This window comes from Alternaria viburni (genome assembly GCF_023758015.1).
Source record: "Alternaria viburni strain BMP 2772 chromosome Unknown scaffold_14, whole genome shotgun sequence".
NCBI lineage: Eukaryota > Fungi > Ascomycota > Dothideomycetes > Pleosporales > Pleosporaceae > Alternaria > Alternaria viburni.
Genome location: NW_026055783.1, coordinates 730,636 through 864,363, shown reverse-complemented (window position 1 = coordinate 864,363; position 133,728 = coordinate 730,636). Strand labels below are relative to the sequence as shown.

Here is a 133,728-nt window from a genome sequence, read left to right as displayed (position 1 = left end):
TCCGACAGAGGTTGTTCATGCCGCCTAATATGTTGTTTCCAGTAAAGGCCGTGCTGGTGGGATATGCACCATCGCGCGCCCATGGTGGTTTAGAGGTGGAGGGGTCGGTGAGGCCGAAGATTTGGAGGGTCTCAAGGAGAGCGGGAAGAGATATTTGAAACGCGGGAGTGGTAGTAGATGTTGGGTCGAGTTCATCGTCGCTATCGGAGTGTTGTGAGTTCGGCGGTGGAGCGGGCGCATTGAAAGTGTAGGTTGTGAAGAGAGACTTGTCGAGGAAGGCGGATGCTGTAGTCGTGTCAGATCTGAAATGTGCAAAAATACATTGCATCTAGACGCTACTTACCTTCCATGACGCTCGCCTCATCCACAGCGAGCTTCATGCCAATGTCGCTGATCTGGACGTGAGCCTTGTTGGAGAAGGCGATGCAGCGGAGGAGCAGGTACAATTGTCGCGCAGAGCTTGACACTGCCGTGAGGATCGGGGGCTCTTCTTCGTCCATGGTGCTGTTTTGTGAGTGTATGGGCTATGGAGTATCGCGCAGGTAGATTCGAGAGTCTTGAATTTTTTATTGGTATTCCATAGATTGTACACAATATGCCCCTAACGCCGGATGGAGAAGTAGGAAACTAGACGTATACGCCGACTGCGCAGATCATGTAGACGGCGCCGAAGCTGTTTGCAGTCAGTGGGCGCATGTTGTAGCTGGGTTTCCGAGGCCACGTACCCGAATGCTAATGACGCGGGAACACCGAGAACGGGGAGGTTTGTGAAGGACCGGTATGTGTGCGCATGAGTAGGGTTCGCTAGAGGGGCGTGGCTATGTCGCGTACTCAAGCCGAAGATGGTAGTCAAGATGAGAGCTGCGCGCGTTGTTAGCAGAGCTCCACTAAGCAGCAGAGCTTCCAACATACAGATGGCCAGCAGCACGAAGCCGACTGTGAACTGCGTGTTCTTTCCGAAGGCGGGGCTGAAGGGCGAGGACGCAGCAGCCTCCCAGACGTCTACAAGTGGGCTCGACATGTGTGCAGGCGTGCAATTGGGTTATGTAAGTGGCTCTCTCTCGTGAAGCTGCTTTGGTGGCCTTTCGTGTTCACTCGCAGGTGATCGGCCGTGATTGGTGTGGGGCGACTAGCGCGGGAGGCGCAACTTCCCCGACATTCAGTCAACACCACGCACAGGGCTGAGAGAAGGCGCGACGGCACACAGAAGGCGCCCTACACTGCAACATGGCGGGCGCGACCGACGACAGTAAGTGCGCATACCCTCCCCAGCTTCATGCGCGTCAACAGACGTGCATCGTACCCACAGGCCGGCATGTCTCCCCGCAACGACATCCCGCAGTTGCGCGACGTGTTGGGCTATCCCACCTCTCCCCCAACTTCACCACTGCTCGCTCCTCCCCCCATACCTCGCCGCCACACCCGGCAGTCTTCTTCCAACACACGACTTCGCGAACTACAAGCTAACCTGGCTCGCGATGAAGCTAAGCGCAAGGCAACCACCGACCCTCCCAACGGCTCTCCCAAGCGCATAAAGCAGGATCCCTCGACACCTTCTGCCGCCGACGATGCCCCCGCGCCTCCCGTGAAACGTATAGTGCCATTCCCCGAGAAGCCCGCCGTCATAGAAGAGCGCAATGGGGAGATTGAATTCAGGGTGGTCAACAATGATGGGGAGAGGGAGAGCACCATCATCTTGACAGGCTTGAAGTGTATCTTCCAGAAACAGTTGCCCAAGATGCCAAAGGATTACATTGCGCGCCTCGTCTACGACAGGACCCATCTGAGCATAGCCATCGTGAAACATCCCCTCGAGGTGGTAGGGTATGTAAAGGCTCTCGTCCCATGTCTGGCCAGACGCTGACAATATAACGTTCCAGTGGCATAACATACCGTCCCTTCGACAAAGGCCAGTTCGCCGAAATCGTCTTTTGCGCCATCTCCTCGGATCAACAGGTTAAGGGCTACGGAGCCCATCTCATGTCCCATCTCAAAGACTACGTCAAAGCCACGTCGCAGGTCATGCACTTCTTGACCTACGCCGACAACTATGCCATCGGATACTTCAAAAAACAAGGCTTCACCAAGGAAATCACCCTGGAAAAGTCAAGATGGATGGGCTACATCAAGGACTACGAAGGCGGCACCATCATGCAGTGTAGCATGGTGCCCAAGATAAGATACTTGGAAAGCGGCAGAATGCTCTTGAAGCAGAAGGAATGCGCAAATGCCAAGATAAGGGCTGTGAGCAAGAGCTACGAAGTCCACGCGCCGCCAACGCAATGGGCAAAGGGCGAACTGAAAGCCATCGACCCCCTGACCATTCCTGCCATCAAGAACTCCGGCTGGTCACCTGTCATGGACGAACTCGCTCGCGCGCCCCGCCACGGACCCAACTACAATGCCCTTCTCCATCTCCTTAACGACATGCAGAACAACAGCAACGCCTGGCCGTTCCAACAGCCCGTCAATAAGGATGAGGTGCTTGACTATTACGACGTCATCAAAGAGCCCATGGACCTCGCGACCATGGAAGAGAAACACGAAAAGGATCTCTACCCTACCCCCGAGGACTTCATCAGGGATGCCAAGCTCATCTTCGACAATTGCCGCAAGTACAACAATGAAAGCACGCCCTACGCAAAGGCGGCGAATCGTTTGGAAAGATATATGTGGCAGCGGATACGTGACATTCCAGAGTGGTCGGTAAGTATTCAACACTTTCGTGCCTGACACAGTAACATCATGACTAACAAATCACCAGCACCTGGAAGGTGAGTTGACAGGCAAGTAAGAGGTTTGGGGTCCGATCACTCTGATTTCGCCGTGCATAGGGGGCGTTTGTTATGTGGGTTATGGCAACTTGTATCATCATCACCAACAGGCTTGTTGTTTAGCGGCATTGGGTAAGGTGTAAGGTGTATGGTATGGTATGGTAGCATTGGTTTGAGGGTTCGGTCGGGCTGATTATACCCTTTGTCGTTACGTATTCGAATCACTTGTTCGTACTCATCTTATGAGAACATGCAATGTGATGCTGGCTGTGCAGCGAATCTGTGGACATGTGGTTGAGCAATCATATGGGGCGCAAAGTGTGATGAAGTGGCATACCGATGTTGGAATATTGATTTATCTATGTGGCCTACTTGCTATGTCAATATGTATTCCCTGTTGTGCCCAGCACATCCCCGATAGATCACACTGAGTCGCTTCAAAACGAACCGTCACGCAACTCTACGCGAGCACTGCTGACACCTGTCAATATTATTGCATACTTTCGAATCACGAAATGTGTGATTTCGTGTTTGCTCTCCGCATGAGGTTCACATCACGGGTTAGCACGCAGTAGCACCAAGCACACGTTCGCAAGGCTAGGTACGTGGGACCAGATTCTGTGATCGACCTAAACGAAAGTAGGTAGCCGTACGCCAAACATGCTTGGTGCAATTGCACAATGCTAACATGTCGTGTCCCGCAACCTTATTGTGGCGTCCGTAGCGTTTGATGTACTTGGTTGATGAGGTTTGAATAAGGCTTCGCGGTTTAGCGACGGGGTATAGTGTTCGACTATGTGACAGCTATGACAGAGAAGCGAGTGAACAAGCTTTGTGGACGGTAGGGAGGCTTGTGCAGTGCGCGCTAGCAAATATGAGCTGCAGTGCGGTGGACGAAGAGGACGAGGATGCTAAGCTCGTTGGGATAAATCACGCGAGAGTAGCCTAAGTTATTCGGAGGCTGCGCTGATCGTGTTTCGGGGAACCGTGATTTGATCAAGTGAAAGCACAACGTTTCTAGAGAAAGATAACTTTCCCAAAAGAAAGTGTGTTTAGCGAGTCAATTTACAACCCCAAAATGGAGCTGTGCACTGGATCTGGGGGTTCCTGTTGCTGATGGGTGTACCTAGATCAGCTCCGGCAGTTCCGGCTTGTGCTTCGCAAACATACGATTATAATCGTGATATCGCTGTGATTTGCACCCAACACTAGTCGACAGGCCTTACGCAATAGCGCAGATGTATAGGCTCGTGTTTGCTTGACGTGGTGTACACACACATGTATTCCTCACCCGTGTTTCGTCTCGGAAAGTGGAGACTCTCTCCCAGACACTGATAGGAACTGACCGAGATGACGGACAGCACGGATGCAAAAAGTAAGGTGCTCCGAATTGCGAATAAGGTGCTGCATCGACCATAATCCTTCGAATCGAATATATGTAATCAGTGAATAGAGGCTCCGCGGATGGCTGTGCCTCTTAGTTGTTAGTATTCCGTGATTGTGCTCTTAGCAGACGCCACGCAAAGTATGATTAGGTACAGTAAATTGTAACCATTCGGTTGGCCTCGGGTGGGGTGGTAAGCCTGACATGGGAGAAGTGCCGACGACTTGGCCTAGTGCAGGCGTAAGACGTTAAGCTGGAGCAACGCGATGCAGATATTTCCCCATGTGATGAGAATTGTGAAGTAAGAATTCGGGAGAGCTGGCTTCTCAGTCCAGCTCGAAATGATGCCAGCCCACACGATGTGCTACCGCATGGAGCTGGGCCCGCTGCGGGGAAGGGACAAGGCTAGTTCCAAGGCCACCTGCGGATCTTGAACGGCATTCATTACAATGCGTCTGCGTCCAAAAGCCTGTCAGGATCGCTCGGTCAGCCAAGACAGCGGCTACCTATCCAAAGTGTATACACAGGCGAAGTCCGCGACATGATTCGGCGCATATATCTCGATGCGTGCCCTCGTGATAAGAACCCCAGCTTCCCTCAGCTGCAGGACACCACAAGCGCGCTCGATGGTCCAGCGTCCCTAGCGTAGACCTGGTTATCGGAATGATGGTGATAGCGCTGGTCGAGACCCGTTGGTCAGATAGCATTGAGGGACACCAATCCAACACTCGCTGATGGAGGCGCACGCCGTGTGCTACCATGGCGTTCGCGCGTGTCCCGCTGCAGCGTACTGATAGGAGTGGGTTGGTCTCCTTGCGTCAGACGGAGTACCCGGTCTGATCTGCATTCCGGAGGGTCCACAAAGACAAAAGTACAAGCGAAATTCAGCGACGGTTCGCAGATGCTGTCTTCGCCCCTGTGCCTGTGTAATTGCTGCGAGACCCTGGCAATTGCTTCTGCACATGACCCAGGGCAGCGGAAACGTCGACCTCGGGGAAGACGATGGAGGTCGGGTTGTCAAGGCAGAGGTGTTGCTTCGAGAACGCCACGCGAAGCCCAAAACAGAGCCTCAACCGAGGAGGGGCGCATATTCGCCGCCGCTTATCACGGACTGGGCGGGCGTTCCAGCACGTTCATCTCCGTGATTGGCGCTTGGACAGGCTATCAAGGCTGGGGAAAGATAAGAACCTGGTCCGGGTTGCAGAAGCGCGGTAGGTCGGCCGGTACTGGGGCGCGTTGACACAAGAGACAGGCGTGTGAACAGCGAGTAAGCGAGCACCAACATGAGACGGTAGATATTCCAGAAAGCGGAGACGACCGGGAGCCAATGGAACCCTGTGCTACTGTGCTCTAGCCAGTGCAAAAGAGGAAGTTGCCAAGTGACCGTCTGGAGCCCGTTCAACTGTTTGTCTGGGCCAGCGACGGTGCGATCCCTCCACTTTGGTGGTAGCGCGTGCCACGGTGCGAAAATATAATTCCGCGAGGGCCGACCTCGATATGAGAGCCAACAGTTCCTCGTCGTTCAACCTCTGTTCAGGAATTGCCCTTGTGCCTATTCGTCGCCATGGCTGATATCCGCGACCAACACAACGGCTCACCAATGCCCGGTGTCGCCCGCAATGACGACCCGGCGCTAGACATTGCGCGCGAGCACCACCACGAACACGTGCACCACAGCGCGCGTGCGGCCCACCCTGACAACGTTGTCTACACCACCGGAACCACAGACGAGCCGACCAGCAAGTTGTTCCGGCCCAGTGGTCTTGACAGCGCCAGCCAATTCACGCCCATTGGTGTTGACAGCACCAACCTCCACCAGCGCCACCCTGTCAACGAGAAGCATGACATTGAGAAGGCCGGTGGCTACGACTACGAAGTCGAGAAGGCTACGCGCAGCTCTTCTGATCCCGAAATGGAGGCAGAGAAGAAGCCCTGGTACTCTTCCTTTGGTGCTTTCTACCGGGCGTTCAGACTGCCTGTCCACATCTTTATTGGAGCGCTCTTCACCGGGTAAGACGCATTTTAACGTCCATCGTCTCGAGTGCTTCGGGCTAACAGTATCAGATGGTGGATTGCCAGTGTAGTCGTGCACCGCAATGACAAGAACTGGATCATCCCATTCTTGTTCTGGCTGGCCATTATGATCCGCCTGATCACTCTGCACATTCCCATTACCATTGTCACCAAGCCTATGCACTGGGTCTGGGCCAACACTGGAACGAGAATTGCCAACCTCATCCCGGAGAAGATGCGCATTCCTGCCGCTGCTTGCCTTGCCATCGCTGTCATCATTGTCGGATCATTCGCCAGCGAAGAGAGCGAAGACAACACCCGCGCAAACCGGGCCGTTTCGCTGTTCGGTCTCGCCGTCTTCATCTTCATGTTCTGGGCGACTTCCCGCAACCGCAGCAAGATTGTATGGCATACCGTCATCGTCGGTATGCTCATGCAGTTCATCATCGCGCTGTTCGTTCTGCGTACTAAGGCTGGATACGACATTTTCAACTTCATCTCCGAACTCGCTCGCCTACTCTTGGGTTTCGCCAGGGATGGTGTCGCTTTCTTGACCACCCCAGAGATCTCTGAGAACACGTACTTCATGTTCAGCGTCATTCCGGCCATTATCTTTTTCGTCTCGTTCGTCCAGCTCTTGTACTACTGGGGCATTCTCCAGTGGTTCATCGGCAAATTCGCCGTCTTCTTCTTCTGGTCTATGCGAGTATCCGGTGCTGAGGCCGTGGTCGCGTCTGCCTCTCCTTTCATCGGCCAGGGTGAATCTGCTATGTTGATCAAGCCCTTCGTTGCCCATCTTACCATGGCCGAGATGCACCAGGTGATGTGCTCTGGATTCGCTACCATTGCCGGTAGTGTTTTGGTCGCCTACATCGGTATGGGCCTTAACCCGCAAGCCCTGATTTCATCTTGCGTCATGAGTATCCCTGCCTCGCTTGCTTTCAGTAAGCTGCGCTACCCGGAGACTGAGGAGACTCTTACCGCCGGTCGTGTTGTCGTGCCCGACGACGATGAGCACAAGGCCGCCAACGCTCTCCACGCATTTGCCAACGGTGCCTGGCTCGGTCTCAAGATCGCCGGTATGATCGTCTCTACGCTCTTGTGTATTATCGCTCTTCTCAACCTGGTCGACGGTCTGCTCACCTGGTGGGGACGCTATATCAACCTCGATGGCGACTACGACTTGACACTTGAGTTGATCCTCGGTTACCTTTTGTACCCTGTCGCTTTCCTCCTCGGTGTATCGCGCCAAGGCAACGATCTGATTCTTGTCGCTCGTCTCATCGGTATCAAGGTCATTACCAACGAGTTCGTTGCGTTCCAATCGCTCACCGACGAGGACCCCGCGTCCCCCTACCACGACCTGAGCCCACGCTCCCGTCTTATCGCTACCTACGCTCTCTGCGGTTTCGGCAACATTGGTTCCCTGGGTACCCAAATCGGTGTGCTCAGTCAGATTAGTCCTGGCCGCAGCGGTGACGTATCGCGTCTCGCAATGTCCGCTCTCATTACAGGTGTTTTCTCCACTCTGTCCAGTGCGACGGTCGCAGGTCTTGTCGTTCTAGACGGATCCAACTTCAGCTCAGGCTCGTAGGCCTAAAGCTGGAAATGTATGAAACGTTGCATTGCTGAGGAGTCGCTGTTTGGTGGTCCTAAAATATTATGTTTAGCCAGTTTTGGTGTACGAGATACCCACAGTAGTACATGGATTTGATGAAGAATCAATACTCTCACTTCAAACCTCTTTCTCAAAACTCCGACCGTGAGACGTGATGATGACTTTAAATTTGGACACGAGACGGGTTATACACTCCGCCCTTGTACACAAGCTCTACCTTGGCGTCGCCCTTTTACTCACGACATGTTGCCTCAATCCGGTTAGCGTCTCCAAGAGCGGCAGTCTCTCCAACATGAACAACACAGCAATCTCGCTTGCGATACGGGTCAGCCTTTGCGGCGTATTGGCGACTAAGAGTATCGTGAGGATAATGATATCTTGACGGTTTCCCATGCTCAAGCTTCGGGATGGGTCAAGCTGTGATGTTTCGTGACGAAACCAGGACAACATAGCAACTCTAGAAGGCTTCGTCCTTGCAAGGCTATTCAACCACCATATATCTCATTAGACTCGCAAAATGCGACGATGCAAGGTCGAGGTTTACGGTGTTGATGTTTGTTCCTGCTCCGCCAAGCCCGAGCTAGCCATGTCAATGGAAAGACCGCCTGCGCTACCGTGACGCTCGCTCCTTCTTAAAGTCCAAGTCCAGTACTCTACGCTGGTCGCACGACACATACTGAGCCAGATATACAATGCATTGGCGACACATTGAAGGGAAGGGTACGTTTTGCATACAAGAGCGCTAGTAGGTGCTATGCCACACCGTTGAAAGGCAATCGAACGCCTGCCCGACCCGCACAGACCGATTGCACTCGATAATCCCCGCTGACGGCGTGATCCCAACGCGATGTGGCATCTGGGGCTGCCAATCCCGCCAAAGAGATAAGAGATGCAGAACAGCCAATGACGCGTCGCGACTGGCAACTAAGCGAGCCTGCTAAGATTGCCGCTGGAAGCTTGACGGAAGAGACGCTGGACAGATGCTTTTTCCGTGCTCCAACGGCTTTCCTGCATCTTGTCATCGAGTTTACAAACCTTGGCCTCGGTAGTTTCGACGTTCATGGCTAGAAAGCTGCGAAATCGTCAGCGTTTACCTCTCGCATGGCAATCCATTCAACAACGCGATACACAGCCGCGTTTTGACAGCCGCGAGCAGCTGCTTGAACCCAACAATCTCGAAGCTGTACAGGCCTGCGATTGGTTACAATCTAGCTGTGAGTAAAAACTGCCACACAAAAGTTGGCATCTTATCTACATCGTTCCGCCGCGTTATCGGACCATACCGGGGTTGGAAGATCGTTTCCGCACATGGTGTGCATCCTCCTGTTGCCCAACCCCACGAAAGCCTGCAGAACCATGCAGATGTCGAGCTGTGATCGCTGTCACCTTTAATAATTATCCGCGAATATGCACGCTAGCCCTACGGTTGGCTATACCTGCCTTATGCGTGCGGCCGATGAACGGTAATGCTCTTGCTTTATCATGGTTAAAGCCCTCTCCTAGAGGTCGTATGCCGGCAGATCATGACCGAAGCTTTCTGCGAAATCTCCCAAGCGAAGCTAAGCAGTAAGGTTAATCATATTTCAACTTCCGACATCCCTCTGGCATCGCACTTTCCACTTGCCAGCTGCTCGTCACTTGAGGTGTCTTTAACTCACCCAGCATGAGTACACCTCCGCCGCTAAGCCAAGGCTTTGGCTATGGCATTGTAATCGGTTTAGGCTTTGCCTTCTCGTAGGTCTTACGTCTCTCATACATGGGCATTACTAACTCGGCAAAGCTTCGGTATGATCTTGACGACATTCGTGCTGAAGAGATACAACTATGAACTCCAAACCTCTGAGATGTTCTCGACAGCTGGTCGTACAGTAAAATCGGGACTTGTCGCGTCAGCCGTAGTATCATCTTGGACATGGGCGGCAACACTTCTCCAATCGAGCGCAGTCGCCTACCGATATGGAGTATCTGGCCCCTTCTGGTACGCCTCGGGAGCGACTGTGCAGATCATCCTATTTGCTACGATTGCTATCGAGCTGAAACGAAGAGCACCTAATGCACATACCTTCCTTGAGGTTATTCGAGCCAGATACGGTCCAGTCACGCACGTCGTTTTTATGGTCTTTGGTCTCTTTACCAACATCCTTGTCACTTCGATGTTGTTGACTGGAGGCTCCGCTGTTGTGACTTCGGTACGTCAAACGCGGCGAATGATATATCTGTACTAACCTACTCAAGCTCACCGGCATGCCAACTGCTGCTGCTTGCTTCCTGTTACCTGTTGGTGTAGTTCTTTACACCATGTTTGGAGGCATCAAGGCCACTTTCTTGACTGACTATGGTAAGTTACTCTCTTCTACATTTGCAGCAAAAAGTCGCTAAAATTACCTCTAGCACACACTGTTGTCATTCTGATCATCCTCTTGATGTTTGCCTTCACCGCATATGCGACCAACGAGAATCTCGGAAGCCCTGGGAAAGTCTTCGATCTACTGGTACAAGCCGCATCGGATCACCCAGTCGAAGGGAACGCCGGAGGCTCTTACCTAACCATGCGATCGAAAGAAGGTGCAATCTTCTTCGTGATCAACATCGTGGGCAACTTCGGTACTGTGTTCTGCGACAACGGATACTATAACAAAGCCATCGCTGCCAGTCCCGTCGATGCTCTTCCCGGATACATCATTGGTGGTCTGTCCTGGTTCGCGATTCCATGGCTAGCCGCTACCACGATGGGTCTCAGCGCGATCGCCCTGGAGAACAACCCTGTTTTCCCCGGCTATCCTAACCGCATGGCTGATGCTGATGTGACGGCTGGGCTTGTGTTGCCCACGGCCGCTGTTGCCCTGATGGGTTCGGGAGGAGCGGCTGCAGTTCTGCTTCTCGTCTTCATGGCTGTGACCAGCGCCATGTCTGCTGAGCTGATTGCCGTTTCTTCCATTTTCACCTATGACTTCTACCAGGTAAGCTTGACTTTACTGGTCATGAAAGCAAATTATTGAGCTGACGAAACATAGACTTATGTCAACCCTAAAGCTACAGGGAAACAACTCATCTACATGTCTCACACCATGGTTGTCGGCTTCGCTGTCGCAATGGCAGCCTGGAGTACAGGGCTTTACTACATCGGCATCAGCATGGGCTACCTATATCTCCTCATGGGCGTCATAATCTCGTCCGCTGTCCTGCCCGCCACTCTAACGCTGATGTGGTCGAAGATGAACTGGGTCGCAGCAACCTTCACACCACCTCTCGGCTTCGCCTGCTCCCTTATTGCTTGGCTCGTCACCGCACAGAAAGAGAGTGGAGAACTCACTGTGCTCACTACCGGCGCCAACAACCCTATGCTAGCAGGAAACGTTGTCGCCCTCCTCTCTCCCATTGTTTTCATCCCCGTCTTCACGTACGCTTTCGGACCCCAGAACTACGATTGGCAGAGCATGAAGGCTATCCGTAGAGGCGACGACCACGATCTTGCTCTTGACGCGAATGTCGACCTAGAACGAATCCCCGGTGAACAACGACGAGCCATCGAAGCTGATGAAGAGGAACAAGCCAAGTTGCTCAAAGCATCGCGTATTGCGCGCTGGCTCACGCTCTTCATGGCAATATCATTCCTCGTGCTTTGGCCCATGCCCATGTACGGTTCTTCGTATATTTTCAGCAAGAAGTTCTTCACTGGATGGGTTGTTGTGGGCATTTTGTGGATGTTTTGCTCGTGCTTCGCAGTAGGGTTGTATCCGCTTTGGGAGGGGAGAAAAACAAGTGTCAGGACATTCAAGTCGATCTACATGGACATCACTGGGAGGAAGAAGCCGGGTAAGGGGCCAATGGTTGTGGATGGTGAAGGCACGGATACACCCCCGGAAGCTATGCATGAGAAGATGGTGGAGAAATGAGTTGTAATCGGAAGAGAGCAGGATTGTCCATCGCTGTCTACCTAAGAACACGACCGTAAAGACCGCGTAGCTAGAGACTGAGCAGCCTCGGCATTAGCCCACAAGGCGGTTCCAAGCCACTAGTGCTACAATCGACGTGTTGCGCGAGATTCCTGATAGAGTATACCAAGATGTTTCAAGGCTATTTCCGTCGGCACAATTCGTATTTGCCGGTGTTGACCGAAGTTTTCTAGGATGGGTCTCTGACCATTGGATCTGGTGGCTATGCCTTCCGTGGTCTAGCGTCGATGAGGCTCGGCTTAGCGACCCACGTGGCAATAGCCATCCCACGCAAAAATCGCTACCCCTAGATGTACCGGCTGACCCATTCACAGTGCCGCAAGTCGTCTTGTACATGTCGAGTGTGACGGGTACTACGATTTTAGCATGCAATGTGCAAATCCGACGGAGCAAGCTCTTCCTGTGCACCTGCCTTTTCGATCCAAACATACGCCCACGATGCCTAATGACAGGCGGTGAAAAGATCTAGAAGTCACGACTTTGCCCGAGCGTGAGGCTAAACTAAGTATCGTCAAATTGTCCCTTGCCTTGGCCGATTGATTTTTCTGACTGAACCCTTGTCTCCACGTCTTCTCCAGTTCTTTCCTTCTTCTCTCCACATTCCTTTTCCCTGTGTGCGTTCTTTGGTCTGTTCATTTGTCAGCGAGGCGTCAGATGAGTGTCAGTCTTACAGGCAGTTGTCTGCCACCATCAAGCAGTTTACCACCTATCCGTTCGCTACTATCGGCATCGGAAGATCAGATCTTCGCCGCTCTTAAGAACCTACAGACGCTGTACTGTCCTGTACGCCTTCCAACGACTATCTCACACCCGGCATCGAAAAGAGAGCACACATCTATCGTCTCACCCCCTGGACCCGCGGATTCCGGTTACGCGTCTCAAGACGAAGGCGAAGATGATGAGAACCAGGTCACACCCGAAGAGGTGACAGCAGCTCTCCGTGCAGACCCATTCGAGCGCACTTTCGCCACCCAATGGCTAAACTCGCTCCTCGCGCGCTCGGAAGAGATGGAAGTCGATGACGATGTACGAGAAAGACTTGTCGACGATGCCGGCTTCATTCTCTCAAACCTATTCGAGAATTCCGATGAAGAGGAAGAGGCGCTGACACGAGACTTCTGCTTCCCCACATCATCTGGAGATTCAGTCAAGGTCACGCTCAATGATGCGCCACTGTCAAGTACAGATCATACAGCTGTCGGACTTCAGTCTTGGGGTGCCAGCATCGTACTCAGTAGCATGATGTGCGCCGAGCCAGAGCGCTTTGGACTGACTGAAGATAGTCTTGCGGGGAAGCGGACAATCATCGAGCTCGGTGCAGGCACTGGACTCGTCAGCTTAGCGGTCGCGAAATTACTTCCTGTGGTCGGCGCTGGACCTGTCAGCATCACGGCGACCGACTATCACCCTGTGGTTCTAGAGAACTGCAACGCAAACATCGAGACAAATTTCCCTTCGAGCTCATACGACACACCACCTGTAGACACCGCAATACTGGACTGGGCCCAACCTCCCACACACATGAAATCAGCATCCGATCTTCTTATCGCCTCAGACGTGGTCTACGCTCCTGAACATGCCGCCTGGCTACGTGATTGTGCGGCACATCTTCTGGCTCAGAACGGTGTTTTCTGGCTCATGGTCACAGTGCGCAAGACGGGCAAATTTGAGGGCATTCCCGATACTGTCGAAGCCGCTTTCGAACCGGAGTTCTGTGTCAAGAGCGACAGCGGGTTGACGTTCAAGATCCTGGAAAGAGAATTTGTAGAGAAGAGACGGGGTATTGGAAGAGGGGACGAGAGTGGATACAACCTTTATAGAATTGGATGGGCATAGACCAGAGCGATTTATAGACTAGACAGCGCAAGCGACCTAGCGGGCTTCATCAGTGCCCACGATATTACGAATTCAACACCCAGATCTAAGACCCTCGCAACGAACCAAGGTGCTCTTACGTACGCACCAGACACTTCCTCATCCTCTGACACTCAGTAATCCCCAAAATTGTATCTTGCTCGCGCATGTTTGTCCGCTTCTGGGTACTTTTTGACGTTGACAGCCACAGTCGCAACACCGAGGGGGATATCAACCGTCCGCACGATGCCCAATAACCTTATTGCAAACACCCACATCCTGTCGTTGACCTCTAATCCCTTGACTACGAACGGCTCAAGTGGCAGCGCCAGCTCCTCGATTGGTATGAGCACAGCAAGCTTCTCGAGCGTGTCCTCCATATCGTCAAATCTCGCCTGTATTCCAGGAATAATTTTTAATCCAACATCCCAAGCCTCCCTCATATGCTTGAAGTAGGCGCTATGAATCTTTCTCGCCATGAGGAATTTGGCGTTGTTCATGGGATCAGTCGGGTTGTCGAGCCATTCTGCACCGGCTATTTGTGCTTCCGTTTCTACCTGCTTCAGTTTGATCTCTGCCAAGTCGATGAGCTTTCGCACAAAGTTTTGTGTCATGTTCAGCAGTCTTCTAGTATCCTCCATGGGGCCATTGATCAGGGTTACAAGAGCAGGATCCGGACAATTTTCGGCGAAGTCTTTCCATGCCCTACGCTACGATTGAAAGAGCGAGTTGATGTGAGTGAACAGATATGTAAGCGGGGTAAGAGAGAATTTCAGGACGAGCTTTTTGGTCTGGGAAGACATGCTTTGGTTGAAGGATTGGTGCCGGTTCTTGGAGAGCGGTGAAGAAGCAAGTGATACGCTCGTTTGCTCCTTGTTTGGACCAGTCAACACCAAACTTTCTCCTGTGGCTGCGCATGCGTGGAAACTGCGAGAGAAAAGATGAACGACAATGCTTGCTGAGCCATGATTCCATATTGCCATGGGCGGTGTCGATCCCTGATTCCTGGACCCTTCAAACATCGACCTCTCTCTTCCTCTTTCTTCCGCTACTACTTTCCAGCTGTTCCTGGAATATGCGATGATCAGTGATGCCTGGCAGAGGAAATACATAGTCAGCCATTTCCTCGCCTACAGCACACCAAACTCCGTGTACCCATCCCGTATTTTCCATGTAACAAGTCCGGCTGTCCCAGCTCTGTCTTGTGCCCTTGCCATCTTCTATAGCGACTGATAAGCTCACGACCCGGTCTTTGTTGTAGGGCTTTCGCGTGGCGTCCCAGCTGGTAAATACGTTGGCGAGAATCGGCTTCCCGTCTTGTGTTTTGGTGTCTGGATACTCCATTATCCAGCCGTCCGGCGTCGGCTCAATAAAGATGGCAACAGGCTCTCCATCGAAAGGGGCCGAAGCTAATCGCGCGAGACGTAGCTTTTGATCGTCCTCACAAAGAGCTTGATAAAGGACGGACATCATATCCATTACATATGATGCAGACGGCGGTACGTCTTCCCCTTGTCGCTGACGTTGGTCGAACGATAAGTGCCGCAGCATATGCCTGGCGAGCTTACTACCTGGCCATAGTGCCTCCAGCTTCCGGACCACCAGATTCAATACTGTGTGTGCATTCTTGTTCAGCTTCTTGCCCCCAAGCATTGGACCTCCGCCCATTGGCGACAGGGTTTGCCGATCCGAGGTCGTGAGGAGGAGAGGGTTGTATCTATGTGCTCTATCCTTTGATGGCCTTTTAGGCAGTAGCGTGAACAGGAAGCCTTTCGTCTCAAGACCACGAGGTGTGATGATTGGTGACCTGAAACGGCAACGGTCGACGAAACTCTGCCGGTATCTGAGGTTAGGAACAACAAATTTGTATTTGCATGCATCTAGGTATGACTGCAATGTGAATGTCATCAGATCTTTCTGCAACGATACATCAGCCAGAATCTCGCCATTCATGAGCACAAGTGCGAGCAGTGCTACAGAGAGGCTGTATTGGCCCACCTCGAGCAAGGGAGAATCTTTTGCGAGGTTTAGTCGCTTATTGAACCTCAAAGCGTTTGCAAGAATGGCGATCCTATCCTCCTCATGCTCCAGTGATCGGTTGCAAATGTCTTCCAGTACGCTGTTAGTGGTAGTGGGGTAGGCTTCAACTCTAGGGTTGCTCTCGTCGCTGGCATCATCCCTCCAAAGACGCCGGGAGACCTGAGGGATACCCGGTCCCCCAAATACGAAGCGCTTATTGCAGATGTTGTACTGTTTTGCCTTTCCCAAAAACTCAGTATTCGGCCATCGTCCTTGATCCTTGTAGGTGGCCTCGCAAAACATGGTCACGGATTGTCGGAAATCCTTGAGTCTGATTTGTAATTCCCCCATCGTATCACCAAAGTTGTATCCGCGATCTTTGCGAATACCTCGGGTACATGGTATAAGCAGGACCATCCGATGGGAAGCCAGATGATCTTCCTGGAAGATCCATCCGCGCGACCAGCGTGGATCGCTCAAGATACGCAGGATGAGCATCTGTACTGCCCTCTCGTCAACTCCGGGTCCCAGTCTTGGCAAGCTTTGGGACCTGGGATTGGCAAAGATTTCGCCTTGAAGCAGCTCCGATAGGAGGTCAATTTCGTGCTCGCGTGCAAGCTCCACCGTAAGTAAGCCAACTGACAAGGTGCTGCCGCCATACACAACGTCCATGATCTGAACACCAAGCTCTTTGTCCTCTGGGAAGATGTGTTCGTCTTCGCGTCTCTGATATATACATTCCTTGTCAATCCATAATTTGGACGCGTTGATGCTCTTGCTCTGGGCGAATCGAATTACTCGATCCATATAGCGGCCTGGAAAGCTACTTTTATGGGCTGGGGCATCAGGTCTCTTGATCTGGTAGTCGAAGACAGGTGGCTTGGTTGCACCATATAGATGGTCATGATGGCGTTCTTCCCACCTCCAAGAGACAGCGATGTATTCAACCTCGCTGTCGTCATCTTCGCGCTCTGTAACAGGGATTTCATGCGACGGTATCTCTGGATCAAGCCACGGGTCATCGGGAGGCTCGTAAGCGTAAGAGACATATTGTTGAACTTCCTCGTCCAGTAGGTTTGGGACTTTGGAAATATCTAAGAAGCGAAGTTTCGATACCCAGTCTTCAGCCTTCTTCCGATCAGCATGGATGTGTTGGATCTCTAGCAGTTGCTTGCGGAAAGCCGTGATATCGCCATCGAAGATCTCGCCGAACGTCTTGTGAATATCGTTCTTCATAATGTTAGCGTTTGAGTGTTGTGGCTGATGAGAAGGTGCAATGATGAGATGGAAACGGTAACGCGTCGAGTTGAGACGCGCACGCGTTGTTCCACGTCATCACGTGCTCAGCTTGGCAGCGACGTAATAACGCGCAACCATCCCGATCTCTTGATGCAACAGCATTAGTTGAGTCAAGTGCGAAAGTCGATGCACCGCAAGCTGCTCGGTCTCAATATGCGCCGCAACTACGTCGCCAGCTTCCAGATCTATCTGGGTCGTCGTAATGGTACTTCGTGCAAATACGAATTGACTGCAATGGCGCGACGAAATGCAGCAGAGTACTATAGGCCGCTGCCAATAAGTTCAAAGTACTTCCCAGCAACCTGAAGGTGTTGTCCGCTGCTAGGGGTCGTTGAACTTAGAAGTAATATGAGGAAAGAGATGCGAGCCTGCCGAAGGACTAGGCCACGTGCTCCATCCAAAAGCGGTTATGCCTCGGCATGATCGTTTCAAGGGTCTCGGCCCACTCACTCACTCACATGCTTCCCCAGATTCGCAGCTGCATACATCATCACTGCTGTCACAAGCCTCCGAAGCTCTTATATACCCCAGACTGTTCCGCACTCGCGATTTCGACTCCACAAACCTGTTCCGCCTAGCTACTATCGCCATCAGTCTCTACCTCACTCGAAGCGCATCACCACTCTAGCAACACATCGCCAACATGTCTTTCAAGAACGGTATGCACATTTCGATCCTACCATACCTCCTATGGGACCTCAGAATAGTGTAACTAACACAGGTCTAGACGAATTCCCCGCCTCCGCCGCCTTCGACGAGATCGCGCAAGCCCTTTCCGCTTCCGACGCCGACCGCAAAGACGCCATCAAGAACGGCAAGGCCATCTTCGCTTTCACACTCAAGAACAAGGCCGGCACACAAGAAACATGGTACCTTGATCTCAAGGAGACCGGCACGGTCGGCAAGGGTCCTGCTCCGGCGGGCAAGAAGGCTACTGCCACACTGGTGCTGAGCGACGAGGACTTTGGCAAGCTTGCGGCCGGCAACGCGAATGCTCAGAAGCTGTTTATGAGCGGGAAGTTGAAGGTCAAGGGAAACGTTATGAGCGCGACGAAGCTCGAGCCTATCTTCAAGAAGGTGCAGAACAAGGCTAAGCTATAGATGCGAGGCTGGAGGCGAATATGTATACCATCCTCTCGAATAACACACTTCTAATTAATGGGTGTTCAACAACTCAGCGGATGCTAATGACTACAATGTCTGCGCGTGATATATATATATACATATATTGAGTTTGGGGCATAAACATGGGCTGAAAATAAACAGGCGGACGCCTTCAGGTACGACAAAATATGAGCACAGCCCTGGAGTTGGTTCATCTCAAAGTAGACATCCCAATCACGCTGAACCGATGAGATGTGCGCAAGCATAAGGTAAAGACCAGAAGGAAGTGTCATTGAAGGATCGTAAGGTCATACTATTCTACTCATACCATCGTAACTATGCGCAAACGTGATTTTGGAGTAGTCGTAAAGGCCGTAGAGACGTTGAGTCGTAAAGAGCGTGAGGAAGACAAGACAAAGGAAGCATGAAAAGAGAGGACATGAGAGGCCGTTATCCAAAACCCAACAACAAGAACGATAAAAATAGAAAGCAGACGCCATTAACCATGCCCGAGGGGTATCAACCGTGACACACCACAGCCAAACTCCCTAGTACCAGACGAGAACCCAGGAAAACAAGCACAGCCACTTCACCTGACCATAACAGGCGAGCTGCCCTTCCAGCTCGAAAGATGCAGGAACCTCTTGCCTCCACCCCAGAAGCTATCTTTCTTACTCGACTGTCGCGGTCTACCCAACCACCTCGACAGCGCATGTTCTCTCCTCTCCTTTCCACTAACCTCTTCGATGGCCTGTTCGACCTCCTCGAGCAACGGGCCCATGACCCGCGGCTCGGCATCGATAGGCGAGAGCATAATGGGAACATCCATGACCTCTTCTTGGTATTGCTTCCATCGATCGCTCCCAGAGATGGTAGTTAGAGGTTCAAGCGCGAGATCCCAGTCACCCTCGCGCAGTTTGACGTCTTCAAAGTTGAACTCGCGGAGGGAGCGCTTGTGCTTTGTAATGAAGTCGCTGATTTGCGCGGAGTCCATGAGCGCGTTTTCTAGCTCCATGACGCGGAGGCGAGGGAACTTCAAGGGGCGGGGACCATTGGTTTGGCCGCGGAGAGAGGGGTGGGTGGACTCCTCTCGGCTGGGAAGCATGCAAGGTTCCCGGTCGAGTGAGAGGGGGGAAGGCCCTCGCTCGCCTTTCCAGCGGAAGAAGACACGCGTTAGGCCGCGCGAGAGTGTGGCAAGGTAGGCGTGTAGGATGCGGAGGTGTTCTAGAGATTGGGCGCGGGTGCGCGATGAGCTTGAGTTGAAGGGTATGCTTTCCATGCAGATTGAGAGGCGACGGATTTGACCCCAGCGCTTGGCTGAGGATGGTGTGCTGCCGAAGCCGTGCATGGGGTGGAGGTATAGGAGGCCACCAGGATGGATGGGGTGGAGGGAAAGAGCAGAGAGGCTGTACAATGGAGCGCGCTCAATGGCGATGCGGAGAGAGATGAGCGCATAGTCGACTACACCTCGTCGGTGTCGAAGTGAGCCAGTAGATCCCGGACATGAGACCTTGAGATGCGTGAGGTTGATCAGTTCAGAGAAGGCGGCGCAAAATGCAGGGACATTGGTCGCGGCATGGAATAGTGGTGGGTACTGTTTGATGAGCAAGTCCTGCATCTCCCAGTTGCCATACTTGGGTGCCTTGTCTTTGGCTGGTCCATGTTGCGGTGTCTGGACTTGGGGCTCGTAGATGAACTGCTTCTCTGTGCCAGTGCACGGGTCGATGATGGGTGGCAAGCAGGTCTCTGGGCCATGTGGCATGTGGAAGGTAAAGGTCTTGACGTGACGGCCTATCCTCGATAGCGCTTCGATGCGCGCTGGCTTGGAGAAGGTAGATGTCTTGAAGGTCACAGTCATCTTCTCAAAGAGCCGTGGCGCAGCCTTTGATGAGAAGTCATGGCATACAAGGCGGAAATTGGATAGGTCTTCAGTTTCCATGTGATCCAGTACGTTGTCGCGGCAGGCGTCGTTTAACCAGAAGCGCAAGAAGACTGAGCTTGTGGAGAGGACCAGGTTGCAGATGGAGCCATTGGAACGAATCGCTTCATAACGTTAGGATGAATGCGCGCGCATTGCGACGGGGTACTTACATCGTCCATCTACTGTCGTCGCAGGTGTCAATGGGATCTCTCCAAACAGTAACTTGGAGCTTGCGCGCGATACTGTTGTCGCAGCGCTGGCATAGCTGTTCTGGCTCTCACCCGAATGCGAGCGCTTCAGTGGCGGTGGCGACGATCGCTGTGAGTACATGTTGTAATAGTCGAGTGGGTCGCATGCAATAGTGTTTGTTCGTAAAAAGGTCGTTTATTCTTCAAGGTATCAATCTCGTGGTAAATCTCAAGTAAATCGTAAAAGTCGTTTCAAACATCCAGCATTCGAAAGAGTAAGAGCGAAACCTCAGGAAACAGAAAATCCGACGGGACCAGCCACGACCTCGTCCCCAGCTGTATTTACCACAGCGTGGTGCATGGTTGCAAAGCGGGGCCAGACGCTACTACACGTGAGCTGCAGGTGTGAGTCAAAGGTCGTTCCCCTAGATGCCAACGAGCCCGCCACCGGATTCCCAACTCTTAACGCAAAGCAGCCGAAGAATTGATCAGAAAACGCGACCATCTCGCGGTGGGTAGACGTGTATATATGGTGTTAGACGCGACGATTCGACCAAGTGGTCGAGTGGGGCTGCAGCCTGGAGCCGGCTTGAAACGTTTCACGCATTCTGACCAACCGGCTCGAAGCATGCACGGGATAGTGTATGCGGCTCTTGCATTAGTCTGGCATCGTGTCTGCATCCGGGTCTTGGAAGCTGTGGCTAAACAGTCACGACTGGCGGTCAGCGATCCCGTCGCGTGCAGGGCTGTTACTCATCCCGTAAGTCAGGCACGACGCGTCTGTTAGTGCGCACAGTGGGCTCTGGACGTTGCTCTGGAGAGTCGCGATTCGAGGACCACAACAACAACAAATGCCGTACTTGCATTGGTGCCGGCTATGCGCGTCTGTTTTGAAGGTGAAGGCTGTTTTGGACCAAGCTATCGATAGCTAGCCGGAAGGCGCGTCTGTGGCTAAGGCAGTCACTCAGTGTCAACACCATCAGAGTATCGTGACCGCATTGTGTCGCGTCGAATGCACGATGCAGCCTTGGGAGTAGGCGGTAGGTCTTTGTTTGTGGTTTTGGTACATCCGATACCTACAGCGCGTTCGCAATGTTGCTCCCACAGACGCGTCTGCGCAAAGCTCCCAACCACAACAAAGCTAGCGGTCGCAAACATCTACCAGTGGCACACCATGACCGCGTTAATGCCTCACACGCCTCACTTGATGGCTGGTGACAGGCATGGCTTGCATAGTGCCATTCTGCCGCTCTCCACCGATCTGCCGTGTAGCTTCACCGGTCACACGGTATGCCCCGCACCTGAACACATCTATCCAAGACTGCCGTCTAGACGTACAAACGTTTTGAATGATTACATTGAGCTACATAGTGATTCGGTATTAAAGCCAACTGTAACGAGGAAAAGCTTGCGACATACACCATGCTACAATATACTGTTTCAGATTGCTCCGCCGATAACTACAGAAAAGCTATTAGCAAGGGTGATTACTGGGTAGAAAGAGATCAACCTCCGCCATAGAACTGCTGCATGCCCCCCACTTCGGTTGCAGCACGCATGCTTCTTAGGCCGTTCGCTGCGGCCCAAAGGTTCTTCTTGGTCGCATGTCGCCCGCCTAGACTCGCTCATCCCCTACCATATCGCCACTTCTCGACGCGTCCAGGGTGCTGATCCGCGGCATAGCCCTGTTCCTTGACGTTTACAGAGGAATTCGTTTCCTCTCAGGTGGTAACCATTATATGGTGTCCATGGAAGGCTTTGGCGGTGATTCGTGTTGATGTACCGACAAACACGTAGTGTAATCCTCAGGGTGCACAGCAGCTAGACTTCAGGCTGTAGAAACGAACATAGGCGTAGTATACGTCTTCATCGTCTCTTTTCGTCGGAAAATCTAGGCGCGCCTTCGGGTGCAGGAGGGGGCTGGTAACTACCTCTGTACCCATTGATCGGGGGAAGATCCTGTCCAATCGCGTCCTCGTAGCTCGGCGGCGCATCGTCATAAGCGGGAGCATGCTGGGGCTGTACTGGCTGCCCAAAAGACGCGTTAGATGCGTTGAAACCTCCTTGTGTTGGCGTTGTTGGTGTGTGAGCAGCTGCTTGGGGCGGTGGGGCAAGTGTGGTGGGTTTGTCTGCAGGGAAACCACCTTCCAGGAGTGCTTTGGGTGGCGCGATGCCCGAGTAGACCTTGACTGGTAGTCTGAGGGGTAAGACAATGAGCTGATCTTCACCGTGCTTGTAGCTCCCATAGCCAACGCCAACACGTATCTCCAACTCGTAGAAACGCGCGAGGTTGCAGGACGTGAAGGTGGGTGGCACCGTATTGGGTACCGGCTTCCCAGACCAGTACTCGGCATTAATGGGCACTTCCGTATCCAGAGGGTCAGAAGGACTTCCAATGGGAATGGCCATGTTACTGAAAGAGCACAGAATCCAGCTGTTCGACTCTGTCCGTGACACCTCATGCGCGCGTACCTTGGTATACCCTATCAGCTCAATCTGGAGCATCTGCAGATATATGTTCTTTGTGCGCGCGCTGACGTTCTTCACAAGTAGTCTCAGCGGTAAGTCTTGGTTGCTAGTGAGAATGGCAGGATTAGGCAATCGGGCATCAATGGCTATCCGAGGTGGCACACTGCCTGTCGTCGGTGATGGCGGAGCACTTCCTGTCGAGTTCTTTCTATCAAAGAAGCTCATTCGTTTGCCTGCCGCTACACTGGGAGCATTCTCAAGGAACTCATGTTGTCGCCTCGCATACGCCTCGCCGTCTGTCTTGTCGGGTCTCGGAGGTTCAATCGGAAGGAAATTGAAGTTCGCAATTGCCCTGGGATTCTCCTTGAAGAACTGCGGTCTGTTTACTGTGACCTTGACAAAGTATCGTATCTCTGCCTCCCCCGGAAATCCACCCAGTGTAGGAGGTAGTGTCGCCTTTACGTGTTGTGTCGGAGTCTTTGCGAATTCGGGTATCGCGTTCGAAAAGGAAACGTTGGAGATGGGGTTATTCGTCTGCTGGCATTGCGTATTGAGAGGAAGCTGAGAGGGTTGTTAGCTATATGCGATATGTTGACGTGTATTGCGCGTTGTACCTTGAACTGGAACGGGTACTCAAAGGACCCGGCGTTGATGGTGAAGGCTGCCTTCGGATTCTGGGCGACATCTTCGGGGCGCACATTTGTCGGCCACACCACCTGTGTCTTGTACAGGAACTTGTGGACTTCCAGCACTGGTCGCTGTTTGTCTGGTCTGTTTGGGTGTATGGGTGCCAGCAGTCGCGTCCTGCTTTCGCCCTCTAGCTTCACGATAATGCTGCTAATGTTGGTCGGATTCGGCACCCGCAGATGGACTCTGCCTTGGATGACGTCGAGATTGGTGTAGTGCTCGTGAGGGTTCTCGAGCACTATGTTGACGATCATCTTGAAGGTTCGCGTTCAGGATTAGTGGCCAGTATTTCAATGTTGCTTCCAGGCACCGGGTGGCTAAGTAAACGGGTAGTCGCGAAGCTTGTAGAAGTGAACCGACATGTCAAGGATAAAGGTTGTAGCTGGGGAGCAGACGATCAATTTAGCGCATGAAGTCAGTCGGTGATGCAGCGGCTAAGCCTGGGGAACGCGTGTCATGTCGTGGGAGTGTTTGCGATGCGGGCTGGGCATCTCCAGAACGGATGCCCGCGGGGTTCCTTCTGCCTGACCAGGGTCCGTCCCCAACGTCATAACCCAACGCGAAGGCTTTTCAACGCAACGATCACCCAAACCACTCTCTTGCACGGCTTCTGCGGCAACGCTCAAGGTTGCACCCTGAAGAGAGTTTCTTTTTGCGTATTTACTTAAACTTTGAGTGTACATATTCGGCATGCCATGTGCCCATTTCGGACAATGTGCCGGACACAGCCACAGCCATAGCCGCACTTCCGGGCTGAAGCTGACCCCTGTCTTACATGAGCATCGCGTCGTGTGACTGGGCGCAACGCTTCCTCAGCTGAGGCTCATTAATCAATAGCCTTCTCTCAAAGGGCGGAGCTGAATTCCACGACGACGCACAAGCTTGCTCAGATGTCAGATACAGGAGGACCAGAACGCATCCACAACTGCGACTTGTTGGTGTGCATCTGGCAAGTTCACAGATCTTCTTTGGCCAGCATATCTGTGATCTGTGTCAGTGATCTGTCACCAAAGTTTGGACCAGAGCTACTGACCGCATATGTCAAGATAGAATGCAATGGCATTGAAGCTACATCATGGTCAGCTCAAGTTCAGCAGTCGTTGTGAGCGTTGCTTCCATACTTGCGCTTGCTGCCCGTAAGCTCCCAAAAGAACCACTTCAGCCGGTTCGTCCAGTTGATCAGGTCGAGATGGCTTACACCAATCAAGGTGCCTTTGTAGTCGCCCCACCGACTCGACTCGACGCTATCAACGTGGTTAGTTGTCATTAAGCGTACCAAACGCCAGCCGTCCACGCACCTGACCAGGCCATCGTTGATGCCCTCCTTTGCCTTGACGATACTGTGGGAAGGCGCAAAGACGGACCACCGAGTGGGTTCGAGAGATGCGCCATATGAGTAATACTTGACATCAGGTATGTCTGGCGTCTTGGGATTGAAGTTATTCTTCATGTACTCTTGCGTGAGTTGGGAGAAGGCACCAGTCTCAAGACCAAAGTACTCCATAACACTGTAGACGCGTTTGATTCTGCGTGCTAGAAATAGTTTAGTAGAAGCATTCAAGAGGTATCACTGACGTACGACCGATCGTCTCGAACATGTAGTCTGCAAAAGCAGAACCCCTGTGTGGAGTGGCTATGGTGGTCAACGAGAGAATCTTGAAGTCAGTCGGCCGGAGCTGGCTGATCATATATCGTGAGTCGAGACCCCTACGTGTATTTAGTGACTGCACTGCGTGGGTGTAGGCACTGATTACCCCTAAGTAGAGGTCAGTCACTGATTGTTGTACCATGTCAATGTGCCAATACCATGCTATGTCTATGAATTGTCAGTGGTCTGCTATGCAGCATCTCATTGGGTCAATGCGGCTCACGCGATAATGTTGACCTGCTTTCCCTTCGCTTTGAGCGCAATGCTCTCGGCCAATTTCGCAGAGCGCGCCTCGATACTGCCACTGGCCGGGACCGCAGCCACAATAACCTCGATGCCCTTGTGCGCCAGCGCATCTGTGATGCCCCGCCAGTATTGTATGCCAGGTATGAACTGTCCCGCGAGTCGTAGTTCGTCGAAGCCTAGCAAACCGTGTGCAAGGACTATGGTGTGTTTCTGGAAGGGTCAGGGGTGCGATGTGCGAAGGACGAAAGCACATACAGGTGCATCTACTTTTCGTTAGCTACTCCAGAAGTTGAGTTTGATAGTGGCATGGGCATACCATATTTCTCGCGCATTACGGCAAACTCGTCTACAATCTCGCGACCAAAGTCGGAGATGCGCGGGTCTTCTTTGCGACATTGCGAGCTGCTGAACTGGCGTGTCGCATTTATTGGTGAGGGTATACATGATGTGGTTCTGTATACAGGCGAGCGAATGGTCGCTCGAGCACAGATTCGTATCATTGGGTGTGGCGCATCGTATTGCAGTTTGGGGACGCGTTGATGCTCGAGCGATAAAGTTCCACAGCAGTGACGTAGGCCGTCGGGGAGCTAGGACGAGCGTGGGCCAGGGTCCACAACGAGTAAAGAGGTGCAGCAACAACTAAAGATATGAGGACTTGGTCTGCTATTCACACATGCGAGGCTAAGAACACAGTACAGATGCATACTTCTAGGACGTCACCAATGTAGTTGTATGCGCTATACAAGAGTGTCGGGTTGGTGACCTCGGAAGACTGGAACGCACGTCACGGATAGATATCAACTCGACTATTGAGCCTAGAAGACAAAGGCATATTGAACTGTAATCCATTCACCAAACTCGCAGCATATCGTCTATTGTTGGTATGTTCGAGGCCGATAGATCGACCTTGACTGTCTCGGGCCCGTCAAAGATCATGTACAAGGAGCGCTCTTCTTCATATGTCTCCTCAACAGCATCGCACCAGTCTGACCCCACGCTTCGTCCCACCACTTGTGTTGGCGCTCTAGTCCTGCTTGCCCGGTGGCTTGGGGTGCGCGTTTACGACGGCCTCGATGAGCTGGTCGACGACCTTGCTGCCAGACTTGTTGCCGATCTCGTCAATCTCCTTGACCTTGGCATCTGTGTCCTTCTTCGCGTCCTCTTCAGCCTTCTGGTTGCCTGAGCTGTGCTGCGCTATTGTTAGTCTCCCACTTCCGTTACGCGTATAGTAGGTCGTCTCGGCCAACGCACTTTCTTCTCGAACTCCTGGTATTCGGACTCCTTCTCTTTTCTGTAGTCCTCGATCTCCTTCTGTGCTTCGTTTCGGGCGTCCTTTACTCGCTTCGTACGGTCTGGGTCGGTTAGAGTGTTGATGCGGCTGGGTACGTCGGGCGGTGTTTACATTCTCTTGCTGGTGAGTGGTTAGCGACTACCCGAACAGGCAAGCTTGTGTGCTGAAATACCTTGCTGAACAATCTTCTGAGCTTCGCGCTCGGCCTAGGTGCAGTGTGAGCTATGCGGAGGTTGTAGTGGGTTGCGCTGCCTTACATCGAGCAGGGTCTGGATTCCCGCAGAGTTTTGGGCGGACTGCAGCTGTCAGTGTTCGCTCCAGCTTCCTAATATTGATGTCCTCACCATCTTGAGTGCTGATTTGCGGGGATGTTGGTTGTCACAGGGTAGAGTTGCGGAGAGGCACGATGCAGCCGTCGACTTGGCGGAAGGAGCTCCAAGGCCCGAGCTCCCACCCGCAGAGAAGCCGCTCCAACTTTACACAAGGCCCCGTCCCCAACTTCGCCTCTACTCCACGGTCCCCGCCATGTCTCGAGCGTCGCAGATCACACTGGCGACTACGTGCGTCACCGCAATCGGTACCGTAGCATTTGTGCACTGGTCGCAGAGGAACGACAAAGCTGTGAGTACTGCGGAACGGACATGGTCCAGAAATTATCTAACTTGTATCAGGCAATGCATATGGGCGTCATCCGGGACTTCGAACAGCAACGAGTCAAGCGCGAACGACAGGCCGACTTCGAGATGCAGAGAGAACTCGAGCAGGAATACAGGAAATATCAGACAGTGTCGGATGGAGGCCCCGCTGAACCACCACCGCAAGCACGATGATAGCCCGAGTAGACCATGTCTGCTGCGCAAAGCCCGGCAACTCATAGGCATAGCGCCACATCAGCCTTGCTGCCCGCAGATACGGTCACGAAGTACCAGGCCTACCATGTGCCCTGGCTGCGCCACCGTTGAACCCAGACCAAGGAACCGGCGTATACATAGCCCTACGACTATCGGTGGCCCATCAACGGCTCGAGATGCGGAAAATCCATTCGCATGTGCAGTAACAACATGTAGGGTCGCGCGAACAAATCAACAATTATATCGTAGAAATTGTTCACAATGAGGACCAGGCGCTCGACGGACAACAAAGAGCTTTACTGAAGAAGCAGGCCGGCGGAGGAATGGAGCATGTGGTGCGGCCATTATCCAAGTATCACGAAGCATCGTTTACCGTTTAGGCGTCCTACACCGCAGTACGATGATACTCCGTCACAATTGCCAAGCCTTTTACTCCGGTCCTGTCGTTAATCCTGCCACGATGCTGCCCATTGTCAATACCGGGTTGTGCCAACAAAGCATCATGCGCTTCGAGATCCATACATGCAAGACACAACATTCATTGTTATGGTTCGCGCACATTGATGCGTGCAGTCACACACACCCAAGATTGCGTTCTTGGCGTTCGTTGTTTCCGCGCCGTATGCCCAGAGCACATTTGCGCACCAATGACGAGATTCCATGGTAGTGATTCATAGCGATTGCAATGCCTCCCGCTAGCAAACCACATCGAGGCGCAATCGGATATTCGGCAGAGCTTGCTCTCTGGTTTGTTGGTCATCCAGTCTGTGATGCGTTTGGCCACACCTCTGGTTCGGGAGGCTCGTTTAGTGCCTCGGCAGATCAGCAACTATGAGGTCATATACCCTGAGTAATTCGATGCACTTGATCGATTTGCACGTCATGAATATTCTACAGTGAAGACTTTCAGGGACAGACTCAGGTTGTGGTCGAGAATGAGAAGGTATCCAAAATGTGTCAGGCATCTGTGCAGCATTGCGCCCATTCGAGCAGATCAACGGCGCTTTTACGGCGTATATCAACGGGCGCCCAAAGGAATCGCATGCTTCAGCCACAAAGATCAATGTGATTTAGCCTATAGCATGGTCAGATCGGGAACAACTGGTCAGGCACCCAACTGCCTGCTAGATTATGGCGTTGAGCTTGGCTGGTATGGTGGCGGGTCGCAACCGACTAAGCTTTACCCTTTGCCCCAGGCTTTCTTTGATGACGCAGGGCTGTGCAACCCATGTCTTCCGCCAGCACAACATTAAAGACCCACGCCTGCCTCTTCACAAACCCGTACATTGATCCTACCCTATACCTAGCAACTCCGCTACACAATCACACTGCAAACATCTCACGTTTTGCTTTCTCATACCACACTACTATCACATCCCTGTAGCTTTATCGGTATTACCTCGACCCGACATCTGGTGTCGCAAATTACATCCGCGATTCTCCTGTATCACCGTCACACATCAACTCCGTCATGAAGTTCTCACAGATCCTCACCGGCCTCGTTGCCGCACAAGTAATCAGCGCCGCCTCGATACCCGAACCCAACGCGCTCAACGTCCTCGAAGAGCGACGAGTTGTTCCTCCCTCCGAGATTGTCTCGCCAGACCACACACTAGAGCGTCGCAAGGGAGGCGGTGGCCGTGGAGGTGGTGGCGGAGGCGGTGGCAGTCGCTCGGGTGGAGGAAGCAGCGGTGGCGGCTCTTCAGGACGTACATCACCCTCCTCCAACGCTGGTGGCCTATCCTCCGCTGGATCAGGTCGACCGCGCACTTTCGGCGGTGGACAATACTATGGCGGCGGTGCTCGAACACCCTACACCGCTGGTTCGAAAACGCCCAAGGGACTCATCGCCGCTCCTCTGATTGGAGTAGCCCTCGTAGTGGCCATCATGCCCGGCCTGTGGCTCCACAGCGCCTACCCTTACTATTACAACAACCCCTACCGTTTTTACAACCAGTCCGCGACCAACGACAATGACGACAACGACAATGACCGGCGCGCACTGTGGACACGCCAAACGCAGGGCCGCAATGAGACTCTTCCCGTCGTGTGCTTGTGCGAAGAGGATTTCGTCTGTGGATGCGACGAAAACGACGACCAGCAATACCTCAACGATCTTGTCGGTAACGGCAGCTATGCCGCACTCAACAAGACCCTCGTCACCGTTTCTGATGTCAATGGCACCAGGTCTCTTGTTCTAAATGGTACCCTTGAGAAAGGCACCACTGCGCCTGGTGGCACTGACGAAAGCGGAGCTATAAGCTTGAGTGCCGGAAAGTACGTCGGATACTACGCCGTTGGCATGATGGTGTTGGCTGGAGTCTTGATGTAAGACCAAGCAACGCTCGACTTCATGGATGGGAGATGTATAATATGACGACGTTACGATTATTTTAGAAGAACAACGGGGGCGTTTGGGGGATTTTTCTTTGTTCAGCGGGATTCTTGTCTGGATAGGACATTTGATCCCGCCAGGCTTGGTGGAAGATATGGATATACCCACAAGTTGATTGTTTGGCTTCATCTGCGTTGAGGACCTTTATACGTATCACTCAATTATAGACCCTCACATTTTCGAACAGGACGTTTGCCCGTTGTTGGGATTTGCTGTAAGGAACAGGTGAATCTCCACTGTGACTTATCGTAAGCTTTATAAGCTGTTAACCCTGTCGTGATTCCTTCGTGTCGCCTCGGGCAACGAACGATGTTGGGTTGCTCGTCCTGCGTACAATGATTCCGGTCAAAACAGTGACGCCTTGCTACTGACTCATAGGTTATTGTGACTTCGTGGAACCAACACGCGGAGGAGCAACCGAACGTTTGGAGATAAAGAAGGCGGTGTATACCATGTATAGAATGATGCAAGTGGGATATCGTATCCAATGCTATCCAAAGAACATACGAACAGCAACCGGATATATCTTCGCCCTGTTTCCGGTGAGTGATAACTAGGCAGTGCCGGCATCGTTACAGGTCCCGAGACACTCGCCTGGTACCGTATCTGCGGGAACGATGGGCGAGATGGTGCGTGGGGTATTCGAGCGCATGTAAGTCAGCTGACGCGGGGTCTAAGCGGTGAAGTGGCACATCGTACAATTGCTACTTAGGAGCATATGAAGCGATGGTCTGCCCGGACATGCGGTTCTCGCTTGTTTGTACGGGCGCATCCGTGGAGCGCGATAGGTCTACGAAGCGCGGGGATATATCGGTAGTAAGGCTGCTCTGTCAGCTTGGTGGCGTTGACAATATAGCATCTTTGTTCTTTGGCTAACCTATTCCATGAATGCTGCTGCATTTTCTACATACCAATCGTGATGCCTCGGCAGGTCATCGTGACTCTGCTAGCGTTGCGTTCCAAGGTCGCTCAAGGAAAGGGACACCCGGCGCAGCACAACGGTGTCACTCTATTTTGGTTGGTACCTAAAGGTAGATGGCATTACGTGCGCTGGTCGCAGGTACGGTCGGACCTGCGTTCGCTGCCCGCAGTCATTTCACGGTGTCACCTCTTCCCTTTGCTAGCTGAGTTGTGTTCGCAACGTCCAACGGATATCCTGGAGGTGAAGTCGGACAAAGCTGTCTGTACAATTACGAGCACACGGTGACTTGAGCGGACCGAATGAAATAAGACAAGCACGATTGCATCATGCCCGTCTTTTGGTGGACCAGTTGTAGGGTTGGGGGCCGAAAATCTGATGACTGCTGCGGACCTACATTTTCGTTTACTGAAACAAGTAACAATGGTATGGGGCCGGTGTGACACGCACACTTTCCAAAGCGCTTGCGGCCATGCAAAGGATGATGGTCGTCAAGGTTATTGGAGATGCGACCGGTAACCGCAAATGAAAACGTAGGCGGTGCTGCATCCGACATACTGACCGCCACCACGTGTTCCCAGGAAACGGGAGGGTGCATAGGGCTGCATGATTGTCAAACGTTGCAGGTCAGCCTCGAGCCGTGTAACAAGCCAGTGGCAGGGTCTTCAGCCCTAACAGGGGATCGGACGCAATACTGGACCAACCAGAGGATAGCCATTGGGTAGACGAGGGTGTTTCAATCTGATAATGACGCGATGGAAGCTCTTGAAGCTATCCGCATCTGATTGTATCAGCGGTGTACTCAAACACTTGACGTAGGTAACGGAACTTTGCATGCTCGACAGATGCAGAAAGTTACTCAGTCATGGAATGTGACCAATGAGAGAAGCGGATATGCATCTGTTTTCGAATCGTCGACGTAGCTCTGGCGTCGACCCATAGGTCGCCAGGCAGCACTCAGCTGGTCAGCCTGAAGCTCCAGGCAGTCCCGCCCATGGACTTCAATGGGAAGTTGGTGAAGACCGTTAGCTTGCGCAGCCATGTAAAGTAATCGGCTTTGCGATTGAGTAAACCTGGTTCATTGGAGTGTGGTGGGTGGAAAAGGGCGGAAGCACCAAGAATACTTTGTACTGCTAATTGCCCCGCAACGGAGACTTCCACGTTCATTGGAGCGCAAAGACGCGCACGTGCCTCATCCTACCCCAGCTTCGACATCCGCGTCGTCGGCCAGCCCACGCACTCTTCTTCTCACTTTAAACCTTTTGCTCGGTAGCACCTCCGACCCGCGCGACAGGCGCCACTGGCCAAACGATACTTCTCCAGCGAAACCGCCGTGGTCCGCGAAGAGGCCCGAACCTGAGTAATCTACGTCAGAAATGACACTGCCCCTCCTTGCCTACCAACAGATCGATCGCTATATCAGGGAACGTGGCTGGGACTAAGCGGGCTGTCAGATACGATTAGAGTCACGCAGCTATCGTGACACCCACCTCGTACACTACGTACCGATTTGAACATGAACTCTTGTGCGGTATCGTGGCACGTTCACATGGTCCGCGCGCTACAGGGGTTTTGCAGCCCCGGTTAGCTTCTACTGCGCTTCCACACCCTGTACAGCTCTGCTTTGCTGCGCGCCCTGTTCAAATCTCTACTGATGTGCTCAGCGAACCGGCAATATTAGATGGCCACTGACCAATTAGAACATGGGATGCACCATGCACAACAGCTGAAGAGCCTCCAAGAAGCGAACTACCAATCCCTGCTGGATGTCAAGACCAAACCTTTTTCCCTACCGTCAACAAGCTAACGGCCACGATGGCTGTGTTAGTTGCCTCTGGGAATCCCATCTTAGCAGCGTCCGGCTGACTGTGCACTCATCCCTACACTTGGTCCCCGTTGCCTGACGGAGCTGCGGGTAGTCAACGATGCCTACCGGGTGACCCACACTGGCCTATGCGTCCGAGTTGACTTCACGCCTATCGCTATATATGCTACCGCTTGCCACGTCGAGTCAGGACTCATCACTACAAGTCTCAGTTCACTCCTGTCAACACATCTTCTTTTGTACCATAGCGTTGGCATTCACGCCATCCAGATCTTCAATTTCTCCGGGCCACTTCACATTCGGGCACTGATATACCCAACCACACACTTCTCGACATGTGCTATCAAGTTATTGAGCGCTATTCGGTCTGCCGATGCTTATACTACAAACACGCAATCGATCCATGCGCCGCCCATGGTCAACGAGGACATGGGATCCAAGAAAAGACAGTTCTCGTAGGCTACGCCTGCAGCTCCCATAGCCACCATCGACCTCAAGTCTATCATGCCGGTGTTCTCCCAGATTCCGGCTATGGCAGCGGCGGGTTTTCTCCGCCATACCTACGATGAATGCATGAGGTTGTATGTCTACAACTCACATTCAGCTGCGAAGACGGGCTATCATTCCATCGCTAGGCCTTTTGTTCACTTCAACACACAACTATCTTCTCGAGCTGGTTACTCAGTGCTGTATCTTCAGCCATTCTACTTTCGCATTATTTCACACTTTCGACGATACACGCATTACCAAGGAGTTTAAGAGGGTTTGGATCGACATGATGGGTTACACGCATGGAACACGGGAATGAAGGAGGAATTGGCGTTTTTCTTTTGGGTCCGCACAGTAACATCATGAGGATATGGGAGTTATCATAAGAACTGGCGTGTTGCGCATGCTTTGGACAACACCAACTGCTTCGGTTTTGTTACATCAGTAGCAGCATCGACTGTCCACATCGCGTGTTATCTCTACTTGCAGTTTCTACTTCAATCGTAGCGTTAACCTTCAATGTCATTGTGCTATTTTTACGAGCACATTTGAGTCTGCCTTGTGCAAGGCATCACCCCAATGAAGCCCACTATTCCTAGACGGAGAAATTTGCCCCGTTCGGCCCCGATACTTGACTTGAGTCATCACAAGAACTTGTTGTATGTAGTCGTAATGATTCAGGTCTACGTGATAGAATGAAGCATCGTAGCGTGTTCGCAAGTGCATACAGAGTTCAGTGAGACGTCATCTTCGCCAAGCAGACCCACCTTTGGCGGCCCATGCACGTGCCACTTCAAGGGTCACCGCCATCTCCATGAGCAGAACGAAAGTTATACACCTAAAACTCGCCTTATCCGTCGGTGTAGAAACCGTTACTCTCCACCCCACATTTCAGACGTCGTATCACACATCTCTAGTCTATCTAGATCGCGACCACGCCTCGATGGTGCTTGCAGGACGACTCACACCCCGGCCGCTTCCGACGTCGCCGGTGAACGACATTCGGCATTCTCAAGTCTCGGCGAGTCGGATCATTGCGCCACAGTCCATCGGAATCCCTACATACCGTTGGTGCCGTGAAGGCGATGCACCTCGTCATGACCCACGAAGGCCGTTGCTTCCGCTGCAAGCTCACGAATCCACCCTGTAACGGACCACGCGTAGGCCAGGCGCAGGGCGAAGGGGTCACATTACCGTAGCCAACGGTACCGCGACTGCCGCTGGATAAATCTGAGTCTCCCATCCTCGTATCCGTGGATTGAGGCTTGCGTGGCAACTCTACAGTCATAGCTTGAAAGCTAGGCATCCATTGCTTCTCACCACCGGTTGGCTGGATTTCCTCGACGCCTTCATCTGCTCGCCTTGCTCTCAACATGTCAATGCTATATTCTTGTGCGGTATCCAATATTTCCGGCTTGCTAGTGCTGCTAGTTGGGGTCGAGAAAGCCCATTCTCCAGATTCGAGCCAACATGGTATCGTATCTCTAAAGCTTCCTAACGCTCCGCCTATCAGCTTGCCCAGCTTCATAGACCCAGACTTTTCTTATGAGCTAACATTTCAAGCCAGGTTGCATTACTCTTCAGGCGCGTTTGGCGCAACCCTTCCCCTGTTGGTCATCTCCGACAATTGATCTTGGACCGTTGTACACTAGATTGGGTATAAGATGCGTCCTAGCCGAGAGGCTCCCGAACGGACGCTGCCGAGACATCGATTCAGCCTTGTGGACTGCTCGCGAGGACGTTGGGTGGTCGGCTGTTGATCCACTGCGGCAAGATGGGTCGTGGATCCATTGCCATCCCGAATCTACCGTCACCAACACGCTGGTGTCACGAAAGACCCCTGCATTAGCTCAAAGTCTACAGAACATGTTACGATTGGAAGCTCGATGTTGTACATATGATTGGAGACGAGGCTAATACTTCGAGATGCACCGGTACTGCTTGTTTTGCCTAATCTGGTCATGGGGCATCCTAATGTCCTCATTCGTCCAGGTTGGCACCAATACTCATAGACCTACTCACCATCACACTGTTCTGGAAGTCCAGACAATCATTACGCCCACGTTCACCGACCAGCAAGTACTCAGCCCCCAGCTCTGCATACGTTAGGGCCTTCCAGCGTCAAACAAGTATCATACCCCAGATGATCGAAGGATTAAATATACCGACTGGCTTCATCAACCCATCGAAAAGATATTGGTAACCTCGGCATCCACACCGCGCACCAATCACATTCTTCAAACCCAATCGCCTTGGCACCAAATCCCGCCTTACGTGAGCCTGCCCCTACAAGCGCTGCACTAGCGTACACTGGCACATATTCGCATATCCACCAACCACTCCATGCCCCACTTTAATCAGTCACTGCCTCCACATGAGCCTCTTCTGGGAAACCCATGATAAGGCTTAGTGGGCGTTTCCATCGTGGCGAGCGGGATCCGGCCAGGGGCAAACGCTCTCGCGTAGTACCGATTCTAAGCCAGCGGCGCAGTCGCATGGAGGCTGATTATGGGGCTGGAGCATCTTACTAGGGATGCAGGCGGCCTTGCAGCAAGGCGTGGTCATGTGTTATTGAGGGACCAAGTGACGATTCATTCTTTAGGTGGCAATACTCGTAACACATGGACCCAATACCAATTGGTGTATTCTTCTGGGATACAACTCTTCTCGATGGCAGTCAGCATTTTCCCCGCAATCTCTTGTTCTCTCCGCTTAGCTGCGCTCCAGAACCGAGCCAAGGTGCTATAGCAGCGCATCCAATCGAGGCTTGCCGAAAGCAGCGTCTTTCATGACCGATCTGCTAGGGTAACTTGAAGGTACTAGTAGACACCAAGCTACTACATCCGAGTCAAATCATTCCAGGACAATTGTTTCGAACTCCGGCGACGCTTCAACCCATCTCTTCAGATAAACCCTTCCGATGCCCAGTCTCCGATATATGACGACGCTTTCTTCTTGAACTGGAGCCGGCGCAACTACCATTACATACAACTCAGGTATGTACTTCAAATCGTGAATAGGATTGCCGTCGATGCCAAAATAGCTCATGCCTTCCCAGTGCTTGACAAATGCCCTTGCTTTCTCGGTCTGTCTCTGCTCAGGAGTAAATCTGTCGTTGGGAGACAGTAGTTCCCAGTAAGGACTGGGCCTATCGAAATCCACGTGTTTGGGACACTCTGCCAGATGCGCTTCCGGTTCTAAATCGATGGTACCGTTTGACGAGCACATACATCCAAAGAACTCGCTGATTGACGAGCTGTCAGATGGCGAATCGAAGCACGGCATTACTGGCGGGAATCTATGACTTCCCGGGTCTACTGAGAGTGCAATCAGGTCTACGTCACAATGGTCCATATTTCGGCTTCCGCTACTATCGATGAGGTCTTCGTCGAGCTCTATTGCACCTGCAACTAGACCATTGCTGCGAATTAGTATCGTGGCATTTTCTGGATGTACCCAAGGCCGTAGTGTTTTCCTTCTCATTCGGCTGCTTCGGTCCAGTGTGAAGGAAGCCTTTTGTGTATGGACTGTGATGCGTCTGGTGATGTCTTTGAAATTACCACGAACACTTTCAAACAGTTCATCTGCTTTATACTCGCGAAAAGCATCTTCCCAGTATCCAGGGAGATCGTCGTCAGACCACCTCTCCTCGAGCCGTTTCTCGTACTCCGTACTTGAACAGTCGATCTTGAGATAGGATGGTGGTTTTGAGTGCACACAGCCAGCCAGCCATGCAAGTGCGGCTACAGCGTGATCGCTTCCCTCTCTTCTATCTTGACATGTTCGATTCGGTGGTCCAATGACGACCTTCACCACCCTGTCTTCTTCGTAGACGAACCTGCCCCAGTAAGCAAGGCTATACGAATAACAGTACTTCTGGTAAAACCCTATAGGTCCTCGAACCGATGTCCAAGACCATGTGGGTATGCTATTCTCTTGTTCCTGGGTTCTTGGTTCAATCCTCGACCCTTGTCGTCGCCACAGAACACTGCGATCGAAGTCGTCAATGGGCACTCCGTAAGTTGTTCTATTACCATGTGTCGCATAGAGTATTCCCGAGAATCCGCGCAGTCTATCAGATGAGTGCGTGAGTGACTTGGCCGTGTATGTCTCCAATGCGTCGAACGGATTTTGTAGTCGATCATATGTGGATTGGTTTACCGCGGGTGCTTCGGTGTATGCATCAAGCCTGCCGGGTTCCGATCTGTGGCCAAGGTAAAGTCCATGTTCAGTGAAGAACATCATGGTCGTTGACGACAGGTACTCCTGAAATGTCCAAGCACGACTGCTCCATACGGTCTTGCGTAAGACTTGTTTGAGATCTGGTGCGGTTTTTACCAACCGGAGGCGACCGTGAAACTTCTGTTGTTTTTGCTCTTCCCTCGCGCGGCTCACCCCCAGCAACCCATGTGCTGCGTTGGAACCTGCAGCTGCAACAATCGTCAAGGCTGCTTGGTGGTATAGACTTGCCATCTGCTCTAACTGAATTGCTTCCGCGTACAGTTCGTCTTGTACAATGCAAAGTCGGTCTATCCATAGGAATCGACGTTTTAGCTGTCTGCATACTGTGACAGCATCTGATATTGTCGAGGGCAGGTCAATCTTTTCCAGGCTACCGGGGGTTTCAAGGTCGCGCAAATTGGTGCGCAAGGTCCGAAAGTCTTTGGCGGAGTCTACTCCCCATACATACGACAGGGCAACGTACTCGGCTTCTCGAGGTAAATGTACGATGCACGCATCCACAACATCTACCACGCGAACGTCTTGGAGTGTTTGTCGTAAGAACAATCCTCCAGGCTTCTCCTCCGATGATCTCAGTAATGGTAGGCTTCCGAACCAAGTCCGGTGTTGGCTCCAGTCGATATAAGGATGGAGACGCGACATTAAGGCTTTGGTGTTTTTCTCTGGCTCAGAGGATGATGACATTACTGCATCGAAAAAGGCACGGTCAATAGGTCGGTCTATGGTGTCTACGATATATTCGTGGTCGCCCGCAAAAGGCTCTTCTTTGCCATTGATGATGGCGGATAACATGTAGAGAATGCAGCGCACGAGTCCGTCGCCACTGTCACTACGAATCACGAATTTGACGCTGTCGGCATCTTGAAGGTTCAGTGTTCCCCCATATCCTCTACTAGAGTCTTGCGCCGCTGAGATGACGGAATGGCAGAAGTCGCAATGCCCCTGGCTTTCGTGACAGTGTTTGAGGAGACCATCCCATTCCATCTGGCCACGGCAGGTGAGCAAATGCCAAATACGGAAGTGATGACAGGCCTCGCACAAGCGTAACGAGGGATCCAGCTCCGTATTGTCGCATTTTGGACAGGGCTCATGGAGAAAAAGAGAGGCGTCGTCCCATCGAAAAAAGCCTTCGGTATCCATACCTTTTGTCTTCAGGCGAATTCCGTTCAACTGACATTTTTGACAATTGGCGTCGTTTTCAGTGGCTTCCATAATGGTGTGCGCAAGGGCAAAGATCAGGTTTCAGACGAGGGGTCTTAGAAATGGCAAGAACGATGGGGCAGGTGGATTCCAAAGAGGTGGCGTTGTTGTGTTGGTAATGGAGCGGGCCGAGAGAGGCAACGAAGATGATGGTGTCGCGTCAGAACGGTGGCCTGAACCTGTTGAGCTAGGCAGTTACCCCTCAACGAACGTGGGGAAGCTGCGACAGCTGGGCCTGACGAGGCCACGATGCACCCTGCCGCTTACAATGCATCGAAGTCACTCAGGGTGCATATTTAAAAAGTGATGTATCTTTCCGCGCACGAGCGCATGCGGATCCGTAGATTTAGTAAACTATAGACTACATGAGCGTGCATTGGCACGATGAGAACATCTAGCGTGTTCTCTGGGTGGCTCGTTAAGCCATTGTCGTAAGGTGCAGGCAGTTGCCTCGTTATTCCCCAGCAAAAAACCCATGGGCAGCTCCCATACCAGCAGCAATAATACCCGTCATAATATCCCAAAGAGCGGAAGCCAGCCTCTGAACACGAGGCCGGTTGTAGTTGATAGAACAAGATAAGAAAGAAGATTCGTAATCATAATATGCACAGAAGAAAGAGGTTGAAAAGGCGCATCGGCACACTGCGATAGAAGATGCAAGGATGCAGGTGTCGATGACGGAACAATGGTATCCAGGAAGATAGTGAGGCACTTAGGAGCGGATGACGACACCCTGGCGGCGGGTGGTCTTCTCCTCGTACACGTACTCGTCCTCGGAGGAGCAGTCAGATGAGTCGTCAGAGTATCCGCAGCGAGCACCACCGCAGTCGAGCTTGACGCGGTCACCAGCGCGGGTGATTCCGTAGCGTTCGCATGTGCAGCATGAGCTACCAGAGCTGACACTGGACGGGCTGGAGCTGTTGGTGGAGCGGCTGGTGAGCGAGGGAACGTCGGAGCCCTCGTCGGAGTCGTAGTCTGAGTCGTCGGACGACTCCTCGATTTGCTGCTTGGCAAAGCGGCGGTTGAGATCCTCAAGAGTGGTCTTGTCGTACTGGGTGTTGATGACCTGGCGGGTCTCGTGTGGGCGCTGGGGCTTGGGCGCGACGATGCGCTCTGGGCTGAGGCCACGGCCCTTGGGGATGGTGGCGGTCGAGACGCGGCGGGACTTGCGGTCTGAGCTGGAGGTGGTTGTCTTGGAGCTCGACTTGGCAGCGGGGATGTCGATGATGTTAAGCTTGCGGCCAGTGGTGGGTTCGGTGGTGTGGTCCTTAGCGGGGTCGTGCGAGACGTGGTAGCCGTCGATGATGTACTGGGCAAATGTTAGCTTCTAGTTCACAATGTAATGTTAGAGAAGAGACATACGTAGTACCAGTAGCGCTGTCCCTGCTTCAAGGTCTGTCCTTGGAACTTGAAGCATCCGACCCAGCCTCCGGACTTCTTGGGGTCCTTGGAGAGCGGGAGCTGACCCTGGTAGCCGTCCCAGGAGCCGAGCAAGTGCACGGTCTTGCAGTTGGAGGAAGTGCGGAGAGTGAAGTTAAGCTGGATAGCGGCCATTGTGATGTTGTTTCGTTCTTTCTGTTGTAAAGATTGGTATTATGATGTAATCGTTTCTTTCGAATTCGTCCGATGCCAAACTAATGGATAGACGTCAAGATTGCTGAAGAAGCTGTGTGTTGAGAGTTTCGTAAAGGTTTGCGAGTATTGCGTTGTCGTTGTGAGTTTGAAATTTCGTTTCGAGCAAGTAGAACTGTGTATTACGTGAAAGTGGACCGGCCACAAAGAATTGGATTATTGTAAAAGGGTGGGTATAAAGGTCGACGGTGAGGTAGTGGGAATTAAATGGCACCAGGCCTGGAGAGTAGAGAGGGAGAAGGGGAGGGGTAAAAAGAATAGACAAAAGACGAACACAACAGCTCTGAACTTGACACACTTGCTGAAGAAAAAAAGACGAGATGTGAGCGGCGCCAGGCCTACTTATCTATAGACACAGCATCGCACAGCTGCTGAGCGACCATTGGGCGTTAGCGAGGGGCTGGCAGGCCGGCACATTGCACTACGCCAACTATGGGCCAGGTCTCGCTGCACCCGGTAGCGATTGATTACCTGCGCTGCGTAGACACGCCATGTTCGCAGGGTGTAAGCTGGTAGCGGGTGTGGAGAGCAGTCTATCGAATGTACGGCGAGCGCTTGATGGTGAAGCGGGAGTGGTGGGCGGGCTTGACGTGTGTAGCCGGGCGTCTTGCTTCTGCGCCCTCATTCGCCAACGCGGGCGGGGAATACATAAGTGGGCCGTCACGTAGCGCACGGGCTTGGGGTGAAAACACCACACCAATGAGCAGCAGAGAACAGGTGAGCCATGTGATGCCGGGATGTGCAAGGTGCAGATAATCGCCTGTCACACTGCATAACAGTGCATTTTCGACGGGGGAACTGTGGCTCGAGGGCTGACGACAGATGCAGATAAATTTGCTTTCCAAGGCTGCTACCTTGATCGCGCTGCAGCTATCCTCCCTGCCGCATAGAGACCTATTTACAGCCATTCTGCATCCGCTTCTCGGCCTCTGCCCAATCACTGGAGCTGTGCTCATATCGTCCATCACCTAATGTCCCGAATGAGGACAATGGGCGGCTAATAAACTTAGTGGCTTGCAACGCCGTCCAACCACAACACCACATCACCAACCTCAGGAATGCTGGAGGCGGAGCGAGCGATTTTTACGGCCACACTGCGGTCACGATGTGCGCCATGTGGAGGAAAACCGGTGTCCCTCGTGATGATGTGCAAAGGTGCATGTGAAGACTAGAGATTGAACGAGCGCAGAGTTGTCAGGAGGAATGACGGGCGGGCGGGAGGATTCAGGTACGCGAAGCGACCGAGGACGATAACATTATCGATGCCCGACTATGAGCACTTCCACCAAGGTATGTCACTGCGTCGGATATGCAGCCCCTTGGGCACACAAGAAGCAGGGGAGATGCTGTGTTGCTGCTGTGCCATGGCCCATTCGCACGATGAGGTAGGTCATTTCTCATGGACGTCCTTCAAAATCAAGACCGTTCACAGTCGCGCATTGACCGAACCTGTGCGAGCTCATGAGTGGGCCTGGCGAGACTTGATAGTCCAGCCGAGGTGGGCCTCAGGATACGCGCCGTTACCCAGTGCATGAGGGCCACAAACGCACTGGCATCTATGACCTACCCAATAGAGGAGAGCATGGGTCACGCCCATCATTCACTCCACCGACCGACTCCTCAACATGCAAGCCTCGCATATAACTGGAAGTCAGTTGATGGCATGATCTTGCATGACCAGCCGCCGATGCAGCCTCGAGTCGCTATCAAGTCCTAGTTCACGGTGCCATCGTGAGGATCGCACATGCTCCAACCTAGTCTAGCAGCCTAGAAGATTTGCCAGCTCCTCTGGCGTCAAGGTGCTTTTTCTCCTCTTTGGCCTCCCACTGATTCGTGTCTTGACGGGAGATCTAGGTGCCCGCTTCTTAGGGTTTTCCTCGGACACTTCGGTGCTTTCGTCCGTCTTCTTGGTGGAGATGTCTCCGTCGGTTACAGCGGCTGCTTCCGCGGCCTCTCGTAACTTGTCTTGGACCGACAGCTTCGGCGATCGTTCGTCGGGATGGGCACGTGGGCTCGACAAGCGCTTCTTGGTCTGTCGTAGATTGTCAGATCTGTTGAGGGATGGGTGTGGTGCTGATGGGCTGGAGATTGTGGAGGGAGTGGACGTAGAGGGAAAGATGTCACAACGTACATGGCGTGGTCTGTCTTGACTCGTTGGTCTTGACGCTCGTTCTTCAAAACGAGGTGGTTTGGCTGCAGAGGTTGGCCGACTAGCCTTCTCTGCATCGACTAGATCTATCCCAGACGTGTCTGCGTTCTCCCCGTCTACCTGAGATGGCGTGTTCGGGATAGACGCTGAGAAGGCGACTTTGCGGGGCGATCGACTAGGCGACTTGTTGCCGTTGGTCTCCCTCAGCGCTGGCTGGCTGGGTTGCAACTTGATGCTGAAGACATCGGGCCCAGTTGTCTTGTCTGGTCTCGCGTGTGGCTTGGGTGAGGGCAGGTAGACGGCCTCCTCTTGCTCTTCTGTATTGTCCACGTCTTCTTCTAAGGCTGAGCTTGCAGCTTCCTCGGCCTCGCTTTCTTCATCGATCATGGAGAATCCTTCCCTGTCGACTGTCTCGAACCCTTCGCCAAATCCTAGTCCCATCCTCAGCTCCTCGAGATTGATGGTGTCGCCATTGGTCATGCGCTTTCGCCAGGAGTCCATGAGGAGGAACGACTCGCGCAGCCGCGCCTCCATCTTCTCCCAGCCCGCCCGCAGCCTGTGTATCTCCTCCTCGCGCATCTCGACCTCGTCCACTGCTACAAAGTTTGGATTTGTGAGGAGGTTCTTCAGGTTGTCCAAGACCGTGTCCATGTCGTCGGCGAGAGTCTCGTAGTCGGTAGGCAGCGTGTGGAGCATGTCCTGTTGCGTGTCGTCTTGCTCGTCGCCCGCGACCGAGGCGTCGTCTGCGTCTTGTTTGCGATTGACTTCGGGCATGCCTTGTAGCTCTCGCAGTGTCACCAGGGCGCTCCGCACGAGGCCGATGAGGTTGTCGTTCTCGTCGCTCAAGCTCTGGCTCAGCTGCGTCAAGAACTCGGTCGTCTCCTGCTTCAGGCTGTATTCGGGGTCGTCGACATTGGGCGACTCGTCGCGCGCATGGCCCGTGGCGGCGCCCAAGCCTGTGCTGCCGGGGTTGATGGTGATGCTGGCGCCGACGAGGCCCGTCTTGTTGCCGCGCTGCTGGCTCGTCAGGTGGCTCTTGAGCCGTGCAATCTCCTTGTCGCGCTTGCGCACGTCGTTGGTGCAGCTGGTGCGCACTTGGTCGACCGTCGTCTTGAGGCGCTGCATCTCGGCGCGCAGCTTGCGCGCCGACGACTCGGCCGTGTGCAGGGCTTTGCGCGCCGACTGCTCTTGCGCCTGGGCGAGCGAGAGCTGTCGCGAGAGGTCGGCATTGCGGTTGTGCTGCTTCTCGAGGGCGGCCGTCTGGCGCGTCGACTCGGCGCGCAGGCTTCGCAGCGTGTCGGCGCTGGATTCGCGGTATTCCTGGTCGCGCTATCTGCTCATTAGGACCCTCTCCACCAGAACGTAAACGTGCATGTGCCTACATCGCGCTTCAATATCAGGTCGTGCACCAGGTTGATGATCTGGGCCATGGTGGCCTCTTTCCCCCCTTCTCCCCTCGACGGATGCGCGAACTCAATGGGCGTGCCATTGCGCAACAACCCCCGCGCAAGCAGCAGGTTGTTGATGTACGTCGACGCCGTCTTGAGATTGTACGAGTCCATGGTGAGTGCAGCCGTCGTGGTCGGCTACCGGCGGCGGCGTCGGATGTGGCGGCGTTGTGAGCTTGTCGGCCACTGTTTGTTTATCCCTGGGTTCCGATGCCCAGGTAGGAGGTAGAAGGAGCAACCGAATAAGCACGGACCTACGCGTTCCGATCCTTCCGCCACGACTCCATGCAATGTCGACGTGATACGACGACGTCCACCTTCAGCCAGCCCGTCACAGCCGTGCATGCAGCCTCTTCGTGTCCTTCTCGCATCATCACCATCGTTGCATCCGCCTGCACCCGGCTTTACCACCACTCGCGCTTCAGCAATTATCGTGATTACAAGCGACATACATATACTTCTCTAGCGTATCTGTGCGTGACTCTCGTTTCGCATGGCCCAGAAGTTTAATGCCACAGACGTGTTTTTCCCCTGAGGTCGGACTCGGACTCGGTCCCACCATCAGCGCACCCCACCATGACCGTCGATGACAATTATACGCACTGCTTGTCTGACAAACCTTCGGGTTTCGAGACTGCCAGTCCTGCAATTCGGCACTCAAGTACCGTTTCCAATACTGGGCTCGCCTTATCCTATCCAGGCTAAATACCCATTCCAGCAAACCATATAGTTTTACGACGGTGTGCGTCGATTCCCCTCAAATGTCGGGCCCATTGCCGTAAGCTTCGCAGGGACTCTCACATGATCTGCACTCAATTCCTTATTTCATGCGTCGCCATTGGAGGGGGTTTGCCGTATTTTACGATTCTTCCACGCGACCTGCCCTAGCCATGGTTCTCCCCAGCTTGTGTACATGTGCTGCTCTCTGCATGGCTGCCATGGCGTCCGGAACCAAGACCGGGGACAGCTAAACCTAACGTCGTCGAAGAAGCCCACATTGTAGTACTTAAGGCACATCGCTCATCAAGAGGTGGTCTGTAGGCTGCGTTCGTTCTTCTGCGCTTTCGTCCATCTTTCGCTCGTTCCTTACACTCATTCACTTCCAGACATGGACAAGTTCACCTCTCTCGCTCTTGCGACTCTCCTGTTTGGAGCCCAATCCGCCTTTGCTATTCCCACAGAGGCCACTACCAAAGCGTGTAACGAAATCAACAATGCTCTTCCAGGAAAAGTCCTCACTCCGGGACTTCTCAAGCTCGAATACGCACATGAGACGCAGCAATACTGGGCTACCAATCTCCGCGAAGTCGATCCTGCATGCATTGTTCAACCAGACTCTGCCCAAGATGTGTCCATTGCTATCAAGATCTTGAACAAGTACCCGACTGTCAAGCTTGCTACACGGAGCGGAGGTCACGATCCAAACAAGCAACATGCTGCGGTCCAAGATGGTGTTCTCATCGCCATGACCAATCTAGTCGGAGCGACGTACGATGCAGCAGAAGATGTTGCCTACGTCCGACCAGGAGGTGAATGGAACGACGTCATTGGCGACCTTGAGAAGAGCGGCGTGGCAATCGCTGGAGGACGACTCGGTCTCGTCGGTGTCGCTGGTCTGCTGCTGGGTGGAGGTCTTTCATTCCTCGGTGCTCAAGAGGGTCTTGCAGCCGATGTCAGTTTTCCGCTATATGCAAAGGGCAGCTATGCTAACAAGCGATAGAACATCATCGAATGGGAGACTGTTATGGCGAACGGGTCCATCGTCAACGTCAACGCCGCAAAGCATCCCGACCTTGCGCAAGCTATGCGTGGTTCCGGTAGCCAGTTCGGTATTGTCACCCAGTTCAAGACTAAAGTCCATCACATGGGCGACGTCTGGGGTGGCTCATGTGTCTTCGATGACTCAAAATCCGACGCACTATACGCTGCTCTGCACAACTTCATGGCACACGGTGCCGAAGACCCCAAGGCGGCCATCATTCTTACGGACCTCGTAGTCGCAGCTGGAATCAAGACGAAAATTCTCTTTTCCTTTTACGACAACCCTAAGCCACCTACATCGGGTCCATTTGCCGATTTCTTCAAGATCGTTAACCCTTTGTGTCTACCCAAGACACAAAAGTACTCTGAGATAGTAAGTCTATAATCTAACTTCAATGTGCCGTACAAGAACTAACAATTCCCAGCTGAAGGCAAACGGCGAGCCAGTCCGACTCTTGAACGCCCGCGCATTCTTCCGTACTTATACTGTCCCATACATTGCATCCCGGCCTCAGATGTACAAGGAGATTCGCGACAAGCTTGCTGAACTCACTGGTATCTTCCTCAACACCCTACCTGTCGTTCGCGCTATCCAGTTCAGCGTTGACTTCCAACCTCTTCCATCCCGCTTTGGAAAGATGTCCGAGTCCAAGGGCGGAAACGCCATGGGACTTTCGTCCTCCGACCCTGACCGCATCATCCTAATCTACCAAGGAGCGTGGAACTTGCCCACAGACGACGCTCTTGCGTTTGGCATCGCCAGGGAATTGACGGCTTGGTTGGACAAGGTCGTGCCTCAATGGATAGCAGAAGCGGGTATGCCAAGCGACATGTACATGCCATTGTTCATCAACGATGCCATGTGGGACCAGCCAGTTTTCCAGAGCTACAAGGATTACAACAAGTTTAAGGCATTACAGAAGAGTGTTGACCCGAAGGGCTTGTGGAGCACCAGGGCAGGAGGCTTTAAGTATTAGGTCCTTGTCGCCAGCGTCATTATTATCTAGTACATACGATAATGTGTATTTTAAATGCCATCGTGTCAATCGCATCTTTCGCACGCTTGCTGCCGTTAGTCAGTCGCATCCTGGGAGCAGAATAGGAAGGTGTTCTTGAAGCAGCGGGGCCACTATACTGAAAGCGGGGTAGTCGTACCTAGGTGTCTGACTCCATCACTACCAGTATGACTGTCTTGCATACATGTCGACTACAAAAGCTTTTCCATCTTCTTGTCTCGCCGCAAATTTTCTATCTACCACCAGGGCATGATGGCTGAAACACTCCAGTTCACCAGCTACGAGCATGAAGATGCCTGGGACGTGAATTGGCTGCGCGTGGATGACACCCATGAACTTTACTATCAACAGTTTGGCAAGAAGGACGGAAAGCCTGGTAAAAGTGCCAGCCATGTTGTCCAACTTTCCTGATAGTTAACGCTTTGCAGTCATCTACCTCCATGGTGGGCCTGGCGGGAACTGCTCCAAAACCAACACCGTCTTCTTCAACCCCTCTGAATACCGAGTGGTTCTGCTCGACCAGCGAGGCTGTGGTCAATCGCGCCCTAATGCCAACACAACAAACAACACTACTTGGCATCTCGTCGAAGACATCGAAAAGCTGCGCAAGCATCTGAAGTTTTCCAAATGGCACATGGTCTTTGGTGGCTCCTGGGGATCCACACTCGCTCTAGCATATGCGCAAACACACCCCGATAGTGTAGGTAGTCTAGTCCTGCGCGGCATCTTCACCGTGCGAGACATCGAACTCAAGTGGACCAACCATGCAGGCGGCGCGCAAATGCTGTTTCCCGACCGCTGGGAGGACTTTATCAAGTTTTTACCAGAGGAAGAACGTTCCGATCATATCGGCAACTACCACAAACGCCTCATGTCTTCGGACTCGTCTATCAGTCATCCCGCGGCTGAGGCGTGGAACACGTGGGAGCTATCAATCAGCACCCTGTATCCTGACCCACACGCATACAAGAAACTGAAAGAACCAGCCTATCTGCTCGCACATGCTAGGATGGAGATTCACTACTTCATCAACAAAGCATGGATGGAAGACGGGCAGCTGTAAGTCTTGGCTTTACGGAAGCAGACGTTTACTGACTTCGTTCTGCAGGCTGAGGAAGGAGAACGTGGACCGGATCCGGAACATTCCGACGACCATCGTGCAGGGCAGGTACGATGTTGTCTGCCCGCCGGTTACAGCGTGGGAGTTGTACAAGCAATGGCCGGAGAGCAAATTGCACTTCATAGACGACGCTGGGCACAGTGTTATGGAGCCCGGGACGAGAAGGAAGTTGACTGAAGTGTGCGATGAATACGCGTCTCTCAGCGTCTAGCCCTATGCAGCCGCGGAACCCGTGTTAGGCTAGCGTTATTGTGAGACATCACGATCCGATGAATTTGACGGAAAATTAAGCCGTGCTTGAGTATCACAGCTTTGGTTTTACGGGCCGTTTATGTGTTGGCTGACTAACGCCAAGACTGCCTGCTAAAGCCCCGAAGACTGCTGGGGCCCGCGCAAACGTCGCACGCAGCACCAGCAGTCTTCATTCTATGAGTGACGTAATGGACCATGGCTACGACCGCGCCCATCTCGACCACGACGCCACCCGCAGCTATCGATAACCACGAACGGGTACGCGCATACGAGATCGCCGCGTGAGAATTGCCAGTCGACGTCACATTGCCGATTCCTGTTGCTAACACAGCCCTAGATATCTCTCTGCCGCGTCGTTCCCCTTCCACATCGCAGAAGGACCGCCGTCCGAACCAGTCCCCAGCAGCGACATAACCCTCAACGCCCTCGTCCAGCATGGCGTGCACAAGATGGACTGCGATCGCGCATTCCTTTCGCTCATTGATAATCGAAATCAATTCATATGCGCAGAGATGACGAGGCACCAGTCGCTTTCGAGTGCAGACCCGGCCGAGCCGCTCTTGCTGGGTACTTCCCGAATCGCCCTCGAATGGGGCGTCTGCCCATTCACCATGTGCATCTTCCAGGGCAAACCAGTGCCTATGCCGGAAAGTCCCTACATCATTGCCGACAAGTCGTATTTCTGCATCAAAGACTTTCGCCAGGTTCCCACATTTGCCGAGCGCCCGTTCGTGGCTGGCTACCCGCACATGGTTTCATACCTCGAGATACCGCTGTTTGCAATGTCTGGGCACATATTGGGCAGCTACTGTGTTGTTGACACTAAAGAACGGGACTTTCTGCATCCCAAGTCTCTGAGCACTCTTCGCGAAACTACCTCGGCTATCAGTGCATACCTCGATATGCGACGCGCCGAAGCTTGTAAGTCTCGATCTGCTGAGATGATGCAAGGTCTTCGCCGCTTTGTGGCTTCAGATGACATGGTTCCAAGGTCTGTGGCCCCTGTGCGCTCTGGAGCTCACACAAGCCAATTCGACCTAGATGTTTTTGGCGCCGCCTCGCGAAGAAAACCTGACAAGAAGCTATCCGACGGCATGAATGCAAGCGTCACCATGCCAGACCATGTTCAGTCATTGCCTGTTCGCGATGCATCTGTTATCGTTTCGCCCCAAGATAATGTCTCAAAACGGGTCAAATCTGACTTTGCTACTCAAGTCGACACGCTCTTCATGAAAGCCGCAGATAGTATTGGCGATGCTATGGGTCTGGATGGCCTAGTCTTCTTTGACACTGTTTCAACTGGCACCCGAAACAAAGGTTGCCAGGTACGAGACATGTCTCCTGACAATACATCTTCGCCAACATGCGATCTCTTTGCGGTACCTCTGTCCTATTACCACAGAGATAACGCCCCCGGACAGCTGAAATTGCGTCAGTCGCTCATCCAGCGCTTGACTGCCAAGTACCCTCGAGGGCATGTCTTCGCAGTCGATGAACATGGGGTCTTCCAACACGATTGCGATGACGAATTTGACTCTGCTGCGGATGACAGATGGAATGACCTCTTCAGTTTATTGTCAAAGACCCGCTACGTCATATTCCTGCCTATGTTTCACTACTCAAGAGAAGCTTGCTACTCTACCTGCCTAGCTTGGGTATCTGACACAGGCAAAACACTTGATACTGGCGATGTCAATTCATTGACAGCTTTCGGTAACTCACTGATGGCTGAGGTCTTTCGCTTAGAAGCATGCGAAAATACACTTTCCAAGTCGGATTTTGTTTCGACCATCAGTCACGAGTTACGAAGTCCCTTGCATGGCATTTTGGCCAGCATTGAGCTGATCCAGGAAAACTGCCAGGGATCTGGTTTGATGTCCGAGATCTCCATGATTGAGTCTTGTGCGGTTACTCTTCTCGATACATTTGACCATCTGTTGGAATATTCCAAAGTGAATAGCCGCGCCAGCGTTGGACAAAGAGGCGGAAATGGACATCCTCGTTCTACCACCCACGTTCATCACGGTGCAGTAGCTGTCGACTTGGCTTCTATGGTCGAAGATGTCATTGGGACTGTTTCCGTAGGTCATGACCATTCTTCGCGCCTCTCTTCTGGACTCAATAAAGAGCGTCAAGATTCGTTGGCTGGATCGCCCGCAACGGCACAATCCGAGCCTGTCGTCGTCACCACACACATTGAAAAGGCCCGTGATTGGACCTTTGTCATTGACAAGGGTGCTTGGAAGCGCATTTTACTTAATGTCGTCAGCAACGCATTGAAGTATACCAAGTCGGGTTACATTCACGTAGGTCTAGCATTCGTGGAGGCTGCCGATGACAGTCAGTCACACATCAGTCTTTCTGTGACCGACACGGGTGTAGGCATGAGTGAGGATTTCCTCAAATACCATCTCTTTACACCCTTTACTCAGGAGAATCTACTAAGTCCAGGAACTGGGCTAGGTTTGAGCTTAGTGAAAAGCATCGTGGAGTCACTACACGGGACTATATCAGTCTCTAGTCGTTTGGGCAAGGGAACGAAGATCATCATCAACATTCCGGCTAGTCAAACGGCGCAGAGACCAAATGCGCCACGTGGCGAGAGCGTTTCCTCTCACGAATGCCTAAGCGGAAAAGCAATCGGTATGCTCAGTCTCTCTCTATCCGAAGAGCAAGGCAAAGAATTTGCACCCTCTATCGATTCGCCCCCCGAAGCGCTGGAGCGGGCCGTTCAAAATATCTGCGAGGATCGCTTCGGCATGAGGTTCACCACTATTTCCACAGACACACTCCCGGTTCTGGATGTACTCCTCATCGATCACCATGCTCTCTCTTCGACACTCACGTACGACTTGAAAACTTTGTTCCCTACTTATACGGGAGGGACTTACCCGGTCATGGTCGACCTGCGCAATATTAAAGGCGCACCTCCCGAATCTGGCACTAGCAAGCCCATGCACACAGTACTAGTCACTGCAAACTCGCTCGGACCTGCACTCACCTCGGCTGTGAAGGATGCCACTACCAAGGAGATGGCAGACTCGGTGCCGTCCATAGAAGTCAGAAGCAGACCTGACATGGAGCCAACAGAGCAATTAGAACATGCCGACATAATCCTAGAGCCAGACCCGCAAACCAAAGTACTTCCACACCGCAGCTTATCGTTGCAGCGTGTGACACTAGCCGACGCCGCCACAAGTACTGCTCTACAAGCACCATTACCAACACAACCACCTACCCCGCTTACAAGCAGCCCAAAATGCCGATTCCGCCGTCTGCTCTTGGTAGACGATAACCCCATAAATCTAAAAATGCTTTGCGCCTTTGCAAAACGCCTCGGCGTACCGTATTCCAGTGCCACCGACGGCGCAGAAGCGGTGCGTCTCTATCAAATCGCCACTGAGCAAGAAGACCCAAAAGCAAGCTATGACTGCATCTTCATGGACATCAGCATGCCAGTTATGGATGGCTTCCAGGCCGTGTCAAAGATTCGTGGAATCGAACATGGTTTGATGGAAAAAGACATACCAAGACAGTCCGATGACGCTGCGAGACATGGTCTAGATGGTACTCTAGAGGACGAGAGAGGTATCCGGGCGTACATCTTCGCATTAACCGGTCTTGGTAGTGAGAAAGCGCGAAAGCAAGCGAAGAATAGCGGTTTTGACGAGTTCCTTCTCAAGCCAGTGAGGTTCAAAGACGTCCTACCGTTGTTGGCACGTCTGCCGACTGCATGAGGGCTATGGGTCATCTGTCACATCGAATGCAGACTTCGTTATGGGGGCGTTGGTTTCATTTAGTCTATGTAACATGCTGGCGTTCAGATTCTGGGGAAGCTCTACTAAGAGCATAGGATGTAATAACGATCTTGGGGGTGAGGCTTCCGGTAGCACCGCTTGCTCAACATACGAACAATTTTAGACCAGTGACAACATTGTAAGTATGCGCTACTCACACTGACAGCTGTCTTGCAGTGACCTAAGGGCAACCGATGTTGCCTTGGCTAGCCTTCATCATATCTGTCAGTGTTTGCTTTTCTGTGTCTTATAGCAAGGCGCTTGCAACTCGGTTCAACCCCTCCGACGGCAGCGAGAGGAGCTACGAAAGCCCGCTCTATAATTGCAAAGAACGAAAAAGTAAAGAAACACGGACAGGAGGCTGAAAGTAGAAGGTGCCGTTCTGCTTGGAGGACTAGGAGCTTAGCCTCGACCAAACATCTATAATGGTAGATGCTGTCATGCGGAGGCGCCTCACGACTTCGTGACGCCTGAGGGATAGAGAGCTGGATCGCATTCTTGTTGGCGGAGCTCGATATTGAGGTGACGTTGTGGCGCCGTCACATGGATGAGGACTGTCTCGTCTATGGTCTTTGCTTGACGTTTGTTGGTGCGTTAATGATGGGGTTGGAGTCTGAGCGCCTAGTTGAGGACTACCCAGGCATGTTATATGCACACGCACTTGTAATTGAGGTTCATGGCGAGTCTTCTACTCACTGCTGTACGTAGCCGTAGTCTGTCTGGAGGTCTGTAGAAGTACGGCCGACTTCACAAAAGACTGGCTCGTACATGAAAGAAGCCAGTAAGAATCAAACAGCGTATTGAGCCCGACTCGGTACAACATCAAAGTGAGTGCTGCCCAGTGGCGTCAGGATGTGGAGTTTAGCGTTCTGTGCCAAAGCCTTTCGCCTAGGCACGCGCAAGTTACATGGCAGTGCAGACAGTACGGAACACCCGGCATCGTGCTTTCTACTGGTGTAAATTGCCAACGTGCTTTTTCGTTTTCGTTGCTTTGTTCATGGAGGCTATTTAGGAGTTTGGTAGCTTACAGGGTTGGTCACAACGGTCGCGAGTGAATACCCGCAGCAAATGCGCCTCTGCAATTAGTTGGTGGTTAAGCACAAGCTGGCATCACATCAAGTACGCCGGCAATATACCGGTGGTTTTTGCGGCTAATGGTGTTGGCCTAAGGTACGATCTCACTAAACTTTGAGCTGACGTAGCTATCTGGGAAGGATCGGCCGATTTATACCTATCTGGACATTCACTCTTAATCCCATGTCTCTCATTTCCTAATCGACATGTGTTGAGTATTCCGGTCGCTACAAATCAGCAGAAATTGTGCAGCGAAGTCGCCGAAGTTGAGCTACCATGAGAGCACAGGAGCTAGCTCCTCGCCAAAGTATAGGAGCTGTCTGTACGGCTAGTGTCGGCGAGCGTCCGCGACTCAGCGGGCTCGGCATTATTCCGAGCCCTGACTTGGACAAAAGAAACAACAACACATCAGCCGGACCCTTTGTGTTGCTTTTGGCGGACCGCGCCACGCAGCGAACATGTCGCATTTCCCTTTTCCAGGTAGTCACCTGCATGCCGTTGTACATTATGAGACTAGATTGCCATCTACACGAGGGGCAACAAAGGCCTCCACGTGACTTGGCATTGGTTGCGGCCGCTCCGGACACGGAAAAAGCAGATCTGCATAAGGCTCGGCGACCCTACTTCGTTGCTGGGATTTCTGACTGGACGATCGTAGGTGCCTGCTTTTGCATGTTCGGGCGGCTGCATCATCGCACTGATGTTCGACGGCTACGCCCGCAGAAGGATCGCCGACCCGTAGATACCGCTACTACACTACACCCTTTCCAGTGGGGCGCCGCTTGCCAACAAAGAGCTACTAACTGAACAACCTCAGCTGAACTCGGGCACGTCGACAAGAAGCCTTGTTCACAGAAGGTAGCGATCTACTATGCTACTGCAAGGCTAATCTTGGCGCGGTGAAGCGATCGGGGTAGTCTGAGCTCACCCTACAAGTTGGGAAGTGACTTGAGCCCCTTAGCCCTGAGATCGGTTAGTGCTCTCTACCCAATACGGCGTCTCTTGATTCACTGGGAGTAAATTGTTGATCATGTATTAGACGAGAGTAGTGGGAATCGATGATCGCAATGCCATGTGCAGATTCAGCCGCAAAAGCCCCACTCGGCGATGGATTATGACAGATCTCTCTGCCAGAGACGAGTTTGGTAGACCCTGTCGATAATCACTGTGAGGTAACATCAACCACAATACTGAGAGCAGAGTGGTTACCGACGATAGTTGAAAGCTGCTTCAATATGATGCGATAAAACATGTCAACTCATGCCATACTCCGATCAATGATCTTTTAGGATCAACGTCCAAGAACGTTTTGTCAACTGATTCAGAGGCCTACATGCAAACATCTGCGTGTGTTCGGTCAAGGCAAAGTGGGTTGTAGTGCATAGCCTCACCTGTCATTGAACTTTGTTCTTTCGATAGTAGCGTACGCTACACCACCCACCTTCTGGGTTATGGGCTTGATTGGCATTTCAACGCGGTGTCCAGGAGGATCAGCGAACCTAGTTGTCGTTCAGGACTACGGGAGGCATTTGCTCTGTTGACTCGAGCTTGGCTACATCGCACGTCGGGTATAAAGACACCGCAGTCTCCCATGAAAAGAAGGTATCGCACACCTTCATCTGCAATCATCACTCCTCACTTCTACCATCTACCACCAACAACCGCTTTCACAGCTTCTTCCCACCGCAATCATGGTCTCATTCCGCAACTTCTTCACCGCCGCCTTGGCCTTCTCCGTGCCCATCTCCGCTGCAATCACGCCTGCTGAGGTTGTCACCAACATTAAATCTATTACGACGAAGAGCATGGCGCTTCAGGCGCCGGCCAAAAGCGTCACCATTATCAGTGGACAACTGCTCCTCGTCGGTCAGGGACCATTCCCCGAGATCATTAGGGGCTTCGCAGACATTGTAACTACCGCCACCACCGCCATCGCTCAGATGCAGGGCATGCCCAAAGAGCCCGCAGGCGCTTCTACTGATGCCGTCTTCGAAGCCTTCCGCGAAGTGAGTACCATCTGTTCCACAGATATTCATGTTGCTTACGACGAGAAACAGTTTGTCCGAGTTCATCAAGCGCTGCTCAACATCCTCATTGGCAAGGCCGGTTTGTTCAGTACTGTCCCTTTCGTCGGTGCGCCCGTTACGGCTGTACTCAGGCAGATCGAGAAGGTCGTTGATGTAAGTCTTTCTTCTCTTGTAGTTTTCACGCCTAGCGCCCGCTCCGATACTATCTGTTGAACTCGAACGTAATTCCTTGAGTCTGCTCGCTAACAGCCCTTCGCAGACGATTGCCTTCATGTTGATTGATACCTTCGAGGCCCGCGCCGCAGACTTCAAGGATGAAGCAGGTGCCCTTTCCGGAACTCTTACTGTTTGCATCAACCAGTACCAAGGCATTACCACCGGTATCACCAAGAGGAACCTCAGGTTCGCGCGCCGCGAGATGGTCGCTGCTGCTTAGATAGGCTTTCAACCCAAAGATGACCAGGCGGAAAGCTCTCGGAGGTGAACGAAATCTGTGGATGGAGTAGGGGAGGAATGTCGATGACGATGGGCAGTATTTGTAGAGCCTTCAAAGGTCTCAGGACAGTCATTACCACATGGTTGGCCATGTTTCTGTTTGATAGTTGCCCTTTACGGTCGATCGCATAGTTAATGTAAAGTCACTTTCGTCCAAGAGTCCACCATCACGATATGAGTGTTTTGCATCTATTCCTTGCCTCTGCGCATAAGTCGTAGGAACTTGTCACTAGCGCTCTTCTAACACCTCTCATCTCGGGTACATCTCTCTATGTTTGCTACTCAGCAAGCGCCAGCGCACTTGCGGGACGTCTGGCTGCTGACGTCGATAGAAGCGCCGGGAGACGGGTGGACACATCCTTCGGGCCATGGGTCCTTGAAGAGAAGCCAGCGAAACAAGCATGGATAAACAAAGTCTTCATATCTAGTCTCGGTGATGTTTGGAGCAGTTTGTGGGCGGAATGCCTGCTCAAGTGCAGGTGAAGAAAGAGCGACACTCTCTTCTGGCCTAGCGCGGTGACATCATCCCTTCCACTCTCCTTGGGTGCTCCTCTCTTCATTCCTCTGTACATTCACCCAAAGAACACAATGCGTATTCTCTAGGTTCAGTCGTATTCTTTCAATACATGCTCGCGTACTGTTACCAGTGCGCGGCTAGCAGACAGATATGAGAGCGCAGGCTAAATTCTCATAACCGTAGCTCGTAGAGCAACCCAAGAATAGTCGACAATATTCACTGGTGGTCTGACCAAATCATGTAGTCATCGTTGGTGCACGGACAGGCTTTATCACCTAGGCAGCGGCAGCTTTTGACCTCGGGGCTACAGCAACTCTGGCTCTCCACGTTCAGTCAACATAAACCCACTCCTCAACCTACCATCATTTGACTGACCCTCTGGAGACCATATAGGACAATCTTCCTGATTAGAGCACCAGCGAAAAGACAAAATGGACTTGATCGAGCTTCCAGTAGAGCTCCTCAGCCGAGTATGTCGCTTCCTCGGACGAGCATCGGGTACCAACAACAACAAGTATTCATACAAGAACAGAGACTTTGGATCGCTGCGATCGACATGCAAAGCCATATACGCCAGGACCGAGTTCGACGCAAGCATTCGGTACGGCCTCCAGGAATGCCGCTTTTATCTCGAGCCGTCGTCGCTTGCTCTCTTCCTACACTTGTCCCGTATCCCCGCCTTCCGCAATCGAATGGCGCGCATAACTGTATGCCCGCTCAAAAAACCCAAGACGATAAGCGACTACGAATGGTATCTGCTACACGAGGACGAGTACAGCTTTGTGAGGTCCGGTGAAGCCGCCTATATGCTCGCCCAATGTTTCCGACAACACCAAGATGCGGACTCTTTCATGGAGCTAGAGCTACCCTTTGGGACTCATATTTTCAGTGAACAGACAACTGTGCTGCGAGCACTGCAGCTGTCGCAGTTTCCAGAGAAGATCGCCTATGTCTACCTCTGGTTGGAAAACTCTCAGAAGCCCGAATGGGCGCTGTTTGCAAACTCATTGTCGGAATTTCGACCTTGGATCATGAAAGCTGTCTTCTTAACACCAAATGCATACGGCAAAGATGTTGCGAAGAGTCGCGAAGTTGGAGCTCACATCAAGAATGTGCGCCCGGTCCATCCCGATGTGTTAGAAGTTGTTGCTGCCACTACTAGTGTTGAACGCCTACAGATCCTAGGATGCAGCGGAGTTCCAGAGCTTCGGATATGCCATGGCTGCGAAAGTCTATTCTCTACACACATGATGGCCCACTCGTACGAGCATTTGCAGTCACTAGAGCTTTCCGATCTGTACCTAAGTGGTAGTCGACTCCGAGGATTTCTCAAGCGCGCCGAGAAATTGGTGTGGTTCGAGGCAACAGAAGCAACGTTAACGGACGGATCATGGAAGTCAATTTACCAGAGATTGAGGAAGCTACCGCTCTGGCATGTCTACCTCGGTCGAAATTACCAGAAACGCGGGCCTCTTACACCAGCCGTACTTCCTCACGCTTGCCGTGACGGCCACGCAAACAAGGGCAGGAAAGGAGCCTACCATGACAATATCAACGTGCTACTCGATGCTATGATAACGTACTTTCACGTTTGTCGCGTGCACAGAGAACAGGAGTATCGTGGTCCGAAGTACTTCGAGGTCTGCTTCTTCGATATTCCGGGGTTGTTTAGAGATGTTTATAAGAGCGACATACAGAAATATGCTGTAGAGGTAGAAGGGAACTGAAACATCAGAGGCAACATCCATGACAGCTTGTGGTTTGGGTAGCAAGACCACCCTGTTGAGTAAAACGCTCAACATGAGATCTGTGAACTGCTGAGCAAAAGGCCGCTTGGTTTCAGCTGTTCATTATGTCACTGGCATGTGATGACGCGGCAATGTTGTTATATTTGATACATTTGATCTCACTGGGGTTGAACCGTTACTTCATAATACATACATGGATCAGTCGTTGAGACCTGATCAGACCACTTTTACACAACACCGTACTCATGCTTTCATCTCAGTACCAGCACCTCAAACTCCCCCAACCGACACAAGACTCTTCTTACTTGCTAATATCATCGCCCCAGACCTGCTTGGCAATCTCTACACTCAGCTTGACCTTAGCCCATTGCTCCTCCTCCGTCAACTCGTTACCCTCAGCTGTGGAGCTGAATCCACACTGGTGGCTCACGCAAAGCTGATCGAGACCCTTGGGGGCAATCTTAGCCGCCTCATGTAGCCTCTTGATGATCTCCTCCTTGTCATCTAGGGTGTTCTTCTTGCTGCTCATGACACCGAGCACAACGACCTTGTGCTCGGGCAGATGACGCAGCGGTGAGAAGTCACCAGATCGTGCATCGTCGTACTCGAGGAAGTAGGCGTCAACGTTGAGTTCCTTAAAGAGAACTTCGGAGACGGGCTCGTAGCCGCCAGAGGCGAACCACTTGGAGCGGTAGTTGCCACGGCAGAGGTGGATGCCGATCTTCATGTCTGCAGGTCGCTTCTCGATGGCCTTGTTGATGAGCTCGGCGTATTTGCGGGGGAGGGTGCTGAGGTCTTCGTTGCGTTCTTGCTCGGCGGCTTTGCGCATGTCGGGGTCGCACAGGTAGGCCAGGTTGGTGTCGTCGAGTTGGACGAAGCGGCAGCCGGCCTTGTACAGGCTGTCTAGTTCCTCCTGGTATACGCGCGCGAGGTCCTCGAAGAAGACATCAAGGTCGGGGTATGCGGAGATGTCGATCGAGGCGCGTCCACCACGGAAGTGCACCATTGTTGGCGATGGGATGGCGACTTTTGTGCTCGCCTTGCCGCCATTCTCTTTGATCGCTTGCTCAAGGAACTGGAAATCCTTGACCTGAATGGCCTCGGGGTGGGCCAGCTTTCCCTTTACGACCAGCGTTGGTGGCGAGAAGCCATCCTTGTGCCTGATGTTTCCCACTTGACCCTTCTCCTCGATACCTTCGACGTGCTTGAGGAAGTCGAGATGGAAGTATGCGCGGCGGAACTCGCCGTCGGTTATGGATCGGAGACCGCTCTCTATTTGCTTCTTTGCGACGTGTTTGATGTGTTCGTCTTCGACATTGCGGAGCTCGTCGGCGGTGATCTCACCGTTGGCTGCCTTTGTACGCGCTTCGAGGACGGCTTTGGGGCGGAGGAAGGAGCCGACGTGGTCGGCCCGATATACACCAGTGGGAAGAGGCATTGTGTCTAGTTCTGTACGACGGTTAGCATGCTGTGGCACTATCGCGGCATCAACACTTACATGAGATATTGTGGTTTTTGCTATGCAATAGTTTGTCCGTCAGACACAATGATGCTGTAGTTTGGCTAGAGGCTTAGCAATAAGATGACGAGACGGGACGCATCTGCCGAAAATTCGTACACGGCCTCGTCGGTTCTCCATCGCATAACGACCCGTCCACGTCTAATCATGAAGCTAGTGGGCCACGGCAGTTACAATTTTGGGGCTAAGACCCTGAATTGGGGGCGCCGAGGAATAGCGGGCGCGGGCAACTTGCTCCGAAGGGAAGTCACACCGCCGGCGAAGGCTTGTAGGAAACATCAAACGCAGGCAAAGACCCTGTGTACATGAGACGCTCGCCATGGGAAACTTATCCCGTGGTAGATAGTGAGTAGTGCCGGTGGCTGTCAGCTCTGCAGCTTCTGGACCTGGAGGGGTTTGCATGACGTTCGGCGGGGTAACCTCACCAAACTCCAGTTCGCGACACCACACTCGGATTCACGGACCGTGCACATACCCAAAGGTCAAAAGTAGATGAAATTGGGTATATTGAAAGATGTACGATGAAGCAAGATAGAGGGCGTTACATGTGGCCGATGACCATACGAATGGTCGACCAAACAACGACACATACCTCGTGGTGTCACTTATGCAGCCTTCACAAGCTTCGCTTCTAGAAGCTCGCCAAATGAGCCTTCCCACAAGCCCTCCTCCTCGTCGTCCTCTTCCATGAGGAGAGCGTCGGCCGCGTTGTAGATGCGATTGCCCTTGCTGTCAAACTTCTTCTCCCTCTTTGGGAGATCGCGCAAAGCAATCTTGAGCTGGATCGTACCCGCGCCAGGGCCTGAGTCGCCTTCTTGCTCTACAGTAGCTGTCTTGTATCCGCTAATCTCGGGTGTAACAGTGACGGGATTCACAGTAAAGAATTTGCAGGCGATGACAGCACCGACCTTCATGTCGGACGACGTGAGATCTGGCAGGGTGCTCATGTCTTCAGGAAGTGGTGGCAGATCAGACTGCGCAGCCATTGCAAGATCTTGACGCAGCTGGTCCTCGACGGCTGCGTTGATGGACTCAGAGTCGGGGTTCGTTGTGGGAGCATCGTCGTAGTCTAAGATGATCTTCTCTTCCTCCTCCTCCTCTTCTTCTACTGGCGTTGCCTCCTGCTGCACATTACTCCGCCTCTTTTGCTTCTTTTTCTTAGCTTTGTCATGCATAAGCTTGCTGGCTGGGTCCCAGTGCTGCTGAAACGGGAAGGGCGGAGCGCTGAGCTCAAAGTCCTCTTCCCAGCATTCAAACGCCGAGAGGCTGATTCGGGTTTTCCAGAAATCGGGGTTTGACCACTCTTCAGGCTCAGGTGTCGGTGCCTTCGCTTTTGTCTTCCGAACAGGCCCAGCCTGTCGCGCAAGTATCCGACCGATGGCGCGGGTGTCTGGTCGCAGTCTTCTGGAGGTAGGCTCTTTCTTCGCCGGTGGCTCTTCTTCCACTAGGGTAGTAGTGGCTTGCTCAACGACCGGAGCCGTTGGCTGCATGGCCTCGTCCGCTGGTGCCGTCGCTTCTGTGCTGTCTCCGAACCTCGCCATCAGGTCCCGTTTCCTTCGCTCCAGCTCTGTTGTGTCTTCCGCGACCTCCTCTGCCGGCTCATCTTCGTCTAATCGTTTTCTCTTGCCTTGGGATTTGGCAAAAGGTTGTGTGTGTCGAGGTTCTTCCTCATCCAGACCATACCTGCCGTCTTCGTAGGCGGCCAGGTCATTGAACGTAGCGGTTTCGGGAAGCTTGCCCGACGCCTTGAGACTACGCAGACGATTAGCTCTTGTACGTCGCGAGTTCCTCAGCTTTGTAGCTTTGAGTCCATCTCCGGGGGGTACATGCGTTGTGGCTGCTTTGGTCTTGCGACCGTCTTTGGAAGACAAGACGTCGGGCGGGGAGCTTGCGTCGCTATCGTCGGAGTCGGAGTCGGAATCGCTCGAGGTGTCTGTCTCTGAATCTGAATCCGATGCATCTGAAGCGCTAGACGACGCGTCCGAGTTTGCCTTTGCCGTTGCCGTTGCGTCTGCCTCTGAGTCTGAGTCCGAGTCCGAGTCTGAGTCCGAGTCGTCTGAAGAGGACGCCTCCTCCTCTGCTTCTTCGGGTGCAAAGTCATCATCATCTTCCTCGCTGTCGTCCGAATCATCAATTTCGGGCTGCTCGAACTGCACCGACTTGACTGCCCGTTGCGCCCTGGATGCTTTATTTCCCGACCCTTTGTGACCGCTCAGCGTCGCAACATCGTCGCGCGCTTCGGATGGTTCTCCATGCTCTGTAAGAAGGCCCACAGCTTCAGTATCGTCGTCCGACTGCCCACCGTCCAGTCGGCGTCGTTTGCGCGGAGGTATGCGAACAGCAGGTCGATTTGGTTGTCGCAGGTAGGGTCGACCGAAGGGAACGCCATCGACGAGATGTTGGCCTCCATCTGATATTTGATCACGGCCGGTGAGGGTGCGCGCGCGTACTTCGGCAGTCATGAGTGGGCGGATGCTGGTAGGCTGTTAGCAGATGTTAGGCTAGAGATTCTAGAATCACATACGAAACATGATCGTCTTCTTTGAGCGCATTCGTGACGGGCATAAAGTGCAGGCACTCGAAGCCGCCCACCTCGACGACATAGTGCTCCAGGCCCCAGTGCTCGGCCTCTAGCGGGATAATGTGGTTGACATCTTCGAGCAGACGCGTAATGGTGTATGCCTGCGTGCTGTTCGTTTCAGGCACGCTCCAGAGTATGTTGGCGGCAGGCAGGCCATTCCGCTGGACCGTCAGTCGAAGCCTCATGATGGCGTGTTGAGGCGCATGTGTTCGCGCGTGAAATGCCATGGTCGCGAACTTTTGGAAGGAGCTAGGGCGATGACGATCCCTGCTTTCGAGCCTAACCCTATTTGCTTAGCCCCTTCTCCACTTCTAGATTCACCAGCATGTCACTGCAAACAGCAGGTGTATTACCACCCGCACATGACGCAATCCTCGATTTTGATCTGAGCTATATATCACTAACCTAGGACTACAAGTTCGACATAGTCAATTGCTGTCCGTTCCAATTCAGATTTCGCAAACTGTAACGATGCCTATGATGCCCATTAGTACGCTCAAAGGTTCCTGGAAACGTCTTCTCGACGACGAACGTCTGCGCCGATCTTCCCAGGTCCTTTCCGTTATCGACGATCATGTCTGCATCTTCGGTGGTGAGGTGAAGCCAAGGGAGCCGCTGGATGATAAAGTCGACATTTTCTCGCTCAAGTCTGGTATTACTTCCCCTCTTTGTAAGAGGCCATCAAGGTACAGCACTAACGACGCCACAGATGCAAAGCGTTTGGAAACGAAGAGTGTCTCTTCGGCGCCCAATCCACGCGTTGGAAGTGCATCAGCAGTACTGAATGGGAAAATGTACCTTTTCTCTGGTCGGGGTGGCATCGACATGGCCCCAATAGAGGAAGATGGCGCAGTGTGGTGCTTCGACCCCTCAAGCTCAGCCTGGTCCAAGATCATGCCTGCTGATTCATCCGCGCCATATCCACCAGCTCGCAGTTATCACTGCTCTACTAGTGATGGCAAAGACACCTTCTTCCTCCATGCTGGATGTCCCGCAAGTGGCCGTCTCTCAGATCTGTGGATGTTCAACATCAACGAACGTAAATGGAAACAAGCCCCCGACGCTCCGGCGCCACATCGAGGAGGAACTTCTATCGCTTACAGTGGTGGCAAGCTTTACAGGATGAATGGATTTGATGGAACCACGGAGCAGGGTGGTAGTATCGACGTCTTCGACCTTGCCAACAATACTTGGTCAACTGACACATTCAAAGCGGATGGCAACGATGGACCTGAAGCTCGCAGTGTCTGTGTTCTTCTGCCAGTCAAGCTGGCTCGAAAAGACAAGCTCCTTACACTCTTCGGTGAACATGACCCTTCATCGCTCGGTCATGCCGGTGCAGGCAAGATGTTGAAGGACGTCTGGATCTATGACATCAGCGAGAAGTGGTGGACTCAACTACACCCCGATGGCAGCGATGGTACTCCTGACCCCCGTGGTTGGTTTGATGCTGATGTGGTCAAGGCTGAGAGCGGCAACGACAGCGTCATCATTCATGGTGGGCTTGGTGAGAATAACGAGCGTCTGACCGACATGTGGCAACTTGCCTTCTAGATGTGTACATGACACAAAATGGATACCTTTCGCTGCGTTTGCGGTCACGAATTCTTTTGGCGCTTCAACTTGGTCACCAGTCATGAGTTGCTCATTATAGCACCTACGCCTGAGTACCCAAATCGCAGCTCAGCGACCATGCAAATGCGTTAAGCTAGGAACAGTGTCATATCTAAATTGATTTCCATGGCTCTTGAGTCCAAGGCCCCGGCTGGTGATCGCGTGTCTGCAAGTCTGGGTAGTGCGTTCTGTGCCTATGCTCACACTGGGGAAGGAGTCTTCATCTGGGAAATACCGAAACATAAGAACGCGGCAATTATACTAGCATATCAGCTTCACACGAGGTAGAATGTGCTACTGGATGCATGTCGTTGCTGCTGCTGCTGCTGCTGCCATGAACAAACGTCACCGGGTCAGTACGAGCTCCATGGGTTTCCGAGGAAAAATAGTCGACTGTTTAAATGTATCCGGAAAGCGCTGTCACTGCTTTGTTGCTGCGGAATGAAACCTCAAGGTCGTGATGAGGAGACCCAGTTCGGCACTGTAGATATGAAGAAGCCACCTGAGCTTTGGAACTGAAAGTTGCGCAGTCGCACCTTCCCGATAGTGCGACCGCCACAGTAGGAATCTCAACGTATTCGGTTCCAAATAACCCGGTGCTCACGATAGATGAGCGTTTCTCCCAAGCCCTTTGTCTAATCTGGTTTCCAGTCGGAATGTGGAGGAGAGTGTAGAGTAACCCCCCGTGGTATCTATTCTGCTCGTCTGGGCTAATACACAAATGCTGTTACATACGATGATGCCCTGTACCTAGAATGGAGCTTTGGATACTTGTAGATACGCGACACGAAAATTTCGTTGGTGCGATCACAGTGGGCAGGATGCATGCAGCAATGGCTCAGATGGTTGGTGAGTCAGAGAACCTTGATTCTCCTAGTTTTTCCCCAGCTTTCTGTAGAACAATCAGATCATCTGAAAACAGAAGAATTCGTGAGCATACTTTTAGTGTTGACATGGTTGAATGGTGGTGCTTCTCCATCGGATGCAGTTCGTGTCAAGTACGCGTTTACCTCGGTTACACGACTCTGATGTTTGCACATCGATCCCATCCACATAACAACGCGGTTCGCTGTATCATCTCTGAGCCGCGAAATGGCCAACATGTGCCGAAAGCAAATGATGTGAGATCTCCAGAATCCGTTCAATGTTCGTACGAGCATGCTAGGCTCCGCTCCACATCCCGCTCCCGCCATCCGCCCTTCTCCGCGCGTCATCGCTTCCCCGCACAGCGAACCTTCGGACGAGCCTAAACATGTAGCAAATCGCGCGAAATGCGTCGCGGAAGCTATAAGAGCACATCGCGATTAGACTGCTGTCGTATCTGTGACTGAGGTTGTCAAAATGCATTCCGAAGTCCTTGCTTTCGCAGCTGTCGTAGCAGTTGTCGCGCGCATCCTCTTTCCGTTCTTCAAAAATGTATCTTCACCATTACGAAATGTACCTGGACCAGCCTCAACGCGGTTTACAGACCTGTGGTACCTTTGGAGAGTGAGAAGAGGAGGCTTTGAACAGGACAACATTGAGCTGCATCGAAAGCATGGTGAGTTGAAACCTGCCGGCCTGTTCCTGATCTGTCCCGATACCATACTTACACTACTACCCCAGGCGAAATAGTCCGCTACGGTCCGAATCGATACTCCCTCTCCTCTCTCGATGCCCAGAAGACTGTCTACGGGCATGGCGCCAAATTTCCGAAGTCTTCGTGGTACGCAACCTGGCAGAACCCGTCGCCCTCGCAGTGGTCCCTCTTCGCCGACCAATCTATACCAAGACACAGCGAGAACCGCAGGCAATATCAAAGCGCTTACACCATGTCATCGCTCGTCAGCTACGAGCCGTACGTCGACGAGTGCACAGACCTGTTCAGCCAGCGCCTCCAGGAGGTAGCGAGCGCGGGTGCGTATGCCGACATGGGGCACTGGCTGCAATGCTATGCCTTCGATGTTATTGGATTGATCACATACTCGAAGCGACTGGGATTTTTGGATAGGGGTGAGGATATTCGTGGCGTGATTGCGGCTCTCGAAGATCATCTGTGGTATGCTACCTTTACGGGCATCTTCTCCTGGCTCCACAAATATCTCTTTCCCATCCGAAATTGGCTGGCTGGTCCGACAGGCACTGGGAGAGCGTATGTCATGAAGTTCACGCAAGAGCGCATTGCAGAACACGAGAAGGAGCAGACCAAAGCCATTCCTGTCGATGGCATTGAGGAAGGCAAGACGAGCATGGACTTTCTTTCCAAATTCTTCAAGAAGAATGCAGATGACCCCAAGGCGTTTACAATGTACCATCTCAGCATGGGCTGCGTGTCGAACATGGTCGCTGGTTCAGATACTACAGCAATCAGTCTCTCCGCAATCCTCTACTACCTACTCAAGTTCCCGCAAACATTCGAGACTCTGCGTCAAGAGATCGACGAGCGGAAGCGCGAAGGCAGAATTGGCCACTACATCACATTCAAGGAAAGCCAGGAAATGCCGTATCTTCAAGCCGTCATGAAGGAGGCGCTGCGAATGCACCCAGCTACTGGCCTACCACTCGAGCGCGTGGTACCCGCTGGAGGAGCGAGCATATGTGATCAATTCTTTCCCGAGGGCGTAAGTTGCCGTGCATGTCAAATCGTGTTCTCTAGGCTGACTGCTTGTATAGACTATCGTCGGAATCAACTCCTGGGTGGCTCACCGCAACACATCTGTTTTCGGCCCTGACGCAGACGTGTTCAGACCTGAGCGCTGGCTCAGCTCCGATAAAGAAAAGCTTAGTCTCATGGACCGCAACTGGATGCCGGTAAGTCGTAGCACCCGAATGTCACCTTGCTCGGCTTCTGCCGACCGCTGCATCGTCGTTTCCACAATTGTAACGCCACTCGTTCACCATTGCCTCTTTTGCCATCTCAGCCAGCCTCACCAGATCCTTCATCTCTTTTCTCTCACGAAGGACAGCGGCTAACAAAAGTGGCAACAGTTTGGTCTAGGCTCACGAACGTGCATCGGAAGACATATCTCGCACTTGGAAATGTCCAAGCTAATCCCCATGCTGGTGCGCGACTTTGATTTTTCGCTCGCCCCCCACCTGCAGGCTGCAGATTGGGAAACGACAAATTACTGGTTCGTCAAGCCGAGGGATTTCCAAGTCAAGGTAATGGTAAGGCGACAGGGCCTCTGATGTTGAGGAACGTATCGCAGCAGCGACGGCCCGTCGGGTAGCTGAGTACCCGGTTCTGGGTGCGACTGTGATTGTCGGTTGCTATACTTGGAATGACAGATAGAGTAGTTGAGCAATCGAGGACGAGATTGACATGGTAACGTGCAGTAGCGGAGTGGAACTGCAAGGTATCATAGGCCCGATGTGAGCTGGCAGATAACAGCCCAATCGCAAAGTAAAAAGTACTTACCCTGTTGCTGCAACTGCTAGGGCTAGCGAGCATCGCAATGCATAGACGAAGTATTGTATATTGTGCGAAGCCTTGGTGGCGCTCCGAGTTGCAATCTACACCTTCTGGAATACCGTGGCGCCCAGCCGAAGCCTCCGCGGATTGTGCCGTCCCACGTTGTCCTCAGCCCGCCTCATCATGGGTTCTGGCTTGCAGTATGCAAGGCGATGGAGCAGACAAGTTGCCACCGGCAAATCCCTCGCGTGGCTGCCTAGCAAGGCTGTTGCCGCGGTTGATGAGCGACAAGAAAAAACCTGAAAGTAGGGAGATTGGTGTTGGAGACCAGAGTGGATGATGCCTTGATTGTAAGCACACCATGATGTTGGAATATGCACGAGAGATGAGAGGGTGTTGGCTAGTCGCTGCCCCTCCTCTGCGGCATGTAGTCCAAGTAGGCAACCCCTCTTGCATCATACCTGTGATGAACCATGGGTGAATCGCGGTACCCTAGCCACGCCCCTGATCCCACGCCTGCGGACTTGGAAGTTCGGAAAAGCAAACAAAACCTCCTGCGGTGACTGAAACGGCCAACCCCAGAAGGTCCCAAAAAAGTAAACACCCTCCCAGTTGCCAACTTACCTGGGTACCGGCCTGCCAACTGTGGGACAAGTGGGACGAGACAATCAAAATCGGGATGATGCGGCGCAGTTCGTGCGCTCCCGTGTACAGATAAGCGGAAGCGCCTCCGCCGGTGAGCCCCTGCAGCAACTTAAACAGGTGGGAGTCGTGCTCGCGCCCAAGGCCTCTGATTCGCCGGCATTAGCGTTGCGACTACTGCATTTGGATTATGAGACTGAGTCGCAGGCTAAGTCGTGTGGAGATTAGTGCGAATGTTCAACAGAAAGTTTATCGCGCTTTGGCATCGACACCGTACGTGATTTTCTCAGGGGTGCGATGCATAGCTGCGCAAAGGCGAGAACGGGCGATGGACATGGAGATGCGCGGGGGTGCATTGTTTGCGTGTTCGCTGGGTCAGGGAAGGAAGGTGAGACACGAGTGCTGACGCGACATGCAAGTGATGGACGCGAAGCTGCGAGTGTCTTCGATGCGAGGCTGGAGTGGATGCTTCGCGAGGCTTGTGGGACCATGATTGCGGATACGAGATGCGTCGTACATACGGCGATTATGCACGACGGTGAATTCGTTCATGTCGTGTCGCTGGACGCCTGTCGCTAGGCTGTCAACTTCCGCTGCACGTAAGCTGCATGGGAATGGTGTGATTGCATGGAAGCGATTGGTGAGAAAAAAATCTATTAGATACTACAGTATTGTTTTGTCCTTATCTGTAAAATGTTCGATGCGGACGTTTGATGCCCAAGACGCCTCGGCGCCTCTACCATGCCAGGGAGGAAAAGAAATGGGAAACGTTCATCTAATGTGCCCTTGTGCCCTGACTGACGTTGTGAAAAAGAAATGTGATACGTCCGTGATCGTGAACCCGGTTTATAGTGCGAGGTGGACCCGTGGGGTTATCGGATAGAAAAAGGAAGGAGCGTTCGGCAGTCAGACCCTGGTGGTCTAGCACTTGCCGGCCTGCCACATCTTGACAGACTTGACAGTCATGCCGCGCTCGGTGCCCTCGCCCCAGGTTGGGAGCCAGTCATCCTTGGCTATTGCAGAGTTAGCATAGTGATCATAGTGTTGCGAAGTGGGTGTGAACATACCATTCCAGAAGTCACGGACAGCAAAGTCACTGCCATCAACCCAGGGCTTGTTACCCTCGCCGTCAAAGAACCATCCGTTTTGCGCACCGACGGCGACGTTGAGAATGAGGTAGAACTTCTCGTCGAAAGGCGCGTTCTTACCGCCTTGCTTCCAGGGGTCCTCGAAGAGAGTGCCGTTGCTGGTGGTCAGACCGTTGAAGCCACCCTTGTTCCACAGCTTGTTCTTCTCATTGAACTTGAAGTACATGACCTGCTTGAGACGGCTGTCGAGGTACAACATGAGGTAGTTCTCAGTCCATTCCATACCGAAAGTGTGCCAGCTGGAGGCGAAGTCTGTGCGGCGGAAGAAGGCGGTACCGTGGGTGTTGATGTAGCCGTCGTGCTTGTAGTCAGGACCCCAGTGAAGCGTAGAGGAAACGAAGTCGCGACCCTCGGGGTACTTGTACGAGTTGCCGCGGAACTCAGCAATGTCGATTTCTCCGCTGCGAGGCCATTCACCGTACTTGTCCTCTTCGGGCATCATCCAGATGGCGGGCCAGAGCCAGTCACCCTTGGCTGTCTTTGCCACAACCTCGACGCGGCCGTACTTGATCGACTTCTTGCCCTTGGTGGTCATGCGTGCGGATCGAACAGGAGGAATGATAGTTCCAGTGGTCGAGTTGGAGCGGATACCGCAAGACTTGTAGTCGCTGGATGTGCAAGAGCCATCGCCGTCTGCCTTGGTGATGTTCAGTGTGTAGCCATTGACGATCTGCTCCTCGGTAATACTGGTCGATTCGGTGGTGAGGGTTGGGACAATGTGTAGACCTTCTGCGTCGACGAAGCTGTTCTTGGGGTCGTTGGTAGTCCAGTCAAACTCTCCGTTTCCGTAGCCGCCAGTCTGGATCTCGTAGCCCCAGTTGGCGGGGTCAATCTTCTCAAAGTTGTCTTCCATGATAAGACATTGCTCAGGTATTTGGGCCTCTTGCACACCAGTGTACATGATGTATCCACTGACACAGAAGCCGATGATGATGAAGCCAAGGGTGATCCAGTTGCCGACCTTGGTCTTCTTCATCCTTGGGTCGTCGACCCATGGCTGCTCACGCCTAACATGGAAATTAGATACAAGTTGACAGCGGGTGGAATGGGTAGTACATACTCTCCCCGTAGCCTGTAGCTTCTGAAGGGTCGCGGTTGTTTCCGTATTTCGGAAGCGCTGATCTGGCTCCCATATATAGGACCGAATGACAGGTTGGAAGGGTTTCTGGGAATGTATGCTCCCTGGTTAGAGGACTCGGGACGCATCCTTTGTGACATGCCGGCAGGAAGGTCTGGGACATCTTGGGAGTGGGCCTGAGGCGGTGCGTCCTCCTCAGGGCTGGCCTTCTTGTTGCGCTTGAAGAAGGAAGGCATTGTCGTACTGTAGAATGAAGGTATCAAAAGCGGAATAGAAATTCCAAAGTATTAGCGATGGGCAAGGTAGTTAATTGCCGTACGCGACCTCGTCTAAGGAGATTAGAAGAGTACACAAAACAACGCAGGGGACGTTGTTGGGAGCTGAAGTATCGATACCACAAGCCGAGCGAGCGCCGCGCTGAGTATGCGGCACCGATAAATCGATAGTAGGCTTAAGCGGCGTCGGGAAGAGCGAGGTTCACGGATTCCAAAAGCCTAGATTTAGAACATTCAACACACTCTAGGCGTATCTGCCGTTCTCGACGTGATGGCTTCTGCAAGTGCAAGGGGCGGGCAGTGCCCATGGCAGTTTCATCCCAGTCGCTTGTTACGGTCTTGGAAATAGTGCACAGTAGCGTGGCTGTTTCTAGCGTTCGTTTAGACGCAGGTACGTCAGGAAAGATGAGATAGGCGCAGAACTAGTGTGACAGCCTTGCAGTCAACGTGCCAGGGGGTAAAGCCACACACCGCTAAGGATACGGAAGGATTTGACCGGCCGGTGCTAGGCTTGTGCTTGAGGCTTGACGTTGGAGAGTTGACTTGGATCTCGGGCGCCACGGCACATCAATCCATGGTTCATGTTTTGTCTAGCGCCCGGTCGATCGCTTTTCAAAACCCGCGCGATCTACACTTGGGTTTTCCACGCTTGTACCCAGAAAAGTTTGGACCTGTAGATGCGCCTCCGTAGCCCTTGATGCAGCCATCTATGCATTGGCGGGTCAGCCTAGACGCGGCTTGCCAGTATGCAAGCTTCTGATGTTGTATTCTCCCCTCCGTATCTGCACGTTGGTGGCTAAATCCTGCACCTCGGCTTGCTGACCAGAAGCTGTTGATTGACTTATCGGCGAGCCGGCTAAACGCACTAACCACGACGGGTGTCGCATATCTAGTAGCTTCGCTGTTGTTATCGAACTCTGTTGACTAGCAACTGTGCTGACTCAAATTAACCCAGCTGGGCATCGCGTCATGCAAAGTTAAAGAGTTGAGGCAGAAAATCTGTGACGTGTGGCTGATGGTGGCGAGCTGCTTTGTGTGTTGTTCGATATGTAGACGGGGGTACAGGATCAATAGAGGCGGAACAAAGTCCTAATCTTAACCACGGGAGAGTCAGCAAGGGTGCTTATCAAGGGCAACATGCAGTAAGCTGCGCATTGATCATTGGCTTGTTTGCGACGTGGGATTCATCCGCTCCCGGAACGTGGGCATCCTGTAAAAGCAATTTGCAGGGTCTTGTCCCCCTTCTGAGCATGTATACCGCTCGCCCAGAGGTTGTCGGGATGGCGCACGCGTGGGCCAGGACCTCATCTTGGCTTGCAGGACGTCACTGTATTTGCGGCGTAGGGTGCCGGCAAGACTGAGCGGTCCAGCGCTCCAGATGCCCGGTTCGGCGCTGAGCTAGGCGGCCAGCTGTCTCCACTTCCGACCTGACTCTTAATCGCAACGTAGGAGGCTGGCTGGACAGGTCCGCTACGTGACGCCGAGGAGCTGACCGAACGTCGAGAAAAGTAAATTCTCCTCCGGCGGAACGTCAAAAAGTGGTGGCGCACGCCCAGTATAGCAGCGGCTAGGCTAAACCGTTCCACTTAGCTCAGGCACAAGCGTGGGCGTGCAAGGTACCCGAATGCGACAAACAATTGCACATCCCCTTTTGCTTCAGATCTCGATGATGACCCATAGCTTGATGGTGTTGCACCGGCGAAACATATGTTCGTCGATGCTAGTAAGGGAGCCACTGTCCCAACATTGAGGACCACCATGGCCCAGCGGACGGGAGAGCGACCGGGGCGTGCGCTGGCGAAATAATCGATAGATGGAAGGATTGCTAGGTGCAGCTGGCGGTCTGCGCTGCCGCCGATTCTGGATGGTGGTGAATGCGAGATAGCGTTTGTGACAGACGCAGTGACCTTAATCGGGACATTCGCGTAGCAGGTCTTGTTGAGACTCGAACGTGCTAGACAAGGGGTCTGCCGAACATTCGATAGTGTGTAGCATGAGTGTATCTTTGACCTGGTCGCTAAGGATTGTGGCGGGGCCCTGTTTCGCGTAGTCGGAGAGAATTGTGTAGACACTACCAACTGTGCCGCGTTGATAACCTCTGCTCGTCGACCGCTTCCGTTCTCTTTCCAGTCTCTACACACTCGCGCTTTACTGATCTTCGCAGGGCTCCTTGCCCATTCTCTCGTTTCTTGGCTCCGACCACAGCACCTGTCTTTAACAGACTCGTCTGCTCCTTACAATCGCTTACTATCCCTACCGCTCCTCTTAATTCTTTTGACATCCCCTCGGCATGTCTTCCGCCACACCTTCCCACGATGGGGACAGGCCCTTCATCCCCTCCAGCAGGCAATCGTTCAGTGGCAGTGTCAATGACTCCTCCCGCTACTCCGTACCCCAGACACCGACGAGTCGTCCGGCCCTGTCGCGGCCGTTGACCATGAAGATCGACGAAGATTCAAGATACCGTGCCGTAAGTACAAACAACCTCAAGCTTGCATAACAATGTCTCACACCACCTAGATCATCAAGCACCTTTACGCTAAGGCATGCTCCATGCGATGGATGACATCCAGTGCCCTGACACCTGGCTCCTGCGAAGGTGTCTTGATCCGAAAGGGTCAAGGAGAATATGTCACAGAACCCGTCGCGGCCAACAAGGACCTTCTCTCGGCAGTAAAGAGGATCAACCCTGGCGTCGCCCTCACCATGAGCACCGATGGTACCCAGGCCATCTTTGATGTCCTCGAGCCCTTCGAGACGGAGTTGATGTTCCAGAACGGCTCCCAGATCCAGATCTTCGAGTCAATGGCAGAGGTCGCTACCTCGAGTACCATCCGCAAGTTCCAATACGCAGCTCTTATCCGCCAGGAGAGGCTCCTCCTCGTATGGCACGATGACCTCGGTGCGATCCTTTCCCAGGCGATGGAGATCGAATCAAGGATCCTGGCCTTGGTTTGGGGTACATCAAAGAACCCCTTCAGTGGTTTCGACAGCGCCATCCAGTCCAGTGCCAACTCCACCCTTGGAGGATCAACTGTCGACTTCGCTATCGACAGCAAGAAGGACGATGTTGAGGTCAATGCTGAGGAGGTTGATGGTGACCTCGAGAAGGCCGAAGGTCCTAAGGAGTCGCTCGCACGTCCTCTCATCTTCACAAGTTCCATCTTCGTCGGTCTTGCCATGGTTTTGATCATCGTCCTCGTCATCGGTCTCGGAAACAAGGCCATCATTCTCCAGACTATGACCGATCACTTCTACCCCCGTATCCTTCTCGTCCTAACCGAGCCACTGTGGATCGCCCTTGGTCTCTTCTTCGTCGTCGTCGTCCTGGGTAACATCTTCGAGGTGTTCGGACCCGTCACTGGTGTCAAGTCCAACAGCCGCTTCCACTCCGCCGTCAAGCCCAACCTTGCCCAGGCACGCGCCATGGGATTCACGCCGTCGACCATCACCATCCAAATGCCCATCTACACTGAGTCCCTTGAGGGTGTCGTCAAGCCCACCGTCGCCAGTTTGCAAGCTGCCATCTCCTACTACGAGTCCCGTGGTGGAACTGCACGCATCTTCATCAACGACGATGGTATGGCCGTCCGATCAGCAGAAGATAACGAGAAGTTCCTGCGATTCTACGAGAACAACAACATTGGATGGGTCTCGCGCCCCAAGCACAACCACGAAGGCTTCGTTCGCCGCGGAAAGTTCAAGAAGGCTTCCAACATGAACTTCGCGCTCAACACCTCCAACAAGGTCGAGGATGTACTTCAAAGCATGGTCGACAACCGTTTTGACAAGGCTGATGGTGATGCTTCGATCTCCGAGGAGGAGGAGCTCGCTCTCTATCACGAGGCTCTCGAACAGGTTCTTACTGCGGACCCCCGCGCTAAGGCTGGCGGTAACATCCGTATGGGTGAGATCATTCTTATTGTCGACTCCGATACCATCGTTCCCGAAGACTGCCTCATGTACGGTGCCGCCGAAATGTACCTGTCGCCCGAAGTCGCCATTGTTCAGCACGCTACCGGTGTCATGCAAGTCTCTTGGGATTACTTCGAGAACGGTATCACCTATTTCACCAACCTTGTCTACACTGCCATTCGCTTCTCAGTCGGTAGCGGTGAAGTCGCACCCTTCGTCGGTCACAACGCCTTCTTGCGATGGCAAGCTGTCCAGTCCGTCGGCAACCCTCCGGAAGATGACGGCTACGTCTGCTTCTGGTCCGAGAGCCACGTGTCCGAGGATTTCGATATCGCGCTTCGTCTCCAGATCAAGGGTAACATTGTCCGCTTGGCGAGTTACCACGGTCGTGGTTTCAAGGAGGGTGTGTCTCTTTCCATCTTCGACGAGTTGGACCGATGGGAGAAGTACGCGTACGGTTGCAACGAACTGGTCTTCAACCCTGTGCACACCTGGTTGTGGAAGTCCCCCTTCACCAAGCTCTTCCGCACCTTCATCTTCTCCAACATCCAGCTGTCGTCCAAGATCTCCATCTGCGGTTACATCTTCTCCTACTACGCTCTCGGATCGGCCGTTCCCCTCGGTTGCCTCAACTACTTCCTGGTCGGATGGCTCAACGGTGATCTCGACAAGTACTATGTCGAATCGTGGAAGATCTTCATCGTCCTGCTCATCGTGTTCAACGGAATGTCCAACGTCTGCTTCGCCATCATGCGCTACCGTATCGGTGAGGCCAGTCTACTGGGTGCCTTTTTCGAGAACCTCAAGTGGATGCCCTTCTTCATGATCTTCTTCGGTGGTGTCTCGTTCCACATCCTCCTCGCCATTTGCTCGCACATGTTCTGTATCGACATGAGCTGGGGTGCCACAGCCAAGGAAAAGGACAACTCCAACTTCTTCGCCGAGCTGCCCAAGATCTGGAAGCGCTTCAAGTGGATGTACATGATCATGATCCTCATGATCGGAGGTATGATCTACCTCGGATGCTTCGCTCCCCACGGCTGGGAGATTACCGGTCTGACTGCCGTTCTGCCGTGAGTACCCTCCTACTCTGATATCATTGACATCTCGCTAACAATACCTAGTTGGGCCGTAACGGTTATCATGCACTGCCTGTTGCCCATCGTACTGAACCCGTCATTGACGGTCTTCAACTACTAGTTGGGTCATGACTGGATGTATTTTCTTTTGTTCGATTCACCTGTTGCGGCGTTGGGAATTGGAAGCCAGTTGGCACCATGGATCGGGATACATAGAGCGGGTCATCGCATCATGGAGGGCACCATTCCCTTGTCGGCGTTGGTTCTAGAGTTGTATGACCTACTTTACAGGTTAATTTCTAATCTCGTTACAAAAATGACAGTTCTTCCACTTACACATGCTCACCGCTTCATGACTACATTCCCAGCGATATGCATGGATGTGTCGCATTGGTTGCGTATGCTTTCCTCGCGTTTGGGTCGTGTGAGAGGCGATGGCGATGAGATGGAAGGAGTTGGGGAGGTGTGGTGTTACCTGGGGGCGTGATGGCAGCCGTGTGCTCTTCATACGGCAGTCGCGGGCGGGCTGGCGGTGGAAAGCGTAACACGGCGCAACTTGGACCGCGCACCAGGCCATCAAGCCACAACTCACTACCGTCACCACATGGCCATTCCTAGCCATTCACAACACCACATAGCCGAAAAGAATTCAGCCCATCGCAAAACCCCAATCAGCATGAAGTCGATCGTCTCGACACAGCTGCGCTCTGACCGGGGTTCCCGTCGCGGCTTGCGCTTTCCTACCTGGCCAGTTGAGGCAGCACCATTCAGATGATAGCACACCACACCTCGCCATGGATCTAGATGCTACCGTCGGCGTGCACATCGACGATATGTGCAGTCTCTTCAGCGACGGCGTTTTCTGCCGCGCCCGTCTCAGCGCACTTGGTTCAGAATGAGAGTACTGTGCATGCAGCAATGCGAGGACATCTGAAGGGACATCCGCATGATGCGACTATGGTAACGAACAGATAGTAAACAAGCCGATGCATACATCGGTACGGGGTGTACATTGTGGGTTGTGGAGATGGCGGTTCTGTAGAGATCTACCTGATGCGACACAGATTCTGTCATGGCCCGGTGCGTTGACAAGGTAGCCGCCTGGGGCTACATGCCAGCTGAGGATGCACGGCAATTTCATGCAGTAGGAAGCGGACATCCAATGACACGCGTAACTGTGGTATCGCGCACGTTAGGGCAAGGGCGAGGTTTGCGCGAAACGAGGGACACGCGTGTTTGACGGGTGTAAGAGGTAGTTTGGTCGAACAGCGCTCGCGGGCGATCTGTTGGGCGTGTGGGTGGGCTGTGGCCCCTCTACGTCAGCTGTGGTGGGGTAAGCTCAAGCAAGACCAGCCACTGAAACATGCCACTAGCAACATTCACATAGACACCGGTGTACACAACGCACCCCTCTCTCCTCGACCTACAATCTCTTCCTAGACTCTTTCTTGCATATCAACAAGAGTATACGAAATCACAAGCACGATGCCGCAAATCAGCGACATCTGGCTGCCATGCCTCATCGTAATGGTGTTGTGGGCGCGCCCCACGGCAGCTTTCGGTGCGGGCAACATTGCAAGCCTGAGCGCCATTGAGGGACAGAACTGGCGCCATGGAGATATCGAGGATACCCTACTCACCCTGCTCATCAGCGGCCAGACGGGCAAGAAGTTCAGCAAGATGGATGTCAAGCGTGTCTACTTTGGCAACTGGCTACGCGACTACTCCCAGGCCGTCGATGTCGGCACCGTCAAGATGGTCTCTGCAGAGGCGATCCGCATCCTCCTCTGGGTTCTCGGCTTCATGAGCTTCGGCTACGGAACCAAGGAGTTCGAGGTCACCCGCGATCGCCTTGGTTGCTACAGACCTGAAGAGCACATTGACAACCCCAAGGTCAGTACACCGCTTTATTGCTCAAGTCCTGATACTGACTACCCAGGACTACGCCGACAACCTCGATGCCCGCGACTACGACCGCCGCCTGCGAGGCCCCGTTGACGAGAGACGCGAGCTCAGCGTCGACGAGCGAACCGGCCTGAAGAACTACATCGCTTCCGAAGACTTGGGTATCACAACATCGGCTGGTATGGTCCGCGATCTGCTTCGGCGTTGCATCGACCTGGGACGCCGCTCGCGAGGAAAGGGTCCCGACTTCTACGAAGCATTGAGACTTCTCGGCACAGCGACACACTGTCTGGAGGACTACTCTGCCCACTCCAACTATGTCGAGCTTGCCTTGATTGAACTCGACGAAGACAACCGGGACATTTTCCCCCACGTCGGCAGGAACGCCCTGTTCGATGTCCGCGCCGCGGGAAAGCAGGTATACCCCATCATCACAGGCACATTCGGTGGTGTCGACTTCTTGCACTCGGTCTGCGGAGAGATCACCGACAAGGCTACACAGTCCGAGCTGCAGGAACTTGAAGGCGCAATTGCCAATGCCGACAGGAACGAGAACAAGAGCAAGATCCAAGAGCTCCTTGCCAAGCTCCCAGACGGCATCTTCGGCGGTAAAGACGAAGCCGGTAAGGCCGAGGAGCTTGCCGACAACTCCAACGCTGCTGCGATGGGCAACATCCAGATCACCCCTAAGGAGCCTGAGGCATTCACTGAGCAGATTGGAGAGCTAGTCAAGCAGATCTACCCCATCATGGAGTTCCACGATGAAATCATGCAGTCCATCACCGAATTCATTGAGAAGATCCCAATTCTGCCAGATCTGATCGAGGAGGTCCAGAGCCAGGTCACTATCTTCGTCTTCAGTCTTCTTGCTCCCTACGTTCTGCCCATTCTTAGCCAAGTCAAGTCTGAGCTTGAGACGGGATCCAGCGAAGTCATTGCAAGCTCTCGTGAGAAGCAACACATCGTCTTCAATGACGATGACTGTACCGACCCGACCCACAGCATGCTTTCCAAGGATCATTTCTCCAACGTGCTCAACGAGCCTGCTGGTCGCGTAGCATCTGCCGTGCTGAGCTGGGCTGTTCCGCAAGTCGTCCAGTGCTGGGACGGTGAGGCCGACCCTGAGGAAACCATTGACCGCATCATCAAGGGCGTGTTCCACCACCCTGCGGTTGCTGCGGCAGAGAGAAACCATGGAGGACGGGGTGATCGCGGGGTCCAGGAATGCCACCAAATCATGTTTGACACAGTTGGAAAGTGGTGGAGCTCCAAGGACAGGCGCGCACAGGAGGAGTTCCGTGATCAGCTCAGTCGGGACGGCGTACAGAATCTCCGCAACCACAAGGAGAACGTGCACGACAAGGGCCATGGTTGTGGCAAACCTCTGGGTATGGCCAACAACTTTGGCTCTTCCGGCGGACAAGGTGGTGTCAACCCACAGATCCAGCAGGCCTCTGACCATGTTGGCAAGCTCGCAGGCGAAGCCGTTGGTGGTGGCGCCCTAGGCGGCCTTGTCGGTGGTCTTGTTGGCGGCATCGGCGGCTCTCTGCTTGGTGACGCTTTTGGTGGAAAGGAAAAGAAGAGCCACAAGGAGGAGAGCTACGGTCAAGACGGCTCTTACACTCAGTCCTACTCGGAGACTGGTCATCACCAGGCATCTTCGTATGGCGACAACGATCGCTATGGCCGCGCCGAGTACGAGCAGACACAATACCCGAGTGGTGGGCGTCGCGAGGAATACTCTCGTCAGGAACGGGACGACCGTGGCGGATCCTACAGCTACGAACAGCGTGTCGAGACTTCGAGCTACAGCAACACCGGTGGATATGAGCGTCGCGAGGAGCGTCGCGTCCAGCAGGGCGATCAATGGCGCTCTGAAGAGACACGCGAAGGGATCGATCGGTCTGGAGAATACTACTCCGAGGAGAGAGAGTAAGCGAAATCCTCAATTCATGACGATGATAGGCTAACAATTGTGCAGACGACGTGGTAAGTCCAAGAAACACTCCGATGACGACGATTCGAACGATTCGGGCGGCGAAGATTCATACGAGAAGCGGATGAAGAAGGAGCGCAAGAAGCGTGAGAAGGAGGAGAAGAAGCGCCATAAGCACAAGAAACATGGCAGCGGTGATGAGGATTCGGATGATGCTGACAAGCGTCGATCAGGATCTGGTGAACACAGGCGTCGCTCTCGCTCCCGTGAGCATGAACACCGTCGCAAGAAGAGCGGCAGCCGCTCGCCCCAGCGCCAGTCCGGAGGATACTCGCAAGGCTATGGCCAAGAGCAACGCTACGGCGAGCAGTCAGGCTACGGTCGTGAAGAGCCATCCAGGTACGGACGTCAGGAGTACGGCGGAGACGCTGGAGGCTACGGCCGTCAGCAACCGCAGTATGGTGCTGACTCTTATAGCACTGGCGGATACGGTCTTCAAGAGGAGTCTGGATATGGCCGTCGCCAGGAAGAGTCGAGCTACGGTCGTCAAGAGTACGTTGGCGGATTTTCTCACTGGGGCTACGGTACTAACTCTTATAGATCCAGCGGATACGGTCGTTCGGAGGGCCTGGAATACGGTGGTGAGCGTCCTGATCAATCTTACGGCGCCTCTGGTGTCCCCGGTGGTTTCGGTGAAGAAACTCAGGGCTATGGCCGCCGCCGTGACGATGAAGACGAATATGGCCAGCGAAGGCAGGAGTATGGCTCCGGTGGTTATGGTGAGGAGGGGTATGGAAGGCGTTACTAGACATGACGTCTTTTCCGCGGGGTCTTAACGTGGCTTGGGGTTGCTGGGCCGTGTCCGGAGCACCATGATGACTATGCTGTAGTACCTGCATGAACCGCTCAACTCAGCCGATAGACTCACCAACATGAACATCATCGTGGCTGACATCACCAATACGCTTAGTTATACAGTGGCATCTACAGTGAACCGTTTGATTATGCGCATGAACTATGCTATCCTCGTATAGAGTGAACGGGCCTCCTTATGGATGGGAACTGGAATGCAGATGGTGATATGTGCAAATGGGCTTTGCACCCTGCAAGAGTACATGCGTTATAACTTTCAAGAGTATCAAGCAGTCCAGATATCGGGGTCGGGAAGGGGAAAGCAGCATTCCACTTCATCCCTATCAGTGACACTCTCATGATGTGCCATAGCAACGCTTGAGTAAAGAAGGAGACCGTGCGGAAGGAATGATCTGTTTGGTTAAATACAAGAAGTGAAATTGGTTCGTGGATGTTTACCACGCTTTCCGGATGAGCAGAGGAAACGCGTTCGTGCAGATGAGAAGTGGATCCGACACAGGTGAGCGTTGCGGCGGAGAAAACGCGCTAGTGCCGAGCTGGGACCAGCCGGATTCCCAATGTTCAGCGACTCGTAAAGACGCGACAAGTCGACCAATTCCGCTTCGCTGTACTCGCCTTTCTTCTGCTTCTGCTTACGTCGCATCGCGCATCATGACGAGCATCGACGACCTCTTCAAAAGCGCAAACGGTTCGGCAAAGCGCAAGTTCGAGAACCCAAACGAAGCCGACCCGACCCAATCCTACAAATCTGCAAAGCTGGACGCCGATGGCGATGTCAAAGCCCCAGCGCAAGCCTCGGTAGCTGACGAAGATGACGACGACGAGGCTGGCCCCTCGTTACCGCCCGACTTCGAGGACGGGCCCGGCGACGACGACGAAGGACGCTTCTTTGGCGATGGCCTGGACGAGAATGCGCGGGACGCCATGGAGTACATCGACGCGCAAGACGGCGATGGAGCTATAGGCGAAGAGAAATACGACGTGCCGTGGGTGCGCAAGCTGGCGCTCAACTTTGAGAAGAAGGTCAACAAGAACGCATCGCTGCGCGCAAAGTACGAGGACGACCCCACCAAGTTCATGGAGTCGGAAGGCGATCTGGACGAAGGCATAAAGGCGCTCAGTATACTGTCGGAGCACCCGGAGCTATACGAAGAGTTTGCGAAAAGCACAGCGGCGTCCAAGTTGGTGGAACTGCTGGCGCATGAGAACACAGACATCGCAATCGCAGCGATCGAGATGGTCTCGGAGCTCACAGACGAAGACGTTGGAGGGGAGCAAGAACAATGGGATGCGCTCGTCACCGCCTTCATGGAGGCCGACCTGCTCAGCCTGCTCGTATCCAACTTCTCCCGCTTCGACGAGACCGACGAAGCCGACGCATCGGGCGTCTACAACTCCCTCAGCGTCATCGAGAACCTCCTATCACAACCCACATACACAGACATAATAGGCAGGGAGACAGCTCTGCTAAAATGGTTACTGGACAGGATACAGAAGCCCGAGAAACCCACAACACAGAACAAACAATACGCCTCCGAAATCCTCTCCATCCTCGCACAATCCTCGCGACCGAACCGAAACCACGTAGCCGACGCAAACGGTGTCGAAATCTTCCTCACAAACCTCGCGCCGTACCGTAGAGACGACCCAGAAAAGGACAGCAACGAGGAGGAATACATGGAGAACCTGTTCAACTGCCTCTCGTTAGTGACAGAAGAGCCTCTTGGAAAAGCCAAATTCCTAGAAGCAGAAGGTGTAGAGCTCTGTCTCCTCTTCGTCCGCGACGGTAAGACCAGCAAGAGCCGCGCCCTGAAAGTACTAGACCACGCCTGCGGCTACGCAGAAGAAACAACACCACCACAAACCAATGGCAACACAAGCGCAAAAGGCAAAGAAGCCGCAGCAGAAGTCGCCGAAGCCACAAACAGCGCCACAGCCGTCTGCACCAAACTCGTCGACAGCCGCGGCCTGAAACCTCTCTTTAGCACCTTTTCCAAAACGAAAAAGTCCCACGACCCCCAGCAAACCGAACATATACTCGGCATCTTTGCCTCACTCCTCCGCTCACTACCCGGAAACTCCGATACCCGTTTCCGTCTCCTAGCCAAGTTCCTCGAGAAGGACTACGACAAGATACACAAACTGGTTGAATTGCGCAGAGGCTACGTTACCCGGTTATCTGCTTTCGATAGCAAGTTAGCAGAGAAGAAGGGGGCGTTGCGGATAAGCGGGAAAGATGAGCTCGAGGCTTTTGAGCTGGAAAATATTCCAGACCGGTTGAGCGAGGGGCTGTATTGTCTGGAGAGGATCGATGCTGTGTTGGCCTGGTTGGTTGCTGAGGATGAGGGTGCAAAGGTGGCTGTTGAGAAGGCACTGGCAGAGAGGGATGAAGGATTGGGAGACGTTAAAAGGACGTTGCAGGCGCAGCTTGATGGCGTGATGGCTGTTGAGCCAGCTGAGAGGGAGATGCTGGAGACGCTTGTGGGATTTTTGGTGTAGATATTTTACGGAAGCAAATGCCATGAGCAAAGGCACGGGATAGATATTTCCTGGTATTTATATATGACTTTTCCATGCGAAGCCCTAAAGAGGCGTCTACCGAGACCTGAAGACTAGAAATATATCCATGCAAATGCATCGAAGTCGCCACGCTTGTCTGCCCCTCAACCAATGCACATATTGACGTACGCATATTCTCCCCATAACAATACGTTTCATTCCACCACCCTTTATCCTTCAGCCTCGATCTCATAAGCGTTGGACTTATGTTTAGGCTCAAATTTGAAGTTAGGGTGAGCAGGACCCAAGAACATTTCACTGCAAGTACGTTAGCCAAAACACCTTCCCACGTCATAAGAAGAACATACCTGAGCTTGATCCAGTCGGTGTAGTGTTCACTAGCCATCAACGTCTCCAGGTCATTCCTACCCTTGAACCTTGGGGGACGATCCTGGATGTTCGGGGGCAAGTGTTCCAATAGACCAACCGGCACATAGCGATGCGCAAAGCTTAGCCATTCAAGGAGGAAACGACGAGTCGTGCCAATGCCCATCTCATCAGAACCCCAAGTCTGCAAACCATACTTGGTAAACTTCTCAATGTAGGAGAGGCGCTCTGACGCGGACTTGTCAAGGTACTGGCCCTTTTCAATCTCTTCAAAGAGCCAGGGCTTGATGAGTGCGCCGCGACCGACCATGACGGTATCGACCTTGGCGTTTTCGAGGTGGTTGTAGTAGTCCTCGTGCGAGTAGCAGTCGCCGTTGCCGACAAAGTAGACATGGCCGCCGTTTGCGAGGTCACGGGGATCAGCTTCGGCGGCGGTGTCTGTTTTGGCCGCTTGTTCTTTACGGAGTCGGTTGATGAGGGCGGAGCATTCGGCGATGTAGGACCAGTCTGCGCTTCGAGAGTATCGCTGCTGCTTACTCCTGCCGTGGAGGGTAATGGCTGCGATACCCGAGAGACCCTTTCCGGACTCTACGGCTTCGTGGCCACCAAGTACGAGGCGCTTAATGAGCTTTTGCGCGGTCGGGTGGTTGTCCTTGGTACCCATGCGGATCTTGACGGTGATGGGGACCTCCTTGGATACATAGGTCATTCCACGGAGGATACTTTCCAGTTTTGCCTCGCTGTCAAGGAGTGCGGAACCACTTCCCTTCTCACACACGAGGTTGATGGGACATCCGCAGTTGAGATCGATAGCGCGCAGCTTCGGGCAGTATTCAGTCAGTACTTCAACCGTCTTAGTGGCCAGCCATGGCTTGTTCGCCGCGATTTGTGCGCCGAATTTGAGATCAGTCGAGTTGTCGTAGCCCTGGACAACAGTGTTCTTGCCCAAGAACTTTGGAGGGGTTACCTCAGATTCGTGGGCTTTGAGAAGCGGCCATTCGCCCTTGTCACCTTGGATCAATGGCATACCCATGGCCATCTCACTCCAAGTCACTTGGCAGCCAAAATCCACGCAGAGCCGGCGGTACGGCATGTTGCCTTGAGTGGTGAGGGGTGCGAGCATTGGTGTCTCGGGTCCGTAGTAGAGCCTACGCTTCTCTGATGGCCTGAAGGGCGCCTCCACAAACTCCGCTCTGCGCGCCTCCTTCTCCTCCTTGAGAACGTCCATGTCCATCTGAGCTGCATCGAACATTTCTCTTTCGTTGCGAGCATTGGTCTCGATCCATTGCAGGTACTGGTCAGAGCGCGGGGTCCCAATCTTCCGTCTCGATAAACCAATCTTGATATCCTTTGGCACGATGTTGACCACTTCAGCCTCTGCTTCTTCGTCGAAGCTGGAGAACTTGGATTTCCGGTCAGCATCTTCTTTCAGGACTAATTCTTTCCGGCCGTCTTCTAGGGTGCGCTCTTCGGAATGGCTACCGACGAATCGACACTTCCAGCCGAAGTGGCAGAATCCCTTGACGGCATAGACTGGACATTGGCCATCGAAGGTAGTAAGATCTTCTCGTCGGCCTTCCTTCAGGTACTTGCGGATATCGTGTTCGAACTTGCACTTCTCGCCAAACGGACACTCCTTGGGTGAGAACTCATTGTAGGCTGCGCGAGTACCACAGAGCGGTATCTTGTCGCGCGAGCTGCCGAAAGTGCGGCTGGTGTTTTGGCCCTTTTGCTTTTTGTCTTTCTTGTTGTTCTTGCCCTTTCTGGGGCCATCGCGAGCATCAGTCTTTGGTAGGCCTTCAGATTTGTGCTCAGCATCGGCGCCCTCAGCTGCATCGTCGTCAATGACTCTGTCCTTGGTGGCGGCCTTGTTGTTATCCAGTCGTATCAGGAATCTGATGTTCTTAGCATGCGAATTACTTCAAGCGGGTGGCGCATGTACTCTGCCTTGATGGGTGCGACACCCTTGACTCGCTTCACAGAAGTATCCGCATCCTCAATGTCTTGACTGCTAGTCCTGTTCCTCTTCTTGGGGCTCGCAGGTGGTTCGGACTGCACATCGACTGTACCATTGCCGCCATTGATGCCATTGGAGACAGCACCGTCTGGGGCCGAATGGTCGGGCTCGAGCTTGGTTCCTTCACCTGTCGTCATCTTATGCAAGAACGGTGGCCAGGCTGAGAATAGGCGTGCGTGGTTGGCGTTGCTGCTCAAAAGAGAAAAGCACTCGCTCAAATTGTGAGGGCGAATGCGGCTAGAAGAGGCTAGACCGGCGGCCCATGCGCTAGTGAGCAAGTTGGGAAAGCTGCGATCATACGTCACAGCCAGGCACTTGCGGCTCCCCTACATCACATCGCGTTTCCCGTTCCCACTTTCACATCAACCCTCCTGCAATCCTTTCCGGCCCTCCGCACGATTCTCATCTTCCTGCTGGTCCTTTGCACGCACACGCAAGCCAGCTCCTCCCAGATCCATTGTTGATCCAGCTCAACCCCGCTCCCACACAAACACACACACCAGACAATAATACCACGTAGCGATCATGACGCTCTACTACAGTCTGGTAAGCAGCCCCTCTCCTTGCAGGAAAGCAGCGATCGAGAGAGATGCCAATGGTGTCGTCTCGTCACTGCTCGCGTGCTCGCCTACGCGCCTTACGTTACAACCGCGTATGTGGCCTTTGTGCTCACTCTTCATCTTCTAGGTCTTCCTCCTCCTGGTGACGGAGATGCTCATCTTCTGCGCCCTCATCGTCCCTCTGCCCTTCACATGGCGCCGCAAGCTCTTCACCTTCATTTCGGAGAGCCCTATAATAGCAAAGCTGCAATATGGCATGAAGGTATGGGAGTCAATGTATTCACGTGGAGGACCCGTCTGACATGCGTAGATTACGTTCATCTTCATCCTGATCCTGTTCATTGACAGTGTCAACCGCGTATACCGCGTGCAGATTGAGCTCTCTGGCTCAGACGACCAGGGCCGTGGATCGTAAGTTAAAGCATCCAACCTACAAAGTGCTGTACTAACGACACAAGAAGCGTTGCTGCTGGAGGCATCGAGCGCATGGAGGTCCAGGCCCGCAAGTTCTACTCGCAGCGCAACATGTACCTTTGCGGTTTCACCCTCTTCCTGTCGCTCATCCTCAACCGTACCTACGTCATGATCCTCGATGTTCTCCGTCTCGAGGAGGAGGTCAAGACCCTCAAGGGCGACCCCAGCACCAAGAAGGGCTCTTCGCTGAAGAACGTTGGTGGTGCTGGCGAGGTTGGAGCTCTCAAGGAGGAGCTTGCTGCCAAGGACCGCGACATGGCGAACCTGAAGAAGCAGGTTGAGAACATGCAGAAGGAGTACAACCGCATGGGCGACCAGGTCTCTGGCAAGCAGTAGACGCGTACGAATGGCTTCGAACGGACACGGAATGCAGGCTACGGCTATCCTGTAGGACGGCAGGCGCACGCCCGGGAGAGGTCGTCACTACAATTATACTTTCAAAGTTGAAGTTTCAAGGGCTCTATGCTGGTGTATGCCACGCATACGACTATTTTATCTTTGTCCTCTGGGTGTTGCGGTGTGGTAACTAGTTTTGAGGGGGAAGGAGAGCTACAGTGCTGACGTAACTTTCGCATATGGCTCAGCAGCAATAGACAGTAAACACGATTGAATTCATGTGCTCTTTGATCAGTATCGGACCTTGTTCGGAAAGCTTCTTCTGTTGTTGCTTACGTTGGGACCTTCGGACGTCTTGGACCTCGGGAGCTTGCGCGATGACAAAACACCCCAACTAGTAGCATGTGAAAGCTAGCGCAGTGCTTCAGGTATCCCGAGCACTTGAGGCTTATCAAGATTCCGCATAAAGGCAGTGGAGGAGCATACAAGCGTTTACCAGTGTTACCAAAGGCCCAATTGCATATCGCTTCAGCTTCACTTGCCATTGGTTCCGTGCAGCCACAGCCAAGATGTCGGGAAGCAGCCAGACATCCCCGCGCTTCTTCAATTATCCGCGCCCCAAACCTCACGACGCGCCATACAAGGCCCCGCCGCCCGGAAAGAACCCCGTAGTCAAGGGCGCCTTGCTGCACTATCTTTCCAACCTGTTAGTCAATCCACCATTCTTTTGTCACCAAGCTAACAGCTCCAGAGTCGCGACTGTACCGCTAGTCCCTGGCATCCTGTGGAGCAATGCCGGCTTCAGCTCCTTGCGAGAATGCAGGCAACTCGACGGCATCGACCCGCGCTATGATCCCACCGTAATCCCGCTGCCGGAGTCCGACGATGCTCCCCTCAACTACACCGACAAATCCAACTTTCGCGCATCGTACCCGCACACGTCCTCCAACCGATTCTACTCGATCAAAGACTTCCACGATGCCTACTCGAGCGGCACACTCACACCGACCGACGTAGTAGAACACCTGCTGCCCCTCATACGCAGAGATGTTGCACAGCGCTCGCCCTATTCGACAGCCTTCATGGACAGCAAAGTAGACATGGTTAGACAAGCTGCTGAAGCCTCCACGCAACGGTACAAGCAGGGGCAGCCATTGGGTATACTGGATGGCGTGCCGTTCGGAGTCAAGGACGACCTTAAGGTCACGGGATACAAGCACTATGTCGGCACCACTTACGACTACAGCCATGGAGGAAATAAGGAAACGAGCTGGTGTGCGAAGATGCTTGAGAAGGAAGGCGCGGTCTTGGTCGGCACGCTGACTATGCATGAGATGGGAATGGGTGAGTGGAAGCGTCGGTTCTGTGTTTTCATGGAAGATACTGACTGGTCTAGATACCACAAACAACAACCCTAACTGGGGCACACCGCGGAACCCATACAACAGTTCATACTACCCAGGAGGCTCATCGGGAGGCGCTGCGTCTGCAGTAGGGCATGGCCTCATACCCTTTGCTATTGGATCAGATGGAGGCGGCTCAGTCCGAATTCCCAGCAACTACTGTGGTCTATATGGTCTGAAGCCATCGCACTCCCGTGTCTCCGTCGCGCCCATGCCAGACGCCGGGAAATCCGTCACCGTTCGCGGGCCCCTCGCGAGCAACATGTCAGATCTCGAGATCGCATACCGCGTCCTTGCACAGCCCGACCCATCAACATACCCCTCATCAGAATTCAACCCACCCAAGAAGCACACTGGGCCTCGAAACAAAGTACTAGGTGTATACAAAGCCTGGATCGACCGCGCAGACCCTTCAGTACAGGAGGCCTGTCAATCAGCCCTGCGGTACTTTGAGTCGGAACTGGGATACCAAATTGTCGATATCAGCATCCCGCTGCTGACAGGGGGTCAACTGGCCCACGCAATGACTATCATGGCCGAAGGCGCAGCAGGACACAGGACGTCCATATACGACCTCACACCCGCCAACAGGATTCTCATGAGTGTGGCGAAACAGACCCCAGCAACTGACTTTCTGCTTGCCCAGCGTCTGCGCAACGTTCACATGGAACATCTTGCCGACCTTTTCCGCAAGTATCCTGGTCTCATCATCGTCACGCCTACGACGCCAAATGCGGGCTGGCCTATCGATGAAGCTGAACTTTCACATGGGGTGACGAACGGCAATATGCAAATCAGGAACATGGAGTATGTTTGGCTGGCGAACTTCACAGGGATCCCATGCATACAATTCCCTATTGCCTATGTGGACGGCGTGAAGGGCACTGGCAAGGTCCCGATCGGGCTGAGTGGGAACGGAGAGTGGGGAAGTGAAGATGCGCTGATTGAGTTTGGGTTTGATGGAGAGCAGTGGCTGCTTGATGGATATAAGGGTGGGAAGGTCATGCCAGAAGGATGGGTGGACGTCATGAAGGCTTAGGAGAGTGTGAATAAACACCGGTTCTGACGGTACTCTATCTCACTGATCCAAGGAATTGTTGTGATTATCTCACTGCCTCCAGTAGCCGGTGTTGATGCTTGGTATACTAGAATATGTGCGTGAATTCACACTACCCTGATGCCTAGCAGTCAAGAAGTCTGGTGGACGAAAGGATCGAGAAGATTTTCAAGTTCGCGATATGGTCAACCGATATCTTGCCGCAGCCTATGTGTGAAAATTCCGGCTTCGGTGCGGGTGTAGCATCCAAGGCATCGACGATGTGGCATACTCCATTACCACTTTTTACATCAGTCAAAGGTAGGTACAAGTCTCCAATGCCCGGATCGGAGGGAAATGACTCGGACCCTGCATATACAGCATCGTGGATCAGACGATGACCAGACAAGCTCATGTGCGGACACGTACACCTAGTCACCACACTTCATCTGCAACAACCCGTTGGCGACTGCAGGAGACCGTGTCAACTGCGGGTCAGTAGCGCCTTGCTCAGATCTACAGAAGAGGAAGTCGACGAGACCAAAGTGGAAAGTTTCGAGAGCTCCATGGAAGCATACGTGTTCAGCTCCGCAAGCACAGTACCGAGATTGACATGAATGCCGGCGCATGTGAGCGGTCGTTATCGTGGTATTTGCGTGTCGTCGGAGTACCAGGGCAAGATGGGGAAGTCGTGATGCAAGGCTGATAAAGATCGTCGGCGTGTTCCCCTCACCGCACCGATACCGAAGATGAACAACAACAACAATACAACGTGCCCACCGAGCGCGATGGCCTGCCTTTGGCTTGAGCTCATGAGCTTGTCAATCCCAATATTATCGATAGCAACTAGCACTCCCACCCATCTCGCTTGCTAAGTTGATGTCGCGGAACCCCCTCCCCAAGCGCACCGCGCGGCCAATTTCGCCCCCACGAATCATAATATCCGCACCTTAATCTCCCATTTCCCTCGAGGGGTTCCGCACCAATCATGGCATGCAAGAAGCTGCGGACCAACACCCGAGTCGAGCATGGTAGAGAGTTTCAAGATTTATTCCCATAACCTTCCTCCACCTTGCACTTGCCTTGCGTCCTTCCTTCCGGTAACAACTCGGCAAGTGCGATGGATGCACATGTGAGCCTTCCCACGGCAGAGCAGAGTGGAGTGCACCTGCATTACCGCAGCGTGGGCTTAGCGCACAAGTCCGACACATGAGATCTGTGACACGACGTTGCAACGGCGAATCGCACACTAGAGGCTTGTGTATGATTGATGATTGCATCGCGTGGGCGCCCACGCGCTAAAGCGGAACGTAGGCAAGCAAGCGGGCGGCGCAAGAGAAGAAAAAAACAGCATGAGTCGTTAGATTTGCGCGTGATGGAATAGAGTTCTTTGGTGCTTTAGTTCATCGTGGGCATTCCGATCGCTTTCGCTTGGATGCAAGCGGAGAGAAACAAGAAAGCGTCAAAGTAGGAACAACGGAGAGCGGAGACGGGCGTGCGTTACCAGCGAGGTGGGTGTTGTCTGCGTGGTTTTCTTAGTTCAGTCAAGCTTAGTGTGGCGGCTGTCAGTTTTCCTTGTCTTGCGTGCTTTGGGTTGGAGCGTGGTCCGACAAAGAGAGGGGCAGCGGTGCGGGTCTGCTCGAACAGTTTTTCTTGCGTTGCGGCAGCCTTGTCATGTTCCTTCGTGGAGCCTTGGACGGGTCATCTGCTACGCAGCTCACCGTATCTGGCATGGGCATGCAGGGTCCTGCCTGTTTCGATGCTAGATTGGGCATACATGCACTGGCACACATGCAGTCATGGAGTTGTCATCTACATTGAAGAATCGTGATGGCAATGTTGGGCGGCAGGAACAAAACGGTTGTGCGGCAGTTCTGTGCATGAATAACCATTGTGCTTATTCGCTCGTGCAAACCATGTTACTTCTAATTTTCTCTCAAATAAGATGAAGCCTTACATAGCGCCGAGTATCAGACGAAGCACCGATACTTCAGCTATAGGCTGGAAGATGTTGATTCAACTCTTCCATTGGTAGCAAAAACAAAGGGGGGTTGGGTACCGTACAGAATCCTGCCATAGTATAGAATGGAAACAAACAGGAACTCCTATAACACCGTAGTCGCCATGGCCCCGTAAAGTGGTCGGGTGAAAGTGTAAAGTTATTGTAATGTAAAACCCAATGGTCAAGGGCGCAATGTGCCGTGGTATAATCGCAAAATCGAGTGCGACAACACTGAGCCAGCGGTGCCGAGTTCAAATGGTTGTCGGAAGGGTGGTAAGACAGAAGCTGTATGCTGAATCGAAGTGTAATGACGAACGCCGGTTCCCCAATCCTGTGCCGCTATGCAGATGCTCATAAACGCGGTATCAACGTGCGTGTTTCGTGTATTGGAAGGAGGTGGTGATGATCAGTATGTGAGACAGTAGACCATCATGATTGCGTGGTAGTAGGGGTTCGAGAGCCGAGTGGCGTCCATGATGAGTCGGGGCCTTGGAGGAATGCCGACGTAGTGGAGGCTCACAGCGCCTGTGGGTAGGAGTACGAGGACTGATTGTTATTTGATAACCCTGCCCTTGCCCTTGACTTTGGACGCTTTGCCAGCGCCCGTGGAGGTGAGCTTGCTGGTCTGCATCAGCTCGCCAATATATCTGCGCGCCGTTAGCCAGTCGTCACAATGGAGATGCGAAGAATACATACGATTGGAGAAACTTGTTGCCGCCCTCGAGCTTCTCGTGTTCGTTCTTGACGACCTCGACGCGGTCGACAATCTGCATGAGGCTGGCTTGGAGGGCTTTTGCTTGTCTAGCGAAACGGTTAGTCTGGTAAGGGCTGGGACGAAAGTCAAAAACGCGCACACAAACGAGAGAGGTAGCACAGTGGGCGACAGCGACACCGAGGGGGGTCGCAGCGTTGCATGCCACGTACGTGGAGATGCAGGGTTGAGTTACTTACTCTATCAGAGCTTGGCGAGCATCCTGGCCCATCTTCTCAATCTCTTCGCTACTCCGGCGAGGGCTCATGGTGCGCGCATCGCCGTCGTCATACTCCTCCTCTTCCTCCTTCATCTCGACGTTCGGGCTGTCGCGGGGTATTATGATGGTGCCGCTCGACTTTCTGCTCCCTAGCCGGGGCCGGGCCTGTAGTGTGGGGTCGTTCTTCATCTCCTGGTCGCTGATGGAAGAGTTGGAGGAGGAAGTCGACATGTCGTCGGGGTAGGAGGGGCGGCGGTCGTCTTGCGTTGAAGTAGACGGGTAGGAGGTGATGGAAATGTGCGGGTTCATGGCACGAGACAGTATAGTGCGGCTCTCAGAGTGTAGGTTAGGGATGGAGCCAGGTGGGCGAGCGTCGGCAAGAGTATGCCGTGGGTGGATTCAGGCCAAGATAAAGCCACACGGTTGATGTGGAAGGATGTTAGAGTGGGTGGGCCCCTGTCCGCGCTAAGCCAGATAATGCTTCAGGGTCTCCCGAGACGAGGATCCCTGCGCGCGGGCGTCGAATGTGCACGCAGCGAGCGCTCCCAGCAGACAGCTCGGGGTGGCGGCGGCGGCAGCAGGCAATAGCGCGCTCGTATGGCTACCAGCGGCGTGTACTCACGAGATGACTGTGACTGTGTTTTGTTGTCGACACGCAGGCAAGGTTTGCGTTGCTGATCGGCAAGGGCAAAAGCACCCACCAGAGGCGCGGATGATTAGAAGCGGTCAATTAGCGCTGCGATGGCCGAACAGCTATTGCCAGGCCTGCGAGAGGGCAACTGGGGCGTGTTGGCGAATGTGGTGCGGGCAGTGGATGAGCGCAGCGTGGACCGTGTCGTCGGCGTGATTCAGGGCGTGCGCGCGGGCGAGGGGGTTGAAGACGACTGCGACTGCAGAGGTCATGATGAAGGCCGAAAGCGGTGCATGACGTCGCCGGCCGCTGTGAGACATGGGAGAGCTGATCACTTGCCCCATTCCGCCACGTCCCACCGCACACTGAGCACGGCTGCGCGTTGCGGGCGGCTGACATCACTGAACACTGCCGTGGGTTCCGTCAACCGCCAATGGCGTCGTCGCTGACGTCTCTGCGCGTGTCCTGGGCGCGGCGACGACGGTGCCTGCGTCCAGCGTTGAAAGTCACGATGCGAGCGGGCAGCCTCATCGCTGCGTGCACCCAGACAGCAGTGCATCACCACCACGCTGTCTCCGCCCAAACTACCTAGGTATTGTACCCACAGCGCACAGCGACGCGTTACAGACCGACTGACTGCGGGTCATGCTGTCCATGCGCACATCACCAGCCGCTCGTGTTGGGCGTGGTTGCTGATCCCTCTTTGTGAGCCATCCGTTTCGTCGAGCTTGCGCACCAGGAATATATAAGATCGGCTAAGGGGACCCTGCGGCGGCGGCGTTGGCCTGCCATTTTGGCTTGCATGGTATTTTGTAGATTGCCGTTGCCACCAATCCTCGCCCGTTGGCACCACCAGCACGCACACAGCCAGCGCCCGGCACACACAAAAGCCCTTTTCGAGCCTCGTCTCCAGCCCCTCACACTCCCTCGCGAGCGCCAGAGACCCTTCGATCTCGTGTGCGTTGACTCCGCACTGTGCCATGACCAATGACGAAATTCTCGTTTGATCAGCACGTCACCCTGGCCGCTGAGCAACCGCTCACGGTGCTTCTATTCGACCTTTGCGCGCCGGGCCAAGAGCTTCTTTTCGTGCAATATGACAGCCGTGATTCTGTCATAAGTGCATGGAACATTTCCCGCCTCCGCCGCGACTCTGTCGCACTTTGTCCAATCCGTACTTCTCCTGCATTGGACAACGGCGATCTCCAGGATCATGACGTTGAACGTTCCAACGTGAGAAAACATACTCGTCTGAGTGGCCTACCGCTTCCCCATTATCAATAAGTTGTTTCAGCGCGCATAGCTCCACCTCGCCGGTACGATCCGCATCTCGCTAGGTTGCGACTTGCGCTGGGTGAGCTTTCTGAAGCATCCAAAGGTCACCGCTGTTCTGCCTCGCGACGATCCTTCGGGAACACGGCTGCTTGGGGCAAGACTGAGGAACGAGTGTCATTTTTCCGCGGGTATTCGAGTAGGACCGGCTGATGCCGGCCTTGCAACTACTATCTTTGCTTTATTCGGTCCGGCCTTGCGCAGCATGCTTCACCACGCGTCTACATACCTTGCCAGCGTGCCACTGCTGTTTTCAGTCGGCGACGATCCGCACGGGGTTTCAAGGCGACACACATGCTCTGTAACGTGAGAGCGACAAGCCGACGCGCCTGCAAGACATCATGACAATTAACATTTCTGCGCGACTCGCATGGGAGTGTGACTGCATCACACTGTCCTTCTACTGGGATACCGTTTGCTTTGCTTTGCTTTAACTTCCTTCTACAACTTGTAGCAAAGAGTTATAGAGCCTTTAGCTTAAATTTCTAGAATATAGACCTAACTACTTAAACAGCCTAGACTAATACCTAGTAGAATAAGATACCTATAATTAAGTAATACTAATCTTTTAAGTCTAAGCTAGTAATCTTTCTCTACCTTGCTTAACCTTTATTATCTTCTTAGATAGTAGCTCTTTAAATTTAGTTATAAGTATAAGCGTAAATAATAAAACGCTATATACTCTTAAACTTATAGACTAAAAGACGCTACTATAAATTATTAACGCTAGTAAAATTTATATAGTTCTAGTATAGACTATAGATTTCTCTTTATTTTATTAGTAAAAGCTATATAATAAAAGTATTAAGTAAGCTTATAATATAAAGACTATAGTCTTTTTAAAGTAAGATCTTTATAATAAAAAGTAGAAGCTTATAAAAAAGAAGTATAGTAGCTTAGCTTAGCTATAGTAGTATATTTAAAGTTTATAAGATAGAGCTAGTAATTAAGGCTTTTTAAGAATAGTTAAGGCTAAGTAGCTAAAGATAAAGTTTAGTAAAATATATTCTTATCTAATAGGCAGCCTTGCACGTAATCTTAATAGACTATAGAAAGAGCAAGCTTTAGGCGAAACTTTCTACTCCAACGTCTCTAACATCTCCGACATCTCCAACTCAACAAAACCGTCACCACAGCTCGCTTATTTCACTCAATCAATCGGTTTGCATGCTGCTAGCACTCTTCCCGTTGTCTCTGCATCATCGCTGGTCCGGCAATTCGCTGTAGGGTGTCCACTTTTCGTTCTTCGGTGGTTCTCCAGCAGATGGTACCTGAGTCATGCTCTTGCTGTCCAGGGTCCACCTGGTACACGCAACCAATACACTTGTATCGGTCCGACACCTCATTTGATATTTCAGAACAAGGCGACATCAATCACGACACTTCGATCATGGAAGGCTGCCGAACCCAGTAATCAATCGCTGCCGAACCAAGTCACAACATGCCGCTGTTGCGCCGGCGTGCGAGCAATTGTGGAGCTGCGGTTTATATGTCCGGTAGGGCTGCATTCGGAGACAGTGCGGCGATTTGTGTTGCAGAGTGACGCCGCTGGGATGTGGTGATGTAACTCGCAAAGGACGCCTGGTATGCATCACGGGGCATGAAGAGCTGGACGCGAGACACCGACAAATTCGCCGGTGGTGGATTCCGACAACCACGCGTCCCTATAACATGCGATATATACCTATTAGACCTGGCCTCTGGAAGAAACAGTATCCATATGCCTCTGTGCACTGGACGAAAACTGCCTTCAACTCCGGTGTGCGAGGTCTATATATATCTACTTTGGAAACGCCAATTTCCCTTCACTGGATATAAGAGGTGACCGTCATTCGAAGAGACAGTCATCAGACACGGTGTAGGTAGATCATTGAACACACCGTCACCAGAGATATGTATGAAGCGCTGCCATATCGATTAGCAGTCTTTCCCCACTTGATTCGGATGTGGCAGTTCCAGACCAGACAGTTGGGGATTCCCCGGATCCCCTGCGGCCACAAACATAGTTTTCTGAAGATCATCGTTGCCCATCTCCGTGGCCGAGGAGTCAAGACCATATCAGAACTTAATGAGGCAACTAAAGCGCGGACGCGAGGTCCCGACAAACTCTTTAGATTCTCTCATTGATCGCCATTTATCAACGATCTTCGGAGAACATTGGTCTGAGAAATCGGCGATCGATCTGCAGTTGCGTGAATGTAGTTGACCGCAATCTCCAGATAAGGGTTCGTGGAGACAATCCGGTGTCGAGGCATTTAGCCTCACCCTCATCTAGCCTTCCCGCCTCATATCAAGCCCTGAAGGTACATCAACCATGTAAATGCGATTTAAAGTCAGAAACAATCAGTTGTCATGCGTCCCAGCTGCTCGCAGCTATGCTGTTGTACACGACGGCGCATGCATTCATCTTTTTGTATCCTTTGCGTGATGAGTCAAAACATGACCATGGTGCACGAAGAACAGTTCGTCCGCAGTACACATTTCCCAACTCTCGAGCGTGAGCGGAATGCGAAACGCCCATGTGGGCGATATGGTCCAGGATACCGTGTTGGACAGCCCTCGGCATTGCGTCACTGCCAACTCCAACTCCTGGCCCAAGCTCAAGCTGTCTCTTAACAATCTGGACGCGAAAACTCCAGTGTAGCGACAGCGACGTGTAGTGAAGCGGTGATTTGTTTGCAGAACGTCCATCGCACCTACCTCATTAGACCTGGACTTTGCACGTTGCTGAGTAAGAGCTCGCAGCTACCCCACCATGCACGGCATCCTCGAGCTGTCGCTGCAGCTCCTCAACTCGTTTAGCCCGGCCAATCTCGGTGCGTACGCCTCATCCACTAGCCACCTACTGTTGCTGTGGCTTAAATTAACAGTCACTAATTATGAACAGGTCGATCTGGGGCTCAAGTACCTCTTCAAGGCGAACAGGATGTGAAGTGTCGGTACTCCCTAATCTTACTGGTTAGGCCAGCAGATTGAAGCAGCAACTAACAATCGCACAGCAATACCAACAAAGTCATCTGTTCCAGACTACTTTGTCACGGACGATGGACACTTCCAAGGTCCTACCAAGACGGGCGCTGCACCGTTCATGGCGCAAACAAACCTAGCACCTTTTGCCGGCGTGTCATACATTCCAAATACGCCTCTGGAAACACAAATCCCCATTGCTGGCAATGCGGAAAACAAGAACATATTCCAAAGTATGGCAAACATCAGCCCTTACTTTCCTAATCCTCGGGGGTTCGGTGTCAACGAGTACTCGATACCGCCTGGCACCAACGTAACATGGCTCAACATGGTCCATCGCCATGGAAGTCGGTACCCCGAAGTCAGTGGTGAAGCTGCAGAGCGGACTTTAGGGAAGAAGCTTACGGACGCGGCTGGCAAGTTCACAGGTCACGGGCCCCTTTCGTTCCTCAACGATTGGCAGTTCCTACTGGGTGCTGAGATCCTTGTTCCCAATGGCAAGCAAGAGCTCTTCACTTCTGGTACTCTACACTACTACCAGTATGGTCACTTGTATCCCAACAATGGAAGCAAGGTTATCGTCCGGAGTACGACCCAACGACGCATGACCGAGTCGGCGGAGTACTTCCTTGCGGGCTTTTTCGGTCTGGGCTGGGCGCAAAATGCGACGCTTGAGCTGGCAATCGAGGCGCCTGGCTTCAACAATACGCTTGCTGGCTACAAGCAGTGCAACCATTCGAGTTGGCCGACGGCGCGACAAGGGCTCATGGAATGGATCGGCGTGTACCTTCACGATGCTCATCAGAGATTCAGAAGCAATATCACCGGTGACCTTGACTGGACAATCACCGATACTTACAACGCTCAAGCTTTGTGCTCGTACGAGACAATTTCGCTTGGCTTCTCTCACTGGTGCGGCCTGTTTACCTACGAGGAGTGGGAAGGCTACGAGTACGCCCTGGATCTTTCATTCCAGGCAGGCACAGGATTTGGCTCTTCAGTCGGTCGTGCTATTGGAATTGGTAAGGATTGACGATGTCTCTTCTACCTCACTGTACTAATACTGCACAGGCTACGTGGAGGAAGTCCTCGCCCGCATGCAGCACCACGTTATCACATCCCCTTCTGCCCAAATCAACGTAACCCTTGACAATAACACGGTCACCTTTCCCATCGATCAGAACCTGAACCTGGACTTTAGCCACGACGCCGGTATCATTAGTATACTCGTCGCATTCGGCATCACGCAGTTTAGCGAGGTACTTCCCACAACCCACATCAAGACGCCCCGCGAATTCATCCTCTCGCATCTTCAACCGTTCGCTGGTCGTCTCGACATCGAAGTCATCAAAGCACCTGCACCCGTCAACCCTAACCGGACGGACGAGAAGATATATCTTGACGGGCCGCCGACGAGCTACGTTCATTTCATTCTCAACCAGAGGACTATTCCACTGGGTCGTAGTCACAAGGAATGTGGTGATAGAGACGACGGGTGGTGCGAGATGGAGACATTCCTGAAGGTCCAGCAAAAACAGATTGAGCTTGCGGACTACGATTTCGCTTGCTTTGGAGAGTACGACGATCCCACGTACGGAGAGGTCACAGACGGACGGCCGCTGAGATAGGCGCTGGGATGCCGTTGAGAATGGGAGCGGGATAATGATTTGGATACGTCGCGATGACAAGATCTTTGTTGCTAATAAATTTACGCCATTGAAGGCTCATCGTCGAATTCTTCTATTCGGAACTTTGCCATGCTGGTAACCATACGTTTCGGCAAGGTATTGTTCGCTCTTGCAGTTGCCAATAGCACAGCAACAAATTCCCGGCTTATCATCATTCTTGCTCAGTATCCAAAAGGTTCCGAATCATAATCAAAATCGTCATCTGAGTCGTCCATTCCATCCCAGACACCAACGTAACGCACAGAGTCAGGCAATCCTTTGCACCTCAATTTGTTGCCTGGAAAGCAGAGCTCCAAAACACCCTCACCCAAGAACATGAGTTGACAACCAAAGGCAGCCTCTTCCACAGTGCCATATGCAAACGTTCCAGCTGGGTCTTGTGACGCGAACTGCGGAGGGCTCCTGATGTCCATCCAAAACCCGTCTTCCGGTTCGTCCATGAGATCGAGCTTGATTCCGATTTCTTTATCACCTTTAGGCAACAGTGGCTCTAAGTACTGCCTACCGATTTTCAGGCTTCCGGCTTCCCAGTCTTCGATGTTATTTCTCCTTTCCCACCACTGGTCTGGGTTCTGAGCATATATGTCCAAATGTTGAGACGAGTAAAGCGTATAGTTGCCGCTGATGTCTCCCAGAGGTATCCTCTCGCCATTTTGTAGTCTTTCCTTGAGAGCTTGTGCTTGATCCTCGAAACGGGTTGCTTCGGTCTTGTGTTCGGCAGCAACTTCTTGATGATATACGTAGTATTCCTCTTCCTCGTCTGTTTCTGTTTCTTCATCTTCGCACTCTTCTTCGTTCGTTACAACCGGCGTCTCTTTTAGAGTGTGTAAGCTTTCATCTCAACAAGAGTCGTGGCATCTTACCACTATGCATGCCAAACCCTCTCGGATCGTCGTGATTATGCTGCGTCGCCATGCCGAGACGGAACAAAGCTCGTCTGGTTTGAACACTCCAGGGAGCGGATTATGGTTTGATTCTTTGATAACGCAGTTCTATGCGTATATGGAAGACGTATATGCGTTAATGGAGAAAGACAACCTATGGTGCTCAAGCTCGGGTTGAGTGTCGCGCCGAGTGTCGCGCCGAGACGCGTTGCATTGTCTTTGGTCCACCAAAAGTAGTGCACTGGGTCCAGCCCAACGCCACATCGTCATCACACGTCGAATTCACGATCAGAGATCCTCGCACTGCAAACCCAAAAGGATATATTACAAAGTCGTAGATGGCAAGGTTGAAGTATATACAAATTCGGAGATCGCGTGCTTTCTCATTCTCCATCTTCGTCATCGTCCTCATCGTCGCTCTCGTCAAAGCTCCCAGAATCAGAGTCTTCCAAGTCAACGGGCATTCCAAACGCCGCCAGCATATTCGACGGGTGCGTATGCCTGGTATACTTGCAATTCCGCCACTCGTCATCAAATTCCTCGGCTGCGCGCTTCACAGCTTTCCGATCTTGGACCAGAATCCCAGCAAAGTAGATACCATCCATGTGCAACTCCAAGTAGCCATCTCCGAGAAACCTGAGTTCGACGTAGATCTGGTCTTCTTCACCCTCATCGAAGAGCTGGACGCTTTCGGGAAGCGTGGATGTATATTTCGGTTTGTTGAACGTGGTCGCATGGGCGTCTACAGGCCCACCCCAGATTTCGAGTTGCATGCCCATATTGCCAGCATAGGGACCAAAATCTTCGACGATGAGGTGCTTTCCAAACTCGATGCTTCCCACACCGTCGGTCCAGTCGTTATCTTCGAGGTCTTGGCCATCCTTGCTCGCATAGTCTTCCACCCATTGCGCGGAGTAGAGATGCCACTTTCCGCGAATGTCACCTACTTTGCGCTCTGTGTCCCCAAGCTTTTCGGCGGCGGCCTTGACTTTTTCTTCTTCTTTGGCTTGATCTGCTTTCACTGCTTCGAGCAGCGCTTCGGGGTCTTCTTCGTCGGTGTCCTCTGCGCCTGAGCTCTCAGCTTCCGATTCTGTTCCCAGTTCCACTTCGCTGTTCTCCTCTCGGCTCCGTTCCTGCGCTAGTGGAATCGGTTAGAGCGTCACAATAAGCTAGCTGGAGGCGGCGTCTATGAACTCACCTGTATTCGCGCTGGGTTGTGTAGCAGGCATATTGATGTTGATTCGTGTCGTGGCCTCCGCTACAGTAGAGATGCGTGTGTTATGGAGAGGAAGTGTTTACATTTAAGGTTTCTAGAAAAGCCATTGTGACGTAGCTACGGAGATCTTCCCGACTGGGGTGTTCGCGCTACGGCAGGAACGCCTGACGCGACGACGCGTTGCCCCATCTCCTCGCCCCAGCTTTGCGTCCAACACGGCGCTATGGCGCTCCCTCGCTCATGCTTGGAATCAAATGTCGCTTCCATCACCAGTGATCCTTCGGCAGCTTTATGAGCTTTCGCATGTGAAACGAATGCTAGGCGGCTTCGCTCCCCAGGTCATCTAAACGAAAAGAAAGCAGACCTTGGAAGGCGCACCGGATCCCCAGAAACCGGTCAATATCGCGCGCCCGTACTCATCATGTCTAGGGGTATACAAGCGTCTCAAACGGTTCCCAGAATGTTCACCCCGATCCAAGTAGTCTGACACCCTAGTGTTATTGTTACGGTCGAATCCTCGATTTCGTAGCGGCAATCACGGCCTAGAGCTTCGCACACTCTTGCACACCAAGTGCGGTGGTCTACCTCACTTCCGTCTCCCCACTTCGTGCTAGCATTTCCATCTTCAGCTTCTCCAGGTCCAGGTGCGGAGCAACCTTGTTCGCCCACCAAAGCGCCACCCAGCCTCTGCTCGTCTCCTTCAGCTTTTCCGCCAACATCTGCTCCTGCTCTTGTTCTGCTGAATCCTCATCGTACTGCTTCTCCATATCCTCGCGCGACATGCTAAGGAAGCTAGTATTCACCTTTTCGCTGAAAGCATCAGATGCCCATGCGCCCGGTGTGTAGGCTGGAGTTGTACGATGGAACTTAGGTCGCGCGCGATGGTTTTCGGCAAGTGTATGGTCGGCGTGGGGCAGCACAACTGCGGTGCGAGAGAGCGACTGGAAGGGCGAAGGGTTGACGACATAATGATGCTCGGGTGATATAGTCACCATATCTGTTGTGCGGACCCGTTTAGGCGATGGTGAGGCGGATTGGCTGCCTGGAATGGTGCGAGTGCGTAGGCGCTTAAGGATCGATTTGGGGACTGCGGAGTTATGCTGGGATGCTAGCGGGGTCGCAGTCATTGCTGTGGCTGTGGGATGTGCGTCTAAACTTTCTTTCAGTTCCGGTTCTGGTGCTGAAATCCACTGAGACTCCGGTGGCTGACTGCGCAAAGCTTCCACTAACGGATCCAATCCAGTTGACTCCGACATCGTGAGCACCTGCTGCGGTTCGTTCAATCCTGTTGCGGATACGGATGTTACCTCGTCTCTCCACTCTTCTTCCATCTCTTTCTCGATCACCATTCTCAACCATTTCATCAACAAACGCGCGCCCTCCTTCTCCAACTCGGTCGGCTCTCCCTCTTCTGCACCGTCAACGTATCTTAGACCCGGCACTCTACCCAGCAAGACCTTCTTGTAGTTCCAAGTATTGAGCGCTTCTCTCAGCTTGGTCAGGTCCTGGACTGGCACACTTGTGTCGTTGAGTAAGTCTTCGAACAATTCCACAGTATTGGTCAGTGCAATTTTTGCCCTGCGCCAGTTCCTTCTGACGGCCTTGTGGCCGGGGCTCGCATGGTCGCCTTTGCCGCCTTCTTTGGACTGGAAAAGACCACCGCGCATGTCAAACTGTTGCTGTACAGCCTCGATGTCTCGGGTTTGTGAAATTATCATGCATGATGGGCAGAGCTGCTGTGAGGGGAGCCTGGAAGCAAGAGTGATCGGTACGGGATGTGCGCATGTGCTCAGAACAGGCGTGACAGGGTTGAATCGTACCATCTTGTTGGAGGCGTGGGAGTTGAGCGTCGGGGTTTAGTGGACGAGTTGCTGTATGCGACAGTTTGCTGCGGCTCTGCGTGAGCAAGGGTCATCTGTGTCTGTGCGTTAATGTCCTTCTTTTCTCAGACAGGAGAAGCGAGTTGAGGTCCAGGCTGCCACAATATGACGTAATAGTGGAGTTTCAAGTGAATAACCACGGTACTGCGACAATCCGTAAACGACGAGTCACTCACAGCTCCCATAATACCAATGAGATAACGGTGGCAAGCCTCCTTCCCACGAGGGGCCTCAAAGAAAGAGGTGTAAAGTAGATTAGAAGAGCTATCGCATGGCTCGTTAAAATGGATGGAATCAAATTCGACCGGCCTTCACGAAGGCGCACCTCATATGAGGGTAAACTGAACATGCGCGCTGAAGGTGACGTTACTATCAGAACGCAAGTCTGCAAAATTTTACGACAATGTAATCTTACCAGTTATTCTTTTTCGTACTTCGTTGACGCGGATGGACATTTGATCCTCAAGCGTACATGAGATGTGATGGCAATGCTAGGCACTGGCGGGAACCGGTAGAAAGTGAAGTTGGTAGTTAACTCATGAAACCGCCCGACTACAGAGCGCCGCTTTCCATGTTTCCTTCTAGAAACGTCCGATGTATATGAGACAGCTAAGGAAAGAACGTGAGTGCTTGACCAGCCAATCTGGGAGGTGATCAGCTTCCATCGCAACGCATCCTTTTAGTCACCGTGAATGCATTCTGTCTGATTACACCCCCTACTTGAAGTTCACAGGCTGTCCATCCAAAACACATGTGCACATTCACAAAGGCAAGGCCAAAGTACATGCTTCCAAGACGTGCCGATGGAATAAGCAAGACTGTTGGTGGAAAGGTTCGGCGACTTGTGATGGCAATACGGATAGGAGACCAGAAAGAAGCAAAGAAACCGACTAACGGTGATGTCATGGATCATATCGTAATGTTTAGTATGCCGACAGAGCCGAGTGTGGGAATCGATATATAATGGCAAGAGATGCCCGCTTGGCGAGGCTGAGGCCGAAATATCGCAATACGTCCATCCCAGCATGCCAACGAGGTACAAGCTCTTCCAGTACATATCTTGAGAATCCACTCACTATCCAGTATGACGACATGGACGCAGGTTTTGTACCACACATCGCAACAGGTACGTTACGTGCCAGCTGCGCAGTACAATGTACATGCGCTTGCATCGCTGAATAGTCTGGTCAGTTTATCATGGCTACTCACACGCGTCCCAAGATGAGTCGGCACTTTACCAGCAAAAGCATCGCAATCAGTCGTAGATTGGTCCGGAGCAAATGACCATGCAGTCCGTTCTCCATCGGCATGATCTATCTTCCGCACAGCTGAGGCACGTGGCGCGATATGGCTCTCCCGTGGCTGCCACGATATTCCACACATGGCCGGACATTACTCGTTCGTGGAAAAGTAAAGGCCAGTCGGTAGTGCAATTGAATGACACCATGTGGGCGACGAGACAGTTGGAGCCCTGCTTGTAGAGAAGAGGTGTCGAGGTGGGGGGTCCCATGCAGGCAATACGCTAGTCAAGGCCGCGGCAAAAACGAGGCTGGGATCACGCCACGAAGAGAGCCGTTACATGAGCACCAACACACGCGCCACGAATACTGCATCGCATCGCATCGCATCGTCCATCATCGACCTGCAGTCTTTTGCATTGCAGCAACATGCATTGCTGATAGACAGTGATAGAGCAGAGAGGATAGATACGCATGGTGTGGACGTGATCGTCGTACCGCAATCTTCGCATCCATGGACGATCGTTTAGATGAGGGGCCGCATGAGAACCGTGGTACTGCTCCGGGTCCTCATAGGGGAACTGTTGTACAAATAGATTCCGCGGCGCCTCAAGCAATAGCAGTACAGAACAGCATGTCGACTTCCTCATGGCTGTCGTCATTGACGCAGCATGGATCCAAGCCACCGTTTATGCTCAAAGCTAGAAGCTCGGATGCATTCATCATCGGGACTGTGTCTTTGGCCGTCTTTACAGTAAGTCCTCAATGCGGGTGTAGCTAGGTGCAGAACAATAGCTGATTCAAGAAGGACATGTTTCTGTACGGCGTCATTGTACCCGTCATCCCATTCGCAATACGTTCGCGTAGTCATATTGAGGAGGACCAAGTTCAATACTGGGTCTCGGTACTGGTTGCCGTATATGGCGCCGCTCTTCTTGCATTCTCGCCCATATGCGGATGGCTTGCGGACCGCGGCTCGACGCGTCGCTTTCCGCTTCTTCTGGGCTTGTTCGTTCTCCTAGGAGCTACAATCCTGCTGAACCTTGGCAACTCGACTGGGGCTTTGATTGTCGGAAGGCTCCTGCAGGGGGCTTCGGCAGCTGTGGTATGGGTCGTTGGCCTGGCCTTGTTGGCTGATACGGTGCCCCAGGAACGACTCGCAACTGCTACTGGGTGGCTGACCATAGGCATGTCGATCGGAATGCTCATATCGCCTCTACTCGGTGGCATAGTCTACGACAAGGCTGGTTATAATGCCGTCTTCGGCATGTGCTATGCATTAGTCGGCTTGGATGTGATTCTCAGACTGTTGCTCGTGGAGAAGAAGGTGGCTGCGAGATGGGACGCAACAGTCATGGGACGCTCATCTGACGAGGGAGACGCATCCTCAGAGGATAAAGAACTAGGCTCCATCGCCATCGCAAGTCGAAGCGACAGTTTAGGTCTCACCAGGACGACAACTCAGCAAGACGCGGAGTCTGCTGAAGCGCAACAAGGAAGTCCGCCCCGGCAACGTGTGCGCGATCGCCTTCCTCCCGTGCTTTCACTCCTGTATTCCCGACGCCTGCTTGCCTCGCTATTCTGTGCGCTCATTCAAGCAACATTGTTGACGGCCTTCGACTCTGTCCTTGCCATCCACGCCGCCAACACATTTAACTGGTCCTCGACAGGCGCTGCGCTTCTTTTCCTTCCGATCGTCATACCGAGTCTCCTCTCGCCGCTGTGGGGCTGGCTGAGTGACACATACGGAGGACGCTATGTAGTAGTCGTTGGCTTTCTGTGCGGTTGCCCTCCCCTCGTCTGCCTCCGGTTTGTCGATGAGAACACGATGAAGGACAAGGTGCTGCTATGCGCGTTACTGGCGGTCACGGGGCTCTTTGTGGGCATGACGTTCGCGCCAGTCATGGCAGAGGTATCGGCTGTCGCTGAGGCCAAGGAAAGAAAGATGATCGCAGATGGACGCCCGGGATTCGGAAAAGGCGGTGCATTTGCGCAGGCCTACGCACTGTACAACTGCGCGTTCGCTGCAGGCTGCATGGCGGGACCTTTGTTGGCCGGGTTTCTTGCGGAGGATAGCGGCTGGGGGACTATGGCGGCCGTCTTGGGCGCGCTGTCTGCTGTCACTGCCGTCCCGGGTTTTCTCTGGCTAGGTGGATGGGTGCTAGCAAAGAACTAGACACGGTTGATAGGATAGTCTCTCCGAACATCGGCCGCATACACAGATATCTAGTCGGTTGCACTCTGCATGTTGTGAGTCGTGATACATGGCGTCATTGCCTCGGCTTCGTCCCCACTGCCGTTGTTGCCCGACGCCTGGACCCTGCAACTGGCCGGGAGGCGCCACGCCACACCTTGATCGCACTCTCCCTCCTTTCTTCCACCACACGTCCATCTCCGCTCGCCACCGCCTGCATCACTACATCGGCATCTCGCTGTCAAGCGCCTCATTGGGTCTTCGAAACAGGGTTCCATCTCATCCCATGTGGCGATGGCATCTGCTCCTGCATCATCTCCGGCGCTCACCCCAATCTATCACTGCACGTCCAGGTCCAATCGCCACTTCACCCGGGAGATGCATGCTGCGTGCAATCAAACCCCCTTTACAACTCTCTTTCCAAGATTTGCACCGCCAGTGCAGTTGCAGCAACAGAGTTCATTGGCATCAGAACACTAATGAGAGCCTTATACAATGCCATCGCTACGTCATGCACCGAGAAGTAGACATAGGAGGCGCGGAGCAAACACCGCAACCCCGCTTGACAACAGGTTCCCTCTGACGGCCTGGAACAACGCATGGAGATAGGCGAGCATGTTGCGGTTCCCCTTCGACGATGTAATAGGTTGTCAACAGATTAGTCTGCAGATCTGGGGTCAGATGGTCCATGCCACGCATCTTAGGTTCCAAGATCGTCAGGAACAGCCTCTCTGAGTACTAACACACGGTGCTAACTTTACTCCGAACGCTTTAGGCTCGCATCCCACAAGCCGCTTGGTGCGTTAGAAGGGGTCCAACTTGATCAGGTGTTTCAGATTCAAGCAACTACCCACACCGCTACAAATTTCACCATGGCTGATGATCACTCCACGGCAAATTTTTCTACTTCAGGCTTCTCCACGGCAGTCACACTTCATGTGCGAGCATGCACTACAAGATGTCTAGTTTAGAATGCTCATCGCTACCAGAATCTGAGTGCGATGTAGGTCGTTCATTCGTGTGAACGCGTCACATGCGCCTCGGCGTGCTGAGCAAACCCGCCTCCTGACCGCGTCGTCATCCATGTAGCTTTCTGTCCCGATCCGCGTCTCCGGGGGAAGACGTTCACTACAATCCCCCAGATTGCGTTTCCAGTTAGATCGAAGGGTCCAACACCAATCACAACCCAAGAGACCCGTGGGCTTACCAACTTAGATGCCCAGTTCGGACTAGAGGATATCCGTCACATGGCCATAACACAGCAGTCGCGACTCCATCGAGTTCGCTGCCTCCAGGAAAGCGCGCAAACTCCACCTTGGCCGCATCCACAGTGTTCGCTCGGCAACTTGTTAAATGCACTCACTTGGTCCCATCTACAGACATACCATCACATCTTATTTGGATTGAGCGCCACCGCATCTTCAGAGCCCGTACTGCTACCCTTGATTTCCAACAATACTACCCGACAACATGATTATCAGTCGTGCACTTACTGCGTTATCGCTATGCGCCGCCGCGATTGCAGCTCCAACGTAAGTCACGCGCACGATGCGGAAGAGAACGTCTTTCCTTTTCCGGTGGTAGAGCAGTCACTTCCGCATTCGACACTCCTTTCGTCCCAACGCACATATGACGCAACCGCTAACCCATCTGAAGAGAGAAGCGCGGTGTCGACTTCAAGTGGGGGTCTGACAAGATTCGTGGTGTTAACATTGGTGGATGGTTGGTCTTGGAACCGTACGTATTCCCGAGAGTCTTCGTCACCAATCGCCACCCAGTTGTGTTGCTAACTATCTCTACGCAGTTGGATTACGCCTTCTATCTTTGATGGAGCGAACCAAGGCCGTCCGCAGAGGGACATCGTTGACGAATACACATTGGGCGAGAAGCTTGGCAGAGATGCGGCGGGAAGCATTCTACGGAAGCACTGGGACTCGTTCGTATCATGGCACGACTTCAACAAGATCAAGCAGTCAGGCTTCAATGTCGTTCGTATCCCCATCGGGTTCTGGGCATACGACACTTTTGGTACACCTTATGTCAGCGGTGCGAGTGTCTACATCGACGCTGCCATCGACTGGTCTCGAAGTCTAGGGCTGAAGATCATCATCGACCTCCATGGTGCACCAGGCTCTCAAAACGGATTCGACAACTCCGGTCAACGAATGGACTACCCTGGATGGCAACGTGGCGATACCGTAAAGCAGACTGTCCAAGTTCTACGGACAATCTCGCAAAAGTATGCTCGGACAGAGTACCAGGACGTCGTTGTCGGTATCCAACTGCTCAACGAGCCCGCGTTGTACACTGGCATCAGCGAAGACGTGACCAGGCAGTTCTATCGCGATGGTTACGGTCAGGTTCGTGAGGTTTCCGACACCCCAGTCATCATTCACGACGGGTTCAAGCCTCCGAACACGTGGAACGCCTTCCTCACTCCTTCGGATGCGAACGCGGTGAACGTCGCGGTTGACCACCACGAATATCAAGTGTTTGACAGCAATCTCCTCCGCATGTCACCTATGGACCACGCACGCTACGCTTGCAGCAACTCTCAGACTATCGGCGGTGCGGACAAATGGACGTTTGTTGGCGAGTGGACATCGGCTATGACGTGAGCAGTCCGCATTCTTACAGTTTATGAGACGTCTACTAACGTGTACCAGGGATTGCGCAAAGTACCTCAACGGCTTCGACCGTGGCGCCCGCTACGATGGAACCCTCCCAGGCAGCTCCAGGATTGGATCTTGCGATTGGCAAAACGACCTATCACGGTGGTCAGCCTCCTACAAGGACGACAGCCGACGTTACATTGAAGCCCAGATCGCCGCTTTTGAGAGCAAGACTCAGGGTTGGTTCTGGTGGAACTTCAAGACGGAGGGTGCGGCTGAATGGGACGCATTCCGACTTATCGACGCTGGCGTCTTTCCGGCAATTAGGAACGGGCAGGTGGAGTATAAGTTCGCCCGTATTTGTTAGGAGCGGAATGGGACGGTGACTTATCAACCTCCGGGTAATTGGGCTTACACCTAGAGTCCTGGATAGACGGAGCCATATACACGAGTAAGGTAACGCACATTGTTCAGTTCGTTGATAGGCTATATATCAGAATAATACATTTGCGCGCATTCGGAGCTCAGGTATCCTGCAACGTGAGAAAAGCAAGTCGCGCGAACCACGGGGACATGCGATCGCGTGACGTCCGCCAACCGTTGCACCGCTTCCGACCGGTATGACCTTCCAGCTGGAGAACTTACCGCCAGCCGCCAACGGAACACATTATGCGACAGCGCACAACAACGCCGCCAATAGTTCGCTATCTCTCCACAAAAAGCACGTTGTCGGCTCCAGTTCTTCCCCAGATTCCCAGCCAAAGGGCGCCCCTTGCGAACCTAGAACCAGGAATCCCACACACAATCTGCTGATCGGCGCCAAAAATGCGACCGAGAAGTCTTGGATAGTGTTCATTCTGACAGTATATTACGATAAGATCTGCAGGCCAAGCTTAGTGGCTGAACAAGCGGAGCGCGCATGTTTGCTATATTGTAGCACGGTGCGGGGAAAAGTCTTGGTGAGATCCTGTGCCAATACCGCGCCAAGCAGTTGATTGGAACATGCGTGTGAACATACCATGCCACCCATCATGCATTCAAAAGGAAAGCGCGTGCCCTCTGCATGCCGGTACGTTCTACCTGTTGACCTTTTCGAGAGAGACGCTCGAAAGTTTCAGCCAAAATGGATACAAAACGCCAACCCGTAGTCGAGCCGACAGACGAGAAGCCCACGATCGTGGCGCACTTGGAAGACAAGAGTGAGCTTGGTCCAGATAAGCATGCTGGTGCTGTGGACTACACCGGTGCAGAGGCGAAGACAGACCCAGAAGAGATTGCGCTCGTAAGGAAGATTGACTGGAGACTGATGGTACGTATTGCAAACGTCGATGTGGACACAGCTGCTAATGTAATCGTAGCCAACATTATGTGTCATGTACTTCCTCAACTACGTTGATCGTAATGCCATCGCTCAAGCGAGACTGAACAATCTGGAAGAAGACTTGGGAATGTCTGGCGTCCAGTTCAACACTTGTGTTAGCATGTTAGTATTATCTGAGACTCGCTCATACTCGAGGAGCAAGAGTGACGGACAGGCTAACCTTCTTGCAGTCTCTTCGTGGGATATGTGCTTATGCAAATTCCGAGTAACATGCTTATCACACGTATTCGTCCCGGTATCTACATGAGCAGCTGGATGTTCATCTGGGCCATCGTATCAGCTTGCACAGCGCTGGTTCAGAACTTCGGCGGACTGGTCGCATGTCGGTTCTTCCTGGGTATAACTGAGGCACCCTTCTACCCTGGAGCGACGTACATGCTCTCAATCTTCTACACCAGGAAGGAAGTGGCGACACGTATCGCGTTGCTATACTGTGCGCAGATTCTGGCTACAGGCTTCAGTGGATTGATCGCGGCCGGCGTGTTCCAACTGGATGGCGCCCGAGGCATCTCAGGCTGGCGCTGGCTGTTCATAATTTAGGTCTATCTTCTCTTGCCTGAACATACATCGTGCTAACCCATCAACAGCGAAGGAGCCGTGACCGCATTGGTCGCCATCTGGGGTTTCTTCATGCTTCCCAACACCCCACTTACTACGAGCTGGCTTAACCCACGCGAGCGCGAACTCGCCCATGCACGTATGGAGCGTGACCGAGTCGGCGATTCTACCGAGCCTGTCAGCATGATGGAGGGACTGAGGCAGGCGTGCCGCGACAAGAGGACGTGGCTGTTTTGTCTCATGCAGAACTTTCATCTCAGTGCTTGCTCGTTCAACTCTTTCTTCCCCACGTAAGTACATTCGTATACTCACGGGAAAGTTCGCTGACAATGATGGTAGTGTCATCAAGACCCTCGGTTTCAACACGACGATTACTCTCCTATTGACCTGCCCTCCCTTCCTGCTTGCCGGCGCGGCAGGTATCGCTACAGGCTGGAGTTCAGGACGTATGCATGAGCGCACCTGGCATATCACTGGTGGACTACTAGTCGCCATTGTCGGATTCGTCATCGCTGCCAGTACGATGAACACAGCGGGTCGATACGTTGCCTGCTTCATTTTCCCCATGGGCGCCTATTCCGTCAACTCCGTCATCATCGGTTGGGCATCTTCGACCCTCAGTCAAACGAAAGAGAAGAAAGCTGTCGTGTTGGCGATGACGAACGTCGGAGGCCAGATCGGATACATCTACGGCGCTTACCTCTGGCCAGACACCGACAAGCCTCGATACGGAATTGGATTCGGTGCATCTGCTGGATTCGCGCTGCTGTCGATCGCTTGTGCCTGGGCGATTCGCGTGATGCTCATCAAGGAAAACCAAAGGCTCAAGGCGTCGACGAATGAGCGTGTCAACTTGTACGGATACTAGGTGGGGTAGCTAATTCGAAAGGAAGTCATAGATCGGACGTTGGCTGGCATATACTGGGACAGTTTGGCATATCACGGAGCATGTCACGATTCGATAGGTACGAATGTACGAAATTCAACTGTATACCCGCTCTGCCATTCTTCTCTGCACATGAACATGGACCACATCGTTCCTTCGTTGCTGGCACGAGTTGAAACAACTCGAATCCCCGGTGACAAGAATGTAAGACGAAACTGCAAACCATCGGGGATGTAGTCGCTGTACTTTAAATGGCACTGGATGTTGGCCCAAAATTTGGGGGACATACCGCCTCGCTCAGCCGTCAAGCCAGTAAAGCATTCGCATCTCGCCCTGCAGTCCGTGAAGTCGGGTCGGCCATGCAAGTGACCCATTCCGCCTTTTTCCATGTGACGTGTGAAAGAAGAAAGTCCTTCAATACCGTCAAACGCGTTATCGATCTCTGCAGTATTCATCATGCCAATGAATGGCGCGGATAAAGACAAGGCTACCAATCAGACGGGCGGATCCTCCGGGTGACCGACGATGCTCTTCGCAGCAGGAAGACTTAGGCACAAGGTCTTCATGATATGGTCGCGGTATTGCGTTTCATTTGCCTTAATGAAGTCGCGTCTGGACAATTGTCCTTTATGCAGGAAGTCATTCCAGTAAACGCGGACATCAAGTCTGGTAACATCTTTGAGATTCGCAAGTGCTCCCAATCCAACTGTAAGTGGTCCATAGCGAAGCAAGCCCAAGATTTCACCCTGAGGACGATACAGCGCGAGAACCCTCGGATTGATTTGGCAGCAGTCAATGACATCGAGACCCAAATCCAGTTTCTCGAGCGAAGGTAGTATGTGGGGTAGCAATGATATCCCTCCTGCGATGTCCCGCTTGATCTTCATGACGATCGAAGCGTCATCAGAGGTTGCTTTCGCACCCAGTCGTGTGAAGTAAGCAGAATAGTCCAGCAGTGAGCCCACTTCCATCATTTGGAGATCTTCGAGGCTTGTAGACAGGGTGTCCGGATTGATAAGACCTTTAACAGTGACTCGAGGTAGGTAGGCATGCTTGATTCGCTGTCGAACTTCCATGGGGACCGAATTTCGGAAAGCACGGAGAAGGTATCGATGTGGCTGTGTATCGCTGCTGAAGGTCCACCGAAACGTTGATCCTGTAAGATACTCCACGGCCTGATAATACGCCTTGGCTGAGTACTGTTCCTTCAATTTCGCGAGGAGGTCGACAGCTGGTGCATGAAGCTGGCCTTCATTATCGTGCAAAAGCCTGATCTGGATCTCGCTGCTGTTGTCGCTCGCTGCCCATTTGAAGATCATCTGCTTGATTTCGAGTGGCAAGAGCTCGTCAAATGCTCTTGCGAATGACATATCCTTGGGAGACATGTCGGTGATGGAGTTGTGCTTGTGATGAGCCGACTGAGCGTTGTTCGATACCGGAATTCAAGTCGACGATCTTTCTGATCGTGCAGTAGCCATAGGCTCGGTGGGATGGAGAAAAGATAAATAGCACTGGAGTGTCTGAGTGTGTCTCAAGTAGTTGGATTGCAAAGTCTCGTTGTACTAGCAGATTTCCTATCTAGGTATTGTTGTACCAACCTGTACTCTCACCTTCGCCAGTCACTACGCATTCTCACCTTCACTAGTCACCTTCACCGTGTCACCTCACTTGACGCAGGTGAGCATCTAATCGCGTAAGGAACAACTGTCCACGGCGACGATAAGGAGACGTGACCTTGCAATAGAGCAATTCCTCAACTGCGTGTACCATGACACAAGCCCACGAAGACTCGTAAGATCTGTCATTGGCGATATGCCGTTTGTTTGAGACTCGGTCACTTAACGTATCGGGCGGGTAACACTGTTGTTGTAGGCACGCGACGCGCTCTCGAAAGCGCAGGAGCCTGGCGATGACGAAACCTGGCCCCACTTTCACCGCGGGGCAGACTCGGCCGCGCAGCATCTCCAAACCAGCAGAGCGAACGTCGGTAGTAACGCCGTTAAGGTCGCTCAAATATGATCTAGAACGCACTTTGATGGAGTCGCGCGTATGCAGGCAGCGCCACAGGTGAGTCAGGCAAGATGTAGCTTCCAAGCTTAAACCCGTCTCGGGTTTAACGCCCACACTAGCAACGCGGGTGGTCACCAGTCTTTTGTAGGATGAGATCTTTTCCGTGCTTTTCCGTTTCTCTTCATCTTTTCTTCTCGACATCTATAAGCAGTTGATGTTGAGTTTGTATTGTCACGAAACGTCAACTCGCGTTCTCTGATCCAACACGCGGCACAGTCCAACATTGCCACCATGGCTCCCACGGCGATATCGCGGATCGCTGGATTTCTCGGCATCACATCACTCAACGCGACTGGACGAGATGCATACATCATCATCACACTGCGATCGTTGAGAATGTTCACGGCCGGTATTCCATCGCTGATTCTCGCTCTCTTCTTCTCCTCGCTCAATTTTCCGGATTCGAGGATCGGGGTCTTCATGACATTGACATTGCTTGGAGATGTCCTATTGTCATTGCTGCTCACTCTCGTGGCGGACAAAATAGGCAGGAGAAAGATTCTTTTCATGGGCAGTGTGATGATGGCTTGTTCAGGCGTCGCATTTGCGCTGTCGGAGAACTTCTTCATTCTTTTGGTTGCGGCGGTGTTCGGCATCATTTCTGTCACCGGTGCTGACTGTGGTCCTTTCAGAGCTGTCGAGGAGAGCATGTTGAGTGGCCTAACAGACGAGACAACAAGAAGCGATGTACTCTCGTGGTATGTCACAGCGACAACATTGGCAGGGGCCATTGGCGCAGAAGTCGCAGGGAGAACGGTAAATGCTCTCGAGAAGAGCAGCGGTAATGTGACCAAGGCATACCATGCCCTATTCTGGGGCTATGCAGCCTTCGGAGTGCTTGGGAGCATCCTTTGTCTGGGTTTGAGTAGCAGATGCGAGGCTGCAGGTGAGAAGCGGGCGGAGATGCAAGAGCGAGGACGTGGTGGGGGCCATGGCGAAGAGGAAGAAGTGCTACTGGAGGCGATGACACCCAGCACCACGGACGGTTTCGACCAAGACCGCGAGCACGTAGGAAGACCAGCGGGTGTCAGGAACCCGCCATCGCAAAAGAAAGCAAGCTACTTTAGTCAGATCTCGCAGAGTACACGATCCGTCATGTACAAGCTCTGGATCCTCTTAGCTGTTGACAGTCTAGCAGACGGCATGACACCTTACTCCCTGATGAACTACTACGTCGACCAAAAGTTCCATGTCTCAAAGTCTACGCTTGGGGATATTACCTCGGCTTCGCAGTTTCTCTGCGCAGTTGGAGCTATCTTCGCCGGACCATTGGCCAAACGCATAGGTCTCATCAACACCATGGTCTTCACCCACCTCCCATCATCGATCGCCAGCGGCTTCATCCCATTACCTTCAAAAGTCGGTTGGACAGTGGGCCTGCTGCTATTCCGAGCTTCCCTCAATAGCATGGATCAAGCACCGCGTACAGCTTTCATTGCAGCAGTCGTGAAGCCTGAAGAGCGTACGGGTGTCATGGGTATCACTAGTATGCTGCGCACGTTAGCCATGAGCGTCGGGCCATCAATCACAGGCTTCCTGTCTGGTAGCGATAACTTCTGGGTGGCCTTCGTGGCTACGAGTATTTGTAGGATCACCTACGATATTGGATTATGGATGTTGTTCGTAAACGTCAAGGTAGAGAAGGACGTTGGAAGAGAAGACGATAGGGATAGCGTCGATGATGATGCTTGGAATGGATTGCTCAGCGACACAGAAAGTGACATCAGTAGCGAGGGGGGAAAGAGCAAGGATATTGATCGCGAAAGTAGGGTATAACCCAAAGATTGTATTGAGTGAGGTGTTGTCTTGCCTATCGAAACTTGATCAATATCGCCTTTCAAACTAGCATGCAGCTTTCTCTGCTCCAAGCATTGTGCTATCCCGATTATCAGTAAACAATTTGACCTTTACCGCTCTTGCCTGTCTCTTCTGAGCTGGCAAACTGTCTTTAGTACCGAACCTCTCCTTAGTATGATGATCCAAGCCGTGTAACAACGGCACAAGCGCACTGCTTTTCCACACTTGCGTACCAGACGTATGCGTCATCGTCATCGTCGCGAGCAAGAAGATCAGAGTGGCCACGACAGCCGCGATCGGTAACACAGCAAAACCCCATCGGATGTGGACATAGGACTCTACCGTTATCGACTTGCCGTTGGTATCCACAGCGCCATTGAAGCCGCGAAAAGCGGTTGTCATCGATACAGCCAAGTCGCTCATCAGCATATTGAGTCCATCGGCGTACTCGTAGTAGTTCCAGTAGAACGCGGTGACGATATCCGTGTCGAAGAAAGTCTCGCCTGATGAGATACCGACTGTGAGATTGACAACTACAGCACGATCTGGGTCTGTGACGCTTCGGGTGAAATCGCTAGTTGTACGGGTGGCGGAGCCGTTGGTAAAGATTGCACTAAACCATCCGCGTATGCTCAAAAGCGCTTCCATGCCAAGCAAGTACGCAGTGTCATCGGACTTGCCAGTGATATAAACACCATAGTCGGCGGCAGGATCGGGGGAGCTCATGTCGATGACAGTGTGGTTGAGAACAGAGTGCGTGACATTTTCTTGGTGCGTACCGTTTGTGACCGATGCGGACAGCGTATTTGCGCATGCTTGCAGGCTGCATTGTGATGCCCAAGGGTTCAGAGCATTGGGTGTATCTTGAAGCTCTGTACCCATGAAGATGAGTCGGATTATCGTGGAGTGGGGCATGTCGCCATACGCCGACGGGATGAAGGATGTCATACTGAATACATCGGAGCTCGTGTTGACTAAAAAAACAGTGTAAGCAATAAGTACCCGCCAATTTACAATTTGCGCATGCGAAACTTACGATGAGCTCCTTGTGGTACTTGCCATCCGCATGAGGACATGTTTGGCGATGCACCCAATTCAGGTGGACAGTAGCGCGTCATGAGCGGAGTGATGTCTGTGCACTCATGGCAAATAGCCAGCGTCTCGAAGGGTTCCCAGGTGCAAGTACCACTCTGGCACTTGAATGGTAGTGACGCAGCAGGTCTATTGTTCTCCGCGAACAAGCCGTTGTAGACTGCGGCTTTAAGTGGGAGAATTGGCACGAAACCCGCTAGAAACCTACGTCAACGGATGACATCGAAATGCGCTTGATGCTACTTACTCGTGCTGGTGTTACCCGGTAACGCAGGGGTGAAGTTGAGGGCTCTAGGCATGATGGCGCCAAAGTCACTTTCCACGTTACGGATTTTGTAAGTTGCGATCTGCTGCGCGAAAGGTCCAAGGGCGAGACCTATAACAGCGATGATAGCGCCGAAAGACCCGAGAAATCTGATCAAGCATTCGTCAGTCATCTGTCAACCATGTCTTGAGCTGAGAAACGTACCCTCCTCTGGCAGTCGCCAGCAGTTTGATAGAGCCCCACGAACCACGACTAGCGTCATCGAAGGCCTCCATGTCAGACAATGGAGCCGATGTCTGCTTGAAACGGATCCATTTCGCCTGCGATAGTCCACTCGACAGGCAAACTGACATTGCAGCGTTTGCAAAAGTAGCCAACAGGGCAATGAGAGCGTTCAAAGTTATGCTGTAAGGCCAGTCTGGCAATGCGTGTCCATTGTATTTGGCTACCACGCCGACAATGGCGGCGACTGCACCCAGCCCGATTGCGACAGCCATGATCTCGAAAGCCCAAGACCGCGCACGGGACGCGCCAGCCTTGCTGTCAGACTTTGTGCTACATACCTCCGACGACGTCACAGCCGTGCTGTTGGTAGACGAACTCCAATGCGTTACATGCTTCTTGATAGAAGGTGATTTAACAGTCGAGCGTGGACTCGTGGGGCTGAAATCGAAGTCTCGTATCTCTTCATAGTTTTGCAGGGTGGACGAAGGCGGAGTGTAGTCCTCGTTGACCGGCGTCACTTCCACGTTGTGCTGTAATTTGGGTAGTTGCTGGTACGCCATCGCGAGGCTGAGGCTGAGGCTGAAGCAGGTAGTACCCGAAGATGAGCCCGAATTGCAGTGTTTCACAATGCGGCGAAATGCTCAGGTCTGAGTAACCTAGATATCTATGGATATATGAGGGATTCCCACTTTGGTCAGCCGCTGTATAGTGCCACTCCTTCCAAGCGTGATAAGCATAGACAACCCGCTCTCAAGAAATGGTAAGCTTATGCCGCCATGCCCACGTTTGGGGTTCAGCTCACACAGCGCCACATCGATGCAGCTTTGTGGTGCAGGCGTACTGATTCTTATTCGCCAGTCACGCTGCAAAGATTACCTGCCACATGCGAGGCCCTTGTATTAGGCACTGATTGTCTTGGAAACAATGGAGGATGTTGGCGATAAGCAAGGTGGCGGCGCAGTATGTCCATGGCAGATCGGCCAAGAGTACCTCGTGGAGCAAGCGTAGTTTATGATCGGCAAGACCATGCAGAAGCTCTAGATTGCATTCACCTCTCGGTATCCATACTCCGAGCCTGATTCGCATCATTAGCAAGCATCCTCACTATATATAGAGAAGCTACTGCGATGCCCGCACTTTCCGCCCCATCCTCGGTCGACATAGCTTCATCCGGCGTTTGCGATCCTGGCAAGAAATGCCTGCAGAAATGCGCTAGAGCACCATTTGATGGTACATGATATGCGAACAGGTCTTATCGCGCGGGGCTCGCGCAATGTCTAGGAAGGATTGCCGTGCACATCGTGGTGGAAAGGGCCTCCCTGGTGGCTGTCGAGGTGGGGCCGAACACCACCTGGAGTCCTGGACACTTGAGCCGGCTTGGCGCAAACACACTATCAGCACCAACAGACAACCTATTCGGCAATTTTGTCGATGCATGCGACTATACAGAACAGGCTTAGCTGCACGGGTTCGAGTATGAGGCGTGGACGCAGAGCGATAGGGCGGCATGGCCGTGGACAGAGGTATGGTTGCTGTGTCACAGCATGGCGAATGCTCAGAAGTCTTCGTCTTCGTCATCGAGGTCGTCCTCGGCTAAGGTGGCTGCGGCGTTCGTAGCATCCAGGTAGGCTTTGATATGCGCGATGGTTTGCTTCTGAGCCTTCCACCTTATCAGGTTCTGGCTCTCGCGATCCACGACTTCCTTGGACCAAGTCATCGGATTGGGATCAACGTCATGATCGATTTCGATACGACCAAGGCTTAGATTTGGTAACCCGAGCAAGCTCTCCTGCCATTTCTTGAATTGCTCGTCGACCTCCGCCACTTCCCTGTGCATTATAGCTCTTTCCTCTTTCATTGTGTACAATGCATCTCGTTCCCGAGATGACATAGAAGCTTCTCTTCGCAAGAGCATGAGGGTTTGAGCAGCATTGCGCTCGGCAAGTTCCACATCTTCGTAGTCCCGGATAACGGTCATCGAAGAGTATTTGCCCCATAATGGGGTCATGTTGTCCATCTTCCAAATGTCTCTACCGTGCTTATTGTTACGTGGATTCAACTTCGAACGATAGCGCTTACGTCGCATGTCTCGAAGGCCGTCCTCTAGATGGCTGTATGTAAATTCGTCTTCTTCGGTGTCTTTGAGTAACAGGTTCAGAGCTCGTTCTTCTCGAAAGACATTCTTCAGCATACGCTTCCAATTCGTAACCCGGACAATGATGGTGTCTTCGTCTTCGCGCTCCACCAGTTCAATATCCACGTCTTGCTCGTCTGCCATGCCAAAATCCACAACCGTTGGGCCTACTTTGACACACCAACGTAGCTGCCCGTGCACTGAAGATGGCTTTCGTAAATCAAGACATTGTACGGTATGGTGCCACCACGGATTGTCGGGTTCAATCTCGCCGACACTGCGGACAAACGTGTCATACCAGGACTCCTTGATACGAAAGTACGCATTTTGTGGATCCCATACGGCTTGGTTGCCCACGCGCTCATCTAGACGTTCGAAAGTCGCGTTGACAAATGCCAAGTCCCAGTAATCTTGCACATTCAGCTGCTCCATGAGTTGACCTTCTTTCGGTCCGAGATAGCCGATCAACTCCACACGTTGGATGTGATAATAAAGCACGGACGTGTCAATCACTTCTTTGAAGGCTTTGCATACGAGCCGGTGGTCCACGATGTCCGCTGGGTCGGCGTTGTCAAGGACGGTCAAAAGGACTTCAGCAGGTAGAGTCGGTAGCTTAGATGGGGATGCTTTCTGGCTTGCCGCGAGGCTGCTCAAAAGTAACTCGTGGTCTCTGCCCTTCTCTGGTGGCTGAGATGTAGCTGGGAGATTAGACGGGTCGCTCGCGTTGTCCTCTTCATCGTCGTCGTCGTCGTCCAGGACCACGCGACGCACTCTTTTGTGTGTTGTTGTGGGTGAAACATCGTCAGATCCCGAATCGGAGTCGTCCACAACTAGTGGTCGTTTGCGAGGAGATATTTGAGGAGCTCCAACACTCTCCTTCTCGCTCTCGGACTCCTCACGAACAATCCGGCGATTCCGGGGACTGACCATCTCGCATGTGATTCGCGTTGGCAGGCAGGGAGGGTTGAATGAACGATGTGCACGAGTTCGGTGCAAACGATATAGGGACGATGTATTTCCAGTGGAATCGAGGTCAGTGGTGATAACACGTTGGTGTTGATGCAAACAGGAGAGCACAAAGAGCAAGGTGGGCCAGCCCGAAGCCGGCGGGGACTGCTGCAGGAACCCGGCGGGTCTATCCAATCACGCATCGACTTGCCGGTGGTGACCGACCCCAGCGTCATCACTTTCCCTGTTTCTCCAAGGTCTGCACATTTGAGTTGTAGCGCTGTTCGATTCGAACTCGTCTCGTAATAATCCGGTAGCAATGATTTTGAGGCGTACTTTGGTTGGGTATATAATGACGACGCCGATTTGGCGGCGGCAGTAATCGCGTTCCGTCCCCATCTTCAACGTGAAGGTTCAGCACACATTATGTGTTCGTCGTGCTTTAGATAGCGTACGCTCTTTTACATACCGCGGACACGGCTGAAGTCTAAGGAAGGAAGGAATTGGGGTTTGGCTCTTTTGCTGGCAGGGCGCTGTGTCCGCTTGCTTCCGCGACTACACGCGCCGATCGTCGCTGGGACGCCACATCGATCGCGGGTACACGCAGAGCTCTAGCACTAGACATATGAATGTTCGCATCGTGGGCATTCATTATATGTAGTGGCATTAGGATAGCGCGTTGGCATTGATCATCCTTTTCCCATACCCACACAGCTCTGATGAACGCTCTAATAAAGAGCAGACCATGTATGCTACGACAACAATGGTGTTGTCGTATCTACAAGGCTTTCGTAAATTTCTAGCGCGCTCAGCATTCAAGACCATAAGATTTCTTGACCTTCACCGAGACGACAAGCCACAGCAGAGATTTTTGATCTTTATCCAATTGCGTACGCACCGAAGCAATGGATCAGGTCCCGCTCTTCATATCCTTTATGAGTCTCTCGAGAACTGTGTCGGTAAATGCCCAAACAGTTGAGCTGTATTGCGCTCCCCAAGCGTATCCAGTATACCACATATTTCTATATCCCTGCAGGGCATATAAGTCTTGAACAAAACCTGCTCGAAACCGCTCAGCAGACCGCGGCCACCAAGGGCGGCTATGATCCGAAAGCGCTTCAAATTCCGCTTCGCAATCCGCGGGGACAGTTCCAGCATCCTGTATTCCTTTGACGCTTTCCAAGACTATGTTTGTGAAGGCGTCCGGAGATATCGTATAGTTGGCGCCGAAGACGACTCGGAAGAGACCTTGGCCTGGAGGCCCTGTCGAGTCTAGACGCAGACTGTATGGCCAGTCTTTGATCGCAAGCTGGTCAGCCGGTACCGCTGCCGAAGGCAAATACGTGATGGAGTAGTTTTCTGGTAAGCAAGGCGCCTTCAGAATCCCTACGAAGTTGGCCTCTTCGATCCAGTTTGAGAAGGCAGCCGTTTCCTTGTTGTTGAGATGAAAAGAAGCCAAATTTTCCAGGCTCGGGCCTGCGGTATACAGAATACGACGTGCCTTGATGATGTAGCTGGTATCGCCCTGCTTTATTAATAGCCTCACCCCGTTCTTGGTTCGCTTCACATCCTGAACGTTGCTCGATAATAGTACGTCCGGCCTAAGGAGCTCGAGCGCGCGTTCGTAGAGGACACCGTTATTGCCAACAGGTCTGAAAAGTGTGCCGCTCAATAGACCTAAGAACAGTAAGCTAAGACCCCCAGCGAAAGACAGTCTCAATTTGTGAACAAGCCTGCAACATCGACTGACCTTTCGTAAGTGACGCCCCAAAAGCCTGTAAGACGGTGAGCGTCAAAAGATTTCGAATGCCTCCATAGCCCACACCAGATATCACCACTATCCGTGGAACGGCGGCTTCCAACTGATGGAGCTTAGCAAAATCACCGAATGGCGTAAGAAGATCTTCAGGGATATCTGCTGGAGATGGAAATCGCCAGAGGCCTGGCTCCAATATATCTCTGTATTTCGACGTGATCGCAAGCCATCGCTGCAATGCTTCGTTGGTTGCATTTGCACTCGGGGCGCTGTAGTCCTCCAGTTCCTCACCCGTCTCGACATCGATATTGAGTGCCGTCAACCTCTGATTAGTGGGGATCCCCGTATCAATCCCAAAGCGTGTAAAGAAATCGGTAGCCGGTCCGTAAGGTATATAGCTTTGGACTCCGTAATCAATCGAAATGTTTGTTTCGGGAATGTGGTAGGTGCTAGTGTGACCACCCAGAACTGGTCTGGGCTCGATGAGCACTATGCTCGTGTTTAGATCTTCGCGAAGTCGAACGGCGGCGTACGTCCCCGATGCGCCTCCGCCGATTATTGCAACATCTCTGATCAGCTCGATATGATTTGGGGTAATTTTGTCCTCGGCAGTTGCCAATGTGACGCACGAATACAGAGAGCGCGCCAAGATATTGATCAATCGAGTCATGACGAGGATGGGGTGATAGGTAGTAGACTTAAAGAAGGCTCAAAGTAGGCCTTAAGTATGACCCGACGCACAGTATGCAGCAGACGTCTTACCGGCTTCATCAATATTGCTGGTTGAGTGCACAAGAAAGCCGCCGGAACAGCCGCGGTCGAGTATGGAGTAGCTTTAGACGACGCTCATAGGACATCCAGCACAAGGGGGGAGCTTTTAGTCATCGGTGGCGCCTGCGAGATGTATGGCCATGCACCTGGGCAGCTGAAGGGCCTTTCCGAGGAAGCGTGGTCTAAGTGTCGTTGGAAGATAGACGCATTTAGTGCATCCTCGCAGTGAGACATAGGTAAAAGCGCCGCGATCGACCTGTTTCTGAAAGCCTGCTGCACACCTAGGCCAGACGCAAGGCCGCTAGTTCCACCTCTACGCGTACTGCAAGCTAAAGCTAGCAACTACCTAATTTACTATCTCTCTTTTATATTTATATAAGTCTTCTAAAATTAACTTTTTATAATTTATAAGCTATAGCTTTAAGCTTAGCTTTTTAAGTAAAGCTTTAAGTATATAAATTTTATTTACTTAATAAGTTTAGCTTAGAGCTATAGTAAATATTAGTATATACTTATATATTTAAATAAATTATATACTATTACTAAAGTTTTATAATAGTAGTATACTTATTTTTAGTTTACTTATAAGCTTAAAGTACTTATATATTTATTTACTAATAGCTTTAATATTAAAAATAGCTTTTATTAAAGTATTAGTATAGCTTAAAAGTTTACTTTAAAGTAATTAGTTAAAATTTAGAAAGCTAAATATATTTATTTTTACTAAAAAAATAATAAAATACTAAATTTATTATTAATTATAAAAAAAGTTTTAAAAGTTTTAATTACTTATAATTATAATAAAAACTATTTATATCTATAGTAAATATTAAAGAGAGAGTTTTATTAATTATTATAGCTATATATAGTAAGTATAAGGTATTTAGAAAATATACCTATATTAAGATTACTATATAGAGTTACTAACTACGTTTTATTACTCTACTTTATATTAACACTTTACTATAATAATTATAATAAAGAAAAAAAAAAATAGTAGTAAAAAGTACTTTTTTATAAGTACTTTAAGCTTTAACTTTAGTTTTATAGTATAAGCTATTATAAAACTTATTATATATTTATTATAAAGTTATTTTAGCTACTATAGTTAAATATAAAAATAACTATTCTAATAAACTTTAGTAAACTACTATTATTAACTTACTAACTTACTAATATATATACTTAAAGTCTTTTATAATAAGACTTTAAATTTAAGTATAAGCTTATAAAATATAAAACTACTATAACTAAAAAGAGTTAAAACCTTAATATATTAATATAATTCTAGTTTTATTTATTAAAGTACTAGTTTAAAAGTAAATTTTTTTTTTATAATATTACTTTTTTATATAAATAGTAAATATTATAAAGTTATAAAATTAACTTATAATACTTTTTTTTTACTTTTACTTCTACTAAAATTACTTACTATAGTAATTAATTAATATATTTACTAATACTATTTACTACTTAAGTTTTTTTACTTATTTAAAAAATATCTTTTTAATAAGTATAAGCTATAGTTATACTAAAAATAGCTTTTAAAGTAGTACTTTTAGCTTTATAAGCTTATTAGTATAAAATTTAAAAAAGCTAAAAACTAAAATATTAGTAACTTTATACTATTACTTAAGTAAATTATATACTATTATTAAGCTACTTAAATATAAATATAGCTACTATTATTTTAAGCTTATAAAGTATTTACTAGCTTTTTTATATATATATAGCTAGTACTAATAGCTTTTTAGTAAATAAAGCTTTATAGTAAATTATATTAAGTTTAAAATTTAAAGTAAAAACTAAAAAAGTAAAATAAGCTACTTAGTTATTAGTAAGAATAAAAAAATAGTAGTTAAAAAAATTTTAAAGTAGTAAAGTATTTATAATTATAATAAAAAAATAAAAATAGTAGTAGTAAATATATTTTTATAAATATATTATTTAAGCTTTAACTTTAGTTTTATAGTATAAGCTATTTTTATTTTATAAGCTAATATAATAACTTATTATATATTTATTATAAAGTTATTTTTAGCTACTATAAGTATATTTATTAGCAAGCTAATAATTCTATAGCAAGCTAGTTTAAAAAGAGTAAGGTCTGTTACTAGTACACAAAAAGACGTATTTTAAAAAGAGTTAAAATCCTACATTTAGAGGTATAGGCGTCGGGCGGGCCGAGGCTTAGGTTCTCGGCACTATAAGTATATATAAAAATAACTACTTTAGATAAACTTAGTAAACTACTATTACTAAATATCTTTTCTCTAATATATATAACTAAAGTACTCTTATAAAAAGACCTCTTAGGCTTAAGCGCGAAAGACAGAGAAAAAAGAAGAGTTAAAATGTGGAAGTAGCAGTGGAGACACCTCTGGAAGGCTCTCTTGGCACGCTAAAGCCGCTCAAGTTAGGTAGCTGACGCCAACGCGCTGCTTCCCCACCTGGGCAGTAACACGCCAACTTCAATGTGGGCACGCGTCGCGACAAGTCAACTTCCTTCCTTTACGAGGCATGCCTGCATCTAACATGCATAATTATTACATCCACGCGACCACTCCAACAGTTGAGTGCGCCATGCGAGGGGCTACCCAGAGCCAACGCGTTCGATCCCGCGCGCACGTGTCGTGCCACGGAAGCTGTCCTCGAATCAGTGGAGACCATCATCCGCAGCACATTCTCGCGACAAAATGGGAAACTTACCGACTTAGCACATATCTTGCGCAACGGCTCATCAAGGCCGTTCGATTCGGCTCACCTTTTCCTCTTACGAAAGGGGATGGAGTGACCGGCATTTCCGAGTACACGTGCGGGTGACTACATCGGGTCACAGTTGTTGTAATACCATCGCGACCTTTTTGGCTGATATCACAGATATTTCCGAAGACTCCCGAGTGCGATGTTCCCATTGCTGATAATTGTCAACCTGGCCATGTTACTACGCATGCATTGACCTCTTCTTCCTGCAACAGATTTGCGTTCATTTGTTGACTATTCGGTCTTCTTTGCGACGATACGATGGGATTTGCGATCGCAAAGAAAAGGTATCACTGTCACTTTATTGTCAGGCACGGCTCTTGCTGGAGAGCAGCAGTGTGACTACGTGGCGGGCCTGGTCAAGTTTACCGTCTTCGTCAACTGTTCCGGTGAGCAGCAATAGGGACCTGCTCGAGCTATAAAAGCTTTCTGGTATTGCGGTAAGAACCGTTGACTGCATAGGACAAAGACTCGTTATCCAGGCTTCTCACATCTTCGGGCACTTTGCGACAGTACTGATAATGTCTTCTTTTAAGATCATAGCTGGTTTGCTGATCTTGACGATGTCGCCCTCCGCCATTTCGGTCTTCGTATCTCCAATTGCTGTCACGTCTACTCTTTCCGAGACCACTACAGTGTCTAACTCTATATCCTGGTCAAATGCCTCTACCGTGAGCTCATTCACGGACCCTACACGCGCGATGGAGAGTCCCTCCATCGCTAACACAACCCTGACTTCAATAAAGAGCCGGAAAACAATCACCGAGACGTTCCCCTTGGAACAGGCCACCTCGACTACTCCATCAGGGTCGCCACAATGGACAAATGCTACTGCATCTGGCTATGTCAACACTAGCACCATCATTGGATATGCAAGCAGGAGCTCTGTGTCTTCAGTATATTCCAGGACCGAAACACTAAGCCTCGTATCTTCGCCACCGACTGTTACAGATACCAGCACGTTGAAACCCAATCTGTCCAACACGCCTAGCTTGGAAACGCTCTCGACGACTAGAACCACACAACAAGAAACATCAGGTTCATCGTCTACGGAATCAGTGGTGCTCTCCGGAAGTTTGAACTCTACTACACTTGATGAGCACTCCTCTTCGGCTTTGTGGACGTCGCATGCTAGCGAGTACACGATATCCACGACACCCGATCTTTCACGAATCACCATGACATCGGTGCAAACTCCAATTGCACCTATCGTCTCATACAATATCAGTGGTCAGGTCTTCTCTACGATCATCACAGCTTCATTCGCAGCGCCAACGCTAGTGATGATTACGACTGTGACCCTGGGGCAGACTGCAGTTCTTCAGTTTCTCTCTGGGGGTGCAATAGTCACACCTATCCCGATACACATTTCAAACGCACCTACTATGCCGACATTGAACCCCACTGGTTTCGAGATATCTTCTGCATTGACAATGGCGTCACTGCGGTGGATGAGTGTGGCGCTAGCTGTGCAAGACTGGAGCCAGAGTAGTATGGATTCAGCAAAGTAAACCGTGGTTGCAGAGGGTGTTAGCATGTTCATGGAAGATATGGGCTCACTCATGGGTCGAACATCCCCACACGACGAGGATGACCACGACGATCATGACAAGAAAGATGGCTCATGCATACGGTCTAGCAGTGGGCTTCCGTTCATTGGGGATATCTTCAAAACGATTTCGTGCGTTGTTGGCTTGGCGTCAGACATTAGTCATACGTTTGGTATGTTGATCAAAGGGGCAATGGACGTTCAAACAGCAATTTCGACATCAGCTGTCCAGATGGCGGCTATTGTTGATGTGATCAAGTTCATGGCGAATCCATCCTTGAACACACCACCAGTCACCCCACCACTTTCGCTTCCTTCTACAAGCAACGGGCCACATGCTACTGAGTCTGCGCACACATCCACCTCAATGCCGCTATCAAACTCCGAAATCTCGACTGATACTTCCCGTTCCAGCACTTCGGTATCGTCTGGTGTCTCTAGCTCCATGGCTTGTGCTGTGCCAACTTCAGTTATCGGCGCTTTTCCAGGGGAATCGTATGCTAAGAAGCCCTTCTGTCCTCGATTCCAGCCATGCGGTATTTCCTGTAAGACATGCCTCCAGGATATCTATGTGGAGAGTATGGAAGGATCTGGCGGAGGTATGGCCGATGTCGCATACAACAGATCGGATACCCTCGACTCAGCGATTTTGGCACAGCTCGATCGTCCGGAGAGTACCACGGAAGAAGGCATCAACGCTTTTATGCGTTCCAGATTTGCTGATGCAAAGCACGCGTTGGAAACAAATAACGAAGAGCGGGTCTTCGTTCCCCATGGCCACATGGGCACGGAGATTGGGAAAGGCGTTCCGTCTGCGCTATTTCGCAAATACGACCACGCAAAAATGGTACTGGGCTTGGTAAATCTGTACGGATGCACGTCTGTGTTGGTCGTGTCAAAATCTGCAATATGGTGGTCCCATTTTTGGGAGCTTCCTGGCTTTCTAGCCTTGTACGATGAGGAATCCCCGAGCGATGGATGGTACAACACCTGGGATGAACCATTAGAGGATGAGGAAGAAGGCAACCCGAGTATCTTTCGAACCTACGTGCTCGACGTTTTGGAGTCAACGAAGAGCTGCTCTATGGATGAGGAGCCCAAGAGCTTTTTGAGTCTGGCATGCCACGTCGACAAGGCCTTCGCGGAAGGCGAAGAGCCACGAGTCATCGTTATCACCCCTAGGTCTTTACACGGTTCTGAGCTAGCGTACCCGAATCATATCAACGCCATCCGAAGCGTCTTGAGAGACAACGTTTTCAAAGACGTCAGTGAATATGATGACAACCATGTGGTAGTTGTGGCATACGACCGCAGACTGGGTGAGGATCCAAACGCGAACCCACCCCATGAAGGAGGCGATCCAGAAAAGTATTCGTGGCTGGATGGCAAATTCATGCTACAGTTCGATCCACAGCATGAGCCAGACAGGGCTGCATTGGAGTTATGGGCCGAACAGAGTTCGCAGCCCGTTTTCTCTACTCAATGGTCATTCTCACAGACCGTGAGCATCACAACTACAAGCCCACCGACAACTACGCCGAGCAACGTTTATACAACCGACGCGTCTTCTTTCGCAACGATCGTGACTCCACTAGCTTCAAGTGTACCGAGACCCGGTATTAGTGGGATCCCAGGGTGCGCCTACGTGATTGCAGGGAATGGACAACGCTGTATCGAGAATTATTGCAATTGCGGGGGTACGGTGGCACCCTTGTTGACCATGACCGTAAGCGGTACCCTAGAGCTCAACTGCGAATACTCAACTCAGCCAAGCTGGAACCGCTGTCCAGGTGACCCAACGGCGTCGCCAAAGTCTACGTCTGCATCGCTTACCACACCGTCTCCAACGCCCAGTCCACTTTATGAACAGGGCATTTGCAGGCTGCATATCAAGGAGTCGACTAGAAGGCGCGGGCCTGTTGAGTTGACTCTGGCTGTGTTCGACAACAGCGGCCATGCTCCACTTTCTTCCAGTCATCACGATGCTATGCGTTTCGGTGATATTGCTGTGATCGAAGACAGTAAAACGATATTAGGCTATCCAATTGAGGTCCACTTGGGCGACCCGGAACAGTTTGAGGATGTGTATGACTCTCTTAACATTATCATCACTTTTGGCGATGTCGCGACCGTATCTTTCCGAGATCAGGATGCATCGAAGTACCCACACTGCAATGTTGGAGGGTGGGATCGCAGTCTTTTTAGTCTCAAAGCGCCCGTAAGTTCATCAACGAGATCTCGTGCATGAGTTGAATCTGGAAGTGTACTAATTAAGCTATAGAATCGTCAAGCAGACTGCTTCTGGGCGTGTTGAGCGGCGTAGTTGATCGATTAGGTGGGGCTCGTAGATCCACGGCGAGTGGGCGCGCGGGGGGTCAGGCTCATGTAGTCGTAGTCGTAGTCGTAGTCACCGAAGCGGAGTTTATGTTTCGAAGACGATTAATGATGAAGTTTGTGGTAGTACCGTGTTCATGACTGAGACGTGGGTGAAGGCGCCAGTCGCGTGCTGTTTCCGGCAATAAGAGTGACAGGGATGGTGGGTGCGGCGAGAAGCCGCGGAAGCCGTCACGACGCGCGCACGGTAGAGCTCGGCTGTTCTTAAGATTTGACTAAGCTATCTCTAAAAAAAGTAGGTGCAATATAAGCTGTTTTTTACTTAATCTACGCTAGTAGCGCTAGTCTATTACTTTTATATTTAGCTTATAACTATTATTTCTACTCTACTATACTACTACTACTATACTTACGTAGTAAATATTAGTAGTAAGAACTTATAAAGCCTATACTAGTTAAGACTTAGTACTATCTATTACTAATATAAGCGCTAGTAGTAGTAATAGTAATAGTAATAATGTTAAGATTAACTTTAAGCGTAGTAGGCGTATAGCTATTTTAGAGAAGTAAGTAACTTTAAATAAATTTTAGATAAGTCTATACTTATAGTAACGTAGTATTACTACTTAATCTACGTAGTAAGTAAGACCTACTCTATTAGCCTTTTTTACGTCTTTCTTATAAGTTATCTCTTAAAAATACTAGATAAGTCTAAGTTAATACTATATAGAATAAGAAGTTATATACCTACGTAATTATTAAGAGTACTCTTTACTATTCTACTAATCTTAACGTTAGTAGTAGAAACCTAGAAAGAAGATATTATAAAAAGGTAAAGCTACTAGAGTAAACTTAGTCTAATTATAGCTAATACTTATATAAGTTTATCTTTATTACTCTAGAAGTAGTTATATTATATATTAAGAAGGTCTATAGAGCTGCTGTAAGTTAGTTTAAACTTAGTGTAGTCTATTTATACTAAGTAGTACTAGTATAAGACTACTAGCTATAAGTACCTTAACTAGGTTATAGGCTAGATTAGAGAACTCTAGCTTTAATATATAAAGAGTAAGTATAATATAGATATATCTTAGACAAAACTAGTCTAATAGAGACAGAATTTTACAAAACTATAAATAAGCGCACTAATATTATAATAGAGCGCTAGGCTATAAAGAATACGCTATAAGCTTAAAATAAATAGCAGAACGCTTCTAAGTCTTAACCTACTAGGTACTACTATTTTATAATACTAGAGTTTAACTAAGATCTACTACTACTTTTCTCTAATAATAATTTCTAAAATAAGTGTCTTAGACAACAAGAAGTATATATAAGATAATTCTTAGTTTTAACTTAGCTAAATCTCTATATAGACTGTCTACCTAAAAGAAATAGTAGCTTATATTTCTAATAATACTCTAGACCTACTTACGTTCTGTAATAGTGTAAGTATATATTAGACAAATTCTAGTTAGGTCTCTTACTAATAATAATTAGAAGATTATTTGTTTCTAAGTCTAGAAAGACGCTAGTTTACCTAAGTTACGTTACTAGTGTTCTATTTATACTAATATTAAAGGCTATAGTAAGTTAAGATTACTCTTAGTTTATACTTATCTAACTACTATAGAATATTCTAATATTAAGATAGCTAATAATCTAGCGTGTATTATTCTACTAAAATACACTATAGTATTAGTTACTACCTACTATAAGAAGACTACTATACTATAAGTATAAATAAAGAGTAAACTAAGATATATCTTAACTAATAGATCTACAGCGCTATAAAGGCCTAAGCTAAGTATAATTATAAGGCTTAGGCTTATAGATTACAGGTAGAAGATAATAATACTTAGTAGGTCTAGACTAAGTAGTATCTACTAGTACTAAAGATAATAGTTATAGTAGTAGTGTATTAGGTAGTAAGTAATAACTAAGTTATATCTTATAGTATAACTAGTACGTAAACCTATAGCTACTAGTAGAGAAGGTATATATAGTAGAGTGTATAAGTCTATATAGGTTATATCTAAGTTTGTTCTATAGTCTAATATAAATATTAGATAACACTAGTAGTCTATATAAGATTACTAGCGTTAGTCTAGCTTTTAGGTTGTAATATAGTCTTATAAACTCTTACTTCTTCTCTTATAACTACTTATACCTCTAATAGTTATAAGCTACTATCTAATAGTAGCAACTAAGTATTAACTATTATAGCGTTGTTCTTTTCTCTATTCTCTATATTTAATAAGCTAGCGTACACTAATCTAAAGTCTGTATAACCTACGTTACACGCAAATAGTATAGAAGAAGTAGATACTACTTAGTTAGATCTTAGTTTAAGTGCTAAGAATAATATTATAGCTATATTTCTAGTTACTAAAGAAGTAGTACTAATTATATTATCTCTAGCTACGCTAACTAGTAATTTATCTAAGATTATATCTACTATAGTATATAGCTTTATAACTCTATTCTAAGTTACTATAGAGGTAGAACTAAATGTATTATCTCTAGTTACGCTAGTTTAAGATCTATTTTAGACTACACTAGCTACAGCATAAACTATAGAGATAGCTAACTAGTATATTTAAGAGAATAACCTAACTATATTTAGTAATAAGGCTATGTAGAATATAGTCGCGCTCTAAGTAGCTATAGAAGAAGATAAGACTAAGAATAGTCTAGAAAAGAGCTAGAATGCTAGTAGTTAAGTTATTAAAGATAAGAAGATTAAGAAATAGTTATTAGAAGAAGATACTAAGATAGAAGAACTACTTTCTCTTACTAATAGTATAAGTAGGTTTATACTTAGTTAAAACTATATAGCTAATAGAGTTTGTAGCAGCACTACTTAATATACTTAAAGTATTTCTTACAGCCTAATCTAATACCTGTGTTACTAATAGTATATTATAGAGATACTACTTAGTTTAGTTCTATGCTAATACTCTAAAAGAAGAACAGCTTATTCTATATTATCTATAGCTTACGCTACTACACAGCTATTATAAATATTAATAAGCCTAATTTAGAGCTACGTATATACTTTATTAAGGTAGAGACTTAGTTATATCTTACTTTAGTTTTATACTTATATTATAATAGACTATATTTAGTAGTAAAGACGTTACTATATTATACGTCTAAAAGTTTTATAGTACAAACGTAAGCTTAGATTTATCTTAGTATTCTCTTAATATTCTATTAATATAACATAGTATAAGAGAGCTAGATTTAGAGAGATTAAGTAGAGTTTAGAGCTTTTACTACTCTCTATTTATAATAAGGTCTTAGGTATAGTATATAAGTAGTTTAATCTAGGTTATATCTAACTATACGCTTAGTATACTACTATCTTATAAATAAGCGCTATACTACTAGTATCTAGAGAATAACTATACTACTAGTCTAATACTCTATAAAGTAGAGTTAGAATAAGAAAGACCTAATAAATTAAGTAAAGACTTAGACACATCTTTATAAAGGCTCTGCTAACGTTACTAGACGTTATACTAGTAGACTAAGACTACTAAGATGCGTATAGCGCTAATTAATAAGGCAGAGGTAAGTATATCTAGAATATAACTTAGTTATATCTTATTAACTTAATTAGTTATAGAGTAAAAATAATAATAGAGATCTTAATATTATAGTTTAAGATAATAGTTATCTAAGAGTAGTAATTACTTGCGCTTAATGTAACTTCTTTAAAGTAAAGTGTAAGACTTATACGCCTAATTAATAAGGTAGATTAGAACTAGTCTTAGTATAATCTTAGCTAACTATATAGTCTACCTAGATATTATAGAGGTATTAGATTACTGTATAATTAGATTATTCTTAGACGCTTCTATTAAGGCGTGTTAGACAGCGTAAGTATAAGATTTATCTTAGTTATATCTATTATACTAATTAGGTTGCTAGAATAGCGTAGCTAAAGCGTAGGCGTAAAACTAAGAAAACGTTCTCTAAGACTGCAACTAAGCGCAAAAGCAAGACATTAACTATATTTAAGGCTAAGAAAAAGAAGCTATTAAGTAAGACTATACTAAGTTTAGACTCTAAGAATAGCTCTAGATAAGAGAAGAATAATTTACCTACTTAGATTAGCTTAGATAATAAGCCTAGTAAAGCCTTAGAAGAGTCTAATAAGAACACAGGTTTATTTAATAATAAAATACTAAATAATAAAGAGCTTAAGAAGCTTACTTATTAAGAACTTATATAATAGGTAGAAGTATTAGGTAGTTCTAACCTTACTAAGTTAGATCTAGTAGAAGGCTAGGTATATACGTACACTTAACAGCAGCAATATAAGCTATCTTAGATTCTTACTAAGATTTATCTTATATTATACATAGTCTATAGCTCTAGTATAAAGATTATTTATAAGATAATAGCGCTAGGTTCTTATATAAGTTAATTAGCTTATAGTACGTAGGCTTATAGTAATATAAAGAGTAGTTAGAGTATAACTAAGTTTTAACTACGTAACTTATTATACTATAAGTCTCTATAGTTAGTCTATGTATTATAACTAGCGTAGCTCTACTATAATATAATTATATCTAATATTCTAACTTAATTACTTTGCCTCTACACCTATATAGCTACTTAGCTACCTCTTTCTACTAGTAGTAGATATAACTAAGATTTCTCTTAGTTGCTACCTACTAGCCTAACGTAAACCTTTATTACCTCTAATAATATATACGTAGTTCTATAGTTATAGTAGACTTACTAGATAATACTTAGTTATAACGTAAACTGCGTAGTAACAGTATAGGTTATATACCTAGTAGAAATAATAAGTTTAATATTACTTATTTTTATATACGCTAGAATTCTACGTCTATACAAGACTACACTTAGATATATCTATCTATACTTTTAGTTTTGTTGCGCAGTAACTATACTACTCTTAGATTAAATCTAGTTGTAGACGCTATTAAGGCTAATATAGTTAAAGTAGACATAACTAAGAGTAATCTTAACTAAGTTTAGAATAGACTTATTATTAAGAAGAATAGTGTTATAGAAATATATCTAGTACTAAGGTTACTAGACATTATACATTAGTCTATACTTAAATATAACTAGACATCTAACATTCTTTTTATATAAACTTACTTTAACGCCTACTTATAGAATATATTAAATCTAGAGATAATCTTTATAGTATATAGCGTAGATAAATCTTAGTCTTATCTCTTATATTAATAATCTAGTAGTATAATAATAGATTCTTTCTTCTCTAAAGCTCTGTTGCTATCTATAATTAAGCGCTTACTAATAAACTAGAAGATTACTATTATAGGTATATAAATTAGGTATAATCTAAGTTAACTCTTAGGTTTTATATACTTACTACTTAGAAGGCTACTTTTGTAAGTGCTATTTTAAACTAGTTACATTTCTAGAGTTACTATAGTTCTAATATAGGCCTAGATTAGTCTTAGTAAGGTCTTATAGTACT

The 133,728-nt window shown here is 51.2% G+C and overlaps 45 protein-coding genes across 45 annotated transcripts in view; 25 read left to right on the top strand and 20 right to left on the bottom strand.

The window, feature by feature from the left end:
* J4E79_006988 (uncharacterized protein) overlaps positions 1–500 on the bottom strand; it is a gene marked incomplete at both ends in the record, with an annotated part of 1,318 nt that extends 818 nt beyond the window's left edge. Inside the window, 2 exons of the mRNA XM_049355856.1 lie at positions 1–285; positions 344–500. The exon at positions 1–285 is cut by the window's left edge and continues 818 nt beyond it. Of these exons, the coding sequence (XP_049209885.1) occupies positions 1–285; positions 344–500 (442 nt within the window). The remainder of the gene's footprint in view (positions 286–343) is intronic.
* Positions 501–627: 127 nt separating this feature from the next.
* J4E79_006987 (uncharacterized protein) lies at positions 628–1,021 on the bottom strand (the record flags this gene model as incomplete). The annotated part of the gene is made up of 3 exons (XM_049355855.1): positions 628–673; positions 726–861; positions 913–1,021. 3 exons carry the CDS (start codon positions 1,019–1,021, stop codon positions 628–630), a joined length of 291 nt encoding a protein of 96 aa, XP_049209884.1.
* A 206-nt stretch (positions 1,022–1,227) lies between these two features.
* Positions 1,228–2,794, top strand: GCN5 (histone acetyltransferase; the record flags this gene model as incomplete). The annotated part of the gene is given in 4 exon segments (XM_049355854.1): positions 1,228–1,253; positions 1,273–1,824; positions 1,881–2,706; positions 2,765–2,794. The coding sequence occupies 4 exon segments, from the start codon at positions 1,228–1,230 to the stop codon at positions 2,792–2,794; spliced, it is 1,434 nt and encodes a 477-aa protein (XP_049209883.1).
* Positions 2,795–5,722: 2,928 nt separating this feature from the next.
* J4E79_006985 (uncharacterized protein) lies at positions 5,723–7,765 on the top strand (the record flags this gene model as incomplete). The annotated part of the gene is made up of 2 exons (XM_049355853.1): positions 5,723–6,168; positions 6,223–7,765. The coding sequence occupies 2 exons, from the start codon at positions 5,723–5,725 to the stop codon at positions 7,763–7,765; spliced, it is 1,989 nt and encodes a 662-aa protein (XP_049209882.1).
* Positions 7,766–10,087: 2,322 nt separating this feature from the next.
* Positions 10,088–11,685, top strand: J4E79_006984 (uncharacterized protein; the record flags this gene model as incomplete). The annotated part of the gene is made up of 3 exons (XM_049355852.1): positions 10,088–10,127; positions 10,181–10,749; positions 10,804–11,685. 3 exons carry the CDS (start codon positions 10,088–10,090, stop codon positions 11,683–11,685), a joined length of 1,491 nt encoding a protein of 496 aa, XP_049209881.1.
* A 714-nt stretch (positions 11,686–12,399) lies between these two features.
* Positions 12,400–13,581, top strand: J4E79_006983 (uncharacterized protein; the record flags this gene model as incomplete). The annotated part of the gene is made up of 1 exon (XM_049355851.1): positions 12,400–13,581. The coding sequence occupies one exon, from the start codon at positions 12,400–12,402 to the stop codon at positions 13,579–13,581; it is 1,182 nt and encodes a 393-aa protein (XP_049209880.1).
* Positions 13,582–13,733: 152 nt separating this feature from the next.
* On the bottom strand, positions 13,734–16,854 carry J4E79_006982 (uncharacterized protein; the record flags this gene model as incomplete). The annotated part of the gene is made up of 2 exons (XM_049355850.1): positions 13,734–14,309; positions 14,842–16,854. 2 exons carry the CDS (start codon positions 16,852–16,854, stop codon positions 13,734–13,736), a joined length of 2,589 nt encoding a protein of 862 aa, XP_049209879.1.
* A 706-nt stretch (positions 16,855–17,560) lies between these two features.
* Positions 17,561–18,018, top strand: J4E79_006981 (uncharacterized protein; the record flags this gene model as incomplete). Its single annotated transcript, XM_049355849.1, has 2 exons — positions 17,561–17,576; positions 17,639–18,018. The coding sequence occupies 2 exons, from the start codon at positions 17,561–17,563 to the stop codon at positions 18,016–18,018; spliced, it is 396 nt and encodes a 131-aa protein (XP_049209878.1).
* Positions 18,019–18,610: 592 nt separating this feature from the next.
* On the bottom strand, positions 18,611–19,960 carry J4E79_006980 (uncharacterized protein; the record flags this gene model as incomplete). The annotated part of the gene is made up of 1 exon (XM_049355848.1): positions 18,611–19,960. The coding sequence occupies one exon, from the start codon at positions 19,958–19,960 to the stop codon at positions 18,611–18,613; it is 1,350 nt and encodes a 449-aa protein (XP_049209877.1).
* Positions 19,961–21,996: 2,036 nt separating this feature from the next.
* On the bottom strand, positions 21,997–23,540 carry J4E79_006979 (uncharacterized protein; the record flags this gene model as incomplete). Its single annotated transcript, XM_049355847.1, has 2 exons — positions 21,997–23,160; positions 23,214–23,540. The coding sequence occupies 2 exons, from the start codon at positions 23,538–23,540 to the stop codon at positions 21,997–21,999; spliced, it is 1,491 nt and encodes a 496-aa protein (XP_049209876.1).
* An 836-nt stretch (positions 23,541–24,376) lies between these two features.
* On the bottom strand, positions 24,377–25,512 carry J4E79_006978 (uncharacterized protein; the record flags this gene model as incomplete). The annotated part of the gene is made up of 5 exons (XM_049355846.1): positions 24,377–24,530; positions 24,585–24,819; positions 24,866–24,993; positions 25,158–25,377; positions 25,497–25,512. 5 exons carry the CDS (start codon positions 25,510–25,512, stop codon positions 24,377–24,379), a joined length of 753 nt encoding a protein of 250 aa, XP_049209875.1.
* A 692-nt stretch (positions 25,513–26,204) lies between these two features.
* Positions 26,205–26,818, bottom strand: J4E79_006977 (uncharacterized protein; the record flags this gene model as incomplete). Its single annotated transcript, XM_049355845.1, has 4 exons — positions 26,205–26,369; positions 26,432–26,532; positions 26,644–26,677; positions 26,816–26,818. The coding sequence occupies 4 exons, from the start codon at positions 26,816–26,818 to the stop codon at positions 26,205–26,207; spliced, it is 303 nt and encodes a 100-aa protein (XP_049209874.1).
* A 178-nt stretch (positions 26,819–26,996) lies between these two features.
* On the top strand, positions 26,997–27,301 carry J4E79_006976 (uncharacterized protein; the record flags this gene model as incomplete). The annotated part of the gene is made up of 2 exons (XM_049355844.1): positions 26,997–27,092; positions 27,143–27,301. 2 exons carry the CDS (start codon positions 26,997–26,999, stop codon positions 27,299–27,301), a joined length of 255 nt encoding a protein of 84 aa, XP_049209873.1.
* A 1,492-nt stretch (positions 27,302–28,793) lies between these two features.
* J4E79_006975 (uncharacterized protein) lies at positions 28,794–29,654 on the top strand (the record flags this gene model as incomplete). The annotated part of the gene is made up of 1 exon (XM_049355843.1): positions 28,794–29,654. One exon carries the CDS (start codon positions 28,794–28,796, stop codon positions 29,652–29,654), a length of 861 nt encoding a protein of 286 aa, XP_049209872.1.
* Positions 29,655–39,104: 9,450 nt separating this feature from the next.
* J4E79_006974 (uncharacterized protein) lies at positions 39,105–39,946 on the bottom strand (the record flags this gene model as incomplete). The annotated part of the gene is made up of 2 exons (XM_049355842.1): positions 39,105–39,701; positions 39,755–39,946. The coding sequence occupies 2 exons, from the start codon at positions 39,944–39,946 to the stop codon at positions 39,105–39,107; spliced, it is 789 nt and encodes a 262-aa protein (XP_049209871.1).
* A 1,837-nt stretch (positions 39,947–41,783) lies between these two features.
* J4E79_006973 (uncharacterized protein) lies at positions 41,784–43,735 on the bottom strand (the record flags this gene model as incomplete). Its single annotated transcript, XM_049355841.1, has 2 exons — positions 41,784–43,502; positions 43,556–43,735. 2 exons carry the CDS (start codon positions 43,733–43,735, stop codon positions 41,784–41,786), a joined length of 1,899 nt encoding a protein of 632 aa, XP_049209870.1.
* A 994-nt stretch (positions 43,736–44,729) lies between these two features.
* J4E79_006972 (uncharacterized protein) lies at positions 44,730–46,359 on the top strand (the record flags this gene model as incomplete). Its single annotated transcript, XM_049355840.1, has 3 exons — positions 44,730–45,293; positions 45,342–45,755; positions 45,808–46,359. The coding sequence occupies 3 exons, from the start codon at positions 44,730–44,732 to the stop codon at positions 46,357–46,359; spliced, it is 1,530 nt and encodes a 509-aa protein (XP_049209869.1).
* Positions 46,360–46,650: 291 nt separating this feature from the next.
* On the top strand, positions 46,651–47,729 carry J4E79_006971 (uncharacterized protein; the record flags this gene model as incomplete). The annotated part of the gene is made up of 3 exons (XM_049355839.1): positions 46,651–46,774; positions 46,827–47,457; positions 47,507–47,729. 3 exons carry the CDS (start codon positions 46,651–46,653, stop codon positions 47,727–47,729), a joined length of 978 nt encoding a protein of 325 aa, XP_049209868.1.
* A 236-nt stretch (positions 47,730–47,965) lies between these two features.
* Positions 47,966–51,507, top strand: J4E79_006970 (uncharacterized protein; the record flags this gene model as incomplete). Its single annotated transcript, XM_049355838.1, has 2 exons — positions 47,966–48,051; positions 48,108–51,507. 2 exons carry the CDS (start codon positions 47,966–47,968, stop codon positions 51,505–51,507), a joined length of 3,486 nt encoding a protein of 1,161 aa, XP_049209867.1.
* Positions 51,508–54,332: 2,825 nt separating this feature from the next.
* On the top strand, positions 54,333–55,104 carry J4E79_006969 (uncharacterized protein; the record flags this gene model as incomplete). Its single annotated transcript, XM_049355837.1, has 2 exons — positions 54,333–54,821; positions 54,928–55,104. The coding sequence occupies 2 exons, from the start codon at positions 54,333–54,335 to the stop codon at positions 55,102–55,104; spliced, it is 666 nt and encodes a 221-aa protein (XP_049209866.1).
* Positions 55,105–56,111: 1,007 nt separating this feature from the next.
* J4E79_006968 (uncharacterized protein) lies at positions 56,112–56,931 on the top strand (the record flags this gene model as incomplete). Its single annotated transcript, XM_049355836.1, has 2 exons — positions 56,112–56,792; positions 56,866–56,931. 2 exons carry the CDS (start codon positions 56,112–56,114, stop codon positions 56,929–56,931), a joined length of 747 nt encoding a protein of 248 aa, XP_049209865.1.
* Positions 56,932–57,729: 798 nt separating this feature from the next.
* On the bottom strand, positions 57,730–58,866 carry J4E79_006967 (uncharacterized protein; the record flags this gene model as incomplete). Its single annotated transcript, XM_049355835.1, has 1 exon — positions 57,730–58,866. One exon carries the CDS (start codon positions 58,864–58,866, stop codon positions 57,730–57,732), a length of 1,137 nt encoding a protein of 378 aa, XP_049209864.1.
* A 686-nt stretch (positions 58,867–59,552) lies between these two features.
* On the bottom strand, positions 59,553–61,713 carry J4E79_006966 (uncharacterized protein; the record flags this gene model as incomplete). Its single annotated transcript, XM_049355834.1, has 2 exons — positions 59,553–61,422; positions 61,472–61,713. 2 exons carry the CDS (start codon positions 61,711–61,713, stop codon positions 59,553–59,555), a joined length of 2,112 nt encoding a protein of 703 aa, XP_049209863.1.
* A 286-nt stretch (positions 61,714–61,999) lies between these two features.
* J4E79_006965 (uncharacterized protein) lies at positions 62,000–63,082 on the top strand (the record flags this gene model as incomplete). Its single annotated transcript, XM_049355833.1, has 2 exons — positions 62,000–62,180; positions 62,238–63,082. The coding sequence occupies 2 exons, from the start codon at positions 62,000–62,002 to the stop codon at positions 63,080–63,082; spliced, it is 1,026 nt and encodes a 341-aa protein (XP_049209862.1).
* A 1,871-nt stretch (positions 63,083–64,953) lies between these two features.
* J4E79_006964 (uncharacterized protein) lies at positions 64,954–66,310 on the top strand (the record flags this gene model as incomplete). Its single annotated transcript, XM_049355832.1, has 3 exons — positions 64,954–65,742; positions 65,795–65,932; positions 66,224–66,310. The coding sequence occupies 3 exons, from the start codon at positions 64,954–64,956 to the stop codon at positions 66,308–66,310; spliced, it is 1,014 nt and encodes a 337-aa protein (XP_049209861.1).
* Positions 66,311–68,096: 1,786 nt separating this feature from the next.
* Positions 68,097–69,637, bottom strand: J4E79_006963 (uncharacterized protein; the record flags this gene model as incomplete). Its single annotated transcript, XM_049355831.1, has 3 exons — positions 68,097–68,188; positions 68,243–69,330; positions 69,384–69,637. 3 exons carry the CDS (start codon positions 69,635–69,637, stop codon positions 68,097–68,099), a joined length of 1,434 nt encoding a protein of 477 aa, XP_049209860.1.
* Positions 69,638–71,966: 2,329 nt separating this feature from the next.
* On the top strand, positions 71,967–74,791 carry J4E79_006962 (uncharacterized protein; the record flags this gene model as incomplete). Its single annotated transcript, XM_049355830.1, has 3 exons — positions 71,967–72,146; positions 72,197–74,664; positions 74,716–74,791. The coding sequence occupies 3 exons, from the start codon at positions 71,967–71,969 to the stop codon at positions 74,789–74,791; spliced, it is 2,724 nt and encodes a 907-aa protein (XP_049209859.1).
* Positions 74,792–76,155: 1,364 nt separating this feature from the next.
* On the top strand, positions 76,156–79,319 carry J4E79_006961 (uncharacterized protein; the record flags this gene model as incomplete). The annotated part of the gene is made up of 4 exons (XM_049355829.1): positions 76,156–76,563; positions 76,610–78,507; positions 78,557–79,063; positions 79,112–79,319. 4 exons carry the CDS (start codon positions 76,156–76,158, stop codon positions 79,317–79,319), a joined length of 3,021 nt encoding a protein of 1,006 aa, XP_049209858.1.
* A 716-nt stretch (positions 79,320–80,035) lies between these two features.
* On the top strand, positions 80,036–81,883 carry J4E79_006960 (uncharacterized protein; the record flags this gene model as incomplete). Its single annotated transcript, XM_049355828.1, has 1 exon — positions 80,036–81,883. One exon carries the CDS (start codon positions 80,036–80,038, stop codon positions 81,881–81,883), a length of 1,848 nt encoding a protein of 615 aa, XP_049209857.1.
* Positions 81,884–82,113: 230 nt separating this feature from the next.
* Positions 82,114–84,424, bottom strand: DUS3 (tRNA-dihydrouridine synthase 3; the record flags this gene model as incomplete). The annotated part of the gene is made up of 3 exons (XM_049355827.1): positions 82,114–82,201; positions 82,252–84,165; positions 84,213–84,424. The coding sequence occupies 3 exons, from the start codon at positions 84,422–84,424 to the stop codon at positions 82,114–82,116; spliced, it is 2,214 nt and encodes a 737-aa protein (XP_049209856.1).
* A 388-nt stretch (positions 84,425–84,812) lies between these two features.
* J4E79_006958 (uncharacterized protein) lies at positions 84,813–85,657 on the top strand (the record flags this gene model as incomplete). The annotated part of the gene is made up of 4 exons (XM_049355826.1): positions 84,813–84,833; positions 84,975–85,109; positions 85,158–85,258; positions 85,306–85,657. 4 exons carry the CDS (start codon positions 84,813–84,815, stop codon positions 85,655–85,657), a joined length of 609 nt encoding a protein of 202 aa, XP_049209855.1.
* A 569-nt stretch (positions 85,658–86,226) lies between these two features.
* On the top strand, positions 86,227–88,099 carry J4E79_006957 (uncharacterized protein; the record flags this gene model as incomplete). Its single annotated transcript, XM_049355825.1, has 3 exons — positions 86,227–86,363; positions 86,409–87,001; positions 87,054–88,099. 3 exons carry the CDS (start codon positions 86,227–86,229, stop codon positions 88,097–88,099), a joined length of 1,776 nt encoding a protein of 591 aa, XP_049209854.1.
* Positions 88,100–90,651: 2,552 nt separating this feature from the next.
* Positions 90,652–91,300, bottom strand: J4E79_006956 (uncharacterized protein; the record flags this gene model as incomplete). Its single annotated transcript, XM_049355824.1, has 3 exons — positions 90,652–90,745; positions 90,795–90,899; positions 91,050–91,300. 3 exons carry the CDS (start codon positions 91,298–91,300, stop codon positions 90,652–90,654), a joined length of 450 nt encoding a protein of 149 aa, XP_049209853.1.
* A 4,487-nt stretch (positions 91,301–95,787) lies between these two features.
* J4E79_006955 (uncharacterized protein) lies at positions 95,788–97,627 on the top strand (the record flags this gene model as incomplete). The annotated part of the gene is made up of 3 exons (XM_049355823.1): positions 95,788–95,848; positions 96,032–97,021; positions 97,071–97,627. The coding sequence occupies 3 exons, from the start codon at positions 95,788–95,790 to the stop codon at positions 97,625–97,627; spliced, it is 1,608 nt and encodes a 535-aa protein (XP_049209852.1).
* A 221-nt stretch (positions 97,628–97,848) lies between these two features.
* On the bottom strand, positions 97,849–98,602 carry J4E79_006954 (uncharacterized protein; the record flags this gene model as incomplete). The annotated part of the gene is made up of 2 exons (XM_049355822.1): positions 97,849–98,501; positions 98,551–98,602. The coding sequence occupies 2 exons, from the start codon at positions 98,600–98,602 to the stop codon at positions 97,849–97,851; spliced, it is 705 nt and encodes a 234-aa protein (XP_049209851.1).
* A 352-nt stretch (positions 98,603–98,954) lies between these two features.
* On the bottom strand, positions 98,955–99,800 carry J4E79_006953 (uncharacterized protein; the record flags this gene model as incomplete). Its single annotated transcript, XM_049355821.1, has 2 exons — positions 98,955–99,709; positions 99,770–99,800. 2 exons carry the CDS (start codon positions 99,798–99,800, stop codon positions 98,955–98,957), a joined length of 786 nt encoding a protein of 261 aa, XP_049209850.1.
* A 568-nt stretch (positions 99,801–100,368) lies between these two features.
* J4E79_006952 (uncharacterized protein) lies at positions 100,369–101,454 on the bottom strand (the record flags this gene model as incomplete). Its single annotated transcript, XM_049355820.1, has 1 exon — positions 100,369–101,454. One exon carries the CDS (start codon positions 101,452–101,454, stop codon positions 100,369–100,371), a length of 1,086 nt encoding a protein of 361 aa, XP_049209849.1.
* Positions 101,455–103,539: 2,085 nt separating this feature from the next.
* Positions 103,540–105,081, top strand: J4E79_006951 (uncharacterized protein; the record flags this gene model as incomplete). The annotated part of the gene is made up of 2 exons (XM_049355819.1): positions 103,540–103,659; positions 103,714–105,081. 2 exons carry the CDS (start codon positions 103,540–103,542, stop codon positions 105,079–105,081), a joined length of 1,488 nt encoding a protein of 495 aa, XP_049209848.1.
* Positions 105,082–106,569: 1,488 nt separating this feature from the next.
* On the top strand, positions 106,570–108,078 carry J4E79_006950 (uncharacterized protein; the record flags this gene model as incomplete). The annotated part of the gene is made up of 4 exons (XM_049355818.1): positions 106,570–106,631; positions 106,756–106,836; positions 106,904–107,713; positions 107,766–108,078. The coding sequence occupies 4 exons, from the start codon at positions 106,570–106,572 to the stop codon at positions 108,076–108,078; spliced, it is 1,266 nt and encodes a 421-aa protein (XP_049209847.1).
* A 756-nt stretch (positions 108,079–108,834) lies between these two features.
* Positions 108,835–110,518, top strand: J4E79_006949 (uncharacterized protein; the record flags this gene model as incomplete). Its single annotated transcript, XM_049355817.1, has 5 exons — positions 108,835–109,020; positions 109,070–109,194; positions 109,263–109,619; positions 109,680–109,940; positions 109,990–110,518. 5 exons carry the CDS (start codon positions 108,835–108,837, stop codon positions 110,516–110,518), a joined length of 1,458 nt encoding a protein of 485 aa, XP_049209846.1.
* Positions 110,519–111,030: 512 nt separating this feature from the next.
* J4E79_006948 (uncharacterized protein) lies at positions 111,031–111,921 on the bottom strand (the record flags this gene model as incomplete). Its single annotated transcript, XM_049355816.1, has 2 exons — positions 111,031–111,664; positions 111,704–111,921. 2 exons carry the CDS (start codon positions 111,919–111,921, stop codon positions 111,031–111,033), a joined length of 852 nt encoding a protein of 283 aa, XP_049209845.1.
* Positions 111,922–112,837: 916 nt separating this feature from the next.
* J4E79_006947 (uncharacterized protein) lies at positions 112,838–114,382 on the top strand (the record flags this gene model as incomplete). Its single annotated transcript, XM_049355815.1, has 1 exon — positions 112,838–114,382. The coding sequence occupies one exon, from the start codon at positions 112,838–112,840 to the stop codon at positions 114,380–114,382; it is 1,545 nt and encodes a 514-aa protein (XP_049209844.1).
* Positions 114,383–114,448: 66 nt separating this feature from the next.
* On the bottom strand, positions 114,449–116,545 carry J4E79_006946 (uncharacterized protein; the record flags this gene model as incomplete). Its single annotated transcript, XM_049355814.1, has 4 exons — positions 114,449–115,377; positions 115,440–115,691; positions 115,743–115,909; positions 115,965–116,545. The coding sequence occupies 4 exons, from the start codon at positions 116,543–116,545 to the stop codon at positions 114,449–114,451; spliced, it is 1,929 nt and encodes a 642-aa protein (XP_049209843.1).
* Positions 116,546–117,540: 995 nt separating this feature from the next.
* Positions 117,541–119,049, bottom strand: J4E79_006945 (uncharacterized protein; the record flags this gene model as incomplete). The annotated part of the gene is made up of 2 exons (XM_049355813.1): positions 117,541–118,013; positions 118,065–119,049. The coding sequence occupies 2 exons, from the start codon at positions 119,047–119,049 to the stop codon at positions 117,541–117,543; spliced, it is 1,458 nt and encodes a 485-aa protein (XP_049209842.1).
* A 7,701-nt stretch (positions 119,050–126,750) lies between these two features.
* On the top strand, positions 126,751–127,529 carry J4E79_006944 (uncharacterized protein; the record flags this gene model as incomplete). The annotated part of the gene is made up of 2 exons (XM_049355812.1): positions 126,751–127,363; positions 127,405–127,529. 2 exons carry the CDS (start codon positions 126,751–126,753, stop codon positions 127,527–127,529), a joined length of 738 nt encoding a protein of 245 aa, XP_049209841.1.
* Positions 127,530–133,728: the final 6,199 nt, after the last annotated feature.